We start from the raw sequence: 130,566 nt of genomic DNA on the forward strand, positions 1-130,566 counted from the left end.
GAGAGACAAGTTCTCAGGGAGCTGCCACCATAGAGCACATATTGATCTGCCATTGCATCTTATCTTTGTGACTCTAGATTAAAATGCTCAACATTGGCTCTCCCCCTCACTCTCTGCCAGGCTGAAGGCCTTTCTGTGTCCCTGAGTGGAGGAGCTCTAATCTCCCCACCAAGTAGTGGGAGCCTATCACTGGCGGAAAAACACATTTCTTACTGTGAAAAGCAGAAAAGGGTGAGCATGGAAATTAGCTGTCTCGAAACGCTTTGCATCTAAAGAATAACGTGAACGATAATCGGGTTTGTTCATTCGGCATCTTTCGATGCAGGCAGTTGTTTTTTTCTTAACACAATGTTTTCATCTGTGAGATCCCCCCAACCCGCCTTTTCTGCTCTTTCTTTATCTCGAGCTACTGTTATCATAATCCAAACAATTGGCTGTCGTAACTGTATGTATTCCTCTTGTGGGAAATGGCTGGGAATCAGATCCTCTTGGGTCTTGTTTAATGTCCTGTCCAAATGAGCGGGGAAGAGTTGAAGCTCTGACAAAAACTGGCAGGAATAAAGGGGAGAAAGCCTGGGCAGACAGACGGATGAGCCCCAGGCTCCAGGGCTTTGACTTTGGCCAAACAAACGTTTGTTTTTCAAAGTGTTTTTATAGTAGCATGGATTAAGGAGGATGTGGACCAAAGCCCCCGCCACCCCCTGCCCATCCGCAGCCTTGTCAAATGGTGCATTGAGAGGATGGGTCGCACCTGTTAGGGCAGCCCAGAGGAGCAGGACCAGGATGATATTGAGCAGGGCTTTGTGGCTATCAGAGTCCAAACAAAGCTGTCAGCCAGGGCTCATTCATCTTTGATGTTCATTGATGAGGAAACTGGTGGGCCTCAACAGGGCATTGTTTCCTCTAAGTGGTGCCCATTGATAGCCAGAAAGCCACGTTTGTTTTTAGTCTCTGACGGGTGGAGCTCATTTTAAAAGGCTTAATGGTGCATTTAACCAGTCCAAAACACTGCGCTTTGGAGCCCTCCTTGCACCGTTGGCTCGGGGCTGTCTTCCTGCTTCCTAAATGGCCCATAAACAATAATAAAATGCTAATCGTGTCTGAATGGCCAACACCGGTGGGCATGCATGTACCGTCGATTCCTGGGCTCTTCTGAATGCCTGCTGCGACAAATCAAGATCCAGGAACGAGGGCATTTGACTGCCATCCTGTCTGCTTCCTGGCCCATTCTCCACCTCTCCACCCTCTGTCATAAAAACCTGGATAGCCTTCATAAAGTGCATTTCTCATGCTATTGTTCAGCTAATCATATCCTCTCCAACAATTTCAGGATGTGACAAGATAAGATAGGGAATATTAATGCCATATCGCCTCATCTCAAATTATGAAAATGTGTGGATGGGGGGAGGGCATCTAGGAAGGAAATAGAAATCAATTTGTAGCGCTTCCATTTTGTATATTGCCTTGAAAAGAAAACAGTAATTTTCCATGTTATCTACCTCAGATCCTATTAGAATCAGGTTAATTTAGTGGCAATGATTTCAAAACGTTATCACGCCGTCCTATCAGCTAATGTCTTTGAGTGCTCTCTGTTTGTAAGGTGTAAATGTTCAAATTTAATATCATGTCAGATACCACATCTGACTGATGCATGATCTTGGATATCGCTTGCGGAATGGTGAATGCGGGAAGACCGCATTAATTAAATTCTTAGCTGTACTAAGCTTCCTGTGCAGTTCACCATTGAATAAGCTGAATGTAGCCACACAGGGGAGGAAAATTCTTCAAACTGATACGACTGCACAACAACAAGGAGGTTTGTTTTTTCATCTTTGTTGGCGTTCGCATCTCTCCATCCTACATTAAGGGCTCTACTCTTAATCAAACTTAATTATTGAGAAATCCCACCCTGTCCATGGCGCACACTTCAAAAAAGTGAAATACATATACTTTGGTAACTAGCATGAATACTCCACATGATTGTACTATTCAAATGGTTTCTATCATTCCACCTCTCGCGGAGAACGTTGTAGCTGCATGCTCATAATTTACCACTATAGATGCTTAATTCATGAATATGAATGTGTCTTTCTCAAGAGCCGGCCCCCATTGTTGTGAAAAATCAAGGACTCTTGCCTTGTTTCAGTGCAGAGGTGTATCAAGGATGCACAGCTAATCTTACCTTAAATAAGGGTCTCTGTTTACACCTTCAAAGCACAGGAACAAGAAGCCCTCACACAGTTTCTTTTCCCCTCTCTGCTGATTGTTTGCAAGCTTGATTTGCTTGGATTCTTAAATGATAGGCTCATATAGAAGCCCCAGACTTTGTTTACGTGGCCGTGTATTGGTTGGCTGCCTCCTTAAGCGCGAGGAGATATGCAAGAGCAATCAAATATTTCTATGACTTGTATAAATGATGGTGGATGGCAGAGGAAGTTTGAATTTTTCACTCCTCATTTGTGGTTCAATTGCCAGAGTGTGTATTGCCTGTTTTTCCGGAAAGAAAATAGATGGCTTTGTCACTCAGTATGCATAAACTGTTGGTCTGTTCGCTGTCAACAGAAATGATAGCAGTTCTATTTGTCTTATGAGAGAGACATTGTTACAAAGTCTGAATAGCAGTTTTCATGAAAGGGATTGTTTGTCCATTCTGAAGTTATTTTCTTCAGACATATCTGCACGAACCCTTTTAAATGCCGAGCGCCCTGTCACAAAGTGATATGTTAAGGGGGAAAACAGAAAAGTAACTGGCACTGTAATGAGTTACAGATTACTAGATGAGCTGTTAAACATGTAATATCTAATGTTTGCATTTGAGATTTCTACACCGGGCAACAACAGTCCCCTCTTGGCTATAAATGTTTCCTTTGAGGCTGACAGAATTTTCACTGCAGCAATGTTAGTGCCCTTTTCTGAATGCGGAAGCTGGTGTTGAATATCCGGCAGTAAAAGGGGTTCTTGTTAGACAACGCCATCGCCCGCCTTGGTGTCTGGATGACTGGACACAGGTGCTTAGAGCAGCACTGTTGATTTCCTGCCAGACAAGAGGCGAGCAAATCAGACGACCAATGGAAAAGACGCTGAAAACTGAATTTATACACAGCCGTCCTGTTATTGACGCAAGGACAGGAGAAAATATACCCTGATATAAGCATTTTTGCTGATTATTAACTGGGATTTCACTTTTTTCCTCTTTTGAAACTTTCAAAAATTCACTTTTGTCATTTAATTTTGGTACCTGTGTAACTTGTAACTAGTTATCCCCCAACACTGTGGAAACACTCTGCCTATCATCACCTGACATAACCTGAGGTCGCATCGAGCAAAATCAAACAAAAAAAACAACAGATACAAGTGCTGGTAATTATGACCTACTCATCCAACACTAATAGTACACCACAGAGATTACAATTTGTCTCTTTATCTGAAATGACAGACTGTCATACACACTACCCGTCCACATCCACCAATGCGGTCTCATATCATCCCGCACTTGAGCCAAACATATATTTCTACCGAGGCGTGGGGAGAATAGCATCCTCCGTTTGGCGCAGAGGAGGTGTGTCCCCTTCTATCGCCGCGAGAGAGGGAGCGAGGAAGAGGAGGGGGAGAGAGAGAGAGAGAGAGTGGGTACCTCTCTTTTGTTCACTCCCCTCTCTAACTGGTAGTGTTTGACTTCCCCCAGCCAGGAGTGGGTAATTCTGGAGCCCTGTGTGAGGTTGTTAGATCACTGAGGCCCAAGACAGCACCATTCTTTGCAGACCCTTGACAGCAAATATGTGGTAATGATATTGTCTCCTGCTGGGTAATAACACACAATTCAGACTGCCACATACTGCAGTTGCCGGGGAAAAAATGGAGGGGAGAGAAAAAAAGAATTACACTGAAGTACTGGAGGAAAATGACAGGAGAAATGTCTTCAACCTGAAGTGCTACATTGAAAAAAATCACTCCTGCAGGACACTGCAGCGGGAACAACTGTTTTATTCTGCACTTCTCGGTGATGTAGCACAGGATGCAATGGCTGCCGATATCTGGGATAGGCACAAGGTAGTTTCCTCACGCAAATGCCTGTTTCTGGGAAGAATACTCTTCTTTAAAAACAGCCTTTATTATTATTTTAGTCAGCCTACCGGAATGTGGTTAACCACTCTTAACAAAAGCTGTGGCTTCAAATGACTAAAGCCAAAAAACACTTTGCATAGTGCACAGTGTTGAGTATAAACAGCTTTTTCCCACCATGGAGACCTTTCATTGTTAACCAGACCACACTGGCAGCTTCAACCTTGACCTTTGTGTTGCTCCACTTGCTACTCGGCTTGTAACTGTCAACACCATCCATCACTAGCCAATCTGGGCCTGGGATGGGGGCCGGTCCCCCTGCTGTACTGTGAAATTGTGGCATGTGATCCTTAATGTGCGTGAAGTAGACAAGGCCTCGACACAATGCATCAAGCTTCAGGGGGGCTCCTCTGGGCTAGTCTATTAGCCTCCCGCTGTGCCTCTGGCTGCCTGGACTTATTCCTAGGGATAAGTTGGAATAATAGTGTTATGTCTGCATGCATCCAAGACACTAGCCTCAGCCCTGCTCATACTCCGGGCTGGCTGTCAATCAGAAGCCTGACCAGGACAACCAGTGTATCTGTCCTCCTTCCTTTTTAAATAAAGAATTATTGCTGACAGACGGGGAGGATATTTGGACAGTCTTCAGCTCAAAAATGAACCCTCTCCTCACAGAATTATCTTTGCCAATACCAATGCGAGTATCCATGATCTTAGATGCAGAGAAATGGGGTGTGTGTGTGTGACTCCCTATCCTTATTCATACATTTGACGACTGGAGAAGCGCTGTGCAATGGGTTAAAATAAATGAGAGCACCGCGTAAAAAGGTAGCCTTGATACCGTGCAACTGGGTGAAAAAGGGAGGCACATTCAAACGGAAGAATTCATCTTTTCTATCAGCCCCTCTGCTCACGAGTTGAGCAGAGGGGCTGATGGGTTCAGTCTCAGCCGCTCAGATTTGCATAACACAGACAGATGAACTCAAGTGATTGAATTGGGCTAGGTGGAGTGAAAAAAGAAAAGAAAATGAATTTCCAAGCGAATTAGGAAATGATGGAAATGGCAAAGGGTACATTATTTATTTTTCACACTGAAATAATTACAGAATTAACCTTTCCTTCCCATGTGACAGCCCTCTGAACCCTCTTTATCACAATGAATTTGGACTGTGTTGAAAAAGGAAACTTGGATCTGCTGATGAATAAAACAATGTTACCTATGCACCTGTGTTTACATCACCATTGGTCCAGTGTGGTCTGCTGATCTGAATTCCTTGGCCAAGCCCCACCCACATGTCATGTGTTGCTTCCCATCCCTGATGTAACACTAATGTCCGTGTATCTTCCGCCGTGACTGGCAGTGACCATTTTATAGAGTCACAACACTACAGGAGGGGAAAAAGCAATTTCACGGTTCACTCTGTGGTTAATGTGCTGCTGTAATCTTTAGAGAGGCCTGTCCGTTTTTGTTTAAGTTTCACAGAATAAAGGGTTGAACTATCGGGAGCTCAGCCCAATTAATCACTTGGCTAAAAGGTGGCAGGAAGCATCCACCAAGAACGGGCTCATGGTGGACGTGTGTCCCCATGAGTGTCTGCTTGAGCAAATAAGTTCTTCCAAGAGAAGACAGTCTTTCGTTTTGTTGGTGTATGTGCTGACCATCAGCTGGTGTTTCTAAGGAGAGGGTAGGGTTGGGTTACTTACTGTGTGTACCTTGTGTGTGTGTGTGTTTGCGTGCTGTGCTCACACAGTCAGGTAAGCCTCTCTAATTGCCGCTAGGTGCATTAGCACTTAGCCACCACTCTTTCACTCTCTCTCACCCTCCCTCTCTCTTTCTCGCTCTCTTCCCGTGTCTTTGTTTTTCCTCTCAGTGCCAGTCTGTGGGCCAGAAGACAATCAGACCAGAAGGGTCATTTTCTGCAAGAGCTCACCTCCCTCCTCCGAGCCTCGCCGCTGACAGGCTCACGCTCGGCAGGAGCCCTAAATTAACACTTGACGTCTGCGAGGCTCAGCCCTGATGAGGCCGCAGAGAGACAGAATGTCACAAAACAAACACTCCATCATTTCTGCTTCATTTCCTCCACTGTTGGAGAAACACACTCACCTGGAGGGTTGGAGAGGGTGACATTCACCCCCGTATCTGTTGCTGTGGATCAGCCCTGACGCCTATGGGCCGGGGTGAGAGGTTGAGACCAAAAATGAACGGAGGGATGCTGAGCGGGAACTGGCAATTAAATAATACTTCTCAAGAAACGAGTGGATTGTGTCGCACCTGTTGGGCTTGCACCAACGTTCATATCATCGAATCAAGAAAGGAATATGACTTTGATCTATAAGTATGAAAATACATTTGATCAACATGAATGAAACCTAAATATTTTTTTCTTTTTATTTAAAATGTTTACAAACCCCCCCAAATCCTTATTTCCCTTCACTGGGGTTGCGTTTATCTCCTTTCTGCTATTACAAAGTAAATGATTTGTTTTCCCGAGCACATCAACAACAACCCTTGTAATTATTCCTCGCTGGGGATGTTCACAACACTAGGACTCAACACTGTGGAGTAGTATGATACTATTTGAAGCCTACTTCAAACACAGTGCCCCCAGCGAGTTCCGATAGTGCCCGTGTCTATTTTATTATTTGCTTTATCTCTTTGTTGCGTGAGAGTTTATTTGTTTACATGAGAGGGATTGGAGGTTTGGTGATCTGAGCAAATTGCAGCAGAAAGTACTTCAGATAGGAATGACTGTAATTAGCATGCTCTTAAATGTGGAACGCTCTCCTAATGTTTTTGTTTACATGGGGCAGCTGATCTGTGACTTGGTGCGGGGGCGGCCCACAGGCAGGTTAAAATCACTTGTCATGCCAGAGATCATCATTATGAGCTTACAATTGGTCAGTGTTGAGGAACAATCGATGCAGCGCCAAGCAGACACTCAACCAGCAGCCTATGCTGTCAGGTTTTCTGTTTAATTTTCTATCTATAGTTTGGTCTTCCAGAGTGGATAATTTGAAAATTTGAGTGTGTTTATGTGCGTACATTTGTTTGCGGTCATGCTCATGCAGATTTTCTTTATTTATTTCATTTTTCCGCTGCGCTCACCGAACTGGCTTTTCCTAATCTTAGCATCTACACTGAAGCATATGTTCCATGACACTCATTAAGAGCCAATTAAGAATTTGCTGCTGTGCCCAGTTATTCAGTCAGTGATTATATTTCACTGAAGGATAATATCCAGGTAAATTAAGATTTCGATTTAATTCAGCCCTGGTTGTCGCTGCATCTCCATTTCACATCATGGAACAATTGAGATCTTATCAAGGATTAAAGTGGGGGATATTACACCTAATTTAAAATATGCACATCTACGACTGCTCGCGCTGCTTAAGCATCCGCTATGATAATGTGGGGGGGAAAAGGAGAAGAGCGAAACAATTCTGAAAGCGCCTCACCTACAAAACTTAAAAGGCTTTGAGATACAATTCATCAAACTGGCAGAAGAATTTGGGGCGGAAATGCTGCCTTAAAGAGTTCTTGAGAAAGATGAAGAGAGGCGGCTAAATAGAGGGACACACGAAAGGAGCAAAGAGGAGACAGGAAGTTAGGAAACACTGAAAAGGGGCTGCCATGGTAGTCAGGTGACAGTGTGACAAAGTTCTGCTTGTTTAAAATGGAAATCTTCCCAGACTTCCTCCCTCTTGCCCTCGTTCCCTCCTCCACCCCCTTTAGAGCCCACTGTGAACACTAAGCTCCGGCATCTGAAGTGGCAACACTTGAGATGGTGAAAGTGACAACATCTTAACATAAGCTGAGGGGCTAAAGTGAAAGTCAGTGCAAACCCCCGACGAACCTCTCTTCCCACCAACCACTTTCACTCCTGCTCTGTTGTTCCTCTTAACCCCTCCTCCACCGCCCCGCGCCTGGGCCACACAGTGCCCATACTGTGGCTGCTCGGACATCCAGCCTGCCTTGTGCAGTGCCATAGCTGCAGCTAGAAAGCGACAAAAAAGACCACGTGAGATTCAAAAAGTGAACATTAGCGTTAAAAAAGAAATAGACTCGACAGAAAATGAGGGAACTTTTCCTCTCTCCTCTTTCTGTGCTTCACTGTTGGTTCTTGATTCCACCTCCAGTCACAGGTGCCTCCAAACAGAACTGGAAGCATGTAATCCGCCCAAATCCAGCCTCTTCCGAGGAGTGTAAAACCAGGAATGTTCTGTGGGGGTCACTGGATTAGACAGAATTCATGGTGGTAGCTTGGCTTGAGAAGAGGAATTAGAGGAGTAGGGGAAAAAGAGAGAGGAGACTGAACTGGTTTTGTATTAAAATGAGCTTACCAGGTGGTCTCCCTCCCAAAAGTGGACACAGTGTGTCAAGTAATCTGAAAAGCCCCCAGTGTTTGTTGCTCATTGGCCAGAGGCCTGGTAAAAAGAGAGCGCGGGGGACTGAGAGAAAGCGACAGAAAGAGGGGGGGCTGGCTAGGGAGGTGGCACTGATGTAGCCATTGAGGCCTCAGTGAAATGTCTGTCAGGCTTGGTTTACCACAATCACAGCAGTGATTAGGGCCCTTTTGATGACAGGTTTAGTTTTCTGTCCATTGGCAAGAAAGTGAGAATGGACAAGAGGAGGGTGGGGAGCGGGGGAGCAGGGTTGGGTTGCATAGGGAGACTTTGGGGTGGGAGTTTACGCACTGTTGCAGGAAAATGGGAGGGGTGGAGATGGGAGGGGGAGGGGGAGGGGGGGTGTATATTAATGTCTTGCACCAGGGAGCTCCTACGTAATTTCCCAGCAGGTCGTGGGGTCAGGTTTGTATTTAGTTAGTGGTAATGATCTCGTTAGGGATCTGAATGGACCACCGTCTAAGCCCATTGAGGATAGCGAGTGTGCTCCCCCATCCCCCACCCCTGCCTGCCTTGTGTGGGCTTACACAGCCCGTGAACTGTGATTAATGGACTTCCAGGGCTTAATAACTTGCAAAACAGTATTAAACAAGGGAGGCCCCAGGACAATCGGAGAGGGTACCCAGGCGGAGTAGGAGGTGGCTGTAAACAGTGCCCGGCAACAATTGCAATGCATGGAATTAACTGAGATGGGCCACTCACAATGCTACAGCTGGCTAGTGGCAGGGAGCCAGGCCTGGGAGAAAGCTTCACTGGTGCTTCCAGGTGGCCCGGACCGGGCCTGGCCTTTTCAGTTTTGTAAGTGTTAAAAAATAGAAGGGGAGAAAGGCTACATTTGTGATGGGAAGACAGTGAGAGGAAGCCATTGAGCAGAGACAAGAAAGAGATTAAAGAGCACAGAGAGTGATAAGCAGATAATGGGGGGGTACATTCAATAGAACAAGTAATCCTTGACATGCAAGCACAAATATGAAGCCTTTTGTCTCTTGTGTGTAATTCAAGCCAGGATGTGTAAAGTGGCAACGCAACAATGGCCATCCACATAAACAAGTACACAGACACAGATAAAACACACTCGTCTGTTCAAACGCACACAAACACACACATTTCATCACCGGCTCCCGCCCCGCACCAACTTCCCACATCTCCTGGATGTCTTATATTCCTTTTTTCCCACCCTTGTGCCCTCTTGTCTGCAAACAAATGATCCCAGCATGGAATCGTGAGTACTGATGTGTAGAGACCACCCTCCACTCTGCCACAGAGCTTCTCTTTTCCTCCCTGAGTATTAGTGTGCAGTTTATGCCGGTGTAATGTACCTCAGATTTGTAAATATAAGCAAAGGGGCCCACTTGTGCTGAGGCAAAAAGCACTTTTTAATGGAGCTGGGAACTGCATTTGTTTCTCAGCTGAGTGGATGTGCAGTTAGTGACAAATAAAATTAAATCAGGGAATTCTCAGTTATAGTCACATTTCCAAAGAAATTTTAAATACAATTCAAAGAAATATTCTCTTATTCCAAAACACGTGTGGACGTATGTCTGAAATGAACAGCAGAGATAGCACTGTTGATACAAACATGTCAGTGTGATTTTATTGCAGAACACAGATATTGGCACGAAACAGCAAAATTGCACAGTGTGTGTTCAATTATAGGCAATTATGAAACGATTTGGAAAGCATTTGATTAAAACATGAACAGGTAGTTTCTCCCATCACGAGACATGTGAGATAAATGTTTGTGCCGAACACGACATAGCGACTGTTTTTATTCCTTAATCTCTTAAAAATACATTTGGTAAATGATTCCCATGGAAAACAAGGAGAAAACAGTTTTAGCATGTTTGTCTAATGTTACGAAAGGAACAAACATGAACATTTGCATGTAATAAAAAAGAAAAAAAGCGCCACACAAAGGAGGCTTAGCCGTTTCTGCTGTTTGACATTCTCTCCAGTTTGTTTGGTTTTTCTCGACAGCATCTCATCCAAATGAGTGACACCGGGGTCATCCTAATCTGCTTTTCTAGCAGATCAGAGATGAGTTGGACAAAGGCTCACTTTGCCATTCATTCTAGTATAGAAGTCCAATATGTCTCCAAAATATTTGCCCAAACCCTTTACTTAATCAGCTGATGAGAGGTTATTCAGCACCCCAGTCTGATGCTCCATCCTCCACTTCTCTGATGTGTGTGTGCGTGTTCGTAAGATTAATGTAAGAAAGAGAAAAAACCCACTTAGGAGCAATTCTACTGAAAGCTCACGGCAGAAACTATCTTACAAAAATGAAATAATCAGGTTTGAGTTCTTAACCAACGCAATTATGTGGAGGGAAAAATATTTGATCTGCTCTTATTGCACTTTGAGGTCCATTCACGTGCAGTAATGACATTTAATATATGTGTGTGGGAATACATACTGTTGCATTATCTCTCTATCTCCCTCTCTGTCCTCACAGCTGTCGCCCGAATAACCCCCACCCCACTCGCCCTCACTTGCATCAGGGTGTGGGTGCAGTGGGGGCCTTGGCCCCGATGAGGCCGAGAAGGGAGCCACTGCTGCGCTAAGCCTCTGGCTCCCTGCTCCCTCCCCACCTCCTCACATCATGAATAATGCATCAGAGAAATACATTTATCTTTTAATAGCCCCAGCCCCCTGGCTGAGACCGTTCAGTCTGGCCCAAACCGCCACAGCACAGGGCTCCCCCCTCCCATGCCACAGCACCCCACCCATGATTGTCTCTGCTCCTTTTGAAGTTGGGCACTTCTTAGTGTCCTAGAGATGGGTAATCAGGCTTGATTTTGGAAGGGTCAGGCCATCTTTTGAAGGGGCGGTCATCTTCAAGTTCAACCGAGGAGGGCCGCGCTCATGCTCTGTGTAAGAATTACTGTAATTTTATTACACGCATACACGGCCCAGTGCGGAATTACATAGAAAGAAAAACAGAAACAGATGGAGAACAAGGTGGTTGTGACACGAATATTTTACAAGGATTGTGTAAGAAGGCACTCGAGCGCTCGCTAACTGTAAGGTAAATATAAAGTGTTTGCCTTTTTTGCTTTAAAGTTGCTGCAGGAGAGCAGACACTGACGTAGCCGCCCTGAAAGAACATTTTTTACGTGTTTCTAGCATTTTTAATAGTGCACCAAATCCTAAAACCCATCACTTGAAGAAGGACAGATTTATTTTATGACACAATTTTGTATATTTTCCCTTCATTTTATTTTGTTTTAAAAAATTAAAAGGAATTGAACCAAAAAGAAAACTTGCACCTATTAGCCTCTGATTAACCTAATACATTCTCCATATTAACAGGCAGAAATCTCCTGTCTATGAAATAAAGACAGCATCCACATGTGTCGTCACACTATTTTAAATAAGATTTCAAATCAGTCGAGGCCCTGGTGCTGGTGCACCGTAATGCGGGAATAGCGCCGTCCTTCTTGTTTAATCAGGATCAGGAGGATTTCGATCCAGCCTCCTTGCCCGCATTGCTTATACATGTGTACGTGTGGACTCTGGGGAAGGAAAGTGTAGCTGGTTACCTTAACCCTCTGTTTGTCTGTGATGATTTAAGGCTCAAACAGCTCTCACTGTGACACCTGCGGGAACAGATACCCGAGAGGGTTTAATTTCACACTCTATTTGTTACAATGAGAAGATAGCTTACAAAAGAATTTTTCACAGTATAATCAGTTAGTTTTGGTTTATAGTGCATTGTGTGGAGCAAGTGTATTAAGTCTGTGTACCCACCGGTGTGGTTTTTACCCAGAATATGAATGTACTTTTATTTTTAATTTTTTAATTTAAATGTCTCCATAACTGACAGTTTCATTTTAAAAAATAAATAATTATGAAGCAGGCTTTAGTGAAGTCCAAAAAACAATTTGCAGTTATTTCAAAAAAGATTTGTAACATTTCCCAGAATTTTTTTTTTAAGGAAATAATCTTTATTATTAAAATATAATAACATTTTACAAATGCCATACTCACATTCAATGAAACAGCATGTCAACAACACCCTGATACATTTTAGTGATTCGGATCTTTCATATCACTAACTTGTGGTCAGATTATCACATAACTGAAAAATACAGGGAACAAAACGCACTCGAGAAACACTGAAGCTGACATCACTTTTTCAGCCAACAATAACAAGTTCAAGCACACACTTCTTCCCAACATGCCCCCTCCTCGCCCTCTCCCAACACACACACACACACAGCAAAACCTAAATCTCTTTTCTCCATACCCACACACACATACACACGCACACCACCAAACCCCTCTTACCCACCACTCCCCTGCACCCAAAGCCTTCAAGCAGCCCTGGGCTTGTGTAGTCATGCGTCAGTTGCCCGGCACTGGGGATGAGGCCTCGCTAGCCGTGGCTGTAGCTGGGTCCTAGCCAGCAACTCCTCAGCTCCCTGCTCTGCTCTATGGAAGGCAGAGAAGCTGAAAGCACCATTTATCATCACTTGTGTGGGCAGCATCACCACGGCAACGCTCAGGCTGGCAAATGCCACTGCTGTGAATACTAATGAGGCTCTTGGCAGGCCTGTGTTGGCGTAAATGGGGCCAGGGTTGTACTCTGTGTGAGTGTGTGTTTGTGTGTGCATGCGTGTGAGCGAGTGCTGGGCTCTAGGAGGGCTACAGTAGAGGTAAACAGTCCAAAGGAAATCAATTAAGTGTTTCCACAGTGTTTGGCAAGAGCTCTAATCTTCAGCACCACATTTTAAAATAAGGGCGAAATCTGCCTTTAATACCTCCTCTGCCTTCTGCATGACAATAAACAAGCAGGCGACAATAAACAGCCGAGCACAGCCGAGCTTGACTAAGTCCTCCGGTCTCTACTTTGAGAAAACACAAGTGAAGTCATTATTCCCGAGTTCTTTCTTCCCGTGCAGTATGTCTTTTCTTAAAGCTGAACATTAAAAACAGTAATTATTCCCTCGCCGTTTCATATTTTACACTATTTATTAGTGAAACAATCGCCACTGACTTAAAGTTGGAAAGCCAGTGTAATGAAGTATCAGCAGTGCATTGACATGAACTGGAGCATACCTGCCTGTCTGCCACTGACACTGGCTGTTAGTTTGAGCTGGGCCTCCACCTGTCAGAGAAGCGCCCTCTCTCCGCTTCACTCTGACTCTCATGTTAGAGTGACGCTGGGAATAAATTGGACTGGAGCATGCCTGCTTGGCTCTTTATTGATTCAGGCACTTTGATTGAGCGGGGATCTAATCAATTCTTCAGTGGTAGTGAGACGCCAGAGTAAAATTATTCTTAGGCAAACCCTTCAAACGACTTGTCATTAATTTGCCTCTTTACTGGCACTTGTTTGCTGGGAACGAGATGCGTTTTGGGCTTTCTCCGTCTATTAGCGGGGTTGTGCTCCTGGGATTTTCATGGGCTGCTAAGCTTGGGGCGGGAGGGAAAGAGAGAATGTGTGTGTGTTTGTGTTTTGTGCACAAATCTGTTTACGCATATGTGAACTAGAGGTGATTGGGCACACTATGCTTGCTCATCCTTACAGAGTGACTTATTAGTGCTAATTGGGAAGGACAGTTCAAACAAGCACAGAGGAGTGGTTGTCACACAAGCGTGACAAGAGTGTAGAGAGGCAGGCAGTGTTGGGTGCTCTTCTCAGCCTCAGCCCTCCCTTTTCCCAAAGCCAGCCCCCCTGCCACCGCCCCCAATACCCCCAGTCATCCCTGGCCCCCGGCCTGGCCACGAAGAGTGGACACAGAGTGGGCTCTTTGTCCGGACACAGCCATTAGCAGTCAGCGGACTTCAGAAATGTGAGCGGGACAAGGCAGTGGACAGAGGAGCAGACAGAAACACGGCTGTCTGAGACACTTAGGAAGTCAACAGCTGACGGAAGGGCCACACAAAGGAGGAGCTGCTGAAGCATGGGGAGCGTGATCAGCATAGAATATAGACCTCCCTCCCTTCACCCGTGGACTTTGCGCCAAGCAAGTGCACACACACTACATGCAACCACATTACACGCATAAACATGTCTGATCTACTTGTGAGGAAGGCACACACACACACACAGAACTGCGCACAGACGTGACTGTGATACATCAGCGCCTCCATTAGCTGGTGCAGAAGATGCGCTGACATCACATGATAAGAAAGGCATTCTCTTTGCCCTGAACCCTCTAGTTAATGATGAATCAACTGGTGGTGCATCGACATTAAGACCTCTTCCTGGAAAATGCTCCATACTGTTATTTAGTGCTTTTTTTTTTTTTGCTGAAAGATGCTAATTCCAATGATTATTTAGTACCATAATAGCTGCAATTATATTCTGCACAAACTGATATAAGGTATAAGCACCAATTAGTAACTGGTCATTATCTTAAGCATTTGGTTCAGGGAGAGTGAAGTAATAGGCAACCATTCAGTAACCCTTGCTCAGAAAAATGGCTGCATAGTGCCTCAGTAATTAGTGGAGCTTGTTTTGCCTTTAGTCTTGAAAGTGGGTTGTATTTCCAGTAACCTGCATTACTGCTTATTGCTCGCAGTCATATTTTGCGATTATAGAGACAGGCATGTTATTAATGGGTAGCATGAGGACAGTGCCACATTTAATTATTCTCTCTTTGGTCATGGCAAGAGGGCACTTTCAATAAAAAAAACAACATTTTTCTGGCTTTTTTAAATTTTACTTTTTCAAAAATGAACACATGTGCAATGAAACCAAACATTTGTGTGTTGATGGTTAAAAAAAAAAAAGTCAAATAAGCCAAATTTTTATGCAGACGTGGTGGTGCCCAGAGGAAAAAGGGGGATTTCATGACAATAATAATGGAAATTTCAGCACTATGTGAAAAAAAGCACTGTATGTAATGGTGATGGCCTGAGCTCTGTGCAGTGTGTGTGTGTGTGTGCTCTCTCAAAGCTATGGCAGCGAGGATCACAAGAGCAGTATCAAAGCACTTGGTCACCATGCGAAATGTCTTCTCGCAGCAGGAGGTTGTGGGATTGTTGTCGGCATTCCAACTCTCTTTGAATGTCAGCCTCACTAACAGGGCAGTTGGCCTACATGGCACTGCTGACAACATAGCTACACTTTCAACTTTTATTCTTTAATTTTTTCCCCCATTTTTCTTTTTTGTTGTTGCTGTGCCTGGCACAGCGCCTCTCAGTGGCAAAGAAGATGACAGACGCGAGAAATGCTCTGACGCACTTTTACTTCATCCCCACGTGTATGCGAACATGTGTTAAGGTGAGCGTCGGGTCAGCGTGCATTATTTAAAGCGGCGTATGCCATGAAACTTTTTGTTCACGGTGACACGCACAGGACTTGTGGAACATGGAGCCCAACATGCTGCTGAGCATCGGGGACAGCTGAGCACAACAGCTTTGGACATAAATCTAGGCCACCCCAACAAACTGCTCCGCTTAATAGATGTTTAACTAAACCCCCTCATTTGAAACAGTTTGACCCCAGTTCGCTAAAACACAATGCGAGAACTCCCCGAGGATTAGGCCCTGACCTCACAGGGAATGGAGGGAATGGCCCACACTGGTTATAAAGGAGGCTGCCATTGTGCTGTCCAGGCATGGGGGAGGACAGTGTGAGGGAGATACATGCCAGTGGGTGGAGATAGCCTTGTTGTAACGACATCTTGATGGAGCATCTTTCCCACCCACCAGAGCAGCACCAGCTCTGTATGTATTTTAATGAGGCTTTGTGTCTGCCCACATATAGCCCCTCTACTGACAGGGAACGTGTTAGCAACATGCTCACCCTTTGTCACGACACCCAATCATATAATCGACTGGCTGTCTAGATTTATTCTCTTGACACTGTGTGTGTGTCCATATGGGAGGGAGGTAAAGAGTACGTGACCTTTTGCAGACAGTGCACGGCATAGTTGGCATGGGCTGTAAAGCTGCTGGGGCGAACTACAAAACCCATGGAGCTTTAGTGAGCTCCCTGTATGTGTCCGCGCAGGCATGGCGGAGCTTAAATAAAAAACTTCAAACTTTAACAAATCCACAGTTTACAAGGGTCACCGCGATGACAAAAGTACTTTGCAAAATGCTTGTCGTGAAGATGAATTTGCCTTTCATATTGTAGGATCAAAATAATAATTTTTACTTTTGAAGCACTGTCTTTTCATACCAAAGTGCCTCTATTGAGAAAACGGTGAATGCGGGGTAATTTTATTTTCTTAAGCGGGGATATGGCAGGGCTGGGGAATCCAATTGTGTGCCAGGATGCAATTCACATTTTATTTTCTTAGTTACTGACCTTGATCGGGGGAACTGCAGGGTCAGAGCCTCTCCAGTCTCTATTGTGGGCTCAAATAGAATGTTAATGAATTGGCGCACTGAATATTAAAACGCAGACCCGCTTTCAGCACCCAGTCAGACTGCTGCGGCATGTTGAGTGCTTTGGCGGCTAGACATGCAGTCTGCCTTGCCTTGCTCAGAGTCTGCTGCTGACTGAAGAAAAGGTGGGTGGGAATACCGAGGCTGATTCTTTTCTTTCCCCCCCAGCCCGGTCTCACCGATCAGCAGAGGGAGGGAGAAGGTATACATGCGTGTTGGTATGGATAGCCCACAACTGGGTGCTCTGTGGCCCTTAAGATTTTTCTTGCAGAGGACAATGGCTGATTTAGGGTGCACCCTGGTCCTCACCGGCCCCGGAAGTGCTTCATTTTGTTCGCGGGACAGCTGCACGGCTCTGTTCATCTTCCCTCGCCTTCTGATTGGCCTGGCATGCTCGACAAGGGCACGAGTACTGATTGTTTCACAGAGAACCTGGCATGCTCTCAGTTGGGAGGATTGTTTATTGGGGGGGAAAGGCAGCACAAAATCAACAAAGAGAGCCAGGAGCCAACAGTGGCTCTGAGAACATCCAGGGACAGTCTTCAAAGGAAACAAGCATCTATACAGCAGCTCCAAGCCACCGTCAAATATTACAAATGGCGACAGAATACTCATCTCTCTAGTGCCACCTTTCTAGTCAAGTATTAACCCCCGCTAAGCAGGAAGGAGCCACATGACATCAGCGGCCAACGAAGCACAGATCACAAGCAGAAGAGTATAAATATTAATTATTACATAAGCAGCCACCATGTTGGAGCTTTCCAGTTTGCTGCCCGTGTTGATTTTTATGGTTCATCTTGTTGAGGACATTTATCAATAAATGTTCCGAGCCATGACGACGACGGGGTAATTTAAAATCAAAGGCACACCGAGACCAAACGGACTCACTGACACGTGCTGCGATTTGAATAAATCTAATTATTCGTTTGCGGCTGCAGTTACAACTGCGTCTATTTACTCAGCCTATTAAAACGAAGCAGCATATTTAATGTCACCTAACTGAAAAGTTGAGCTGAGTTTCACCTTGCATTTGGTATCTAAATGGAAAAAAGAGGTTATCCTTTTTGAGTTCAGCTGAATAGAACAGATCCCAGAATTCATTTAGCCATGCCTATTTCTCTTTCACGGCCCTGCGCCGAGTCCCTCTATACAAGGATGAGTGAGTTGTGGCCTCGCGCTAGCCTCCATCTCCCTGAAAGAGGAAAGGGAGAAAAGGCAGCAAGTAAACAAAAACGCATCTTGGAGTTGCTTTTCCTTGCCTCTCCATCCTACTCATTTTGAAGCAGCTGTGCAAAGAATGTCAAAAATTCAGAGTGTCCTCTTTTTATATACCTTTCTGTCAAGTATTTCTTTTTTCCCTCAGGTTCAGATGGAAACCAATGTCTGATGACACATCTGAGGTACTCTAAAACGACCCGGAGAGAAAGGGAGAGCAAGAGAAGTTGAAAAAAACCCCACGGTTGTGTATTCGAGCTCGTCTGCGGGTTTCAGTCGGTGCACGTGCCTAGCCGGGCGTGAGTGTGTGCGTGCGTGCGCGACACGCGCCATCTGAAGATGGTGCAGATGTCCACGCTGTGGCTCTGCTCTCGCACACTGTTCAACATGCCTCAAAAAGAAGGGATTTTCCCTCTTTGTTTCAAATTTCACAGGCTGTCCAAATGGGCACAGGCGTGTTTCCAAAATAAATAAATAAGTGGATGTATCAGTGGCCAACATCTGCAGATTATGATTAGCATTTGGAAATTGCGTCCTTGAATGAGATTTGGATGTCGACTGTCAGTCTTCCTTTATGAGTGCGACTCCTATTCTGGGGAACTAGAGGGTACCGCTTTGTCCTTAAATTGGCTACAATTTGGAGGGAGAAAGAAATCCTCTTCTCTCTCTTCCCCTCTGCCCGTTATGATGTGCCGTCTGAACAAGAAAGAGACACTATTAATTGTGTTGAATATGAATAGCTGTATTTGGTTAAACAGTTTCAAAGGAAATTGGCCCAAAGGAACTTCTTTCCCTCTTCTTCCCCCTACTGTCTGTCCCTGCTTTTTCTTCTCTCTTTATCAAGATTTTTTCTTCCCTCTCTAATTTTACACTGAGCGAGCTGGCTGCTTTAGTGCGGCTGCATTATCTTATGTATTCAGCTTTCAGCTCCTCTCCCTCTCCCGATGAGGCGAGGCTTAATTGGGCTCTGGCTTTAAAGTCTGTAGAGCTCTCCACTTGCTCATAGAAACACATTCAGGGGCTGCTCATTCACTTCGAGTATGTGTTAGATGTACAAATATTATTTACTTTTATACTCCAAATCAAAAGGCGCACACTTCCTGCCTCTCTACACACAGTCCGTGCAGGAGAATTCACAGTTCAATTCACTTCAGGGTATTTTCCCCTTCTTCGTGAGCTGCGCTACTAGAATGTGCTGCTGCTTCACAACAAAAGTATTATTTAAAAGGACTGTTTCATTACAATGTAATGGCATTGTTGATAAGAACAGCGCTTTTAAAAGACAATAATTATTACACTGCCTTGCGGTGCTTGGCAAAGAAAATGGAGAAGCTTCCGCATTTCAATTTTAACAAGAAAAAAAAATTTAACAAAAAAGAAACTGTACCTGCCGACATCTGTTTACTGCAACAGATGCAAAAATGTGCTTTTTACTGCCACCCAAAATTTCCTTACAAATTTGAATCCAAAAATATTAATTGAGAAATCCGGTGAGCAACAGACCAAATTATTCCTAAATGATTATACAGTAAAAAAACCCCACACAAGTAAATAAATAGACACAGGTGGCAAAAGTGGAAAATTAAGGCTTCGCCTCTTGGAGATCAGGCAAAGAGAATAGCTTTGTACAGCCACTCCTGCATTCCTCACACCTAAACAACCTCAGCAATTAGCTGCACCATTAGAGCCTGGAGAAGGGAAAAGGAGCTGTTAAGAGAGACATGCTGGAAAGAGGAGGAGAGAGAGAGAGAGAGAGAGAAACTTGGCGGTTCTTGTTCTACAGTGAGCCGCGGCGCTGTTACATGAAGTGTGGCGGTGCCGCGCGGCGTCGAAGCCGAGGCCTTTTCGGGCGGGAGCTGATGAACTGCAGATGAACAATTTCACACTTCCCTTAGACCTGAGCTTACATACAAACTCCTCCTCATTAGTTTTTGTCACTTGCTCGTGTGCCAGGCACAGGAATAAATGAGACCACTATCAGCTGCCGCCTTGATAAGCTGCCTTATCTCATTAGGTTCCACATCAAAGTTAATCAGAGATGGGAATAGTAATTGGCCGACTAGACAATGCCACAGATCATGGGGCTTTTGTAGTGTATGTCATCTCCAAAACATCAGCAGGCTGGGGCTGGAAGATAGGGTGCATCTGCTGGAGAGAGAAGGAAAGAGGAGTGCGTGCAGGGGGTGCGGGGTGGGAGCGAGAGCTGGGAGTGAGTGTGCATGATGAGGAGCAGGGGGTGGGAGAGACTGCGAGAGAGAGAGGGGATGAGAGGGGAAAGGAGTAATGGCAGAGGCATAACAAGCAAGCTGCTCAGAATTAATGAGCTTACTCAATAAGAAAAGAATAACCAATCAGTGTGTGTTGGGCAAATATAATTTGGGAATAATTGCTTGATTGCTTTTCTATAGTAGGCTGATTTGACCACACACAAGAACTGAGAATTAAGATGTCAAGACAAGAATTAATTTGGCAAGCGAGGGCACACAAATGTTCCTCTCGCTCCCCACTCAGACGGCTTGGAAGGCAGCAGAGCCGCGAGTTGGAGCGCACTAATGATGAAAACACAGTGGTAGATTGCGTATTCATTTCCCTGTCTCTATTTTACATAAAGAGAGCCATGGCTAATGCCACAGATGTTGGGATATCATACAAAAAAAAAAACCTGTGCGTATGCTAACACATTTAATTGGCATTTTTGCATATTCCACTCCATTGTTGATAGCTAGTTGCAGCTGATTGTTCAGTTTGTGTCCTCACTGATTTCAGTGGGTTTTTTTGGAGGGGTAACTGTCTGTGGATAGTAATTGGTGCATTTTGATGCTTCCCATCCCCAAACAGCGCTTATTTCTGAAGTCTTCTCTCCTCTCTCGATCGCCAATTCATGAAGGCTTAGAGTGAGTCTTTCATTACTCGCTACCTGCTTTGAGAAATCAGTGTCAACCTCACTCACACACACTTGTGTAAGAGGCAATGAGGAAATGTTTTTGTCCTCTAACAAAGTGCCGGTGGTCAGAGTAACACATTAGAGAATAACCGACAGGACTGCGGTTAGGAGAAGAGCAAAATAACACCCACCCTAGGACCCTAATGGCCAGCTGCACCCTGCTAATGATACATACGCGTGCACGTGTGCGCACGCACGCACACACACAAGCACCGAAGCTCTGTTTCCATTACAGGGTACTGTATACCGTCTCCCAATGTACACATGGCAGGAGTTTATTAATAGTAATCACGAGGCATGATGCAGGATAGAATACAATATTAGTGCCACATTTGGAATGGATTCAGCCCAGCCCCATTCAATTTAGATTTGAATAAGAAATGTATCCCAACCTGACCACATGCATATGAATCGCCACATATATTTGCTCCCACATGTGTCTGGTACTTAGTTCCAATTAGGCTGAAAACACTGCTGCTGTGACGGAGGCTGCTCACACCGTCTCAGTTATCACTTCTCTGCAGGTTCCGCAGCTAAGGCTATTCATTTTCAAATGCGTGTGTGTGTGTGTGTCAGGGTGTCAGGGAGTGTATGTCCGTGTGCTTGTGTGCATTGACATTATTTGAGGAGTGAGGTAAGTAAAGGGAATAAATAAGCAGGCAGAGGTCCTGTCATGATGATGTTATTGCCGCCCTGGGTTTGCCTGCGGCATTATGAGGACAGGCACGCTGCCATATCCCTCACTGTCACATGCACACACACTTCCACAGACACACACATGCCTGCGTGCTGGGGATCTAGGGCACATGCTCTAGGTAAATTTGCTTTGATCCGCATTGCACCTAATTGAGTCGCAGGCAACGTCTCTATTCCCACATCAAGGAATTTGAAAATGTTAGATTATTTCACTTGGGGATTAAACCTAATTTTCGTGTGTTACGCATTAACCTATTAGGCTGGTTCATCTGCATTGCTAATGCCCCGGTGCAGACAGCTGTCACTACCCTGGAAAAAAAAACATGATCGTGCAATCCTTGAATGAGTGATCCCTGCGATGATTAGTGGCAGTGAACTTCGCTGAGCCCAAGCGATAAGGCTGCAAAATTCCCAAGTTGCCAATAGCTCCGAAAATTATCAGACTGTAGGCAAAGGAGAAATTGTGCCTTCCGGCTCAGGGGCTTCAATCCAGGGTTTGCCCAGATTGACATTATTTAAAGCTATGGAAATGGGCTCTGGCTATCTGGAGGATTGCTAAAATAAGAAATTTTCCGGCAACATTTATGAATACGCTGACAGGAGAGGATAGGGACATAAAATATATATATATAAATATATATATATTTATATATATGCTGTGCACATTCTCGAAAAAGCAATTTTAGGGTAATTTCATGATTTTATGATCTAATCTTGGTAAATAAATAAACAGATATGTGTGGAGCAAAAACCCATATGGCTGTAATATTCTTAAAGGACCTCAGCAATCTTTACTGAGAAGCTACTTTAGCAGGAATCACTGTGTACTCTGCGTGTAGACCAAGTGCATTGTCTTCTAACCTGATGCAGCAGAAATGGAAACAAAATCCCTTCAATCGCCTCCTGTTGTTTAGCCCGAGACATACTGGCAATGCAACATCTGTGCGATACATAGAAAATGCATTATATATTTGTTGGTTAGTAAAACAATTGCGTGTTTTTTGTAGATTCAGCTTTAGTGACTGCTGTGATGATACGAAGTAGTGGACCTCCGTCGTGGACAAACAGAATGACTGCTGGCACATCAGCTCTTTTCAACATGCACAAGCACTAGTGAACTGCCGTTTTGCATAGCTTAACACAATTGCGCACACCGATTGAGAAAAGCCCATTTTTGTGTGGGAGAATATGTTGTACGCGTCTGTATGCACGAGCACAACATCTCAGTCTTCGAGTGTGCACGTGTCTGCGGATGGATGAGGGTGTTATCATCACCTGTGAAAATGTGCGCTGGGTGTGGGGTGGAACTCTGCCCCTGAGTGCCAATTCAAATGAACACAAACATCAATCGCTGGCCAGCCCCTCATGTTTCCAACCTTGGTGGGTGACACTGCCACGCATATGCTCCACCCACGATGCATCTGTGGCGTTTTAATGACAAGCAGATTATTAATCCTGTCTGCCTGTTTACTGGGTTTTTATTTTTTTAATTACCTGTTTTCACTTTTGCTTAAGCGCTATGCAAATTGAGGCATATGCATGTGTGTGTACGTGTGAGTCTCAGGGCTGTGTGAATGCAGTACTGGACACTTCAGCTTGGCTAATGGATACAACTTCATTGGATATGGTCATTATCACGGATGCTCAAGAGTGATGTGACCTCACATTATCACAATAGATCCCGTACTGTTCTCATCCACTGTCTAATTATGTATGGGTGCTGGGCGCAGTCCACTGTACTCACAATACCCATCTTGCCAAGGCTGAATAGGTTTTATCTGTTTTTGTGCGGTTAGTACATTTTTTTCCTTTAGATGTAAAATCAGCCTAAATACTGTAGCTCATTGTAACAGGTACAATGTAAAAACAACGACAGTCTAGTCAGGATAAACGGTGGTGCGGCGCTAACTCTGCACACTGCCCATCGGTAACCCGGCGGCTGCAGCCTGAATGTGGGGAGTCGTGGAGCACAAAGGCTAATCAATGTCAGGGTGGAAGCGGAGAATCCCTTGGCCCACCCTATTTGACTTAACTGCTCCGTTTGTGCTCCTACTGATCCTGTGGTCTTTGTGTACATTGTAATGAGTGCTGACATAATCCTGCGGATTTTCCTGGCGGCCAAACCTTTGCCACCCCCATCGGGCCTGGGGTTTCTCCTCCGATCAGGAGGGCTGCCAGAGGGGGGAAAGACAGAACCACAATGCCCCCCGACCCCCATGAGATACTTACATTTAGGGATGGTTTGAAGCTCTCTGTGACTGAGCTAGTAACCCATTTTAATCCTATTAACACTAGCCAACAAAAGCTAAATCTGCTGCAGGACAGGCAAGGCTGGGGCATGGAGGCTGGGCTGTGGATTGAAAATGGGGGCTGAGGGAGATATTGTGGGAGTATAAAAATTGTGCAGTAAAGGGAATAAAAAGATGCTGAACTGAAAAGCTTGCCCTTAAGGGTGCTTCTTTTTTTCATAGGAAAAGAGATGCGAAAATAGGGAACAAAGAACAAGGAGAAGAACATAAGGAAATGACACAGAACCTCGTGAACAAAAAGACCCTTTGTGCCAAATCAGCCTCAAAGAAGTGGGCCACCAATAACTGCTGGCAAATGTACACAAGGTTAACGCATTCAGCAAACATCCATCTTGAAGCTTGAAGGACATGTTTCTGACAGACCGGGGTAATAAATGTACAGCAAAGCGCCACGCAGGAAGCTGAGGCCGGCGTCTTGTGGCTGCTGGTACCTCGAGGTCGAGAAACAAAGACCAGGGAGCTCTCAATGCACTTTTGTTTTGGGTGCATAGTGGGGCAAAGAGGCCAAGTATGCTGGTGGTCCTTGCCCTAGCCCCAACAGACAGGGAAGGGTTTTACACAACTAGTGTGGCAGCTTAAAACTCCCCATTGTAAGAAACAAGAGGGGAGTGACAGGACCCATACAGACAGAAAGTGTTCTTTTTAGCCAAACAGGGCAGGATATGACTCTTTAAGGGGCAACAGGGTGAATGAACAATAACTTCCATGGAGAATGAAACCCAGTGCAAGCCACACTGACACTGCCATTACTCTCTAGGTGTCGTCAGCACTGTGCTTTATGCCTGGACATACTGTATTCCCTCGCCTCTTGCCCTTCTTCTCTCTCCCAATCCACAGCTCCTTCTCCTGCCTCTGCGTCGCTCATAACCATATCAATTTGTATTAATAGTGGCTTCATCCAGCAGTAAAAGCTATATATATGATTATAATTGTCACTGTGGGGTCTAAGTGACGAGGTGCGATATGCCATTACAGCTGCGCGGGGTAGTCTTTGACATGGGTCATTACAGACAGAAGCCTTAACCAGAGATGCGACAGGCCATGAACCAAAACTCTAGGGGAACAGCGGGCACCCGTGTTCATGGCTCCAACATCATTATTTAGACACATCAACACAGAAAACCCTTTCCCAGCGGAGTATCTCCAGTGTGTCCTGGGAAGTGTGCATAATGAGTGAAGTGAGACATGGGATTGGCTGACTGGTTGAGACAGACAGTGAGCTCCTGTGAACCTCTTGTGAGGTCTGCCCTTCACACTTCCCAGGGCGAAGTCCTTTAAAGTATTCTAAGATCCTTCTCTGAGAAGGACCGCGCTTGTATACATTTATGTATGGGTCTGACCTTTCCTATAACGAGTTCACATCATAACCACTGACCTAAAATCAATTCGACAAAATGTTCTCAACAAAATGAACCACAAGTGAAAAAAGGAAGTGTGGAAAAGAAATGAGGGGCGAGAGAATCGCACAGTGAGAAACCACATCAGAGGGTGACTAATGCTGTTCACGCGTAAAGTACCGTTTTACAACATGTTAGCTGGCAGCTAACTGAATAACAGCTTATCAGCGATCTTTGATATTGAAAATAGTTTTTATAAAGATCCTCATAAGTAAAAATAGGACAGCAACCTTTCTGCAACTTGGAAAAATCTGTGGTTGTCCGATGAATGCATTGAACTCTTCGACATTTGGCAGGTAGCTACTATGACCCAGAGGCTGAACATGCAACACTCTGAACTCTGCAGGGTGACTCCACAGGTCGCCTGCCTGGAAAAAACTGCAGTCTGACTCGTGCTGATATATCAGTCTCTGCCCACCAACCAGCATCGTCAGTTTGACACCAAGTTACATTTGATTTAACTTAAATTAACTTGAAGTGATTTTATTCGCCACCTTACGTGGTGTTAAAACTACACCTAAGTGTAAAAATGCTCCGAACTCAAGCGATGAACCAGTGAACCAACTTAGCAAAGAACCCATTTTAAATGGTGTCTTTATGTTCTGTCACAAAAACATTCTTTAGCTGAGTCTATGAAAATGAGATAACACAGTTTGACATGCATAACATAGTATTTTTACATCAACACCTCAGCCTGATATGTAACAGCTACTTAAAAAAATCTGAAAAAACTGGACAAATAACCTACATTCAATTTTATTTATATTACAATTATAATTGACACCAACAACAAAGAAAAAAAAAAAAAACTGTCTACAGCAGATGAACAGGCCCTTGAGCTGATTCATCTACTGTTCACTGAAGCTTCATCAGAGATGGTCGCAGTGGAAGGACGGCTGTCAAGAAGCTGTTCTTAAGGAAAGAAAACAGGCAGAAAATGCTGCGGTATGCCAAAGTACACAAGAACAGTGGCCACAGGCATGCTTATGGTCAGGAGGACAGGTGGCAGGTACAACAGTGAGTGTATTCAGCCACCTTTAAAACACAGTAGAGGTTTTGTTGTAGTTTTGGGGCTGCATTTCAGCCGGTGGTGTTGGAGGTCTTGTCAAAATGAATATGCAAAGTTTTGAGAGGATTTGGTTCACCATGCAGTTCCATCAGGAAAGCATCTGATTGGCAGCGGCTTCATTTGTCAGCACGACAATGATCCCAAATGCACGTCCAATGCAGTAAAAGCATACCTGGACAGAAAACCACACAGTGAAGCAGTCATGGATTGCTCTCCTGTCTGGACCTTAACATTAATGAAGCAGTGTGGGATCATCCAAAGGAACCAAAATTCAAAGAAGAGTTTTGAATATAACTGAAGAAGCCTGGAGAAAACTGCCTAAGATTTCATTCTGTGATGAAGAATAAAGGCGGTGATACCAAATATTGTCTTTCAAGCTTGTTAGAATCGTACAAATTGTCTGTTAGCCCACTGTCTTTTCATATATGTCAGCACGTGTTTCAATAAATGGCTGGACCACACTTTCTGAGCAAAATGTAAGGTGGCCGAAGACTTTTGCACACCACTGTATAGAAAAACATCTTCAACACTGGTTGAGCTCTGCTCTTGCAAAAACAACCCAGCAAAGCAGTTTGCAGAATTTGACATTTCTCTACACAAACTCTTTTTTTGACGAGCATCTCCGTCGGAGTTGACTAAACAAGAGTTATATTTTTACTCTCAACTCTAACCCTGAAAAGCTAGCACTTTAGATCTGACTGTGCATCAGAAATAAAAACAAACAGTCAAATAATTTACATGCTGAAATAAATAACACATTTTGAAAACTAGGATTCAATAATTGAGATGCTGACTGCGATAAAACATTTGATCTTTACCTTGAAACGCTGAAATAGCTTTCTCTTTGGCTCAGAATAAAACTCCACAAATCACTACATACGTTCAAAAATATTTACCAATCAAAGTTGGAGACTTTTAACACATCTGCACTGTTGTACGTATAATAATCTCAGTAAGCAAAAATGTGGTTGAAATCAAATGTGTGCGTTCGCGCCTGTTTGTGAGGTGGAGAATAAATACCTGCTGTGGCACAGTGTGAATACCTTGACATCCTTGCGCGCCCTGTTCACAATAGAAGGAACCAACCTGCCAGTTCAGACTGCAAATTCAACCAGGCAAAGTGGGCTTGGAGGAATTGCATGGCTATATTGGATATGGCCTCCTGGCTACAGGTATATGATAAGCACTTATCTATTTGCACTAACTGAGCACGTGCATTCACAGGCTTCCTTCCCTTCTGCTCGAGCGGGTCTTCCTTGTACACCAATGCACACGCGCACAAACGCGGTGTAAATGTTTACGTCGCAGAAATAATATCTCCATACAATGGAAAGAAAAGCAGCAAAATAAGTAGACGCCCACCCTGCTCCTCACCCGGGTTCATCCTTCTCATAATTAGCTCTCTTGTGCCGTTGTGTGCCGCACACAGCCGCCACAAAACAAGTGCTTCACGGGAGGAGGTATTTATCAACATTTCCATTTACTGTGTACTAAAAGGACATAAGCAGCACATTCTCCTCAGTTCATGGACAAACTCTTTTAATTCAGCGAGGAAGCGAGCGAGTTTTCAGCACACGCAGCTAGACAAGCATATCGCAAATAGTGCCAGGCAGGCAGATAGGGGCTCATAACAAGTGATCATCAGTAATTTTCAAAAGTACTGAGTTCCGCCACGAACGTCGCTCAGCAGGTCAGAAAGTGTACTTGACAGGAAATATGCATACTGAGTGGATCCTACTCCCCTGCTTTTCATTTGCATTGTGTATTGATTTTTTTGGTCCCATTTAATACAATATTATGTGTGGGTCTACGGCGGCTTTTAGGTGTCTCTGGAGTGGACCGGTTCCATTGGAGGCTTAATGATAATTGCAGCTGGTAGAGGCAAGCTCAGGCAGATTTCATTGCAGGGCCATCAGAGCCCTCTCGCCCACCTCTGCTTCCATTCCCATACCCTCTCCTTATGTTCCACGCGCGCACACAAATCGACACACGCGCGCAAATTCGCACGGGAAACGTTGCAGGACGAAGGAATTCATCAAGGGAGAGAAAGCACATGTTGATGACTTTTGTTTAAAGCAATCAGTCCCATTGTTATCATTAAAGACTGGCCATTTACAGTTTGAGGGAGGTGCTCAAAACCCTTTAGCTTGCTTCTGTTTTTCTACCGATAATCTTTTCTAGCGGCAGCCTACTACGCATACGCTGATATTATTAGAGAGCCGTCAGCTGCTGCAGTGCAAATCACCTCTCTCCTCCTCCCAAGAGACCCTGATTAATGTCATTATTGTTATACAATCGGTCACAATGTGGCTTCCTTTGAGAAAAATAAAGTCAAATATGTAACTCCCTAATAACACGATACTTATCGCCGCGCTGGCTTATAAAACTGTTAAACCATGACACCAAAACACACAAATCATATTAAGATCCCAGTCACGCTCCCCAGCTCTCTCTTTTCACACACCCACACCGGGGTTAGAGATTATTAAACTGTCACAGACAGTGGGAGTGATAAGCGGCTATTTGGTCTACAAATTAGGCATAATTAAGGAGACATGTTGCCAAACAGCGATGCAGATATCTTCATCTGGCCCAAATATGACAGGACCCTACGCCTGGATTTACAGAGACGAACGGAGCTGGGGAAGAAGTCCCGTGGCAGGGAGCAGATAGCGATGCCTGCACGCTTTAAGTCTTTCAGCCGTTCTGTGTCTCTGTGGCTTAAAGGAAGCCGATCCAAAGTTGTATATCCAGGGAGGAGCCCGGCGGAGTCGATGACGGCCTTCTTTTTTTTAAGGGCTTAATGCTCATCCCTTGTTTATATCTACAGGCACCAACAGACATGCACAAACATTAATGAGATTAAGAGGAAGCGCTGTGCAATATTTATTAGGCTCGACAAACACTTCTGGGCTTTAGTGTGCTGGGAACGGGGCTCTCTCCAGGGGCTTCCGCTGGCACAGGCTGCCCAGGCAGGAGAGGCAGATGTCGCCAATTGCCAAGAGGATCTGCCTGCCTGCCACCCTCAAGATTGCTGCTCCACTTCTCCACGCAACTTTAAAATACACTTGTATGTGTGTATGTGTGCGTTTGCATCTCCGCCTGCGCCCGATAAATTCCCTCCCTCCTTCCTGCTCCTCTTCATTTCACAAGTTACCGCCTCTCTAATTTTTATTTTCTCTGTGACCGCTCTTATAACTTAAAAATGCTAATGTGTGGATTGTTGTGATCATTGATGAGGACCTCTTTGTATTGTGTGTTAACCTCCATTAGGCAGGATTACAGGGACAGAGGCACACACTGGCATTTGGTCAGTGTCACTGTGACAGCACTTGCTGCTGGAATGCCCGACTGTCACAGTCGGCTTTATCGCTGGGCTTTCTCTCCTCCGAGTGTGGACTAATAAGCCTAGAAATTACAATTGCCTCCCTGCTGAATCCCTGATAGGCGGAAATAATGATATCAGTGCCCTGCTAATCTTCTTGGCTTGCCGCTTGGCATCAGCCTATTGAGGCACCTGTCATACTTACGTCTGATGAGATGAATTTAATCTTTCTGTCCGTAATGACAATAGGGGGCATTTTAATGTTATGGATGATATTTGTCAGGGTTCTGTCTTAGTGCCTTTTTTCTTTCCCCAACCCTCCTCATTTTCTCGCACGTAGGCTATTGAGACATTCTGTCAAGGTATCAGGACACTTGGACATTAGCTAAACACAGATAGACTTTCTTAATTTTCTCATTTCATAAGGAAAAAAAACAAGGCGCGATAGTGGTGCCGTTTTTGAATTTAAATAGATAACACGTAAAAGGTTTCTCAGAGTAATAGGATGTTAAAGTACTGGCTGGGCTAAGCAGACGTACCCAGACTTCTGTCGAGAAAATATTTTATTTTCTTCCTTGTTAGCGTCTTCCCCATCGCTACCGGGTCATTCAGTGCTCAACAGTGTCCTTCAAATCATCATAATCCGAAGGACGATGTTCAGCATTCTCACAATAGCAACGCTTTTTTTTAAAAATACGAGGGATGCGTATCAATATGAAGGCATTCATGCTTCTTCTAGTTATTACGGACGTCCTCTTTGGACAAACAGGGAGCTTCTGAGAAGACTGCAATTTATTCTCTGCCTGTTGTTCACCGCCCAAAACCACAAAACCATTGTTGTGACACAGCGCGGTCACATGACAATGACCTGTTTGGTGCAAAAAGAACCTAAAAGCGAGAATTTAGCTAAGTGTTTTGGAGAGTCCAAGAGTGGAGATATTACTGACTCCATTTACAGATGAGTGCTTACATATAATGTGAGCTGCTTAACTATTCCTGCAACACCTGAAAAATGTCACCATTACTTTTGCTTTCGCTCACCAATAGGAGATTTACTTCAGAGTTAAAGAGAAGGACAATCACAGTGGTGGTGTCATCATAAAGGTCAAATGAAACTTTAATTATTTCTTAAATTTTAAATATCCATTCTCAATCATCTGTGTAAAACTCTCATATGCAGAATGTGAGATCTGTTTCATCAGGTAATATTATTATCCATTAAGGCCAAAGGTTGACTACATTTTGCAGAAATGCTTTAAAAGATCCAGCTGCTTTACAACTGAGCTAAAAATTAAACTCTTGAACCAAAGTAGTAAGAAATTAGTGTAGTAACATTAAAGGTAAAAGTTCCTCATCAAAAAGACACGTAGCCTGTTTCATGGTGCGATTACAACAATCTGAGGTGTTGTTGTTGTGTTGAAGCTATTAGATTTCAGTCTTTTTGTTGACTCTGTGTAATACCAAAGAACGAGCGGTGAAAGCCTGAAGCATGCCACAGATTTGTGCTGTTATGAGATAATTGCAGAAGTATGTGGTGTATTTGTAGTGCAGCGACAAAGGTAATGGCTTTTGTTTACCTTTAAAAGAATGACTACATTGCTCATTCAGCTGAATCAACAGTGAATACTAAAGCATGAGGCATCTTAAGAATGTATTAAAGTAACACCTCTAAAAGCAAAGTTGCACATGGCCACAAAGGATCTCTGTGCCCTGTTCCTGAATGTGCTTCACTGTGTTCAGCTAATGCAGGCAAATGTTTGGCACCCCCCCTCCCCACCGCCACCACCAAGAATCACACGAGCGCACACACATCTCAAGCTGCAGGAGGATCGATTGTCGTCATAGAAACTCTGTCATTAGATAAATGACTGCTTCCCCGAGCTGTCAGATTAACTTTGACAGAACAATCAACACTATGTTATTTATGCCTGGCTGACAAAGAATCGTTTTGGCTTGGCGAGAACCGAACAATCCCACTGTGTCCCTAGTTGTCCTATTCTCTAAAGTACGCCACGACAAGGGTTGAGTTATGGAACATTGGACTTCCTTTACTGCCTGTTTATAGGCCAAGATTTGAATCACTCTCCTATGTAGTGGAAATAAACCCTTGGCTATTCACTGGCAACTTCTTGAAATGTACTTCCTGTCAAGCTGACAGTTGATGTTTGACATTAAGCAAAAAGAGAAAACAAATGCTATCCCAGGCACAAAATAACAACAACCGATACCTTTTTTCAATCCTATGCTGCCAGTATCAGCAGGAAAAACACAGCAGATGTATATTAATATAAAGCATATATACAGAAGATGTTTGAAGAACAGCGGGGGCGACGATAATTATCATTACGACTTGATGCGCCTGGCATCAACAACATTTGTTCCGGCAAGTTAGGGCACAGGATTATGTTTTCCTGTGGATGCCTTTCATATGTTAACTGTGATCGAAAAATACAAAAGATGCAGAGTTTGCAGCAGTAATCACGGCCAAATGTTCACTAACTTTAAACCAGCGAGCGTACACAAAACCGTGCGCGTGGGAAGAGAATATCAATGCACTGTCTGCTTTGTTTCCATTCTCGGTGTTTTTCCAAACCGTTTGCCTCCTCGCTTTATGCTCTAATTTTAAATCTGTTTGGCTTTTGTGGAGGAGTATTGTTCTTTCCTGCACTGTGCTGTTAATGAGTATGGTTAAGAACATCATTATATTTTAAGTATCATTTGGGTGTTCACAGTGGGTGATCTCGACAATAATCTGTTTTCTTGTTTCATATCCAGAGTGACAGCAGTGGGTGCCTCTTTAATACCCAGAAAATCATTAGCGCTGAGAATCTTTGGTATGCTGGAGAGAGAGAGAGGGAGGGAGGGAGAGAGAGGGAGAAATTGTAATGAAGACGTATTAACTACGGGTAATTTGGTTGTTCTTCAGCTCGAGTTTCCCTTCGCTCTGCTAGTTGGTTTTATTTGCATTGATGTCTCCTCAGAAGTAGTTTGCTTCTTGAACAAAGGGGCTGGCGTATGTTAAGTGCTTTTGAAATCACAAGCGTTCCAGCCACGAGGGCTGGGCCTGATGAAAGGGTGTGAAATACAATGTGAAAATCGATTTCGCTATCTTCTCATTTGGCCTTGCCCAAGCACAATTTTATGTCAAAGCAGCAGGCACGGGGCTGCCATGCACACGCGTGTACATGCAATGAAGCACTGAGGAAAGGGCAGGCTGGCTTTAACCGTGGTAAACTCCCGGCGCCAAGCTGCGAACAAAAACGCATTAAGGCTGTTTAGATTTGACATAAAGGCTTGACAATTACAACAAAAAAAAAATAATAGAGCGTGGTGGCATGAAAGCATGCGACTGCACCGTCAGCTTGAAGGCCACCACAGCAAAACACTGAGCCACTTATAGGATACAAAGGTCAAATACTTGATTTTCATTTCCTCAACAGCAGATACAATCGCAATACAGTGACACAAATGTGAATGCTGTCATTCATAAAGGAAGATGGGTGGAAAAGGGGGCAAATCGCAGGAAGTCGGGGGTGCTTACATAGTGTATGCACATCATTATGCTCCTCACAATCAGTCAGAGCTGAGCCAGGCTAGCATCATCAATTTCTTTCCATTTCCAGAAAAACTGCTTTTTGTTTTTCCGAATAGCTACGTTGTTGCCATGACTCGGGTCATCCATCCTTTCGACTATCCATCCGTTCCCCGCGTACGTGTCTGCTGAATGTAAATGACAGCTCAATGTCTACGCTGTCACAAAGGGCCACAGAAAGCCGAGGCGACGGAACAACAGTGTGAGAGCTCCACTGTGCAGAACTGGCAGTACCATCTGTGGGCTTGGGTAAACAGGAAGCGCACACAATGAAATTATAAGGCTTTCCCTCCCTCTCTCTCTCTCTCCTCGCATTTGTGATTAATGGCAGTGATATCTGTCAAGCCGTTTCACCATATTTAACACGGCCACAGCAGTCTGCAGCTGTATTTTTTCCAGCGCAGACAACACGAAAGCAGAAAGTAGCAAGAGACCAGCTCAGTCGAAATACAGATTAATCGCTCCTGCCTATTCTCTCAGCACCTTAACTCAGAGCGCGTCGCACAAAAACAAACAAGTGCACCCAATAATGAGACCGTTTGACATGAGCCAAAACAAGTGATAGGAGACACATTGCGTTTCTCCGAGCTTTGCCCTGCGAGACGAAGACTCTTATTGGTTGGGTGGGATCAGCGAGACTCCAGGTCAGGCAATGAGCTAGGGGAGTCAATTAAAGGAGCTCCATCTTAACAGGGCTGTGATGTGGAGCCATAACAGCGTTATCTTGGCTCTCGCTTGAGGTGGCCAGATCTCTTTTGTGACACGAGCCAAGTAAATAAATAGCCAAATGAGGCCGCACAAAAGCATCGGCAATATCCCAGGGCACCTATTATGCAAGGGGCAGGGGAAAATTATGCCCACAACAAATTGCTAATGATGAGCCAGTGATGTCTTGTTAAGCGACATTGTTTTCCCTCAGATCCCTTTGTGTCTGTGCCGTGTTCTCGATTTAACGAGACACGCAGAAAAGCAGCCGACCATTTTTTCCTTTCTACTCTCTCCCTCTTCTCTCTTTCCTTCTTCTTCCCCCTCTTCGTCTCTCCTTTGCAGTTAACTTGTGTCTGCGTCTCTGTTTTTCCATCCCCTCACATCCGCTGCCACTCAGAGGGCCTGATTTGGCGCATGAGAACATGCTAGAGTGGGCCTGCTCAGCAGGGAAGGGCCTTTTGATGCAGACCCCCCTGGGATCCATCCACTGAACCAGCAGTACGTATCACAGATGTGACAGCTTTCATCTAACAGTTAACTTTTCCTAATTAAAGTCCCAAGTCTAATTACACACTAGCCTATCTGATATTTCTGAGATGGTCATAGCAGTTCTGGGGGTAGAGCCCATCAAAGATCCAAGCGTTGATGATTGGGAGGGTGGGTGTGTTTTTTGGAAGGAAATGGAGCCTTGCTTGCTTCCCCGTGTGGGCTGTGTGCTCACCTGGGTGTGGGGGGCCGCGAGTGCCAAATGGCAAGGCCTCATCTCATTTGCAAAGACGCTGCCCCTGAATGTCGATGTGCAATTATGAATCGGGCAGGAAAAAACTGCTAAAAGAAAAAAAAAAATTCCATAATTAGCAAGGCAACTCCAAGCACAAGCGATGGAAATTAGTCCTGCTGTAATAAATTATCCTGTGCATATATTACATGCGACGGGCACCCTCGGGGCCTCCTATTAGCCGTTTTGGCTGTACACTTCTGTGTGTTTGAATAAAGCAGTCACTTCTCTGTTATGGGCCCAATAACAGACATTTCTCCTCAAAACCTCATTTTTTTTACAACTCATCCCCATGGTGTCAGCTGGGTGTGGTCTCTTTGTCTCCATAATACAACATGGGCTATTGCATTCTCTGCACAGCCTCCCAGCCTTCATGGATCCGTAATCATTGGATATTTTGTGTTCTATTTTACATTGATTAGAGTTACCCATTTCTCCCTAGCCATTTTCTCCAGCTCTGATAAACAAATGTGAAATTAGAACCAGTTGAGATGAGCTGGGAGGAAATTTGCATCAAAATAATACAGTGTGCAGCTAACAATCCAAAATCAGATAGCAGCAACAAAAGCTGGCAAATTGCAAATTAAAAGGCATGATGTAAATGGTATTTTGTCATTAAGCTGCAGCAGCCATTTTGAGGGCGGGAAATCGGCGACGGTGGTGGCGAGGCGAGGGGGGGGGAGGCTCGCGCTGCTGGTTGTGATGAGTCTTATCCAGAGCGATTATTCATACTTGTCCTTCTGCTTGAATTAAAGCAAGAGTGCTGGAGCCAGTTAAAGCCAAATACTTGAATGGCTAGTGAACTCTCACCTTCACGCGCATCCATTTAGCTCACAAATGAAAGCCAAGTACAGTCAGTGGAAAGCCATAATGGGTCTTTCTTCTTGCAGAGTGTGGCCATTACATACTAATTTCTTCTGGAGGCTCTTCAGGAATTTAAACACTTGGCTGGAGCTGCCGAGTCTTGTGCTGAGACGAGCCGACCCAACAATGCCAGCACACAAGGTGTTTGTGCCGGTCGCGCTCGTGCCGACTGACCACGATTGTGCTAAACTGGAGGGCTACAGCTTGTTGTCGTATTCAGATAAGGGACTGCATCTCTGTGCAGTGGAGTCTTTTTTTTAAAAATGCCTTTGATTGCTTTTTACTTTTGCTATTCTGAATCTGTGTTTATGCAAAAAAATGAAATCTCTCACACACATCATGTAACAAAAATCCAAAATGAGATCTGTGCTTTGGAGATTTTCACAGGTGTCACTTCATTTAATCTTAGTGCTTTTAACAAAGCGATTACACTATTTGAACCTTTTCTAAAAAAAACAAAACAACACAACATAAAGAGAAATTACTAATCCAATCAGCTGAGACGGTGACTACACTCAATACCTGTTTGAGGAGCTTCAGCGACACTGATGCCGGCCCGTTAGCCGGTGCACATTATGGAAAACTGACCATAACCTTTTGTGCGAGTTGCTGTGGTCCTAGCCATCCATTACCATTATCAACTAGCCCACATTGTTGATGAGTGGTATTTTTGCGCCACATTACCCACTGCACATCAGTAGCACCCAGGAGGCAGTGATTTAATTATGCAATTAGTGTGGTGGATGATTAAATGGCTTAATTAATAGAGGCAGATTGGGAATTTGGCTAGAGTTGACAATATTTAGCTAGCTCACTAGTTTGTGTGGATCTTTCAATAATTAGTCTTTAGCTCTTTTGTTTAGTGTAATGTACTGGTGTATGATGAGAGCGATGATGCTGAGACAGCCACTGAAAGACTTAAATGCCCGACAACAGTCACATTCATTTGGCTAATATGAGTTTCAAGTGACATTCTTTTCAACGTGGCTTTCCACAATAATGGCTAATATTACTGTAAGAGACGTGTTAACTAGCTAATAACTCTACTCAGTGAATCAATAAATATAATTATCTGTCGCCGCACCAAATGTTTCTTGCTCTGCCTTACATGCAGGCTCAGCTGTTCCTGGGAAAGAGTCGGATTTCACACTTCATGCCTGCTTTGGAGTCATTAGATTCCTGTGTTCCCAGGTTTCCTCCTGTGGTTTGAGACTGGATCTTCAGACAGGATTTTTCTCCAGTCGGAGCTTTTCTTGTATTTACTGGATTAGTTCAGCTCTGAGCTCTCTAACACAGCGTAGTGTACACTTGTCCATCTGATTGACGGCCTGCGGGGACTGAGGCAGCGAGTTATTTACTGCTCGTTTGTTTGCTCTCGCGCTGAGATGTACAGCGATACCAGATTGTGAGGTAAAGTCAGTGGTGAGTTACACGGGCCTTTGTCAATCACAAATAGTTGTGGCAAAGGCACAATCATTGGAGCATGTCGTCTCCTGAGTCGAGCAGTGCTTGCTGTGAGTGCATATTGTTTGCAGCACTTGACACTGGAGCGTAGGCTGAGAGAAGCCGCTCACTGGCGCTCAGAAGCGTGACGTCGTCTTCCGTGTGGAGGAAGACGACCCCGCCGTCGAAGATGCTACTCAACATAATTACCGCCAGTGCATGACAATTTGTGTTATTTCTTCTTTGACACTGTGTGCGCGTGTGTTTTTTACTGCTGCCTGGAGTGGCGCTTTAATGCTTTAAATCTACACATTCTGACAAGAAACACAGTGCAGTCCACCGTTTTTAACAATTTAACCCCTGTAGCACTGTGAAAGCTATGTGTAGCTTGAACTTTCAGCTCCACTGGGTAAATCCTTTTCATGGATCAATTTAGAAAATGGACCATTCTATTAATTTACTGCAGCACATGTATTGTGTCCAGTCAATCAGACTGTCACTACAGTCACACGGTTGCCAGATATTTCTGTGTCTCACTGCGAGCATAAAGGCAATACAGTAGATATAATTACACTATTTTAATCACATACTCAGCAGTCATAATCAAATGGACAAATTACTAAGTGTGCAATTTTCCATTTGTCTCCACAGAATTGCACTAATAGAGGCTTTAAAGCTGGATATAATTATTTGCTTTTCATTTTGCATGGTTACATTATTCCACTTTATTTTGAGCCTTCTGTCAGTTAATAGTAGTAGTCGGTTGCCGGTCTTACCTCCTAGTCACCCATATTAAATAAAACATTGTATCTCACTCAATAAAAATCCAGTTCTTTGCTCATCCTCAGTTGGGTCACAATTTGGTCACCAGTGAAAATCTGAAAGTCACAGTAAATTAAAGATGTTTTTTTACTGTATTTATTTTGAGCCAGGTGCAAATACATGTGTGCATTCATTATTTCCAACACATATATAAATATAGATATTTATGCATGTCTATCAGATGGGGAGGAAGCTCTCTTTTATTCTAAATCAGCGCTTTTTCTTTTCTGTGCAGTAAATAAAATCTAAAGCAAAAATCATGCGCTATGCAAGCTGGTGTTTTGAAAGGGTATAGCTATTATAGGTTAGTAACAGCAGCAAATTTCAACTAAAAATCATTGGCCTGTCTTATTTGACTAGTAAAGATTCTCTTTTTATTACCGTGTGCTTACCTACAACTTTAACTGAAGCGCTAAACGTTTTTTAATTACTTACAAATCAAATCTAGAGTAATAACACATTTAAATAAAGTTTGAAGCTTACAAACAGAGCAGAAAAAATGATTTTTCTGATCACACAGCGTATGCCGCACAGACTACCAGCCCCCGTACAAATCTGAAGCAGGTGTTGCCGCTGTCAGCGGCCTGTCAATCTGCCACACTGTGATTGAGACATCAACCTAATCCATGTTTACACTGTCCTGCATGTGTCACGCCTAGCCGTTAACCACACAGAATTAGGCCGTGTTTGACACCTCCTGCAACCCGCCACTTGAACCCATCATCGACTTCAGGCTCAAAGAGCAGTTCCGGTGCTCTGTAAGCAGTTACTGCATTGTCAAGGACCCAGAAAGCAAAAATAAAGCAGGAGGCTATAAGGGGATTGGGGTGGGGGCATGTGGGGGGGTGGAAGGAGAAACGATGGATGGCTATGGGTAAGTGCCACTCCTTGAATATCCTCTCCGGCTCCCTTCCCACTCTGCCCCTCTCCTTCTGTCCTTCATTCTCCTCATGTCTCTCCTCCTCCCATCTCTCCCCCATTCTCTCTATCTTCCTCTCCTTCCCTCTCTCTGTTGCTTACTCAGAGAAGCTGCCAGTGTTTGCTTCTCCTTATCCAGGTTTCTAATCCGCCGCCAGTGAAAGAGTCCACTAAATAGGTGCCGTCGAAAAAGGGGGAGAAGGACAGGCAGAACCATTAGAGGGGAGTTTATCAGAGTCGCTCAATCTGTTATCACGCCTGTCCCTCTGTCCCTCCCGCCAGCCGCCACCTCCTTCCTTGTCACAGAGCTACTGATTATAGCCCCAACCAGTCCACACACACACACACACACACACACACACACACACAGCCCACCTCTGCGTATATTTGCGCATGTCTGTTCAACAGCTTTGTTGGTGTGCCTTGCCATAAGTGAGCGCGTATGTTATTGTGTACTGCTGCCTGTCAGTTTCTCCACCACCTGCAAATGGCTGCAGCTGAGAATAAATAAAAGCCCCCCTCTTTTCATCAGGGGTGTACTCTCGGTTAACTTCCTGTGCCTGATCACAAAGAGCCCGAGAAATAACATCAAATGTGGAGTATTTCGCTAGAAACCAGAGAGGAGACACCGAGTGTCCCTGAGGGCACTTTGAGGTGCGAAGCGGAGGTGCTCTAAAATATGCCTGCGCTGCTTTGTTGGCACGGGTGCCACTGGGACTGAGAGGGGAGGGCGAGAGTTTACCTAAAGGATAAATGTCAGAGGATCAGCTAAATTAGATCCTGCCTGTATTAAGACATCAACTGCTGCTGAAGTGTGTGGCGTATGTGTGTGCTCTGTGTGTGTGAGAGTCTGTTCCGGAGTGTGGACCTCTGCTCTCAGTCAGACTGCGGTCCAGGCTAAAATGGAGCTCAAAATTGAAGTGGCAGAATAAGCTGTTTCCTAGAGTTTCATCTAGAGCAGAACAAACCAGGAAGGAAGGATAGTCTTCCTCTCTCACGTCACGCCGTGCAGCAAGGAGAGAACAGACCGTTTCACCAATCGATAGGCGATCACTTCTCTTTATCAAACCTGGCCAAAAAGATTTAATGCCTAAATACCAGCCTCTGATATAAAGTGCATCGGAGCTCCTTGACCAGTGTAGCTTCAGGCATCCTGTGCCTATCTTTGTTTGCCATTAAGGTTATACACGTACACAGTGCAAGTAGTGCTGTGGCCCCTGTGTGTGAGACAGGAAACGGGTCGTCTCTTACACCCCAGGCCCTAAACACAGTACGCCGACTATAACGATACTCCTGGTGTGATGGGTGCCCCGCGGCACACCTCCGACTACCATATTTGTTCTTATATCCGAGGCTACCCAGAACACAGCCCGAGAAACATGCTGACTATCAATTTTATGTGGAAATACAGACGGGAAATGACTGCATTTGGATACGGCTCCTGTAGGTAATTTGCTGCGAAAACATTACAACAGGCTTTATTAGGGTTTGCGTTTCTCAAATGTGGATGTTTCCAGCTTGGTTTATGGGTAACCGGGAAAACGGCTGCTGCCGAGTGACATTTCTGCCACTCCGTCCATGTTCCGTCATTTAGAAGTAATGGCCGTGACCACTGCCTCCGTGTTTACATAGGAGTGGGCTCCCAGCACACAGCCTGTGACAAATTATAAAAGCCGGGCCTCTGTAGCCGGCCTGCATTTCATTAAACTTTAACTTCTCTTATCTGCAGCGACAGAGGATGGAATAATAAAGGCTGACAGGTATCTAAAGATGTATGTTTGGACTAGGGGACAGGAACAGCATGAGAGCCTTAGCCAGCTTTGTCACCAATGAAGGGACATATGTTGTGGGCTATAAAAACTGAAGGCAGATGTTGCTGTTTTACTGAAGCCGGGAGAGGTTGTAGACGCTGATGGTGCTTTGCACATATGTCCACCATGAATAGCTGTCTGCTTCCCGACCAGTGTTTCTGGCTGCTCGCGACACAAAAAAGAAAGAAAACAATTCCAGGTGTATTTTTTATCTGCTCAAACACAGTGAAAATATAGCTTTCAGTAAAAAAACCTGCGTTATCTTTTGCAGCCCCTCATTTTATATTTTATCTCTGGTTTTTGCTTGTTTTAGCAAAAATATGTAACCAGAGGGAATATATGTGCAATATAAAGTGCAAAGTTCACGTCAGGGAAAAGCTGACATATCTAAACATCTAGAGATAGCAAAAATGCACAAATTTTATATAACAGCTATGCCCTCATACAGGACTCATTTTGGAGAAAAGATGAACATACATTTAAAAAAATGACTGATTTAAAGATTTTTTTTTGACTACGCTGAATGAACGAGTCACAAAAATACTCGAGGTATGCTGTCAGTCATTATTAGCGAGAACAACGCGCCTCAGCCTTGCTTGTCTCTCTCTGGTTGTGTTTTTTCCCCACGCTCAGGCCTCTCTCAAATCCACTCTACACAAAAAGACCCCTCAGAAAAGAAACTTGGATCTCAGGCGTAAGTTGGATGAGGTTTATATCTCAAAAGGACAATGTGGCAAGGCCAACATTAAACCATGTTAAGATCTTCTGAGAGAAGCAGTTGATTGATTCCATAGAACCTTGTTCATCAAGGCCACCAGGTCTGAACCAAAGATATTTGGAATGTGAGGAAGAAAGAGGTAGTTACGGCAACAAAAAGCCGCTGAAGCGGCCTTTGTAAGTATCTGAAAGGACCTATCTACAGCCTTCTAGGCTCTCCCGTTGAGCAGACGAAAGACTACCGCGTAAATAAAAGCCAAGGGTGAGCTCACAACTTTGCCCGCATGAATAAAAATGGCCACAATAACATTACAGATGCATACACAAATAAAGCCAGCCATTCATTTCCTTGTAATACTCGGCAGGCATTTTCTCTTTTATTCAGAGCTGCAGAAGTATACCAATTTCTTGCAGTTCAATTCATAATAAAAATATAAATTCAATTTCTCTCTCAAATTTGGTGTGTTAGCACCGATTGCCTAATGCTATTTTCTCAACCCGTAATATCCAGTTTCAAGACTGACAAGGTTGTGCCGCCAATTTTGAGATTTTCTTTTTGAAACTCTCCATGAAAGGTTGTTTGTTTTGTGTGTGTGTGTGTGTGTGTGTGTGTGTGTGTGTGTGTGTGTGTGTGTGTGTGTGTGTGTGTGTGTGTTGATAGACAGCTGTGCAAATGCTGTGATAAGGTCAGAAATGGCCTTCCCTGTGGGTGGTGGTGGAGAGTATCCGCCAGCCTGAGGAGTGGACTAGGTGGCTGAGATAGCCTCCTCCTGCAGGCGAGTAGGTCTGGAGTGCTGCTGCTGCTCTCTCCCCCCAGCAGCCATGTCCTGCTGGAGTGAGCCCCTTCACCAGAGCTTTGTCTGGGAAGAGAGTAGCCGAAAGGGCCCTCTGACACACTGGACAAGACCCCTCAATATACAAGCGCCACCTCCACAGCCTCGTAACCAATCTTGACTGCAAGCTCGCGCACACAGCACAAAGTCAGCATGCGCACGCACGTGTTTATCTGCTGTTTGGTTTGTGTGATTTTAGGTTTAACAGAGTGCCAAACTAAAACACAAACACAGGAGGCAGAGGCAAGAGCAGACCGCCACCTGCCCCGTTCGCGGCCTATCAAGCTTTCAATGTCCATTTCCAAGAAGAAAACCTCTGCATTCACTGCAAACCAGGGAAGAGAAAAGAAGTGAGATAGACTTGTATACTGCCTCAGTAAGTTTTAAATAGTTCTTTATCTACAGTGGTTTTTTTTGACTGTGTCCATGGAGGAAAAATAGAGATGTAATCAATAATGTACAGCCTTGAAAATGGCTGTAAACAGATGGCCTATTGAAAAGAAGCATGTTTTCACCTTCTCCCCTCCTATATTTGTGTTTTCTAATTTACAATCAAAAAAAGGAAGAAGTTTTCTCCATCGCCGAGCTTTTGCCTGCATTTGTTCCTGAAAAGAGATTGCAAATCTTCTAGTCAATACCAGCGCACAATTGTCTTTCACGTTATCATAAATAATAAGCCACCTCCGCTCGTCTCTCAGCAGACATTTTCCCCACAGATAACTCACACCATGTGACACGAGGCGTGACAAAGCCCACAGTGTGACATATGTAGACCAACGGAGAGAGGAAAAAAAGAAGAACGAAGGAGGAGTGTGAAAGAGGAATGCAGTATAATGTATAGTGGTTTTGTCCAGGTAACCGTTGGCTTAAATGCAGCTGTGACACATTTGAAATTGGCCCTGGCCTGCCCACAAAGACGGAAAGAGGCGCTGCAAGCACTAGCCAATCCATACTCTCCAGACACCTGCTCGGCTTGGAGAATCCTCAGATATTGACCTTCAATTCAGCCGGTATTCAGAGTTGATGAAAAGAGATAAGCACTCTAATCTGTCCGCCGTCTTCGCGCTCCCATTTATCGACTAACTGACACAGACTTATTTTAGCACTGCCTGCACGCTGTCGCCACATGCCAGTGTGATACATAAACCTAATAGATGTTTATTTGAAAAAGGCTAATATGAAAATTGCTTCTAAAGACACATGAATCAATTTTCAAAACCAAACATAATTGGATATTCTGCGGCACTTATTAAATGTGAATTGGTCCGGGTCTTCTCGTCTGTCAGAGAAGTCTCTCCCTCCTCTTTGCTGTGTTTCCTTTTGTGACATGTTATTATGCTCCGTCTCCCTCGGTCAGTTGCCTGCCACGGGGAAAAAGGCTTTAAAATCTCAACGGAGGAGTGTTAAACCAATGAGTGCATACGATGCCTGAGCTCTAATGTGCACGTGTGTTTGCGTGCACAAATAAATTTACGCGTTCTTATGTTCCAGTAGGTCCTTTTGTTACCCCTCCCGACGACACCCTACATTTTCACATGACAGTTGTAGGCTGGATGTTAGAGCCACTTGACAACGAGTAGAGGAGTAGGAGGAAGTGCTTACTGAGATCCTTTGTAGAGGACAGCGATGCCTACATGCTGGCGGTGTCACAAACCGGCCGCGAAGGCGACCGCGCGGACAGAGCCGCGCGTTAATCGAAATGTGCAAAGATTACTGGAAAGATTCACGCACACCCGACTACACATGGCCACGCATCCCATATCAGAGAGCCATCCGGTCATTTTCATATTCATATTTACATGTATATGAGAGTCGGCGCATCCCAGGAATACAGATCTATTTAAATTCGGAATCCGTAAATACCCACCTCCGGAGAGCCAGGAGAGGCGGAGAGAGGGGAGGAAGAGGCCAGTATATTTATTTGAGTGACATTGTCTAAATTGAAGTTTGACACTCTTCACCACTCTAACCTTTATGCAAATGTGAAAACATCTATATGTGATGGACAGAATTCAATTAACTGAGATGACAGAAAATAATCTAGTGAACTGAATACATCATGCAGTTGAAAGGTAACATAATCATCCCGGTAGGAAAGGGTTGGAGGGTGGGTGGGGGTGTCGGCGCCAGAGAGACAGAGAGAGAAAGAGAAGGAGAGAGAGGAGAGGAGAGGGGGTGGAGGAATGGGAGGGAGGGCGCAGAGGAAGTAGAAGATAGAGCCCATTTCTCCGTCGTCTTATCGAATGGCACAAGCTCTATTTCTCCAAAGCGGAGTCTTCAGTCCACTAAACTCTTGATCTCAAATGAGAGACCCTGGAACACTGTTGCTAAGCAATTAGGGGGGCTTATTGAGCCGCTGATTCTCGCCGCTCAGTGTCCATCATTACAATTTCTCCTCACCTCATAGACTTCCATACTGATGAACAGCAGCCAGCGCCCAGTGGCCGCACACAAGAAAATGGGCTCCTCTGGCAAGGCTGCAAATTACACCGCCTGCACGCCGCCACCCTCATTTCACCCGATAGTGCCCCAAAACAACTGTTGCTGCCTGGACCCCGGAGGTGTGCTTGGTTGAGAAAGAGTGAGAGAAAACACAGTCTGCAAGCACCAAGTGCTTCCTTTACCTCCGATTCCACATTAAAACACAAAAATCACACGTCTAAAGTGATTGAAATCGCATCAAAATTTGCATGGATAGCTCACATAAACAACCCATATTATCTAACAATTAGCTCTCACAATAGAAATCAGTGCAGTGAGCAAGCAGAGGGGTGGGAGAAAGCAAAGAAACCGCCAGCACTTTGGCGAGCTGTCGGCCAGATGGGGGCACCCTTAACCAAGTTATGAGAAATCATGCTACATTAGAGGGGGCAGATTGCCACAGTAAAACAAGCATGTGCAGAGGACCGGGGATGTTTGTGGCCGTACTTAAAACTATTCAGAACAACATATGGGACGCCACAATGAGCACCTACACATATTTAACTCAAGAGGAAACGTTGCCCAAAAAACTCAACGTGCCATCAATTCAGAATCCCGTTTCTTCTCTAAGTTTTTATACCAGTATGCTAATATGCACCGAAACACATTTTCAGTGTATTTTCTCTGAGGCTGCTGGAGAAGCCTGTGGTGGTGTGCCGGGTGACGACACTAGGTGGCTCTGTGCACTGCTAGTGGTCCTGAAGAGCCTCTCGGTTATACTGGATTGCTTCTGTGTTTGCATACTGCTTATTTTTACAAAAGCTTGTGTCCTCACATAAATTTGAAATGAACTGGAACAAAAAATACACAGTGCTTATATGCTGTCTAGAGTACAGTACATTTATTTAATTCAGTAAATAACAATGCAACGTGAGTCAGGAAGCGTGCAAGTTGGCAGTCTCGGATAAATACAAATCTCCATCTTTTACACGTGTCTAGAAAGCCGTACCACAGACTGCCGCCGTAATGGATGGTTAAGTGACTGCTCACCAGATCTCTTACATATAATATAAGTTCCATTAGCCCGGAAATGGCTACTGTATGGCATTTAATTAAATATAGCCTTTCAAAGAAACCCACGGCAAGCAATTTAGAGTGTGGTAACATTTGAAGCTTGTGTGAGGTTACTAGTGCTTTTAACTACTGCACCCACTGCACTGACTGTTAATTAACATATTTAGAATGAAGTAGATTTGCCATGCACTAATCATTCTCTAATTCACTAAGAACTGTAGCCTTTCAAACACTGGACAGTAATCAGTGTGCCCGGCCTAAACATTACATAATCTGTAATTATGTTTCACTGAAGGGAGAAATATATAAATAAGTGTACGTGAATTAGCAGAAGCCCGTTGATGTGATTGGTTAATGGATGCCTTTACGTGTTGTGAAGTCTAGGTCTGTTTGCCATGTATAAAGCGGAATACACTTTGTGACCTAAAATAGACACATTCACGAGGATGTTAGAGAGGGAGAGTCAGAAGACGGCGAGTGCTCTCAAGTGCTCTCAGCTAGTTTCAATACTGATTCAAAATATCATGTTTCGCGCTTCCTGGAATGATTTATTAGCCGCATGCAAACTGCGATCTCCATATGGACTAATAAGGAACGCGTGAGAAAGATCACTGATGCAGCACTAGAACCACCTCGCCCTGTATGGTGCAAGGGGTGGGCCTGTCCCAGAGGCACCGGTGCACCATGGGTAATGTTTTGACTCCTCAGGTATAATGAGGGAGCTGTGGCTCAGCTGCTGAGAGAGAGAGTGGCAGCACTCCAGCTCTGACCCCCTTCTAATCCCGGGAAACCCATCCTGGGCCGACTGCTGCCTCGCTTGCAGCTTTAGGGTTTGAGGAGCGAATTGACAAGACTGTTGCTGCTCGGTCTCAGAGAGGACCAGGAGATTCCATGTACCTGTGCCCATTAGCAGTTTAAACATCGGCCGTACTCTTGACTGTCCTACACAGCTATCATCCTCTCGTCTCTCACAGCTCTTACGGGATCACTAAGAATAAATGAGATCTTTGCTAATGCATTTCATTTTACAGTTAAAACAAACCCCCTCGGTTTGTTACTCACGTGCATTCTTTACCCAGCATATAAAGCTACACAACAGCAGAAAGATTTAGCCCTTTTTATCTCTCAGCATTTCTCATCTGTGGCAGAATTAGCCATGCAAACCGAGGCTGTCGAATCAGAAAATGTAAAGTCAAACTTCATAGCAGGAAGGCAATCAGCGTATGTTTTGCTCATGACCCGGGCAGACAAAAGCTAAAGCAAAGCTGCTCGGCATTATTAATTATTTGTGCAGAAGTAGTTAGTTGTTATCAAGACTTTGGTTACATGAAACTTAGGTGCTGTGAGCATCAAACGTGCACATATTCTGATTGAAAGAGGACCAATAAACAGAAAACTTTCTGGGGGCTGAGATTTATGTATTTTTTAACATCGCATTACTTCCATCCCCGAGGCCTGCGGTTCCATCACATACACATTAGGGGAAGATCACACAGCAGGCAGGCAGGCCTCTGCTGTACTGGCTGTTGTCAGGTGACTCTCTCTGCAGCTTCGGCGGCGGCAGATCCCAGCAGGGGACATTGCTGATTGCTGACCACGCACACAACAATATCGCCTGTGAACCCATTGCTCTGTGGCCGCCCCGGCTTTGATGCAACATCTAATTGGCCGAGATGAACTGTTGCTGTGGCAGCTTGAGACCCGGCTTCACTGTAAGCCAGTCCACACAGTCGCTGTCTGCATTTAATTAGGTCCCCTCTGCCTCTTGTGTGTGTGTGGACTGCATGCGTACGTGCGCAAACTATATCGATATGTACATCTGACTTTGTGTTTTCAACCACTTCTCTGTGACTGTGTGTACGTGCACTTGTTTGTAGCATTAAAAATATCAATTTACTGTTTGCTGTCACCAAGCAGACAGGTGCAATTGCGATTTCACAACAAAAGTAGTAAAAGTACAAAGGAGGTGCATCCTTTTAGAGCCTGATGTGATTACTGTATGGAAGATTTAGGATGGAGAGGTTTGGGGCTTTATCGCCTGGTGGTTTGTTTTCTCAGTTATTAACGTAGCTCGCAGTACTAGTGATCGGGTTGGACATTGACAGGGTGCAGTCGAGCAGAAGAAAGAGTGAAGGGTGTCATAGCGGTTTGTTTTCACAGACCCTTCACTTCTCAGCGTTTGGTGATGGGTCTGGAGCCTGTTGTCACCACAGAGAGGCTGTGTGTGAGTGGCGCTTTGTTTAACTTCCTCTCAGTGCTGGAGAAACCAGCAGGGCCTGGTAATGAGTCTGCAAACAGGACTCACGAGGGAAAGAAGCACGCTCCTCTTTGCTAATTGCACAGAGAGAAAGCAACGTGTTGCGTATTTTAGCACAAGACGTTTATGGCCGTGTGCTGCGATTTATCGTGAAAAGTTACGACAGTACATAAAGCGCTCATACCTAACAGCTAGAAATTCGTGTTGCACACCGGCAGACATTTTCATGTTGAAAACAAGGGCAATTTCAGAAAGTGAGCTGCTTTGTTTATTTGCATAAAATTGAAGAAAAAACACAAAGTATCATGAGTCTCAGCTTGTGCTAAACTCACCAGTGCACAATAACTGATTATGGCAAATTACTATCCCTGTACGAGCTCCCGAGAATCTGCTCTCCGTGCTGTATGCAGCCCTGAAGCAGGGGAAGAGAAATTGTTCCACCCAAGTACCATAAAAACAGATTGGAAGCTCGGCACTGTGAATTAGCTGCACAGGAAGCCCCCTAAACCCCCTGTTTTATTCATGAGCATGAAGGCTATCGGAGTCTAAGAAACCCCTGTGGTTTTGCCCGCTACATCAAGGTTGCATGCCGCGTCCATGGAAGGTTGCATTTTTTTTTAAACATGCCACGCTGACGCCACAGTAAAAAGCATTACAGATTAACTGCTGCTGTCATTTGAAAGTATATAAACATGCGCTCCACTCTTCAGTCTAATGCATAAAGCCGCGCTGAAAGATTTTAATGAGCAAACTTTCATTCAACTCATGAAATCCTGCTCAAAATGTCCCCAAGTTACATTTTGGGCTTCACAGCTTTGTTTGGGCAACAAGGAGAAAACGAAGTGAAGGAGGGGAGTGGAGGAACTTTGTGCAACTGTTGAGGAAATGCATTGTTGCTGGTAATCCTTTGGAAATTGAAATAGGGAGAGGCGGTGGCTCCCAGGGGAGACTGATACAGTGGACACACATACAGTACAGTACCAAAGCACGGTGGAGCCTGAGGAGGTGGAGGCAGCCATAGGGGCTACGCTGAATTGGGGCCAAGCAAAAGGAAGGTGAATAGGCCACATCTGCCAAAACTGCAGAGGAGGGTGTGAGAAAACAAAAAAAGGGAACTTGTTCAACTTAGCAGTGCCTCATGCAGACTAGTTTAGCATGTAATTATGACAATACTTGAATCCCCACTTCAGTTTAATGTGATGGCACAAACAGAACCTAAAAATATGACAACATGCACACATGCATTTGAATTCATAATGAGGCGGTCGCTATAATAAATGCATGGGTGTTTGTGACTTTATTTTGAAAAATAGACAGTGTTTCTCAGTAAACAGAATATTCTTATACATTATATCTAAGCAACGTTTACACCCACGTGCTTGTCACAAATACGGTTCTCCAGCCAGACTGCAAAGGCTGAAAAACAGGCTTTTAAATTGCCTTTAACAAGCACAGAATCAGATGTAAACAACTTGCTTTAGCAATGAGCGGGGAATTAATTTGTCTATTATGCTAATGAACTAGCAATAATAAAGAAGTTGCTACTATGACAAGAAGAACCCAGCGGGAGGCCATTTATTTCATTTCCTTTTTAAAATCTCCTCGAAACCTATTAGATGTTTCTCACAGCGTCAGGCCAGAGTATATGTAAAATTCAGAGCCATGTGTCCTTGTTTACTTGGTTTGTCAGGGCGCCAGCATTTCCTAATTGTCCTCTCTGAATTTAGCAACTTGGTCTCTTGTCATTACGGTGGCACTGAAGTCCTAATGAGTGGAATTGTTATCTGAAAGATGGCCCCCTTTTTCCCTGCTGCGAAAGCACATTAGATCCAGACAGCTCATTTCCATTCCCCCTGTCATCTCTCTAGAAATGACGTGCAGTGCTTGAAACTGTTTATTTCCAAATTCAGACCTCCTCCGCGGCAGCCATCGGCTTCAATTACCAGTTTTTCCTGAGCGGAGCCATCAGGCAGCCTGACACTGAGGTCCAACCTAATTCCCACCTTCTCCAAAGTCAAGAGCATAATGTGCAGATAAAAAAGGTGGAAAATAGCCTGCCGCTCATTAGCATGCAGCGCCTGTCTGTTCATTTGCTTGCTGCGAATGAAAGTTCTGACACTCAGCGCCTTGTGCAATACGAGAATAGTCCTCTTCAGACTGCCTCGTGTCCTTACTGCCACGGAAAGGTCATCGGCAGAGGTCTGCGCTCGCCAACCTGGCTCACCGCTCTTCACTGGCCCACCTGGGAGAGGGGTTAGCTGGGGGTATTGATTCAGGGAGAACCTCATTACCTGCTGAATCAACATATTATTGCCATGTTTCACCCAGCCGATTGTTTACAAGTGTCTTTAGTGCGGGCAAAAGCCTGCTCTGGTGGGCCATGACCGCATTCATTAGTCCCTGACCCTGGTGATTATGTGTTATCTGATACGCTGCTGTCTGGCTTGGCCGCATGAGCAGGGCCACTGGCCTGCATTGGCCTGGGCCCATTACAACCCCTCTCTTTTTCCACTCTCTGCTATTCTCTCACTCTCCCCCTCCATCCCTCTTTCCCTCTGTCTGTGCTCCCTATGAATGTATCCATTAGCCTGGCGATGTGTAAATTGTTTTCACCTGCACCACGGGCAGATGGGGAGCAGTGTCTCTGTCGTGCTTTCCTATGCATGAGCTTTCTAATCAGAGAAAGGCGATTCCCTTGTTTCTTCCCAGAACAAGGTGCGCTTACGTGAGTGTGCACACATACATTATATACACACAGCACCGCAGCCGTGTGCTCGCACTCACAATTTGCAATCAATATGCATGCTGTGTAGTGGGGATATTGGTGCAGTGGTAGCGGTGACAGGGTTCATTACAGGAGCTCACCTTACAACACTGTGATGGCTTAATACTGAGGAGAGGGCCTGGGCCCTGGGCTGATCCTTGCCGCTGCCATTCCCAATTTCAGGTTGAATTGAAGGATAATTTGACCTGGAAGACTAAACCCACATAAGCGCAATGACTTCCAATTGCAGTGTCAACTGAGTGTGACCTACAGAACCGACAGGAGAGGATGTCCCTCACGCAAACAAATAAAGCATTTTCTAATGCCTTAATGTGGATGTGACGTGTGCCCTGTGGGCCTCTCCTGGAGGATTGGGTCAAATGGGCCATCCAGGACTGGATTGGCTCTTCGGGTTTAGGGAAGAGGCGCTCATTTACTCAACTGTCTCTTCTCAGCTCTGCTGTTCCTTCAAAGAAAAAGTTACCAATCATATTAAAAAACTACTGCTTCTTGTGAAACAGTGGCAACATCCATATAAATGCCTGAACCGAGGTTTTCAAGCAGAACATGGCATTTTAAAGGATGATCAGTGCTACTCACTTGAGCTGTTTCTGCACTTAAGCGGCAAGATATGAAAAATGATCCTCCAAATGCTTTAAAGATAATAAACCCTGTTTGGGAATATGCACTGAATAATAGAAACTATGCCAAACCTTTAAACAGAACTAATAACATAAATGTTGAAGTACAAACGAGGTGTTTGAAGAGGTTTCAGAACCTTTTCTGAACCTTGCAGGGGAATACCTACAATCAGTGTAATCAATTCAAAACCTCAGTAAGCCTGACACAAACAGTGAGACGAGACAAGCTATCTACTTTTATTCATCACTCAGCAGCTGCTCACTAGCGCCAAACCTAAGCTAGCAAACATGGAGGAGCATGAGAGGGCACTGTCGTAACAAGGCCAGGCATCAGCATTACCAACCAGGACAACGACATAACAGCAAACATCAAGTCCTGGCTGTCAGCCATCTGACCTAAACAGCCCAGCCCACATGAATCTCTTCATCTGACAACCACACACACACTGCCCCCGTTTGCCGCCGTGTGCCACACCGCTGCTCCTATCAGCTGTCGGTCAAACTCCAGACTCAAAGACTCTTGTCAAACTGTGAGATGATCCTCTCCTTCGTGTCTCTGTCGCCCACTGACTGCAAACATGTGAAAATGACAGACAAGAGTCTGGGTGACACTGGTAGAGGACGCCCAAGGAAAAGAATAAAAGTATAAACAACACGGAGAATGAATCCACTCTGCAAAATACAACATCACAAGGCCTACATGTGCTAACAACAACAAGCCACTGTCATTAGAGCTTGGAGTCTTTGTTCAAAACCACAATGAAGCATTGTGCTCTCAGACAGCACTCGAGACTGCCCTGATGTTTATTCAGATAACCACCAAGTGGAGCAACGTGGTGAATCTGATCTCCTCGCTAAAACTCAGTAACAGAACAGACAATATCCACAGAGCAGAAAAAAGAAAAAGTTTAAAGGAACAACTCAGCATGTGAAAAAAGTTGCACAATGTATTAACACGGCTTAGCGCACCCTCTTAGCGTTCAATTTCTTCTCAAGTCGCAACCGAAAAGGCAAGCATTGGAAACTAGTTCCCCTCCATCCCATTCCATTTCGTCAGCTTTCTTTTCCATGAAATTATAAAGAGGATTTGTTGCAGCTTTTCATCCACTTGATAGCACTTAACTAATTGCTGTCCTCTCATAGACAAAAACGTACTCGCAAAATATCGACACACAAATAAACTGCACGCGGGCACACGCGCAACACATAAAGATCTGTCTGTGATATTTTGTATCCTTTTCAAATTTAATCAGGCCTGATTTTGAACAGATACTACTAATATCATCCTCCGGACACGTTTAATCTTTTTAATATACCTTTGTGAAAATAAAACTATACCTGTGCCAACCACAAGAGCCTGCTTTTTGAAATGATTATAAAAGCCCGGTCAAATCTCTTTCACTGCTGGTATCAGCCAATTATAGAAACAAGTGACCATTGAATTAACACGTGGAACTTGAAAGCTTTTGCACTCTGGTGCAGAATGCTCTCTGGAAAAAAATATGTCAGACCTTAATTTGTAATTTCACAGGGAGTCAGCTGAGTTGTGGGCTTTTACAGAATGGAGGCACTGCACATGTTCAAATGTGCTGATCAATGTCACAGTTCTTTCTGAACATTTTTAAATGCTATCCGGACAGAGCTGTGAATGAATAACAAATGTTCCGACTAAGTTCATTTGAAACTTGCCACAATAGGCAACTTCAGTGGATTTTTTTTTTGCCGCAGATGAGAGTTGAGGATTTGCATTAACCCCAAACACTGCTTCAGTATCTAAGTGATAGTGAAAGGAGTGAAGGGAGAGCCATTAAAACCAGAGCTGTGGAAGAACAGCCACAAAAGACAGATAAACCCAACACCACAGAGAGGTGAGCCAACTGTTCCAAGTCTTGCACAAGGGGAGGAAAAAAGGGGAGGGAATGGAGAAGATAATTTAGCATTTGTGTAAGCTGTTTATCAAATTATTAACTGCACAGATGTTTCTGACTAGCTGGGGGGCTGAACATGGGCTCTGCCAGGCAGGGGGAACAAAGGTCTGAAGGATTCGACGGAGATGTGCACTGAATATCAATTTAATTTACTAGCTGTTAATTCTCATGCAAATTGTGACCTCTGTTAGGGCATATCAATGGCCATACAGATTGTATGTTTGCACAGGAGCAGCAGAGAAAGACAGTGTGCAGAAACTGTATAAAACTACAAAGAGTAAAAGTAAACTATATTTTCTCGGGCCCTTCATGCAATAAGATTTGAAAAATGGCACCTTTTTGTTTACATTGATAAGTACTTGTTTAAACTATTACTACTTTATCAAAATAATGGTTTTATTGTTGCAGCATTTTGGACTATATACTTTTTTCCTAACTAGGAAATAACTATACTGTGGATAATTCACAGGATGTTGTTTAAGAGATATGTGGAAGGGAATGCATTATAGATTAGAAAAAGGGAAATCTGAATTTATTCAGTGCACCTGTTATTTCATAACTCACCTGGATGAATTAAGTAAAAAGTTCAGTTCAGAGTTTTCACCTCAATTTGGTGTGCGATCTAACACTGGGGCCTTGTATATCTGGATATTACAAAGATATTAAACGGTGGTCGCAAATGTAGTCTGCATTGGGAGGCCACAATCTGCTGAAAATAATCACGAATGCATGTATGACACCCAACAAAGACTGATCACAGGCATCAACCTTGGCTGAGCTCAGCTGGAACGGCAGTGCTGCAAGTCTCATTTTCTTCATCACCTCCAAAGCACTGCCTTCCAGCTCTCCACGGCACAAACAAAAAGCCTGGCAACAATATCAATTATACATGCAGGAGGCAAACAAGGGGATTTATTTCACAACAAATAGCCTCATAGAGAGATACTGAATGGGGTAGATTAGCATTAGAAAAGAACAACAAAACTCCCCAGTTCAACAGATAAAGAGCAGTTTGATGGGACTGGAATTGGGGAAATTGGCTGATTAGGGTGTGCATTTGAAGGAGCTGTCAATTTCAGTATCCCAGCAAGGACATGTAGTGCTGTCGCTTTGAGAAAATGACTCAGTCAAAACATGACATTCTGAGAAATGTCAGCGATGAACCTTGATAATGCAAGACAACATCTGGGGATGATGCACAGCAACCATCAGAGAAAATCAGACATCAGTGTGTGTGTGAGAGAGCAGGGGAAGCTTATCAAATAAACGACAGACGTTTGATGGCTGGTATCTAGCCCAGGCGGGTTAGAAACTCTGATAAATAAACAGAAATGACATTTAAACACCTTTACGAACATCTGTGCGTCTTTCTAAATAAGGGCGATTTCTGTTCGGGCAAATACTCCAAATGCGCAGAAAAAGAAATTCTTACCCAACATTTAGTCGAATTTTTCTTTCATTACTACTCTCGGATTTAATTCGTGCACGTCTCCGCGCTCCAACCACGTGTTCTCTGTGTTTATCCGCAAGGATTTCTGGGAAGCGGTGCACATGGCAACCAACGTAAACAGCAGCCCCCCTCTCCCCCTCCTCCCCCCTCCTCCTCGTCTGCCTCTTCTTCCTCTCGGCTTTGCAGCGGCGCCAAAAGCGGGAGAAAATGGCAAGCTCGGCTCGCAGCGAAGACCACTACTACGAAAGGATAACGTCAGCTCAGCAGAGCATACACGAAAGGTGAGGACTGTCTGTGTTTTCGTGTTAAAAAGAACACGGCCCCGTAGAACCGCGGACTCGAGTTGTCACCGTTGCCGTCCGATAGCCTCACCTTACCCATTAGCTTCCTAGCGAAGTCCGCGTACACAGAGATGAGCAGATGCTAGTTCTTTAGCCTGCTTACTTGGATTCGTGGACGTGTATAAAGCAGTAACTGATTAACGTTTGCGTATTAATAAAAGTTAGCCAAGTTCCCACGAAGTTAGCGCTTGTTGAAAGTTGCTATCCTGCATTAGCATGTGTGTTATGGATGCTCGCTGGGTTCATAAGTCTGATGGTTTGGCAATTTAGCCCAGGAAACCACGGAGGTGCTGGAGCGGTGTGTGTGGGTAACACCTTCTCTGTGCTCTCTGTGTGCAGGGAGAAACGGAGGCTGGAGCTGGAGAGGGAGCTGTTTGCTTACTCCAGATCTGATAAAAGAGCGTAAGTCACTGGTTAGAGTTAAATATCCAATTATATGTGAGCGGACTTTCATCATTGTATATGAAATTGATTTGAAAAAATTCCCATGTATTCATATAGATTCACAGCTGTCTTATTATTTTCATTTGTGTCAGTTTTTATTTAATAAAGCGTGTACAAGCATAACAGACTGCTTTAAAAAAAATGTAAATCATGTCTCATAAACACCAACTTGCCAGGTCCATCCAGCAGGGCTTAGGTTGATGGGCGAGTTGAGAATGAGATTTAAATTTAAAACATATTGTGCTTAACCTTTTCTCCTGAGAAGTCGGGCTCTTATTTTTTGACAATGCTCTTAGATAATATTTCTTTTGAATAATAGTTCTCCACTGCCTTCAGCTTACAGATAAAGTGTTCCAAACTGCGCAGTTATCTCAAGGAAATCTGTGACAGGGAAGCACGAGCGAAAATGAGAAACCTTGAGCTTCTGAGAGATGTGGAGTGCATAGAAATCAGCATGAAGGAATATAGTCCTGACCATGCCCCCCTCCAACAACAAAAGGTAGAACACACACGCTCTGTTTCTCTTTCTCACACACACACACACACACATTCGGTCAAGTTAATTTGTTCAGTGGAGTAGCTTTTGTCATTATGGAGTCGTACTGAAAGCAGGCTGAACAAACACTCCACCCACTGCGGTGGAATCAGATTTGACAGTTGTACTTTTATTCTTAAATTTTTAGATTCACATGTAATAACCAGTATTTACTGCTGTCCAAGCTGTACGTTTAAGAAAACCGTAGTTCTACGAGGTTAACTTTGGAATAATGGCCGCCCATGCATGTGTAGGTATATATAAAATATATATTTTTATTAGGGGTGCTGTGTTTTTATAAATGAGCGTGTTGTTGATGCTCATTTGCCTTAATGCCTTGCTGCAATTTTAACAGAGCAGACATTTGCTTGCAATGGCTTGATGTGACAATAGTAAACACTCAAACTGTGCAATTTATCATGACAAGCAAATGAACGGGGGAGAAAACAATGAGCCAGTCAGATTATCACTTAAAACTCAACGACAGTGCTTGACAGCTTAATATCAAATTAACAAAATTGGCTAATTATGACTCACCGAGTTAATTGCCCAATATAGAGACTCTGAAGTGCTCCAGAGATTTAGCCATTCTCTCCCCTCAAGCAGTTGGTTTATTTCCTCTTGATGCTTTATGAGTCCTGCATGTTTGCTGTTATTTTGGTCGTCCTGTTGCACTTTGTTTCCATTGTGTAAAATCAGCCACGTTTTTTCTGGTTTAACCGTGATGCTGTTGGTACAATGAAAAACACATTTCTCAAACCGACAGTGAGTATATATATTCCCTCTCCGATTAGCATGTATACTTATCTAGATTTTATTGTAATTGTATTTTTGGTATTTGTGCTGTATGTTAAAAAACATATTTTTAAAGGTCTGTTTCTGTAGTTTAAAGGTGTGGCAAAGGTTCTGTTGGAGTTGGCAGTAAGGCAGTGAGTCCGCCCGGCCAAATAAAAATGCTAAGGGGTGTCAGCGTCTGCATAGAGGACACTCACTTAGGAAAACCCTCTGTTACTGATAGGGGCTGCTTTCAGCTACTTTCCTTTTTTTTTTCACTTTTACGCCACATCCAGCTAATATTCAGACAGGTTTGCATGACACATGCCAGTTGAATATTAAAGAAGTCATTTATCTTTTAATTATTAATTCAGTCTTATTTCATACAGGCTGAGTGTTTGAAAAAGATTTCCAAATTTATGGAAGCAAAGAAGAAAATGGAGCGGGAACCAGCAAAGGTATGGAATAACATGTGATCACACACATCACATCCTTTATGTATCAGGTAACCTGCACTCTGTTTGTTTGTTTTATATTTTTTGGATGATAAATGGTACTTATTTCTTTTTTTTCAATGTTTAAAGGTTTATGCTAATTTCAGTTCTATCAAGTTACGTTTTTAGGTTTGGAATAACAAAGGAACGTAGACATTATGCCTGGTAAATCTGTAGAGTCTACATTTAAACTGTGTATCTGTAATAACACAGGTGTCTAATCCTAGCTGCTGAATCTGTACAAGTGATGTAGTTCAAGCCCATGGCTGCTTTCTCCCTTCACTTAAAGCAGTTAAAGCTCTTTTAGATGAAATGTCTAAGACATCTCATAATAACTTGGAGCATGCTGTCTAGAGCAGTCACTTGTAACTGTGTGCAAAACCCCCCTCAGCCTGTCGATATTGTAATGAGCAAAATGGTACCGTCACTCCATTATGCATACAAGCCATTGGCTGGCAGTGTGCATGTCCCTCAGGCTGCAGCATTCATTAAGGGAAGCTTACCGGGCTGAAAGCTGGAGACAGATGATAACGGGATATGATTTTCATATTTAATACATTCCTTGGAAGAGCACACGCGTGCCGCAGATTGATAGAAGAATCAATTGCTACTTTAGTGAAACACTTTCTACTTTGCCCTGCAGCTACCGATGGAATCACTCAGCCAAGAAATTAACTTTTCCTCTTTTTTTACCTACTTTGTGGATCTGCTGGGCAGGCTGCATGGTTTACAGTGAATGTTATTAAGCAGCTAACTGTTTGGTATTTAAGACGCTTATCAGAAAAGAAACAGAAGCCATGCTTTTTGTTATTATGTTTGGAGGGAGGCTTTTTTGCTTCTCTCTCTCCCCGCCCTTGGTGACATTGCAGACATGAATCAAAACTTGTCTAAAGGATTTCTAATAAGATTAAAAGTTAAAACATTGATCCTGAGACATTCTTTTGAAAAATGTTGTGAAAAGAATTCTGACCTTGGCCCAAATAAGCTACATTTATTCAAATTTCTAAAGTGGATAGCTGACATACTTGAGTTGAAATTCTTTCAAAATAGCACTTATTTAACTGAAACAAGAACTTTGACATTTTAAGCGATCCATATTCATGCCTGGGAAAAAATATTTTATGAGGTAATGAAAAGTTTAGCTGATAAAATTAATATATTGGTGTTTTGTTTTTTTTTTGTTTTTTGTGTGTGTGTGTGTGTGTGTGTGCGTGTGTGCGCTTTCTTCATGAGTGCAGGCTGAAGCTGTTCGTGCACAGCACCAGGACAGATACGTCTCTCACCCAGCTAAGGATTTTAAACAAGCACCAGTGGAAATTTTTATGGGCCACCAGACCTCCAGAGGGCCTGATGCAGAAGCTGGCAGCACAAGTGTACACTCACACCAAGCATTGCATCATTCACCCAATCGCAGCCTGCACTCCCGCGAACGTCTACCAAGTGGCCTTTTGAAGGACTTCACAGTCGGCGGAGAGGATGCCGCCAGCAACCGAGCACATTTATCAGATGACATTTCAGGCTCAAACGATTCCCCTGACGACGGTAATTTGAGTGACAAACATGAAAGAACGATGGGGCCGCTCCCATCTGTTCGTGCCTTAACAGGCACAGCTGGCGGTGTGGCTTTTGGAAGTGATGATGAACGGGAACCTTCACCTTTGGCGACCTTGACGGGGCCTGAGAAGAATCCATCTCCTGGCAGCAGTAGCCCGACGAGGGCTCAGAATTCCATCGCAGAACACACCGACTCCAAAGAGGTGGTTCGTGAGGCACGCACGATGGAAGATGAAGAGAGAGGTCATGGCCATTTGATGCTAAAAACCACTTTCAGAAAAGAAGCTGAAGAGAGAACAGGTTTGCGGTGATCTTTCTGTCTGTGCTAGAATCTTTTAAAGCACTTTTCTTTTTTTTTTTTACACTACATCGTATATTTACATCCAGGTAAAAGTGAGAGTGTCAGCACACCGAGTTCAGATATGGAGTTGTCAGAGAGCACTGCTAGTGACCTGTCTATTTCTCTGACACAATCTGAGCTGGAGGAGGATGCACCAGAGGGTGGGGCACCTGAGGGTAATGATACTCACGGAAGGCGTGATCACAACCAGCACAGTCCAGAATCGTCTTTGCAGTCTAATGGCTCCAAGAAAACACTCCACTTAAACAGCATAGCTGCAGTGGGGGCCTTGAAAAGGTACAGTATATATGACTAATGTAGTTTGTTGTCTGACATTTTCAAAGTGGGTCAGTGAAGAAAAACACCAACATTTTTCCTAAAACGGTGCTCAGTGCAGTCAGCAGTTTCCCTCCCCAAGATTTAAGGCTAAGCGGGCTAAGCAAGGAGAATGTTCTGCATGGCCATGCCGAACCACAGAGGACTGTTGATGATAGCGAGTGAACACGCTGCAAACTCCTCCTTGCCACCTTCACATCTGAGGCTGACAGAGAGGATTGTGGGAGTCACGGTTCATGCCACCGTCCTCTCTGTAGTTCAGCAGCAGCTGCGGTGGCGGTGGCAGTGATGCATCTTATAGGGAGAGCTCGGGACCTGTCACCAACAATATTGCCATAATCCAAGATAATGCTGTAACAGAGCAATTTTCTGCTTGAGAGACCTCAGGAAGTCCCCAGTGGAGGAGGAAATTTGTGGCACCATAGAGTGCTGTGGAGGGGTGGGCATGTGGACAGCACTTACAGCCACAAATCCTTAGCGTGATGATGGCCTCTGAGTTGAAGGATCATTTTGGATGGGGTTAGAGCCACAGAAAATCCTATGTGAATGTTTGCACAGAGAGCCTTTGCATTTTCGCTACAGTATGAGGTCTTTTATGAACAGCACCTCTTATGCTCTTAAAAAAAACATTCATTTTGTGTGCACTTTTTTCTTCACTGTACTCTCAAGGAAAAAAAAACAGTGTTTAATGTTTGCCTCCTCTCTGTTCTTGGGTCACATTATGGACTATATTCTTAAATATTATTTCTTTTTCTGTAATTACAAAAATAAATAGTAATTTCTGAGCATTATTGGTATGAAAGGCTTTAGTTTTTAATTGGTCGCTCTCTGTGAGCATCAAAAAATATTGTGGAGGATTATGTTTTCTCTCTGAGAGTGCTGCATGTTTGTTTGTGCCCGGCTGTGTTTATGTGTGGTCGACTATACTTTTTATAGCATGACCCCAAGAGGAGCCTCAGTTAGGCTGTGCTGGGTAGACAATGGAGTTGGCTGCAGCTTTCATTGTTAACACGGAGAGCTTCTTTGTATGAGGAGAAAACCACAGGCTTTGATGTAAAGCTCACAGAGCATCCAGTCTCTATACTGTCTGTATTTCTCTTAAGGTTAAAGTTTATATCGCCCCCACAGTCAGGGAAAAACAACCCATTTCTCCTACAGACTCAAATATTGTATAGTTTAATTTTTAATACCATCACAATGCCCTCAACATGCTTTGCTCTCAAATGTGTTGTCTGAAGTGCTGCATGGGTTTGATTGATTGGTGACAGCATGTGATACAGTTAACACTGGCTTCTTAAAAATCCCAGTTAATCCCACAGATGGATCTTAAAGCGTATAGGATTTTAAAAAAAAATGTAATTGCAGTGTCATTAGGGCATTCCTCAGGTATTTTTTTTTCCTGTGGCTTAAATTCTAGTTTAGCAAAGGTCTCGCAAATTTTCACTCTGTATTTTCCAAGGTGAATTCTGACAGCGTGCTGGGGCCTATCCCAGATTTAGGCAGGTGTAACTGCACTTAGCTTGTGCTGTTATTACTTGTGGTTATATTTTCCGTGTCCTTTTGTGTGTTACACTTGCTATTTGTGCCTGGATGGTGAGATTCGCCTGACACCAGTCACTCAATGGTGAGGCCATTCCATGTGATAAATAACCCCAGAGCCACAACTCGACGCTGTAGAGCAATATTGCTGCATAGAGGCTGACCTCTTCCTCCTGGCTAACAATACACTCCTGATGATGTGGACACGCGGACAATAGTAGCATCTAAAGTGAGGTTAGAGACCTTGACATGAAAGCTGGCAACAATACAGTAGAGAGAGAGGTTTGCAGGAAAACACAACTAATTCACTTTCTCACTCTCTAAAGGTCTCTTTTTGAAGAGCATTGATAAATAAAGTGGAAAGAGAAAGATGACTATTTCAAGGCCCACGCTGGCAATAAGGGAAAGGGAAAAAAAAGACAGAGCTTTTGCCTATTCTACTTCAGCCACACTGAAGAGGACTTGGCACAGATGGATTGCACACTACAGAATGTCATGGATATAATTCAAGCTGCCAGCTTAATCAGGATGTTACCAGGAAACAACCTGCAAAAAAGAGGGAGCAATTGTTTGCTGACCCCTAACCCAAGAGCCCATTACAGATTGTCATAAATTCTTTTTGGCCTCTTTTTATGTAAGGGGGCTCAGGATCTCTCGGCTTGGGGTTTCTGGGAGAATTCAATGAGGGCCACCCAGAGCTTAATGCTCAAGAAAGAGATGGATTCTCAATATCCACATGCATTAGGCATCCATTTCTCATTTTGTAGCCGCACACAGGACCAGATTAAAGTGTAAATCTCTCACCAAAAGAAATCATCCAGAGGCCCCTCTTTTTCCGTACACTTTTATGCACGAGCTACAACCGGTAATGGAGTTTAACTGTAACATCATATTACTCGTTTCGAGCATTATTTTGCAATTTAACCAACTCTGCTCGATACCGCATTAATTCGGCAGCAAACATCTACTGGTACAAGCTCCGGATCTGAATGCTGGTTTTGTCGAGCTTTTCGCTTGCAACCTGTTATTACATGTGGCAAAATCAACGAACACGGTGAACTGTTGAAATGCTGTATTGTGGCAAGAGCATTTTAATGATCACATTCTCCAGCAGGCCTTGAGTACCTCAAGGAAATCACCCGGAAAAAATGTTATCATAGATTTTTGGATCAAATAACATCTTGTTTTTTTTCTTTTAAAAAATAGCTGACCTATCGATCACGTGACCTCTTCCATTTTTTTGTTCATTCACCACACTAATAGGTAATTTATTTTAAGTCTCTCCCAGGAAGGACTCTTTAATCTGCTAGACAGCATTGAAGGACGACTTCGCAGCGAACAGGCCAGTGTGTACGGGGATTCTTCTGTCGATGGACTCCAGCTCAGTAGAATTATCAGGTATACCCTTAGTGTCTTTCTTCAAACTTTTTAAAACTTGTCTCCCCATGTCTGAATGAAATGCTACACATATTTATTTAATGGGGCAGTTTGTGCAGATGAGGAAAACATATTATCCTTCTGCCGAGGGCTCTCACATTAGATGAAGTGTCATTACCGCCATGCATGCATCTTTATTTCTGAGGGGTTTTCAGACACGTGGGATTGTTACAGTAACCGCTCTGTTGTATTGTTACTGGGTAGAGAGAGCATTGTGCACATGATTTATTAGATAAAGGTTGGTTTTTGTAGAAGATTTTTCTACGTCACAATTAATTTACAACAGTTGTAAAGTACTGATAAATGATTAACAAAAGCAAAGCTCTCCATCTATACAAATGTCACATTTGTGAATGATGTCAATAACATCTTGGGCCATTTTGTGCCACAACCCTTGGTAGAGCGTTTAGCCATGCTGTGATATTATGTGAGCTGGAGTGCATGTTCTCCTGACCTGCTGGCAGAGCCCAGAGCTCCATGGCAATAGCTGACTGCTCTCTATATATTGGGAAGCCTTTGTGACGATGGAGCGGACTTGAATGACGAGGACCTTGGAGCGTGTGGAGCAGTCGTCCTTCATGAGCTTCAGAGGTTGTCATGGAGCACAGAAAAGGGCTGCCTGCTACCACAGGATCTGGTGTGTGCTCATCAGTCCAGCACCGAGCCTAATGAAATAAGGTAAGGCTCCTGGTTTGTCTGTGAATCCTGCGCCAGAAAGTGACATCAGCCTGTGCATGTTTTTTTATATTTTGGATTCATATGTTTTCCAGCTAAGTGGGATTGCAAAAACAAAACAAAACCACAGGCTGGGTTATTTGTGTGCAGTTGCAGTTTTTGTTTAGTGTTATATTTTCATTTACTTTTGAATTGTGATGATGTAAAAATTATGTGTATATACATGTTATGTAAGCGTTTGCATTGTTGCTGTTTATATATAAATGTATGATAAAATGTTGGTGATATTTTGGGTGTTGCGTGATTATCTACTTGTACCACCTCAATAATGGAGTCATTCAGAGCAGAAATATCAGTGCTCTAAAAGCTGCAGAGTTCAATAGATATTTGTCTTCTTTTCTTCAGGAAAGTGAACCACCGTACAGTACGCGTGGATAGTTGTGTGTGCATTTGATTTTATGTTATTATTATTATTTTTTTCCTTCACTAGACTGTGGGGAGGGTCATGCACTTACAGCAGTCAGAGAGATTTCATGCTACTATTTGATACAGTCTCCCTTGTCCACAAATGTAAAAGGTCATCTTTGGTGTCACCTCACACAGTAGCACTGCGTGGGTGAATGTCATGAGTAAATTAAAATGCCCTATCTGCGACTTCCAGTCCTTTGGATAATGAGTAGTTATACTCTGAGCTAAATCCATGCTCTGCTTCACTACTCTATTGATTTCACTGAGACCTTTCCTGCTATATAGTCAATTCAAAGGAGCACATCTAGCAGTGTCCCCCCTCTTTCCTCTGGAGATCCCTACTGGCTGACCTCGACCTTTTATTCAGTTTTTCAACCTGAATCAATTTTGCTGTCTGTGTCTATTCAGTGTTAACTGGAATTCATTAATAATCCATAGCCTCTGAGTTGTTTTAGGATAACACCCTTTCTAAAGAGGCTGCTTAAAAGAAGAGCTCTGAGAAATGTTTTATACTGGAGGTGTTCCAAATTTTTCAGCTTCTTCACTTTTCTTGATTATCTAATTATCTTTTACTTTGTGCGGGTATAATTATGATTTATGCTCATATTTCCTGCTGTGTGCTCAATAACAAAGCCGCTATTTCTCTCCGTCTAATCCCACCCCCATCCTCACCGCAGCACCAGCCTCCCTCCTAATGCTGCTCGGCTGTGGGATCGCTGGTTCAAGCACGCCCTTGTGCTCAAGGAGCGCCGCGTCCTCAGCACTGAGCGCTTGGTCCAACTGTTCACGCCGCTGCTGCTCAGCCGTCATGCCACCTACAGCCACCAGGTAGCGTCGAAGGCACATCCACTCCAGCAGCACGCACACAAACACAAACAGGAGGTCACACACTTGCATCCCAAAAGCGCGCTGATATCTGCACAGAAATATGGCCCCCTTTTTTCCCTCTTCTTTCCAAATGAGCGAGTGTTTTTGTTTCTCTGCTTGTTCCTTTGCGTGTTTTTTGAAGAGAAGTGCAGTTACTGCTAAATGCCCTCTTTGTGTCTCGTGCTGGAAACTAAGCCCTGGCCTCCTGCTCATCAGATTGCTCCACACATTGACCTAGACAGAAGGGAAACCCTGACCCATGTCGTAATCGCAAATTACAGCCTCAGCTTGGCTTCTTTCATCTCATGTGGTGTATTCATCTGAGAAACACTTGCTTTTAATTTAGTATTAGCCAAAAGTATAGCCGTCAGTTGGGTCTGATTGAACGAGGGAGCCATTTGGACCTTCTACTCAATGGGATTATTTTAAATTTCCCACTCATTGACCTTGTGGATCATGCTCAATTAAACAAAGAAAGAAATGACAAAGAATATTCCCACTCAGAGCTCAACGATGATGTCAAGAGACATGTCAGCAGACCCACTATCTGGCTGCCAGAGTGATTATCTACACATGCAGGTTTTTGTCTTATTAATTTTTGTGGATTGATGTTATGCGGGTTCTTGTGGCTGTAGTATTGCTGACGCAGTGAAAGAAGCAAAGAGGGAGACTGTGCAGCCTCTTAAAAGTATGCACTGACAAAAGGAAGAGGGGTGCTGCCATCGAAATCATTGTATCCAAGCACACGAGGAAAAGCCTGAGTGGAAATCTTTCTTTCTCTTCAGCGTCCTCACTCCATCTCCATCTATTTCTCAGTCTCGTCCTCCCATTTCTCCGTCTCTCTCCTCTCTGTCCTCTCACACAACAGCTTACTCTCCACACACAAGAGAAAACAGAAATTTCCATTCACATCTTGCCACACAGCCTGGCTACTCTGACAAATGGGAGCATGCAGCTCGCATGCACACACTCAAAGAGGCCCTTTGAATATTCAAGTGCTAACAGTTGCATTCATTGATATTTAAAATGCAGTGGGTCTGCGAGAGCCCTCAACCCACGGTACATTTGACTAAATCTAAAAAAAGGAACAAAGAGGGATATCGGGGACAAGGATCAAGACAGTTTTTATTGTGCAGCAGCATCAAATACCAAGTGGCAAACTCAGATTGTCGTGTGTTTGTGTCTCTTCTGCTCTCTGCAAATGAAAGCGCGTACATTGTCAGTCATAACTGTGACCTACTGATAACAACTTACAATGCACTTAAAGTTTGTCACTGTCAAAATCCTCCTGATCATCCCCTCCATATTAGCGCTCATTAAAAGTTGCAAATGGCCATCTGAGGCTGAGAGGCAGTCTTTGATCACAAAGGAGAAATGGTGATGGCAGGATTTGATACGGGGGAGGGAAGAAGGAGAGAAAGGAAATCGGTGTGTGGCATCTCACTGCTCCCCATCTCCTGGAACAGCTCCTCTTAATTGTGTATCCTCATCTCCACAGAGATAAAAATGAGCAGAGTGGGAGGAAGAGAGTAGTTTGTCTCAATCCTCTCAGCCAAGAGGGAAGATATCTGGGACGTGTTGCACATTAACACCGGGGTGATTGCATTCTTTAGGCAGTTCTCTAATCTCATGGATGAAAAGAGAGAGTGAGAGGAAAAAAGTGTGATTGAGAGGGAGAGCGGGAGCGAAAGTGTGCGAAATCATCTTTTTTGAGTTAAACGAGTGAGACAATTTCAAGTTATTTTCTCTTGGCGTTTGAACACGCATTACAGCTGCACCTCTGTGCGAGCAGCCATGGCCAAAGTAAATGACTTGCCTAATCGGCGAGAGTTCAATTTGACACTTCCTTCACAAAATGAGAACAATTAAGAGTGTGGTTTTAATTTGTGCTGCTCGCAGGCCAAAGTGCTGCTGAGGACACTTCTGTCCCGGTCCAGTGAGGAGTGCCCCTCAGCAGAGGACGAGAGTGACTTATCTTCTTTATGTGGTCCTCCTTCTCTCCTGGCTGATGGGGATGCGAAGCCTGCCAGGCCCGTACAGAAGCAACGGATCCAAGGTCACTGAAGATGATTGGTGTAATATCACCAGGCATGATCAATTCTAATTATGAAAATGATGCTAATGACGTTAATATGTTAATAACATTAATATGGGTTTGTGTTTTAACAAAATATCCAGCATGGATTTTTGTGATTCCACGCTGTGATAAGTCATTGTGCAGTAATATGTAACAAGACCATTAACTGGAAGAAATATAGACTTTTTTTGGGGAGACCAACTCTGCAGAGAACTAAAACTTCCCTTTCATGAAAGAAATCAATTTCACCATAGAGCTTTTTTTTTTTTATAAATCCCTCACAGCGCAGTTTTCATACAGCCATCCTTTCAGAGCTAAAGAAAGACCCCCCCATTCCCATTTCTATCCCTAGACTCCCTTCTTCCCTGCCATTGCTTCTCACTATGCGCTTCCCTTTCTTACAGAACTACAAAGTGCTGAAGAGGACAGCCAGGACGAAAGCCCTGTGGAAAGTGGTCCTATTAGAGGTAAAAAGGCATTGCCGGTGCCCCAGCATTCACACTGTCCTTATGTTGTGGTTTGTTTTCTTCCCACTGCAGTGAATAATGGGCTCTTTTACACAATGGCTGAGGCAGGATGATCAAGGTGAATCCAGGGTCAAAGTCCCACCTGAAGAGCTGCGCTAGTTCTCTCTAATTATCTCCGAGAAAACACTAGCTGTGTTTTCAGCCCGGTCTGAGGCATTCTAGCAAAATTGATAATTCACTGCCCCAGCATAATGCGGCCGCTTTAATTGTCAGGGCGCCAGGGTGGGAAGCGCAAAAGATCTGTCATCGGTTCTCATTATCTTCTAAACAATGCTCCGGCAAGGCTGGACTTAAAATACTAGATGTGACGGCATCCTGGAAGCAGTTGGTGTGCCCATCCCTCAGCTGCACCTCTGAAATGTAAAGCAATCCTATATTACCCTTGGCTATCAGATTTCCTACTGGGTTTTTCATGTGTCCGCATCCCTAAGGTGCACAGCCAGCAAAATGAGTCCAGTTTCCAATCGCTACACTTAATCAAAAGAGACATAACCAGCTAAAAAAAAACTTGACTAAAGATTTTGCAAGGAAAGGATTTTGCTGTGCTGAGCGACATCAATGTCACAATCAAATACGGTGACCTTGGAACTGATAGTAATTGCCAAAACATGCACGCCTGTGGACCTGCTGGGGTTTTTTTAGACTACGTGTAAAAGCAGTGGCTGTATGAAGTGCTGTGGGTGAAATAACAGTGGAGATTGGAATGCACTGTAAACATGGTAAGGCTTTCAACGATGATTAAAAGCTATGTTTTTATTGTGAATCCCAGTTGAAACTGTTAGGACTTGGTCACAGAAGATCACAATTTTGCTCTGCCTTTCATATTCTTTTTTTGAATGTGTACTTTTTGTAACATCAGTGAGATAACAGCCCATTTATTATGTACTTCTGCTCTGTTGATTTTTGTCAGCTCAGTCTCTCTGCTCCACTCAAATATGATACTGTTTTTAGTGTCACGGAAAGTAATTACAAGTGTTTCTTTTATTTTTTTAAAACACAAAATCAATCATTCCCTTCGTGGTAGGGGATGCTGAGATAATGTGAGATGCTGATTGCTGTCTCATGGAAACTGTCGCTGCATACTGTAGGCTTGAATCAACAGTTTAGCTGAATGAGCAGAGTGTTTCTCACCCACTCTGTTAAGTGATGAAACCAAAAAAACAAAAAAAAAACCTGAGCCACTGAAGCGTGTTGTCTCATCAAACACAGAAACCTGTGAAAGTTGGAAACCTGGGTTTTAAGCAAATATTTGACCGTGACTTTGTGTGTGTGTGTTTGTGCCTGTGTGCGTCCACGTGTGTCCCTAAATAGAGACAAAAGCATATCAGTTACTTAAACAATCAGCCATGATGGAAAGGCGGCAGAGTTCTGAAGAGGAGGAGGAGGATAGCCTCTCAGGTAAGGGATGTGGTCCACTCTTCCAGTCAAGTAGGGAACAACTGGAGCCTAATCATTGGTTACCAAGGAAATACGTGGACATGCTCACATTTCTGCTCAGTGAAGGTTCAACAAATCCCATTTTTATCCCATTTTAACTCCACAAAACATATCATAGATTTTAGTTATCACATGATTTGTGATATGCGTCATATTCAGAGTGCATGCAAGAACTTCCAACTGGATTATTAAAAAAATATTCTTTGAATACAAATTCACTGTACTCATAGCAGGGCAGACACCAGGACCAAGGCTGAGAAACTGCTATTAGCCTTACATGTTTCTATACAAGTATACAAGGTAAATTAGCTTGTGATGAGATCAATCAAGAAATCAAATGGTTTCATCCAGCCCTGTTTGCTCTTTTAAGGAATAAATCATGGCCATGAAGAGGACCTGCGGAGGGCCAAAAGCTCCTCACATCAAGACCCTTACCCTCGGTAAGAACATTGTTATTATTCAACGGGCCACACGAAATGGGCCACCAGACACCAAAGTGGTTGATGTACATTTGCATGGCTGCTCTCATAATTCCCTGTTCATTTCCATAAGATCAAGGGGGTGCCACCCATTAACTCGCTTACAAAGACAAAAGGTCCCTAAAGCCCCCTCTTACTCACTGTTTGCTGGGTTCAACCAGGTTTTAGAATTCAAAAGCAGATCGGCTACCACAAAAATAAATTGGAGCCCTAAACTGTCTTCAGGCTAGTTGTCAAAATGCAAACATATCACGTCAAGAAGAGAATCGGGGACAACGCTTTTGGAAGACGCCAGCTCGAGTGTTGACAAGGACAAATGTCCTTTCATTTTTCACCCTTGAAACATTTTTAGGCTGGTCAAATCAGAGCTCTAAGTGGTTAAGAAAAGAACATCTAATGATAAATAGCTCAGTGGAAACTAACACCGCCACGGTTACATTTGAATATCAACACGACTTCATCAAATCTGCAATTGCATGTCAGGTCCTCAGAGCACCTCTTCACTGCAAACCATTTGGGCTCTAGTAATGGCTGGGTAAACGTTATGAGGAATAATCTTCTCTGATTTCATGTGATTACTGGGCACCATGCTGACACAAGGGCTGAAGTCTGTATCTCCCTGGCCTGGCAAGCAGGCGCTCCCAGTCTGCCTATTAGCCCAGGGAAGGGTCTAATGGCCTGGCTCTATTGTGGTCCTCATAGCTGCTGATGTCTGCCACTACCAGCCCGGGTGACCAACCTCTTTAATAAACATGAGCCAATTTTGGGCCCAGACCCTCTCAGATGGTGCCCATCTCCCTGTCATTAATGTGCATGGGAAGCCTGCAATATCTGTGATTAAACAAAATTTGCAGAACAGAAATTAGACTGAAAAACAAAATGCCACGAGGAGTTATGAGACACAAGTTGTGTACATAAGAGAAATTGGAAAAACGGGTAGTTATGCATGGCCAACACTTTATTCCAACTGGAGTTTGGAAGGAAGCACCAAGCACGTCTTTGGTCATACTCGGAGTGGCTGTGGGTCCTAAGTATAAAATGCCCTGAATAGACATTTACTGATAAAAGAACTTTAATTGTAAAGCAGTGATATTTATGGAACAGGTTGGATTCCTCTATGTAGGGATCCAGGTAAGAGATCAGACTGAGATAAAACAGCTCGTGCATAGATGATGCTGTAATTAGTCCATATTAAGTAAATAATGTAGGTAAAGTAATAATAAAGTAAAATATTACATCATAACATTTGCCCTGCTCAGTTCAGTTTTATTTATGTCCATTTACAACATATATACTTTTTAATAACCCTTTCAGGCAGTTTTGAACAATATGTCTCTTATTAGTAGACTGATGAGTTTTATATTGTCTTCTGTAGTTCTTAAAAATAGATAAATCCCTGATGCTTGGACACAGTGGGGAAGGGAGGCAATACAGTGCAGAGGATGCTGGAGGAGATGGCCGGTTGGATGTGGAGAGGGTTTAGTCACAAATAAACTTAGTGAAGTAAATGACAGATGTTGGGACTGTTGGATTTTCATACAATATTTGTTTCATTTTAATGTTCATTTTGACCCAACACCAATCTCTTTATTTGGGAGGACTGTGTTTTTGCCTTTTGTTGTGCATTTCCAGAACAAGTTTCATCCGAAATGTAATTTAAAGCAGTATCTTAAAGGACTTTATTGTAACTTGTTTTTACCTGCTGCCGCTCTGATACAGCAATTCCTCCATTTCTCCCTCAACGCTTAGATGTAAGCATTCCACTTACAACAGTCACTTCTTGCGCTTTATTGCTTCCACAAGTGGTCTGGAAGCCCTGTGCTTAAGCAGAGGCGTAACATTGCCCCATTTTCCTCCTCCTTTCTCTTTGCATCTCGCTCTCTCTCTTACCCTTTTTCTATCTGTTTGCCCCTCTTCCTCACCGTCTTCCTGTGTTTTCCTCTCCCCTGTCTGTGTTAATTATTTGCTTTATTTTGTCAGCGAGCTGATGAGTGACTTCAAAAGGAGGATGGAGCTGGACTCGAAATAAAAAAAAATGGCTTCCTCTCTGTTGTCTTAGACAATAATTATGATTTGCCAGTTAAGCCTAGACTACAGCAGAGGGATTGTAGTTTAAAGCAGAGGCTTTGGTGCAAAAAATGCATTTATAGCCCTTTGTGAGGCTTCTCATTATGTGTGGGCCTGATTCATTAAGTAATTGGTTTGCAGTTGTTTACATGAGTATTAAGGCCTTCTATTCAGGGCCTTTGAGAGATACATTGTGCAAATGTTGCATGTTATGAATGCAGAATGAGAGGCGGGGGGCCAGTGCTATTGGCCAAACACTGCACTCAGCTGAAAAGCGAGAGAAAAGCACTGGGTGCTGCTTTGCATAGCAATGACTGGGGTCTTAATAAGCTTTACAGATTAAATACATGCAGTCTATACAAGATGCAAAGAGATACTCTTAACACATTTATATGTGCTCATTTCACTATTATGAAGTTGGAGAGAATTGGGCTCTTTCATATTCTTTTTCTTTCCAGTGTCTCTCTTTTCCTTGCTCTCTCCCACACAGTGTTTTTCAGTTAGATACTTTTATGGAATGTTCTGTTTATTGTATTATAACTCGCCGGGAAGCGACTGATCTGCAACATTTATGAAGGATTTGTCCATTAGAAATCTTTTGCTGTCTTTGTGAGTAGCAAAGTAAAATCACTTTGTGGTTGAGTGGGGATGAAAGGAATAATGCACGAAGGAGTGAGTCTTAATAAGCAGCTGCACTCCATGTAAAGACCACTTGTTCCCCTTTGTATGCGAGTGCATGCCACTGCTTCCTCTCGTGCAAAGAAACATTGTGCTCCTTTCTACTGTAGGCATTTCAGATGGCACTCCTTTCTTGTTTTTATTTTGGGGTTTTTAATACCTTTTTTATGCCTCCCCGCTCCATCGCGTACCCCCATTTTTGATCCAGAGACGTTGGGGGGGGGGGGATGCTCGAGCACATGTGCACAGACACACAAAACAAAATCTGCAGCCATCAGACGAGGTGATGATTGTTGTGCCTAGTGCCTGCTTGACAAAAACCTTGACTCAACAATTAGTGGTTTACAGCTTTGCTTTGGACAACAGGATGTGCTCAAGCATTCGACCTCAGATCATTCAGTGTGTCAAAATCAGAAGCTGTGTGTGTGTGTGTGTGTGTGTGTCTTTCTCTCCCACACACACATATGGGGAGGCTATGTGAACATGTCACAATTCACTGGGAGGAGAGATGGAGGGGTGAGAGGGACCAGAGCTGAGAGAAGGGGGAGGACACGTAAAAGAGAGAGCAGGACATAGAGGGGGAGAGAGAGACAAAGAAGTATTAATAGGTGGAAAATCGCAAATCCAGAAACCAAAAGTGACATGAGGAGCACAAAGACAGCAGAATAGTTGGCCGTGTGAGACCGAGCTGCCTTTTACCCATACTGCATCTGTTCTTCTAAATGTTTTTATAACGTCAGGCACCAAAGTTGTTTTTCTGTGCATAAACATTTGACAGTATGTTAGCTGCACCCAGCCCACCCCACCCCCACCACTCCACTACCACAAACAACCATGAATAGATAAAGGCAGCATTTAGAGACTCCAGCCAGAGGAGGTCACTGTGCTGCACTGGCTCTCTGAAACAGATGAATGCCCGATTGCTCTTTTATAAAAGAAGCTGTCTTTCAGGCATTTTCTGTTTCTGTGTTTTCACATTTTATTTGTGATCACTTTATTTAACTTTGGGATTCGTTTAGGTTGACGCAAAACTTTAAAGCCAAAGACGGCACGTGTGTTTTTCTCACTGTGACCCGTGTTGTTATTGTTCAGAGCAGCTTGGATTAATTTATTCAGATGTTTCTGGTGCTGCTTTATTTTCCTGTTTTCTCTACATTATTGCAATTTGTGTGTCGGACAGCCTGCAAATTTCAGTCCACCCTCGCTTAGATGAGGCGTTAAAAAGGTGTAACCTGATCTGTCCTTCATCCATCCCTCACACTGGCTGTCTCCACTAGACTGCCACCAGTCAGGACGAGAGCCCGCTGTGTTGAAATCATTGGCCCAGTGCCTCTTTCTCTGAGTTGCAGTACTTACTCATTGCCAGCAGAGAGCACTCACATGTTAGAGAGCGCCCACTCACAGTGCACTCACAGTTGCCTCTCACTGTTTGCCCCCACTGAGGGCTATATCCTGCTACCATTCAGGCCTGTTAGAGTACATCTAAACGGAGCCTAAACAATGTTTCTGCAGGGTCATAGCTGGGATGGGAGTAGGAGTTGATGGGAATGATGAGGTGATGGGTCTCCCTTTACCTTTAGACAAGCACAGCCGCGCAAAAGTGCTATTGTGCTATTAGCATTTGTGTGTGGGTGGCAGAAGCTTATAAAAAAAAAAGCCAGGGTAAATAAAAGCAGTTTTCTAGCTGCTGGCAAGGCTGTGCTAAATGCTTGGTAAGCATTATTTCCTCTTACAGTATTCATTTTCCCCTAATGTAACTCTAGGACAATGCATGAAAAAAAATCTTAAATGTGTCCAAGAACATGGATTTAGTCTCATGACTCTAGCATGAACATGACCTTAAATTGTAAATTTGTATGACAGTCTGTTCTATGTCGAGTTAAAACGTGTGATTTTGCTTTTTTTTCTGTTCTGTCCAGATTTAACTGTTGCACATGAACACGTTTTAGCATAATAGGTCATATTTAACTTTCTCTCATATAACAACTTAACTGTGTTTAAAAAAAATAAAATAAAAAATAAAAAAATGTATTAGTAGTTTTTATTTGTTTCTCAAGAAAATACCAAATGAGAAATATTCCATAAAACTGGATCGAGATGGTGCTCACAGAGTCAAACGTAGGATTTTTACAAAAACACAGCAGAGAATTATTTAAAACACAGTTGCAGAAATCCCAGGTACTCTCACATAAGTGAATCACTGTGTTAATCCACAAGAAGTGTGCCAATTTTTTTTTTCATTATTCAATTTCACTAATCCAGTTTCTGCATGTAAAATATGTGGTAACATGATTGTCCTTGCACAAAAGTGCTATTGTGTTATTACGGTGTGTGTGTGTGTGTGTGTGTGGGTGGCGAGCTTAAAAAAGACGGAGTAAATAAAAGCAATTTTCTAGCCATCAGCAGCAGTATTAAATTCTTGCTAAGCATAATTTCTTCCAGTAGTCCTCACATTCCCGAATGTGACTGTTGGGTCATAAGTGAAATACAGCCTCAGCGGTTTCAAAGAGACTTTTTTTTTTCTTTTTTAGCTGCAGCTCACAAAACTACTACAGTCTGAAGATAGTTTGTATCCTTATACTAGAGGAACTGATGTATTGCCATCTAACTATAATAAAGGTTTTGTTATTTTAAAGTGCATACTATAGTCAACCTACTTGAGTTATTGTGCGACTGTAGCTTTTGTTCATTTCTGCGCTCCTTTAGCTCTGGAGCATGAACGTGGTTTTTATGCCCAGAGCTAAAGCAGTAGCTTTTTTGTATGTGTGTGGTATAAGACTAGATACTTACTTGCTGAACTACTACCACAGGCTAATACAGCACACAACAGTAAAGCAGTAAAATGGCACAAAGAGCAAAATGTAAAGAATAGTCTTTGAAGCCTCTGCCATCGACAGATTGTGTTCATCTTAAAGTGTGTCATTTCCAGCTGATGATACCAACTTCTGTTCTTACATGATTTAAAATTTTATATTTATCAGATTTTATATTTCACACATTGTCATTACCTTGGTATTGTAATGACAGACAATGTATTGTCATAACGCAAAATATAAAAATGTAATAATACACACACACACACACACACGTGTAAATTTATCATAAGTTGAAAAACAAGAGTGTTTTACTTAACAATAAAACAAAATAAACAAGAAGAGAAATAGAGAGAAATACTTACGCGTGTCAAATATGTATAAAGCTCATAAATTTTAAAAGTTATGTTGAACTCTAATGCAGAGTAGACAAAAAACCTGTTAAAACATGAGATAAACAACAATATGAAACAACTGCAAAGGCCATGAAAAGCAAATGAGTGAGGGGTTGAAAAAAGAACATTACAATAGCTGTAATTTGCATCATTTTACACATTACATTCACCTCTGTGTGGCAGAGCTTGTAAAACACTGGCCAGCTCAGTCTTACATATTCAGATCATTGCCTCAATTAAGGGAAACTCAGCAGAAGATGAACTGGCATAAATGTTTATGGAAACTGAATATTAGATTGGTGAGGTCAGATCCAGGCTGGGCTCTCTATGGTAATAGCCCCGTCTTGAAATCAGTCCTGTCCCTCACTGAAGTGGAACAGCTGATAGGCCATTCCCATCCCGAGGGGAAGTTCGAGAAAAGAAAAGCCCAATTTACTCGCTGTAACAGCTATTATTGTGGCAAAGGAGAGGAAGTAATGGTATAGATTATTGCTGTATTTTTGCTGCTGCAGGGTCTGGCTGGGATCTGTTGCCTAACAGTTGTAAATGGATACACTATTCGCCGTAGTTTAATGTTTTTACTTTATTCAGTTTAGAAAGCTGAATCGTGATAACACTTGGATTTCCTCATTGTGTCCATCATGATTTTTGTGCTGTAGCGCAGACAAAGGAAAATAAATCCTGTTCTCTCCAAATAACGCAGGTTTTTCATTTTATGCACCATACAGACAGAAGATGTTTATGTGTTAAACACACATTAAAACAAATTAATTTATCGATGCAGTTCTTCTATTAGCATGGTCAGACAAGCCAGTATATAACACAGTTTCATCATAGGTTAAATACTGTTTGAGGATATATTAAAAATCAATAATAGCACTTTAGATTTAAGCCACATAAAAAATTAAATCTGCACTGATCTTTATTTACATAAATGTGTGTATTTAGTGAGATATTTCTACACGAATAAGCACATTTTGGAAATCCACAGCCCTTACATTCAGTTCACCATCAGCTTGCAAGCAGGCTGATTATCTGCTCTCGGGCCATAGCTTTTGTTTTCTCCCCCCACTGCTTTCCTTACTGCTTCCCTGCTTTGATTTTATTGCGTTTTAAGTGCCAGTATTCTCTCTGAACAGATGCACGAGTCGTCCAAACGTTCTGTAGGAAGTCCTATCAGCATATGAATGTAAAGGTTATATGCTAGTAATTAGACTGGCTCTGCGGTATATAGCTTGTAGCACAGAGCAATCTGCTCACAGTTAGGAATGGGAGGTGCGTCTTTGTTCTCTCATTCGGTCTTAAGTTTAGAAAATAGCAACTGGAACGCAGCCAGAGTAATTTGGTCCTTATACTCAATGTACAGTCACATGTGCCAAGAGGGAGTGATGAGGAGATGAGGGTGATTGAGAGGGTGACAATCAAAGAGGTCATGGGTTTGAATTGATGCAGATGGAAAAGCGGACCAGATTTTTCATCTGTTTGAAACTCTGCATCACTTTTTTTCTTTATAAGAAAGAATTCAAATATAGGAGACCCAAACAAATAAGCAGTATGGATATGTATGCTAACCTGGGCGATGAGGAGGATACATTGTGGGGTTTTGAATAGGCTCTGTGATGATGTAAATTAAAGAGGAGGCCTTTAAAAGTGGAACAGGGGGCCTTATTGCATATGCATCGAGGCAGATCAAAGCCTTTTCGGAGGTCACACATTTACATAGCGATATCAGCAGAGCTATGGGAACCTGGCAACCCTGTCTTTGGACTATTTTTGAATAAAGAGGGCCTTGTGGAAGTCCTTCGGCACAATTACACAGGAGTCAAGGAAGTTCCCTTTGCCACGATGGTTCTAGCCATTAAATATCATCTTTTGGAATTAATTAGGCGTCTTCACGTAAGTCTGCTTTGGTTGTTGTACGTATGCCAGATTTATTTGTCTGTGTTTTATTATACTCAGACAAGATTTTTTTTACCTTTGTGACTTTATACACAAAATGCCAAATATGTGAATGAACAATCACATAGCAAAATCACAAGCGCCTACAATAGGAGTCAAGGAAGTTCTCACAAGTGCACTGTCTGAGTCAAGCCACTAAATATCACCAAAGTTAAATGGATGCTTTTTTACAAAGATTTTTTTTATTCTATTGTACTGCTTTGGTTAGTTTGTGTGTAGTCCGTAACCTGATTACAAAGACTGATATCTGAATTGACGTATTTCACTTGCAGTATTTGGTTTTAAAGTCATGTTAAAGTTTTCTCTTCATTTTTCATCAAAAAGTAAATCTCTCTCAAAGAGAGCCTGGGGTCACAACTTCACAAGGCTATTAACTATCTTTGTGTTTCCAGGAGAGAGAAGGCTAGCTCAAAGGCTCATTCTACGCTACAGTCAAAAGGTGAGTGTACACTAAATTATTTCATTTAAGTGAAAACACACAGTGTCAAAAAGAGGTTAATGACACCAAATGGATCACCATAGAGAGATCCATGTGTTTACATCTATGCAATTATTCATAAATTTAAGCTTCATAAAAATACCATCTATTTGATTAAATTTCTCTGTAAATGCAGCTGTACCTTTTTGAGGATGTCTGTATAAAATGTGACCATGAAGCCAAGTCAGGTTGCTAAAAGATTAATTTGAAGCAAGCGCTACCAACTCGATTAATAAAAAAGCTAAAATGCTTTTATTTTAGGGGACATCCTGTGTCTTTGTCAACTTAAACAAAAGCCCTGAACTTTGAGGCATTTAAGGTACTGCTCTAAATAATAAGCAGAGAGAACATTGCTGACTCTACAATAGCAAAACGCCTGCTCAATGTTATGATACGAGCTGCAATCAGAAAGTTCCATGGAGCACCAGGCCATCTTAATCAGTGCTGCTACATTTGATTTCATTGAAGCGACTGTCTCCATTTGCAGCATGAGCTGGATCTTCTCCACTGTGTTAAATCGGCAGTGCTTTAACTTGATTTTCAAATTTGGGGAATTAAACAAATTGCAGGGAGGCAAATCTGGGGAGAAGAGCTGATGACTTGAGAGAATTGTGTCAGTGGAGCAAAGGAGACCTCTCCCTATTTTCAGTGCTTCAGATGCTTGGAAACAAAGGTATCACAGTGCAGGTTTTGGTTAAATGTTCCTGAGTTGTCTCAGCGTGGGACTCAACACTGACAAACTGATCCTAGGGAATTCACAGTGCACAGCTCTAGGGCCAAAGATGCATAACGAGATGATCATGAAGGGGAAATTGTCCTCATTTGAAATGAAGTACAGTTTGGATTGTTATTGGCCAAGCTCAGAATTTTTTTATTAATTAGTCATTGGTTGGGTTATTTTTGTACATGTAGAGCTGTGATCAGACCCAAAATTCTCCAAGCACAAAAGACCTACATTAAATACATACACTGATGAGCTGCAGCATTAAAACCACCTGACTAGAATTACGTGCAGACCCCCTTCTGTCACCGTAACACCTTTGTCCCATCGGTGCTCGATGCGCATTATTGCACTGGGAGAGGCTGCTGCTGTCGGGGAGCGCTTTGCCGCGGAGCCATGTTCAGTCTGTAAAGTTTTAAGTATAAAAGCGTCGACATGAATGTCAGCAATGAAGCTTTCCTAGAAGACCAATGGGTTGTAAAGACACGCTCACCTGGCAGCGGTTTTAACGTTACGGCTAATTGGTATATAAGCTGTGTAAAAGGGAGAATGTTAAGATTGTCAAGGTGAGCTTCCTGGAATGCTTAGAAAGAGAGTATAGAAATAAAATCCTTACTCTCAAGATGTCGACAGTAACGGTCCATTTGAAGCTTGGAGTGAACATTCTGCAACAATAATGTAATCCTGTGTTTTGTTCTTTGTACCTCTCTGTATAGATTTCTGGGGTCAATCGGATGACAGCAACTCAGAGATTGAAGCAGCCTTGCGTCCTCAACCTTTCAACAACGATGGCATTTATGACTTCTATGAGTGATATTTCCACCGAGATATTTTTTTAACGTACTATATTATATCACTGCAAAATCTGCGGCAGATTGACTCGTGGTAGTTCACCCGCTGACCATTATTTTAGTGGTCTGCATTGTAAATCGTATGCACACTGTATCATAAAAACAAATAATAAAGTTGACAGCTCTCACGCTGGGTAAAGTATGTGAAGAGTTGTCCAACACACTGATGTTAACCCTGCTTCAGTCTCTTTATCTGAACAACTCTCCCAGCTCATAATAACAGCTCGAAATAGATTAAACTGATCTTTTAAAGCGATTTGTTTGCACTAGGCTGAAAATCATGCATTTTGAATGCCGCAAGCATCTCCGAGTGCTCTACCTCCAGCATGCTCGAGTGTAGTGATGTGAGTCACCTGTGAAATGACAAAGCACAATGGCCACTCTGCACGCTTCTGCGCGACCTGTGAACCCGCTGAAGAGGCCCATCTCCCAGGGCACAAAGTGTTGCAGCACTAACAAACTCTGAATATTTTCAGCCTCTAACAAACGCTCTGCACATATTTTCGCAGGCGCTTCTTTAATAATTTTCCTTAAGCCTCAGAAGTGCAAAGACGTGTTTACATTTCTCTGTAAATAAGCCACAAGTAGCAGAATTTATGCCGAAAGTACACAATGGAGCTACAATTTATGATTTTCCAGCACATTGCATGTTCTGCATCTATTAATATCTCAAAGCTACTGCGTAGGAGGCTACATTCCAAGGTTTACATTTATAGTTCATTATGTCTGTGGTGTAAATTTCCAAAACCACCATTCTGGGTTGGTGGTAAAAGCCCCTGGCATTCAGTGTCAGCAGGATTCCATTAGTCAGCTTTAGGTGACTTTACATGCCTGAACCTTTTAAAGTAGGACTCCACATTCATTACCAATAATGGCTTCAGACAGCCCTGACCCACCACAGGAAAGGGACTGGCAGAATAATTTGGAGTTGGCTAAAAAGGCTCCCCAACATAATATCCATGTTAAGGAGCATGTCAACAGATACTTGTGTGCGACAGATAGCTCATGGTGAAAGTGGAGTTATATTGTACTAATGTGTACTAACACAGAAAGATTATTTTTTTAAATATATAAAGAAGTTCTGCGAGTGCGTGGCACAGAGGCGATGGTGATAATATTCAGCTCGTTCTTTCTAAAGCGCCTGCGTTTTCACACCGGTATGGGAGGAAGGGTAATGTTTTTATCTTGCACTTAAGATTTTTTCACACCTTGACTGACCCGATCACATTCAGGCATTAGATGGAGCTGTGGTGGTTTTATGTTTTGTGTTTGTCCTGATGGAAATTATTGCAATGATGCATAAAGATGAACAATGTCTGTCTTAGTTACTTAAATTATTTTGAATAAGTCTTTTGTAGGGAAATCCCTTTCCTTACAGGCTGAATGTGAACAAAAATGCAGATGCTTGCTTTCATTTGAGACGTGATTGGTCAATAATACTATCATTTGGGAATTGAAGGGCAAGAAATTCCAAACTCCCGTTGCAATGATCCAGTAATTATAGTTTCAGGGTAATTGTACTGTAGTCAGTGTTGTGGGGCAGTAGAGACAACGCTAAAACAATAACATACATCTTTCTTCTAATCATCACTTATTTTCAGTACGAATTTAATGAGTCATGTTGATAACAAGTGTTGTCATGTAGAAGGAGGGATCGCGCCATTTGGCCCCATCAAATTTAACAGCCATCCGCCACTTTGGCTAAACAAACCCAGTAAAAATAACCAGCGGACAGTGGGAGAAAGGCGTACTTTTAGCATTCCTAAAATTCCTGTGATGAAAACTATGAATAGATACATAAATACACATTTTTCACCTTGAGTGATTCAGTTGCTAAACTCGAGGCCCGCACAATGCACAAGTTTCAAAGTGCAATGGTACATCGATACTTAGAGCATTCATGTAAAAAAAAATCATCTTCCTTTGAGGTCCCTGAATCCATACAATCCTTAAAATCATGACATATTTTAAGAACAAATACAATAACGATGTTTTGTAATTGCATGTTAACCGCAGTATTGATGGTTATTTATATAGATGGCATATTAAAACAGTCCTGAGAGGCGTTCATGCTCTCGTGGCTGCGTTCGGTTTTGTTTTCATAGTATGATTGTGAGACTTGGATTCTTGTGCGAGTTGACATGACTGACATTGGAATTGATGAAAAACTATATGGGTGGGACTACACTCTTCAGTTTCTTGTGTGTTTCTATAAAATGAGAAACTCAAGGTTTTGTCTCTTTATCAAATGTGAAGTTATCAAATGTAGACTCAGCTGTCCTTGATCACAGTAATAGCATGGCAGCTAAAGTATAAGCAATCAAACTACTCCCACTGGTTCAATGTGAAACCAAAGGGCAGAGAGACTGCTTGACTGCGAGCACATTTCCTTTCAGATGGAAATAAAAAAAAGCACAATTGTCAAAGCAAGGAACCCTAAACAGAACATCTGTGTGAAGCAATGTCAGACTTATAGAACGCTTCAATTTTCTCTTTCCTTGAATTTTTTTCATTGTGGAAAAAGTCCACGGCTGCATAGGCTAAAGACAAGAGCTTTTTTTTTTCCAATAATGGCTTGAAAAGTGAAACAGTAATTTGTAGTAATGCAAAAGATCAGTAGTAGCTCATTTCCAAAGAAATATTTCTTACCGTTTGTAATGCGGAATAACAAAATAAGCAAGCGCAACAACATGTACAACAACATCTATTTGTAACGTGTGGATGCGTTATATTTTTATATAGAGTACTGTGACTCACGCTTTACGCATCCCTGTAGCTACCATATACAAGAAAGGTTAAAGTGTGACACGATGCAGTTTTGTTACATTTACAAATAGCAGTAACCTGACAGCAACACTGCAGTACCGATCGAACACAAGGACCACGCATCTCAAGCCAGCTACACAACAGCAGTTCGTAAAAAGGGGAGTGAGAGCGGTGCCAGTATATTCATCTTTATCAGAAACCAAACTAACCTAGTGCACAAAGAGAAAAAACGGAGACGCCATCATGTAATTGCACTTCAACACACAACCTACAGTACCTCGTGGCTGCATATGGTCATTGTCCACCATTATAAGAGAAATTGTCTCGTGCGCTAGATCTCCATGTTCAATTGTTGAACAGTGTTGGAAAAAGGCTCTTGAGTGTACAGCTTCCATTCTGTCCTAGCCTACTTTTATTTTTATCAGTGAATAATCATTTAAAGCAAGGTCATTTTGATCTTCTGCCTCAATAGGCCTCAATTAAATATTCATTCATTCTGATGTGGCCTCTTCGGCAGCTTCTTTGGTATGTGTGTTAAAGAGACAAAAGGCTTTGCTTTTGATTACACAGGCTTGGGCTCTTTCAAAGAGATCCGGCACCATTATATTGCGTTAAACAATCTTCTCCACTGATCAACAGTTTTTGGTAAACTGTTTACTTTGGCTGGGATTAGTGATTTTGCCCTTGAACGCTGAAACAAAAACAGTTTATTTTGTTAGGAAGGCTTGATAGACCTGTGTCTGGGAGGCTTTTGTTACACGATTAATGCCCTGCTGCTACCTGCATCTTGAATTCTGCAGTTTATCTGTAGCTACATCACAGTTGTTGCTGTTGATGAGAATATAACGTGAGTACAACTTTAAATTGGCCTTTGTTGATGCAGTTTGCAAATACTGGTATGGTGTGCATAAGGGCGGCTGTTATTTACTGCCCGTTTCTACACCACTGTTAGCACTGTAGGTGTATAGGGATGGCAGTCTGTGGAATCAACACCTTGAGAAATTACTCGAGTGGGTTTGTGGGACACAGGCTGACAGGAAGACAAACTACTGACGGACTTTTCACTTTAATCTCTTTCTCCTATACTCACAGTGTAATACTCCTGCAAATGATCACTTATTCCTTTAACTTACGAGGGTGACAGACGTTAGATTTTTCACAACAGACGTTATGATTTCTCATAGAAGGAAAAACTGATTTTATGCTCAATTTCACAGAGAGTCACATTAGCTTGTGTAGCAGGACCCCGGAGCTAGCTCACCAAAACCAATTGCTGTTGTTTAATGTAATCAATTTCATCACTGCTCTTCCTGCTGTGACACCAACATGTCCTCTGTTCGGCATGTTTGTCCATGTTTTTTGAAGGTCTGATTTCAGAGTGGGGAATTTTGTCACATTACCTGTGTTGTCTGTAGGGCGTTCCCAAATTTCTTCTAACAGTGCAGCTAATATTAAAGTAGAATCAAGTGGTCAAAGTATTTTAAACTGTCCTTGATTAGCAAACTGTAGCGCCTAAATTGTAATGTGACTGACAGATATTTGTAAAAACAGTTTTTATCTAGGAGCTTTATGTTAGTCCATCCTTCATACTAAAATGGATCATTTGTAGCCTTTTCAGGGCAAGAGTTTGGACAACTGCAACAACAGTGCTACAGTTGTAGTGCCTTCACTGAAGGCTAAATATATGTGTTCAATTGTAGTGTCAAATAAAACAAAAAATATATTATTCTTCAGAAATTGAAGTTGGTTATTGTTCCAGCTAGTTGCATGAAGTTGGTTCTCCCTCTTTCAACAAATGCGAGTGCTCCGATAAGTCTTATTATACCTTTTCACAATATGAAACATATCTCCAGCCCTGCCATTACATTTATCACTTGATTCAGCAAGTATCTGAGAGCGCAGTGGGTGAACAATAGGTCCAAGAATGATTTGCACATGAATGATGTCTGTGAATGAGAGTGGGTTACAGAGGAAGGCTGTCTCTCCATAGTCAGGCCAGGAAGGTTTGCTCCCCTCTGCCCCCACTCCAAAGGCCAGGTGAGATTCTCTGACACAAAGGGCCAAGTGAAAATCTGTTCAGCTTGGACGCCTAAAACCCTTATTATGATGACGCTTTAGGGAGGATTTCAGTGGGCATATATAAAAGCGCAGAGTTGCTCCCATCTACAGCTGGATACCGTCTTTATGGAAGGATGTTACATGTCCACGGGACTTTGATCTTTCATTACAAGAATATATTTTTTTCTGTACAGCATCATAGAATACATATCACAGTCTGCATTTCTGTGGGTGTCAAAAAAACTGAGGTCCCTTGCACTAAGACTGTTCACAACCTGTACACACAACATGTTGGCTTCCTCATGTGAAAAATTATCATTTGTTGTTGGAAATAACAAAGACATTATATTTGTGAGTTTAGAGTTACATATGATAAACTGTTTATGCAGTCAGCGTCCAAGGTTTCATGTAGCAGGATGTAATAAAAGTCATCTGACACCTATCAGGGTTAGAACTTCATATGAACAGCAACACGTGACCTTTTACACTGTGCAATTATTTATTTAACTAAAATTTAAAATGCAGAAGCCGTGTGTGTAAAGGTAAGTGCACTGCATGATTCTGTAGCTTGCTGTAGCATCTTTAGCAGCAGGGGGAAGGGATTTCAGTGTTTCACATCGTTGTGAAGGAGCTTCTGCCACTCTTTTTAAAATGTTGCTTCACTTCATTAAGGCTTGAGCCATTCATTTATGCACAGCTCTCTTAAAGCCCCACCACAGCATCTCAGTCAGGTCTGGACTCTGACTGGGGAGATTTGCTGCCATGCTTGAGATCATTGTCCTGCTGCATTTCACAATTTGGTCTAAGCTTTATTTGTCGGACCGATTTCCTCACATCTCAGATACTTTAGTATGCACAGGAGTTCGTGGTTGACTCAGTGACTGCAAGGTGCCCAAGACCTGTAGTGGTGGTGTCCTGTGCTTTTACCAATAAACTGTATTAAAGTTAATGAAGTGCAACCTCACACTATGGAAGTCATGACTGTTCTCTAAACGTTTTTATGATATCATCACTGATGACAAAATCCACAAATAATTAGCAATTTCACATTTTGAACCTTTTATGTTATCTTTGTGGCATTTTCAAATAAGTCTAGGTTTTAAATGTTTTTGTTGTTGTGCATGACTTGCTAAAATCAAAGTGTCTACTTGCACAATAATGTGCAAATTTTAGGTAACTACTCTTACTTCAGTCAATAACCATCAGTTTCATAATATGTGACTGGAGTATTGCTGCAGAAATCCACTAAACATCCAAACAATTCTGTTTCCATCTGTTTCGTGTAACCACATGATCCTGCAGTCGATGTGTTCATCACTGAAGAGCTAAGGAGTCTTAACAGGAAAGATGCTGCTGATTTTACAATGGCTTTTCTACCACTGTCTGAACACTAGCAAATTACTAGTGCAGGAGAGTAATGTGGAGTTCGTTGTCAATTCGATTTAATTTTATTTATATAGCAGTAACTCAAGGCACTTTATTTTAAGGTAGAGACAGTTCAATAGCACCCAACCTTCTGAGGACCCCCTGTGAGCAATCGGTGACAGTGAGAAGGAAAAACTCCCTTTTGTCAGGAAGAAACGTCTGGCAGAACAGGGAGGGGCGGGGCCATCTGCCGTGACAGGCTGCAGGGCACAACTGAACGCTGTAAATGTTGATGAAGCTCACTCTGATGTTTATAGCAGTGTAATAGGAAAACTATTACTTACTTTTCATTATATGAAAAGGATGCGCTGTATGCATCGGATTAAAAAAATTTACTCTCATGATCATAAAGAGCAAATCCTTTTCATACAGAAGAAAGGACTGATATTAAAAATGTGTACCACTAGGACATATTTAACTGCACTGACCTTGTTACCACTCGTGTAGGCGCCACTAAGAAAAGCATATTTAAATGAATTACAAAGACGTTTTGTCGCTGACTGCTTCTGGCTATCCGAATGACATCTGCACAAACATGAAGATATATCAGCTGTACAGCAAATGATCCTATAATTATTTATATATATATTTAGTTTTTATTAAAATAATACGTTTTTCTGTTTAATTCAACTGCAAGATTTGATTTTTAAATACACCTTGGCAGGTGACAATATTGGCTAAAGTTATTGTAAAAGGCAATACAGGACTGCGAGTTCATGTGTCGCACATTTGAACACGCTCCTGTGTCCTAGCTTTATTCCAGCATCGATCCCATTTCTGTGATCCTTAAGCTGAGAACACGAGAAGGGCCGGCTATGTTGAGCTTTAATGAAGAGACCCAAACCAGGGCTCTGGTCAGAGAGCTCCAAATCTAGATTGCCAGATTTCTGCCCGAGATGCTTCAAATCACATTATAATTAACCGCATTTAGAATGAAGAGCAGAGAGTCCCTGCTTAGAGCTATTCCCATGATTCCATCTCTCTTTCTTTCCTCGTAACTCTTCCTCTGTCACTCTCGTCCTCCATGCCCATCTTTTGCTCTCCCTATTTTCAATTGGGGTAATTAATATGGAAAGATGGAAAGGCATCATATTCTACAAATTCCTATGAGACTGGCTTGCAAAAGCTGTTAAAGCCAAGTAGGCGAATTAGTATTCATGCAGGTTTTCCTGCTGCAAGTCATTTTTCCCTGTGGGACCAAGTAGTAGATTGGGTAGACAGGCAACGCTCATCCTTGATTATGTGAGCAGAATGCCACCACAGAGCCAGAGCCCAACTGGGAAAAAAAAAAAAATTCCTTAGGCAGTAAATCAATTTCTGTGACCTGCTAAATGTAATTGACTACACTCTAATTCTTTAACCCTGCGTATGAGGTAGAAAACACATCCTGAGGTAGAATGATTACCAGCTATTACACAAATCCATGGTTTCTGTATCGGTTAATAACCATTTACAGCAAAATTATACATATGCCATGATTCACTGGCAATAAACAATTGCTTTAATGCACTAGTCATGTCTTTGTTTAGTCAATCAACTGGATCTGAGAAAGCCACCTATTATTCAAAATGGGAAAATGGCTTGGGAAAGAGTTTTTTCGCTTTTAGATGCCTGAAAATTTGTATGTAAATTGACATGTTAATATTTCAGCTTGTGCTGAATACTGGATATGGCCTTTAATGTTATGGTTCGTACACCATAGAATTTACTGGAAACATTCGTTGCTGTTATGCTACACAAACACATTGGTGATTATAGATCCGCATTACAGGGCTTCTGGGGTTTGGCACTGCATAAACATTCGATTACGTCAACATCGTCATTAAATTTTTTTTGGTTTTTTTGAACACGGCTTGCAGGTTTTGTGTGTGTTTATGTTTTAGAAACCCCTCCTAGTAAATACTTTTGCTTATTGGACAGCATGCGTAGCCATCCCTGGCCTCAACTTGACCAGTTGACAGCAGCCCCAGGACATGGGCTCTGACTTTGGCCAGATTAATTAGCAGTCCATCCTCTTCAGTCTGTTCCCCTATTCCTATTAGACCCAGCTCAGCAATCTGGTGGAAGGTAATTTGGTGCATGCACACAGGGCGCCGCATTGACACCTTATGCTTCGTGATTGAAGGCAATCTCCTGGGGACAGAGCTAAATTTATTCATGGTACGCTCTCCCATAGCCACTAGAGACGTGTCTGTGCCCGCCTGCCACACATCCACAGATTTCCTGCTCTGCATCTTTCCTCAAATGCACAAATAATACTAAATGATCTGAGAGAGCTGTAGCGGTGTCTTATATTCCTGTGTATTCTGGGACCAGCTGATCTCCGGCTGAGCAAGTTGCCTGCGCTCAGCGTACGATTCTCTGCAGAGAAGAAAATACCTAATGTCAGGCCAGTGGGTGTTACTTCATTTACAAATCTTCACTCTCACAACCTTTGGCTCCCAACCTTTCACCCAAGGGGATACACATGTTGACAAACGTACCCGCACACACACGCTCATGCTCAGTGCAGCTGGGTCACAGGAAGTGGCATTAATGTAATTCCTTGTTGATGACTGAAATCTGTTGATAATAGAGATGGTAGCAAAGGTAATCAAAGCAGATTAGCCCAAGACACAGTGGGGGGATTGGCTGGACTCCCTGTCATTAACACAGGTTGTTATCTACGAGCCGGCACGCTCGCTAGTCCTCACTAGGGGAAAAGCGGGTCAGCCATTACCAGGGAGTAGAAATGCTAATGCTCAACTTGAATCAACAGACCCCTGACTCGCTGCCATCATTTATTTACTGCTGGGGTTTCAAAGGCATTATTTACCTGTGACATAAACAGGTGAACCGCAGCTCTGCTTTGCTTTGCCAGTAGTTGCTTTGGGGTACAGAAGGTCACCGACAGCACAACTGAGGAGTCGCCTTTTGTTACGAGGTGCAAACTCTGTAAAATACATGTGTGGCTCAATCATAACATACCACCTGCCCTTTTATGTGACACATTTCAACGTAAAGCAACAAATGTAACAAGCTGTGAGTGAGGCATGAAGGTGAAAATGCACTATTAGATCATGGTAACATTGCTAAGAGCTTTATACGTGCTCTCTGCTCTCGCAGTGAGAAAAAGAAGTATGAGCCCAGGAACACACACACACTGCGTGAGAGGCATCACTCCTGAGGCTGCAAACTTGTTTGGAGTTATTGTATCATCAGAGCAGAAGAGGCAAACAAGTACCCTCAAGTCTTGCAGTGCTTGAGTGGGAAGAGGTATTTTGACAATTAGCCCTATGAATTTGGTTCCCTCAGCATCAAAACACGAGTGCTATCAATATTTGTTACACAATACACACGTGTCCCACTCTGAGGGTAGCTTATTTTCTCTGGTAAGTGACAATATTTTACTATCAGACCAGAATCCTAATAGATCTTTTGCTACGATTACATGGATATGTTTCAGGAGTGTGTCATCATTCAGCTGGAAGGCATTTACTACTAATCACATCATCTGTGTGACAGGTAGGAGGGGAGTCAGGTATTTGCAATAATTATCCCAACTTTATCAAGAAGGGGAGCAAATGGACAGAAAGATATGCACAAGTCTAAACATTTGAAATATAGAGTTTAAATGATTCCATATGAGCCTAACTCGAGTTTTCCTCAAGCTTTATGTAAAAAAATGATAATAAACAGCTACAAATGTAGACAGCCAAACAGTCCAAAATCAAAGATAATGCTTCAGTTTTTCAGCCAGATATCTAAATGATGTTTACTTCAAACATGCAGACACAAAAGCACAAAGGCTGAGTGTAGCTGAGTTGAACAACAGCAGAATAGCAGTCAGAGAGCAGACTAAAGCAGCCTTGACCCAGCAGCGAACTCGGTTACAGAAACAAAAGCAAATATCACAAAAAAATATATCAATGGGAATCTACAATATAGAATAGCAGTTATGTTCTTGTATGTAGATTTAATAAGTATGAAATACAGAAACTCACATAATATGGAAATTCACAGAAACGATGAATAAAAACTAAACAGAGTGTAAATAACCATAAAAAAACAGATAATTATTGTTTAAAGACAATCGTTATTAATTATTTACAAAACTATTTGAACAGAAATGTAGATATGCATACACGTTTTGACCCTTTTTCATGAAAATGGGATGGCAGCAGGTTCACAGATCTGTTCAGCTGATGTTTAGATCTCATCCTGAGGGACTCATTCTCAAACATCTTTTGTGCCAACATCTAAATGCAGAATCTAGCTTTTAGTTATTTATTTTCTGGGTCTGTCACACATCAGTCAGGCACAGGAAAACAAGTGTAGCTCTTTGTATGCAAACACTGACGTGAACGCATGCCATTCAGTTCGTTCTCTTTTCAAACACTCCATACTCTGCCAAGGAAGGCCAAGCCGTAGACCTATTCATTAGTCGCCCCGCTTTGATAGGTGTTTGCTCAGTATTGCATGGGGAAAATGCCCTTCAAAAAATAAGTTTCTATGGGCCAATGTGTTTTTGTCTGTTTAGTTTATCATTCAGTCCAAAAGTGGTCCAGATGCTCTGATCAACAAGACTATTCAGACTTGTTTTAGAAAGGATGTAAGAAACAAAGTTTAAAGATTCAGAAGCGACATGCCACCGTAGAGATGCAATACAGCCTGTGATGCCTGCTAATGTTTCATAAAATGTGAGGTTTATATAATTTCCCCCAATTTTACTGCTTTGGGTATTTCTGATACAATGCCCTGTAGCTCTTCTGTCCAGTCCAACGGAAGATTTCAACTGGTTGGTTGATAATGTGTTGCATTACAGTATTCCTAAAGATCTGTTTCAAATACCCTCAAATCAGATAACCTCAAATAATGTGCCATATAAATAGAATATTCATCCTTCAATCAGAAAGCGAATCCTCTCGTTAGTCGCAGTAATCATATACGTTATGTTAATCAGAGCAATGCGGATTTTCTGTCTTCGGCAGTATGGTGTTACAGAGTTTTCTTCATCACCGTGGAATTACCACGGAACAAGGTCAGAGTAAGGCCAGATAGCTTGGAAATCTATGCAATTTAACCATTTCTGCCTAGGGCACCTCGATGTAAAGATGAACTCAAAAAGTCATGCATGTAGTCGAGACTGACACACGATATGTATAAAAACCACTTTTTCTCTTAGTTCAGTAAAGTGAGCAATGAGAAGGATTCAGTGACAACATGTTGATGCTCTGACTCGTTCGGACTCATCATTTCTGAGTAGATGACGTTGAACTGTCGCTTCCCTGTCATAGGCCCAGGCGGATGAGGACCTCCCATTATGCACTGAACACTTTCCCCTCCATTCATTTCTATATCACTGCTTTTGCTGTTCATCATCTCTCCATGCGTTTCTTTTCTGACTTTTCTTTCCCCTAACGCCACCTGATTGACTCAGATATACTTGATCCTCTCTAATCCTCGTACTGTCAGAGGTCTCCTTCTGTGAAGATGGGGTTCTTCCTTCCTGCTATTACCCAGTACTTGCTCATAGGAAGTCTTGTCTCTAATACGATAGGATTTATACCTTGGTATGAAGACAGTACAGTTGCAGAGTAAATAAAATGTAATTGATATACATTTCTTTTAACGTCAATTACTTTGGCACCATCCCAGTAAAAACGAAGGGTTGAACGAGAAAGTCACTCTGAAGAACCTGCTGAATGAAAAAAGCCTGTAGCTCAGAGGTGCTGTCAGGAAGCTCCTTGGCAGCAAGACACTGGCAGTGGTTGAGTTTCACTCTGAGGTGCTGAAGGCTCTGGTGGAGGACTGTGAAGTGGCAGACTGGAGTGGGTTTCCCATTTTCAAAAAGAGGCACTGGAGGGTAGGTTATTTGTCTCTTACTGTGTTCATGATAATAATGGACAAGAGGGACAGTGGAGAGAGTTCAGTCTGGGAACCTCAGATCTTTTTTTTGCAGATGACATGATTCTTTTGGCTTCATTAGAAGGTGACTTTCAGCGTTCACCGGGACCGTTTTCAGCTGAGTGTGAAGCTGCTGGGATGAATTTTCAGGTCTCAGGTAGGGCTGATATGACGATATATATCGGATGACAATATGAAAATGTCTGTAGTTTCATATTACGCTATCGTTTGTTTTGTGGTGTCGCAAAATAAACTGTTTACGGCAATATTTTTTCATTGTTTTGATGGTCACTGTAGTGGCTATATTAATTAAAGTTCTCTCTTTCTCTTATATTTAAAATAACCACACTACGGACGGATAAGCGACTGTTTTTACGCGTTGTCGTTTGCAACAACGACGGTAAACCCAGCGTGTGGCTCCGCCGTCTGCTTGTTTATTTTCGACATAGACCTTTCACAATAAAGCTGAAGATCCTGTTGAGATTTTTCAAAATAAACTGAAATGATGACAAACAGAAGGACCAGTCAAAACAAACAGAGGACCTTACTTCTAAACGAGGGGCTGCCTCTGTAGCATTGACATGGTTTGGTTATGAAAAGTCTGACACAGACCAGAAAACTGTACTATGCAAATTATACAGGAAACCGGACCCCACCTCAGACTCAAACACAAACCTTTTCTACCACCTACACAAAAGTCATGTAAAAGAGTATGGAGAGAGTTTACAGATGAGAAGCAAAAAGTAGCTGTAAGGTTCTCAAAATATACCTTAGACTTAAACGTTAAAACAGGCTTTTCCCAGCAGCACGCCGTGCAATAAATACAAAGAAAATGGCAGCTATTGCAACTTGTGTCTAAAAATGTATAGTTTCATGCATCGGTCAAAACACTCGATTTCAGGAACACGACGCCCAGCTGAAAACACTCCACGCAAGTCAAGTTGCCCGAGATTCACAGAATTTACAGAAAATGTAACATTTTTGTGATATATATCGTTGTCGGGATGATAAATGTCTTATATCGGGATATGGGATTCAAATCAAATCTCATATCTCGGCTTCTAAAAGCAAAGAAGTATCTTGACCAAAGTATCTCTGGATCTGGCCCATGAGTCACTGTAAAGCAGAACGTGAGAGAGGCGGGTAGATTGATGCAGTGTGTAATCAGAGCTTCTAAGTACCCTGCGGTGGGCCAGTTCTAGGTTCGTGAGGTAGCGTTAAAGGGAGAATGATTTGCAGGAGACAGGTGAGTTGAGGAGAACACTATTATCACACAGATGAAAACACTGCAACATAGACACAATTATAGCCAGCAAAATGACTTATTATCTAAACAATCACACATATATAATCTGTATCAAGTGTCTCTGAGTCCCCATATGAGTCAGTGATCCAAAGTCTCAAGTCAAGAGTCAGAAGAACAAGTCAACTCAAGCTCACTTCTTCTTGGAGAAGAAAACAAAAATAGAACAGAAGTCTTAGTGGGTGCACCCTTAGTTCATTTTCTACTGTCAGCGCTGTTATTTGGTCTGGGGGTCCTACCAAACCGTGAATCTTTGAAGGAGCAAAGGACGATCCTTGTGGCAGACGAATTCTAGGGTCTGGGATTGCTCACCATCTCCTCGCAGAGGAGAGTTCCAACATCAACAGTCCATGAATAACCACCAATGGGATGGAAGGAAACAAAAACCCAGCCTGTATGACAATAAAAACCCTTATTGCATACAGCTTTGGAATTCAGCTCACACACACACTTGTGTATTCAAGTATGTTTAACATATGATCATTGCATTATTTCAATCCTTATGCAAAATGCAAATACATCATTGAACTAATAAAGTCTGCACTGAAAAACACATAACAGAGGACTTTTCTTTTCCGAAATGAAAGAATTGATTAAGTTTTAAGGTTGTTTACAAAGTCTGATCATCTTTAACCAGAAAGTTATCGAGTTTCTCTGAAACAACTTGAACTCACCTCACAATAGGTTTTAATCAGCATTTATCGTTAAAATAATTGTTTCATGTACAAAACCATATTTTCATCTCTTTAAATCAACCTCTGAAACAATTGTAATGATTTGTGTTTCTTTATCCAGCGACGGGATACTTTTCATATTTTACACATTGCCGCAGCAGCAGTAACCTTCGCAGGTGAATAAAAAGGAATAAAAGTGGAATAAAGAGCATTGGCTCAGGCAAGACTATCACATGATTAACTTGGACATAAAACATATTCTTACAATATCAGTAGGAACAACTGAATCCTCCAAACACTGGAAAACTTCATCAGTGCGTCCCGACACACCCACACACCGATAAACTTGGAAAGCGGGTCCCAAGCTCGCTACATCAGCTAGCAATACTAACTTTCATGACACTCACCACAAGACGGTCGGAAGTACTATAATTCCCGTAGAAACGACCTCCGGTCTTCTTGGTGATTCCGTTCTGCTCCTCCTGAATCAAATCCCGATTACAGGCTGTTATTTTTTCCACTGCAGAAAGTATTTTTCCTCACTAATCAGGGATTGCTTGTTCCAGCATTTCACCCGACGCACTGTAGCCTAAGTCAGTAGTGATGTGTGGATCGATACTGAAATATCGATTCCTCCGATACCAGTCATTTATGTTCTAGAATCGATTCTCACATTAAAATATCCATATTATAGTCATTGAGGGTAAATTTGTAGTTTATCATTAACAGGAACACAGTGGAAAGAAACTATATCATTCGGATTGTCTACATTGGAAGGAACTACTTCCTCTTCCGCCTTTCATAGTGATGTGCGAAATACGGCTGTACAAATGTGTAGCAGCCCCAACAATGGCTGAGCGGAGTTATGTGCGGACCTATTTTACATCCACAAACAGCCAAAACGCGGTTTGCGGTATATGTGGCAAGAAAGTGAGGTGTTGTGGCAACACCACTAACCTTGTCAAACACCTCAGAGTAAATCATATCACAGAATATGACGAGCGTATGTTGAGGCGAACTGAAGTGGACAGGGACAGGTGATGCTAGGCCGAGACAGACGTCTCTCCCGGAGTCCTTTAGTGCTGCAGGCAGGCAAGGCGTTCAAATAGCGCACAACTTCAGTTTTTTTATTTCTATAAGATGAATTCTGCATTATTAAGTGATAAGAACAAGTGATCTGATGTCCTGTAATCATTATGACGCTATAATTTGAGATACAATAAATAAAATAAGTTTTTGTATAAAGTATCGGTATCGGATCAGTATCGTCGATACCACCTTGAATTTTACGTGGTATCGGATCGGAAAGGAAATCAGTGGTATCGCACATCACTATCAGTCAGCATGAGGAGGAGGGATCTACTTCTCCTAACCAATCACATGTAAGCATGTATGGTTTAAGACAATAAGGTGAAATAAACTTGATAGACATACAATTGAGCCAGTAGATTCAAGATTCAAGAGCTTTATTGTCAATACAGCAGTATACACTGTACCGAAATTGTGTTTCACCCCAAGCCCCCAAGTGCATTTATAAATATATAAAAGATATATCTCCAAGAGATATAAAACTAGAAATTACAAATAAATAACGTGCTAAATTTCGGTAAAATTAAGGGATACAAGGGTACTAATTACTAACTATACAATACTATAATGATAACTATACAATACTAACTGTACGATAAACAAAGACAGGACAGAGACAATACAAAGTGGATTGTGCAGTAGGTATTGAATACCAGGTTCAAGTTATTGTCAGGATATTATAAACGAGACATGACAGATAGAGAATAGGTTTGGCAAAACGGAGCAAACAAACTATAGTGAATCATAAAAAAATAGATTAGGCAGAAAAAGGAAACGAATAACTGTGGAAGCTCAATTCCACTGGGCTACAAGTGTCTGCAGTGATGCAGGCATTGTTCTGCACCATTGTAGTGAGGAAGACAGTGACCCAGAAGGCAAAGTTCCAACTCTTACCTATTTTAATGAGCTACAGGTAGTGACCAAAAGAATAAGATCATCAATATGCAGCTAAAATAAATTTCCTTCATGGGCTGGCTGAGCCCAGCCATAGAGATCATATGAGAAACTTGGACATATACATGTACTCAGTGTAGAGCCTGTGCTCCTTCACAGTTGAATTATGCTCCCTGGGATCCTTCCGTTGGAGGTTTTCCATGCCAAGTGGAGACCTTAGAACCAGAACTTGAGGAGTGTCCTCAGGCATACCTTGTTTGACCTGCGCTACTTAGGAAAAAGAAAATCCACCCATCCATCACACACCTACCCATCCATTCATCCACTGAATAAGTGGATGGGTGGAGGTTCTGCAGGGTAGTTAGAAGGCAAGATTACTTAGTGGGAACAATATTGATATTCTAAGAACATAAGAAACAAAATAGGCGATCTATTACTGACTTTGCTTCAAACAGAGGGGTAAATCTGAATAATTTCATGTGAATTATTAATTCAAGACATTAACCCATTTAATACCAGAATATAGTAGTAATGCAATTATCCCATCTCAGTACTGAGAAAATCTCTATCTTAGTAGGAAATGAGCATTTCATTTCCCTTGCACCCTTTGTTCCAAACAGGTTGTTTTTCATAAAAAAACACTTCATGAGCAGTTCCCGGTCATTTATATGAGAGTTACTGATAATTTGACAAATAATTTTAATGGGAACTGATTTAAAGGGGACACTTTCAAAGTTAATAATAACTGTATTAAATATTAATTACGTTATTACTCATTTGTGGCAAATTGTTGACGGCGCAGCAGAAGAGTAAATCAATATGAAAAAAAGTCAGGAACATTACCTACTCTTCAAAGTCAACGTTTCCCGCTGTAGGGAGTGTAGATAACTGGTACAGTGACATCAGTCTTTTTGAAATCGAGTCGAAAAGACCATTTGAAATTTCCATTTTTAAATCTTTATATGAATTGCATGCCTAAAGATCTTTGACACTTAATTTGCACTACTGAATATGCAATATATATATAGCCAGTTATTGTAATGTAATTATGTTCAGGAAACCTAAAACTATTATTTTACAATAATACAAAAATAATCAGTCTTCCAAGACAGTTTTTGGCCTCCTTTTGATGTCGTCCTTTGAGGCTCCGAATGAAACCACTTGTGGTGCGCGCTGATGTAGCTGCAGCTGAAATGATGCAAAATGAAATTGCACTCTGATTTATTTCCACACAGACAAATCTCATTACAAATGCAAATGCAAAAAGAGTGTCCTTAGTATGTAGAGCCAGTGCAGACAATATACAAAATATATTTTATTTTAGGCCAATTTGAATATTTGGATTTTTTTCCTACCTGTGGATGTATTTTTTTCTAATCTACAATTTGAAATACAAACTGTTATGACAAAGCTAAAGCAGTAATGTAAGGAACCATCTCTGTAATGATCAGAGCCACCATATGCAGTCAGTTGATAGTCTAATTTAATGTGCCAACAGATCTGGCATAGAAATAAGAAAGAAGTGTACTTTCAATTAATGCCTATAGTGTATTATTTTAATGTGTTTTTGGGCATGTTTCCCTGTGCATTCTGCACCTTTCCCCTGTTATATAAATACTACTGTACATGCTAAATCATACAGAATCATCATGCAGTTATTGAAAATGTTGGCAATGGACCTGACATGCAATATGCTTTTTAGAAGGATTTAATAAGTGGATGAATAAGTTAAATAAGTTAATACAGTGACAGTGAAAAAACTTCCAAAGATGATAAAAAATGTAATTATTTTATAATTTTGTGGTAAAAGGAAGACTGCACAGTGAGAACAATAAAACCTTGACCTGGTAGTTATGGTAGTATACATCTGAGACCCAAAGCTTTACAACGCTTTACAACAACTTTTCACAGTCCTTGTTTCCCACTTTTAACCTCTACTGAGGCCATGGAGTAATTTGTGTGACTCATTAGTCACAACATTGTTTCTTCAAACCTACACACCCCTTTGCTGCATTGGCATCAAATGTTCCAAAACAAAGAGGGAAATGGCAATCATTGCAGGCAATACTGAAAAAAACATAATGCTTTTCCCCCCCAAATTAATAAAAAAAAAAGAAAGCTGGTTTATTCTGTACCCCAAAACAGAAAAAGCACAGTCAAAGTGCCAGACTTCTTATTTCTGTGAGAAGGTTGAGAGAGCAGCAGCAGGTCCTTAACACTTCTATTTAGATAAGTCAGTGTTTTACATGAGGGTAACCTGAATATGCACTTTTTGCATGGAAACTACTTATGGAAAAAAAAAAAAATCAGGGTCTAAACTGTTTTGATTCTTTGTAAGCCTTAATGAGAGCAACAGTGAACCCCAGCAGCAGCCTCCAGGGCTGAAATATGAATGCAGTGAGAAAGTGCCAAAAACCTCACTTCCTCAAGTGGCCACTTGAGGCTGAATCCAAAATTGAGTCAATCCCTGTGGACTCCCAGGGCCACCATTATGACTAAAATATACAGCCTGATACAGAGAAGTTTTAGTTTCTACAGTATACTTTCACCTTTTTGCCTTTTTTTGGCATTTATATGACAAATAATATTTCCTGCTATGCTGTTAATTGTACTTTTCCAAAGAGGCTGTGCACTGATTTTAGTGAGTGAATTCTACTATTTGTACATCTTCGAGTATCTGGTACTAGTGCATTAAACCTGCTTTCACTGTCATGGTCAGCAGCTGATGCCTCTGGCTGCAAAAAGACTGATTTTATAGAAGTTTATGGGAAAACAGCTCCTGCTCCGTGACCTCAGTACACACTTTCCTAATTACTTTATTCGTTCAGCTGTTAGTTTCATATCATATTGCCTAAAATAATGAAGTTCATTTTCTAAATGATTGTCATTGTTAGAGTCAGAAAGCAGGGCCTTACAGAATGTCGTCATATGTTAAGGACTTGTCAATCACAGGTTACTACCAGCTGAGCGTGGGGTATCCTTGTTTCAAGCTCTTCCTCTTCAGGAGCAATTTCAAAACACTAAGATCTGCAAAATGCTCAGCTTGGAGCTTTATGATCAGACTTCACTAACCTAAGTATACTATGTATTAGTTCATCTGCTGTTATATCCATATGAACTTGAGTGACATCTCATGTTAAATCAATACATTTAATATGACATCGACCCACCTTTTGCTGTTATAACAGTTTCATCTGTCTGGGCAAGGCTTTCCACAACGTTTCCTCGCTACCATATTTGGAAATTTCACAACTGGGCTGGTTACACCAGTCAGAGTACCACAGTGAAATTCACTGAGCTCCTGGGAGCGACCCATTCTTTCACAAATGTTTGTAGAAGCCGGTTGCTTGCCTAAGTGCTTGATTTTATACACCTGTGGCCATGGAAGTGATTGGAAGACCTGAATCTAATGTTTTGGATTAGTGAGTGAATATTTTTGGTAATTTAGTGTATCTTGGCACTCCCATCTACATATGGTCTGGCTCAGAATGATGGAGAGGGGCAAATTGGCCCCTCAGTCACAGGCAAGTGCAAAGACAAACTCCCAGAATGCATTACTGACCACAGATTGATAAATAGACTGGTTTTTGTATAATGCTTTTCTACGTCTATGCTTTCTACCTAACATTCACACACATTCACACACATGAATGCATCAGGAGCACCTCAGGGTTCAGTATCTTGCCCAAGAATTCTTTGTGACTGGAGCAGCCAGGGATTGAACCACCAACCTTCCACTACCCCGGACAACAGTCAGCTGGCTAATAGTGAATAGTTCAGGGTCCATTTGTCAAAATTGAGCCAAGCTTTACACGAGACCCACCTGCTTAGCATGGCCAGCAGGAAAACCAGGAAAACCAGTGCAAGGTTTTCTAAAATGTCTATTGTGAGTTTAGCAACAAGTAAAGTATTATAGATTAGTAAGGTCCTGTCTAAGTCTAGAGTAAAGGGAGCCTAAAGATGGAGGACGTCTGAGCCTGCTTGGTAAAATGCCTGGTTGCAAAATTGCATCGTGATATGAGTGATTAGCTTCTGTGTCCTGTTTGTTAACCCCATCATGACTCAAAGGATGCTGCATGATCCCGGAGACTGAACAACAAGTGAGCTTTCAGTAAAGTCCAAAGGGTGAAACTGAAATCTGCAGACCTTCAAAAAAGGTAAAGAAATGAATCAAAGCAACACATGAGGGAACTAATGCAGGCAATGCAACAAAGAGGAACACACGACTGTATATACACAAACGGCTGACAAGACACAGCTGGGGAATAAGACACATGTACATGTACTTAACACAGTCAGGAAGCGAGACACAAGAGAAAACCAACTATCAAAGTAAAACAGGAAATGAGCAAACAACTGAAACAAGGAGACATAAAGCATGACAGGCAAACACTGAACATGAATGAAGGGAAACACAGAGGGCAGGAAACAGGGAACTACAGATTAAATAAATGGGAACCAAAACACAGACGCTCAAATAAATTTATGGTATTTGTTTATGATCACCATAAAGTGTAAAACGAGACTTAAAGATTCATCTATATGACCAGAAACATAATTTACTATTGGAATAATAACAAATCCTTGGATACCAAAAAACTGTAACAGAAACCCAAACTTAAGTATTTAGCTAACAAATAAAAACCGCTAAACAAATTCATTCAGGAGAAACTCTCAGGAACCACGAGCAGACGAGTGGGCTTCAACATGCACCTGTAAGCAGAATTGGAAGCTTATTAATGATTCTATACTCAGTGCACCTTCTGGATAAATAAGTTAAATCCAAAGACAGAATGAATTCGGGCACATGATATAATTAGAAATTCAGCACTGTGAGTAAAAGTTCAGTGTGTTCTCACATAAAATCCATAATGATAAATGTGTTGCAAGCATCATGCTGCTTTTAGCTTTAGCTTCCCTCTTGGCTTCTTCCTTTCTGTGTGACTTTCCTGTAGCTCTGTGGGTTTCTTCTGGCCCCTCCCAAATGTCCAAAGACACATTAGGTTAATAATTTTAAATTGGCTGTAAGGGAATTTTTCCATGTTGGTCTTCTGATGGACTGGCACCTTGTTGCTTCTCTGATTATCAGGATAAGTTGGATAAATGTTTAAGAAAATGGAAAGATGGATAATTAATTATTTTTTTATTCTGTCCCTAAGGGCAATAAGAATTTTAATTCTGACTCTGACATACATGCTGACAAAAGAAGCAAATACTTTGATGTTATGCGACTGTACCTTGATTTCCTGTGTTTTCCTGCGCTTATTTTCAACTTTAACTGTTATGTGATTTTAGTTGCAAAGCAACGAGAAGCCTTCTGTCAACGACTGAGCTCGACAGTTTAGGCTGACAGATTGGACGAAGGGCAACGCGGTCAATCAAAGGCCACCTTTCCTCTCTCGGCTCTTGCTTTGGGGTCTTCCTGACAGTAATTCTCTGATTTGACTTTGATGTGCCAATTTGTGCCTGATGAATAATTGTCTGGTTTGCTGATAACTTGTGGGAGTCAAGTGTATTCTTGTGGCACTCAATGCAAATAGGAGATATTTGGGTCCTTCAAATCACGACAGTAGCCCCTCTGCATTTGCCTTCCCGTTCCGTGAGTAAACTGACCAATTAGCTGTGTTTGAAGAAGCCATTTTTGATTAGAGCAATCAGTAAACAGCATGGCCTCTCTTTGATTGTCCCCCTGATTAGATGAGTTGTCACTTGAGAAGTTGTTGGAGATTTTAATTTATGGCCTTATATCACTGGAAAGTATGGTAATTACCTAATCCATTCTCCACAGCTCAGCACTTGGATCCATACTGTTACTGTTGACGACCTCATTTTTTCCTCCTAAAGTTTCTTAAGTAGTCTCTGAATTGACTGAATCGAGCAAATAGGGCCGACGCCATTTAGATGCAGATGAACGGCATCGATGTCAGTGTGATAGCGTGAAAAAAATCAAAAGTAAAGACCAAATACGCAGGAAACGCTATGATTTTTTAAAATGTTTTTTTGTTGCATTTTCTCATTGTTATATTTACCTCCTGTCTCCTTTAGGAACCAGTACTCATGAATTACCACAGAATAATCTGCATAAGAAAGAAAAATATCTTCACTTCAAAACATAATTATTCATACCTATCTTTGAGTGTCTTTGCATTAGAGTCTAATTAACACGATGGTCCAGTTAATGACTAAAAGACTGCAATAAGTGATAAATTACTGTATTCTTTGCAACAAAATTACCAGCTCAATAATTTGAACAATTAGTGGTAGCATTTGGAAACATGTTTTTTAAGCAATTTCATGGCAAAAAAAGAAGATACATTTGTCTTCAGTTTAATTAGATGAGTAAGGCAGTAGAAGATGTTTGAGAACAAGGCATGAGAGCTAATTAATAATAATGTAGTTAAGTGAAATCGAATGTTCTGCTCACTCATTTTTTTTATTAATATTGCAGATTTGTCTTTATTCAGCACATTGTAAACTCTGTGTTTGTTGGAACTTCAGTCCACACAAAGTTAACAAATCATTTTTATTCAGAGGGATTATTAAAGGAGTTTAACCTTTGAAGATGAAGTTTTTAATTATGTCACTGGAGCACAGAATACATGGAGGCTTCTGAGGGTAAACTGTATTAACTCAAAGAGCTTCAGAATAAAGTAGACATCCTGTAAAGCTCAGAGACAAAAGACACATCCAGACCTCGGCAACCTTACATTATAGTTATTAATAGAAAAATGACTTTTCTTCCTTGTGCTGTAAAGTAAAGTCGTTAAATAACATAACAGCGCAGTTTAACTTAGTTATTTTTATCTGTTACTTGTAGTTAGTTTAGACTGTATAAAGAAAGCGTCGCTATGGTGTTTGACGCCACACATGCCAGCTTTACTTTTACTGGTTAGGCCTTTTTTTAAGTGTCATTAGATGACATCATACGAAGCTCAAACCCATAGCTCATTGCAGATTGCAGTGTATTGACCACCAAATCCCCAAATGATGCATCAATCAATACTGCAGACAGAGTAAGTAGCCAGAACAAGGGTGTGTGTGTGTGACACAAAGCCAGGATTAGGCCTGATTAGGGCAGTTTTAACATGTCCTGCTGATTAGGGGCCAGTGGATCTGACCGCTAATTAGATGTGAAGTGTGGCTGGCTGCACAGACAGGACAGCAGTGGGAGGAGGGGTTGGCAGCCCAAAACTCACCCCTTCACTGTCCCTCCCTCCTTCGCCTGTCCACTCACCACCCCCACAAAAGCGTCTGGGGGCTCTTTGATTGGGTGTGCTGCACTGTGGAGTGGGTAGTTGAAAAAGAGTCCTATTTCCCTTTTGCTGTGCCACTGCCCCCTGCAGGGTGGAGTCAATGTACCCTTTCTGTGCCTTCGCATGACCAGCTGGCTGCAGCAGGGCAAATAAACACTCCAGGCCCACCGGCCAGTCTGACTCCCATCTGAGACAGGGCTGTTTGTCCCATGTGGATTGTTCCCTAATTGGTATCCCTGAGAGAAATTCTCAGTGTGATGGTTATTAGCACTGATGAGCTTTTAATGGACAGATAATACACAGAAGATGCAAGCTGCAAGTAAATAATAGACTACTCTGAATAGTAATGCAAGTAGGAAATGTTTAGAATATTGCAAATGCTCGGTTTATCATCCCACAACAAAAATGTAAGAAAATAAAAATAAAAATATATTTTTTAATTATAGATTTGCTCTATTAAATAGCATTGAGCTCAATGTCATGCCTTTGTAACCAGTGTAACGACATCATCAGACATTTCTGTGGCTTGAAATGACACATATTAGTCTGTAATGTAAAAAAAGACCTTTTCGGGTTGACATCAACCTTAATGGCTTCCCAACATGTTCACGTCCCCTAAAATTGATATTTAAATGTAAACTTTTTAATACATTTTTCCATAGTTTTATACTTGGTTTATATATTACACATAATTTCCTTAGGGATTAATAAAGTATTCCGATTCTGATTTGTAACTCTGCCTTGTCCTTGTGGTCATACCATAAATTTATCTCATGGCTTTTTGCAGCCATTCTTTTTTTTAAAAAAAACGTCATTAAAACCACACCAATGGGGTTTTTTTCTTCTTCTGTGTAACCTTTATCCACCCTCAACATACAAAAGATCACTGGGATAAAAAAAAAAGGCCACATGATAATTCCTCTAAAAGCAGAATTCAAATGGAATTCATCTCCGTCCGCACATTCTCCTTCCCTGTCTCCACCCTGAGACCTCCAGACCACAGCAACTTAAGAGGCGAGAGTAAAGCAACAAGGGATTTGGGGCGTAATCCTGTTTGTCCTTGGGGTCACATGCTCTACAGAGTTGAGATTGTCAGCTACAGTCTGGAAGTTTATTCGAGGAACAACCAGTGGTTTAATTGTAATTCCCTCTGGAGAGCAGTCAGTGTCTCCTGCTGAATGCTGGAGAGGAGACAGGTTGCTGCAAGATGATAATTGAAAAGAAAGTGGGTGGTCCTGCTTGGCCTCTGTGGCCCTCTGGGACAGTTATATTGAGACTCCTGTGTGTTTTGGAGGGTGCAGATTACCGAATGTTATATTTGAAGAAATGATTACATCCTTCTGGGCTTAATTTGACAGACATAGCTCGAGTGATAGCTGTTTCTGTTGTCTTTTGTCATTCGTGATAATTTGCGTGTTTGCGGTGCCTGTTTACTGTTGAACCGCTGCCCCCGCTCAGCTGATTTCCTGACCTCATATCCAAAAACGCTTTGAAAATATAAAATATAAACTGTGTCTATAAAAAGAAATGAAACAATAAAAAGAAATGAAGCAAATAAAACACTCTTATGGACATACAAATGACTTTCTCATAACCAGCACACACTGATCTTATCCATTGCTTACCTTCATTGAACTGCTCTTCAGCCCTGGCCCTATTAACCAGTAATCCTTCGACTGGCAGCTGGCCATTGCCGTGGCAACGGTGAGCTGGGAGAAAAGTGCTTGCTGGTTCAAAAGTAAAGAGGAGTGTTGCGAAGGACGGAGGTGAACTCTTTTGTCCTGTGAATGTGTCTTTTTCATATTTCTGAATATAAAAAAAAACATCTCTTTGCATATGTGGAGATGATGATTAAATATCTTCTAGGCATGCTTGTATAATTTCCTTTTTTCTTGTTTTGTATAGATTGAAACCCATTCCAAGGATGGAGTAAAATTATATCATGTGTAGTCAAAGGAGGCATAAAGGCCGGCTTACAAATCTCTTAGAGCTTAAAGCTGTAAGTCTCTCACCTACTGTTTTTGAAAGTACTTTATTTAGCCATTTTTTCTCATGCATACAGATAAACACAAAACCCAGATGCTACATATTTAAAAAAAGATGAAAAATGGAACAAAATTCAGATGGTCTGTATTGTCCTCTCTCATCCGCTCATTGGAATCCTTAAACAACTCGAGAAAACTGAAACACACAAGATTGCACCGGACAACAAGAAAACACAAAACCTTTAACAGAAAAAGTGATGCAGTGGTATAACAAGGTAAAAGAGAAAAAATGGTGCTGGTGGGTGGGTGGGGCACCCCCCCTCAGAGAAAAAACCCCCTAAATAAACAGAAGCGTTAATTAAACTTTCAGCACTCTTGGATGGAAGATGCCTTTTGATAGATTAATTGTTTTTCTCCTTTCAATTTTATGGCGACAAATATTTTATATAAAAGACCAAGGTCATATTGAGGTTTGGAAACCCCAAATGACCTTAATAAAGATAAGTAAAATTTCTTAGCTATGGCTAAAAGGGGCTCTGCTACATTTAAATTACACTGGTATGGCGTATAATACCCTGAAACTACACAGAGGCCTGGTTGTAATTAAAGCATGTTGCCTAAATGTAAAATTAAAGAATTTGATGAGGATTTAAAAAAATATATATATATATAAATGAGGGAATGTTTAATTTTGACCTAAAATTTATTTTTATTAAAAGGAGGTAAAGGACACAAAAACTGACTGAAGGTCAAAGGCTTTCAAACGTTTCTCAAAAAGTTATTGCAGACTAAACAAGGTCTTCCTCCAAACTGCTGTCTAAACAGAATCAGTGTGAGATTCACAACCGTAAAAGATTTCAGAACTGGCTAAACCAATTTTCTTAAAGAAGAGTTTGTGGGACTTAATGAGGCATAACTAATGGAGGTCCCACAATCATCAGCACCATGCTGGAAGCACTGTGGTAGGACAGAGCAGCCATTGATTCTTGCTTCAAACCTCTTGAGTTTCTAATCAGCTTCTTTAGTTGTGCGTTTCAGGCCTGACAAACCTATTGTTGGCCTGTGTCACTGAAGGTCAGTAGCTATTAGTGGCAACTGAAAACAGTTTCTCTAAATACTTATGAGAGAATTGAATAACATGCATAGCGGGACTTGGAGGGGGGATTACTGGCAGTGTAGCGGGTCTGGTCAGCACAGAGAGAGAATGTGACATGGTTTTCTAATAAGGGATGCCCCCCCCCCCACACACACACACACGCACACACATAAACACACACGCACATGCACACACACTCCAAACCAGGCTCTTCAACCTCTGCCCCCACTCTCTTATAGACAGTTGTGAATAGCCTCTGCTTTGGTCCTGAGGTACCTAATATTGCTAAAATGGTATTCATAGTAACCAGTGGAATTAACCAGTGGAAGCCCAGGAATAGAAATAACCACGTGTGTAAATATGGAGTTTGGTGTTATTGTCAAACCAAAAGCAATGTTAAAAATATGGTTTCATGTATTTAATTTCATGAAAATCTATTAGAGTGAGAAATGCTTTCAGAGTCCTATGACCTACTTGAAATGTTGTTTTTCCCACTCTGTAGGAAGATGATTTTTTTTTTTTCCCATTTGAAAAAGGCTGGAATTAGAGAACTTTTTGCTTTCTGGGGCAAAGACATCCAGCCTTCAGTGACTCATTCTGTCGAAACCAAACAAATCACGCAGGCACAGGTTTGTCGTAGAGAAGAAAAAGACTGTCTCTCCTTGGCAGAATAAGAGGGCAATACACTAATTAAAATCTTGCTCTGTGCGTCTCAGAACCTGCCAATTCAATGCATTCATTCTTTCAGTGAAATGAAAAAGCGGACCTCGCCTCTCCTAATCATTTCACATAAGGGGCAAGATTTGAGGACTATTTCTAGGAAAGAGGAATAGAAGCGGAGGTTAAACTTGCTACCATATGCCCACATTCCTACTGAATCAATATCATGATCATCATAACAATTAACACATTTCTATGAAGCATTTGTTTACATTTATTCTTCCCCAAAAACATGTGTGTGTTTCAGGAAATTTTTTAAGTTATCCAGGTCAAAATATTGCTTTTTAGTTGAGACTAACAAAATGAAACAATTTGCCATCATATATATATTTTTGAAAGAAAAAACTCTAAACAAAACAAGACAAAAAAGCACTGTCTTGTGCATGATGATGGTTATATGTTAGGCCTGTGTTTCTGTGTAAACTATGCAGCCAATCACGTTAAGCCTTTGCCAATTAGCGCTCTCTAGGTTGCTAGGTCGCCATGGTCAATTGAGGAACACATCAATAGGACTTGAAAAGGTTTCTCTGCGATCAGACCTTCTGACATATTAAGTAGAATAATGGGGAGGAAGGGAGTTGGGCAGGGGGAGGTTGAGGGGGGGTTACAGAGACAGAAGCTTAGACTCCTTCTACGTTCACATTATGCAGTGCAACCTGCAATTACCTGAGACGAATAGTCTAAAAAATTCTTTGGATCCATGAAATAGAATATCCTCCGCTCCGTGCTTTGTGCTAACATGAGATTGAAGTAGTGATGGACCCCCTCCAGCCATGATGGAAATATCTACTTTTTGCAACAGAGGCAATTTTACACAATGTCTGACTTATTCAGTTGCTTTGTTTGTGTATGTAAATGGGAACTGTGTGTGTGCGCGCGTGCAAATGTGTGTGGGTGTGGACGTTGTTAACATGGTCGGACTTAAAGCTGGTTCTGCAACTATGTACACAGAGGTAAGAGTGCACTGCAGCAACTGCCGTTCCAGAAAGTTTCCACATAGAAATGATGATGCCAGCACCAATTACAGTGCCCAGCCTGTCTCATATATCCTTACAAAGAGAGGTACCCCCCCAATAAACTGAGAGAAGCAACAGGCACAATAGCCAGTGATTACCAAGCATAGCCTATTAGTGCGCCATAACTATGGCTATTGAAAAGAGAAAAGAATGGCTTCACCTCCACTTTCATTTCATGTGGTCCACCATCAAAAGCTCTGTTGACAGCTCATTCATACCCTCAATTTAGAGACAAAATCTATCAGAAGCATCTTGCTGCATCATAGTGTATATTGTGGAATGCATTTCTCTTTTTAATGCTCTTATCAGACTCCTTTCTGATGGAGTTGCCACGCTCAATTCCAAATGTCAGGTGCATATTGGCTCTGGCGCTTCCTTCAAGTGTAGGGATGATAGCACATATACATACAGCTGCCAGGTATGTGAAGGGGTTGAAAATGGAGGCTCTCCAAGGTCTCCACTGATACACACTGATAGCCATCATCATCATCATCGCAGGGTGTCATCAGCAAGGGGATTGAGAAGTAATTTCCGAACGTGTTTAAATGACCACAGGAAATGAAATGTTACTTTCTATTATCAGCCGCCGCTGGTGTGGAAAAAGCTTTTGGAGGACAGAAGCAAAGGGGAAGCGACAACGACGCTAAGTGATGACCTTAAAAACTTTGGAATTTGTTTGCACAAATCATTCACCTTCGACAGGGATTAAACAGAACAGGGCCAGTCCGTGCAAACGTAAGTGTGTGTGTGTGTGTGTGTGTGTGTGTGTGTGTGTGTGTGAATAACACTAAGTATGAATGTGTTTACAGTGTCGTTCAGCGCTTTAGAAATAAATAAGTGGAGATATCAGTGTTATTTCATTAATCAAGTAAAAGTAAATACAGAGCAGGACCCAGTGTCTGTATTAGCTTTGGAGGCACTCTTTACCTATATTTAGATTCATGTTACGTTTGTGGTCCTGTGCTTTACAGAGAAAGGGTGGTTTTATAAAAGAAAATTAATTGCAAATAAAGGATATTTAACTCTAAATAATAATCGTCAGTAATTTAGCTAATAGAGAAATATCCTCGTCATACTTTCTGTGAGTCCTGAAAATGATTCCTAAAACTTTACGGATTACAACACAGCCCCACATTTATAGTTAAATTACATTTGCTAATAAAACAAAATTTGGACTTATTTTTTCAATTTTGAATAATAAAAACCCCCCAACATTATTTAATTAAAAAATATAAAATATAACAAAATTAATAATGTAATTGTTCCTATTTGATTTTACAACGATGATACAAATTGTTTATTGTGAGGATAATAATAATAATAATAATAATAATAATAATAATAATAATAGCTGTGTCATTAACTCTGAGATCACATAATAATAATGTGGAGCATGCATCCCGTTCTTTTAAATACTATACCTACTATTTATAAGATTCCCATTTCCAATAATTGGTGATCATTGTGCATTCCATAGACGCAAGCATTCACAGTAAAACTGGCCAATTGCACAGCGCAAAACCAACTGGGCCTATTAAAAAGATTAAGATCAATATGATTGAATAGTTTAGTTGATTTAAAGGAAAGAAAAAAATATCTATTAATGTAGTGAAGCATGAATTAATCCCAATATCGAGGCTGCTAAAAAGTGATAGTGTTTTTTAAAAAAAGGGGGTGATTTCCCGGTCTTAGACTCTTGCAGACATTTCCCATGAAAGGCAGCCCTCCAAAATGTCACCTGAACAATGCTGGCTCCCTCATCGACCTTGCTTTCCAGCTCAATTTGGTCTCAATCACAACATAATGAAAATGCACTCCAAAACAGATGCCTTTTAAAAAATTACTTGTTCAGGAATAGCTCTCACACTTCAAGTTATTTATTGTTAACGTTCAATTGGTTTTGAAACATATACAGCAGCCATCACGCATTTGTTCCTTTTTAACTTACAAAAGAATAAAGAAAACATAAAAGTGGACGCAATAACGATTATTATACAGTTAAACGCATTCTTGTGTGTTAGCCAAATATACAAGTCCCTACTTTATTCAATAAGTCTAAATGAATACATTAGTTTACAATATTAATATGATAAAATACCAGGTTATCACCGCAAATAAGAAGTGGTGGCTTAGTGTACTTCGAACCTGATCCCACCTCTCCCCCAGTCCGAACTCAAGTGAAGCAGCATTCCTTTTTGTTTCACCAACATAGACTACGTTTAAAACATCATGAGGAAGGTCCAAAACATGGATTACAAAAGGTCCAGAAACGACATAATTGCTTTGAAGGGCGGCCATTTCTGCAAAGTTCAAAAATAGACTCCCCTGTCAGAGATGTCAAGAAAATGTGCCCTGATCAGCTGGTGCGCCTCTGTGCGCCCCTTGCCCACTTCAACACCCTCCAAAGCCAAAGGGCCCCATTTTAAGCCCTCAGCGAGAATATATATATATATATATATATATATATATATATATATATATATATATATATATATATATATATATATATTTTGCAGTGTTTTGTTTTGCATGGGCTCATCCGCAGGTTCACATAGAAAAAGTGGAAAGTGACAGTACTGTATTAGGTCCTACCACGTTCTGCCGTACAGGAGGTTTGAGCTGACCATGTTACTGGTGTAATCTACAGCAGATGTGTCTATCTGTGCCATGTTCAGCTGGCTGTGCAGTGAGGGAGGGCTGGGCGACATCTCTTCCAGCTCCAAAGTGTTCACCTGCTGCTGGTTTTGATGCTGGGTGAGGCTGTTGGTGGAGGATGCGAGCACGACTCCAGCTCCGCTCTGTTGTTGGCTTTGCTGTTGGTTCTGTTGTACCTGCTGCTGGTTCGGCGTTGGCGTATTTGAGCCGTTCTGGCACGGTTTACCGTCCTTCACCAGAACAGGCACGGCTACGCGCCTGGGGGACTGCGCCTGTTGTTGGCACAGAGAACCGTCCTGTTGCTGCTGCTGCATCTGTTGCGCTGCCTTGTCCTTGGCCTGGCGCTTCATCTTGTACCGGTGGTTCTGAAACCAGATCTTCACCTGAGTCGGCGTCAGGTGTATCATACTGGCCAGGTGCTCCCTTTCAGGCGCAGACAGGTATTTCTGTTGCTTAAACCTCCTCTCGAGCTCGTAGACCTGAGCCTGTGAGAACAGGACGCGCCGTTTCCTCCTGGGCGCAGCGTGGAGAGCCGGCATGGCTTTGGTGGCGTCCGCCATTCCTGTGAGACTCCCCATGCCGGTCATGTTCATACCTGTGGAAGGTCCCATGAATCTAGAAACTTAAAAATATACATACATATACATGCGTTCAATAAACAGAAGAGGAGAACACTATTTCGCCTGAAGTAGTCTTTATTGATTATTGGCTGAAGTTGGAAAATATAAACAAACCAAAAACATATGTGCTGTTGTTGTTGTTGCTGTTAATAATAATAATAATAATAATAATAATAATAATGATAATGATAATGATAATAATAATAATAATAATAATAATAATAATAATAATAAATTATCAAATTATTGCTTTAAAATTGTTTCTTATTCCTAAATTAAAAAAAAAAAGTCGAGTCAGACTGAGCCAAAGAATGATCTCCTTTTCGGTTTTCATCAGCATAAACAGTCATTTAAAATTAGATATTTTGTAAAATAGCGGACAATATATATCATTTTTAAATTAACATATAAAAAACTAACAAAAAGAAACTACAGGTTAGTAGTCTGCGTTTTTATCTGTCACTCTCAAAATTCATTTGTGGTTTTACGAAGATTTAAAAAAAGTCTGAAAAGTGTTGATAAAAGCAGAATCGAACTTACTTGTGGAGTATCTTGGATCAGGGTTGGCGCTGTACCACCCTGTTGCTGCTGCACTATTCCGCATGCTTTCCTGGTACGACGGAAGATCTCCCATGTTGCCAATGCTTCCATTGCAGTATCCTCCCATTGCGCTGTGGGAGAACTGGGAGACGCTGTGCGGCATGTGGTAAGTGGTGGCCACCGTGGCGTTATGGCCCATGGAGTGCTGTTGCATGCCGGTCTGAGACACCTGAGGCTGTCGGTAGGCTCCCAGTGGAGAGGTTAGGTTCCCTGCGCCGTCCATGCCACTAAACTTCTTGTAGGTCTCCTCGATTGGACTCAAAATATCTGTCACTGAAAAAGGCGTTGTGTGCTTTGGGCTCAACGACATGATTCAGAAAGCAGGTAGATTTTTGTGTTTGAGCAGATCAACCGTGTTGTTGTATCGGCTCTCTCCTTGGTGGATGTCTACGTAAGAGAGTGCTTGTAGTGCGCCTGAGATCCTATTGATCGCCTTGGAGAAGGAGGCGAGCCCAGGGCGCTCTTAGCCCGGGTTTATTGGAGCCAGGAGCCAGGTTTACGACAAACACAGGGGGCGGAGCAAAACTCCTAAACCAGCAAACAATAGTCATTGACATTTTAGGGAAATAATTCATGAAAACACACTTTGCTTTGTATTAACTAGTATACGCGAATAAAACTACGACACATATTCGCGATTCTGTGTTTGCAGCAGCTACATACAGGTGAGAATATCCCATTATGTTCCGCACATCAGCTGATCTGACCACATATGACTATTTTGCGTCAGTAGGGAATTCCACTCTTTCTAGAAACTTTGAGAGCACTTTGAACAGACATAAGGGCCACCGAGTATCATCAAAGAGTCACAATGAAGTTGTATGACCAGCTCGTTTATGCTTCTTAAGCATCATTTTACCCCAGCAGAGAGGAACAAGTCCAAATAAGCTCATAAAGAAGAAAAAGAAAGAAAAATATGTTGAAAAAGAAACGGCAGTAAGGGTCCAAAACTCTTTGCCATTACACAGCACTCACACAGCAAAAGACATAAATGTACTGAATTTGTAAATTATATTTTTCCAGAACTAATCATAAAGCATCCGACTCCATATAACCTAATTTAGGATCAAAAGGCAGGAAATTACTATTTTGTACCTATACTTCTTAGGCATCTGCAATTATATTAGACTTGGTGCAGTATTTTAAGCCTCAAACCCTCGAGTCTGGTCAACATGCATTAACGACACTTTGCAGTCTTGACCTGACATTGTAATCTCTGAGCAAACTGACTGGCGCCAGGGGAAGAATAAGAGGAAGAGGAACAAAACAAGAGGGTCAAATGAGAAAAGAGCCGCTAGAAATGGCGAACAGCGGTTAATAAAAACGTCTCAATTTGTCATTTATTTCTAAACTGATTTATGACGCCTATATCTGATAACTACTCAGTAATAAAGACTTGCCGCTACCGTACCTCTTGGAAAATATGTTCTCATAACAATGATAATGTTTCCTTTGACTTTTTTTTCTTTTTTTTTTTTTTACTTTATCATCACCATATTACTGCAGACAACAATGGGAACAGGTGCTCTGCTCGGAGGTTATTTTCCAGACGTGAAATGTGTTGCTGTCTTCATTATTGTAGGAAGGAACCACTCGTCTGCATGAAGCCACTAATGTAATTTGCCATGGCATGGCAGCAAGTAGCTACCTACCCTAATTGAGTAAATGAAGATGTGACATGGTCAGCCATCAATTATAGAGACATATCAAGATCAGCAATCTCCGGTTAAGTTGATAGGCTGATTGTAATCATTCATTTTTTCCTATGCATATTTCAGAAGCCGGATTTCTTATTTTTCTTCCCCCCCAGATGCCCGCACTCCGCGGCGGATTTAATGTGAAGTGGCTGGGCTTTATTGTTCTTCAGGAAAACAAAACAGTGCGTGCTTTTTCCAAAGTCAGCTGGAGTTGTAAGAAAGACACTGAAGACAAAAAGAAAAAAAATGGCGTTTGAAAAGTGGTCTAACCTGTGTAAAATAAAGAATCTCCCTAAAAGCTATTTCTATTAGAACATAAATTGGGGTAAATCAGCCTTTGTTAGAGTAATATTTCCTACCTGAAAATACACCTATGCTTGTCCAGACGTCTGTGCGCCTTTTCCACTCTTTTGGGAACGGCAGCATGGTGTCTTTTCAAGTAGAAAAGAAAAGTAGGCCTCGGCCCAGACCTCTAACATTATGTAAATGAGGCAAACCTCTCAACCTTGTGGATTACTGAGTCAGAGAGCAGGACCCCGGTCCACAAACCCTCCACATTAGGATCTCATAAAAATCTGGAGCTGGTTGGCTGCATGCAACTCTTATAGGCGCTTATAGTTCATATTCATATAGTTTTCAATCCTAGTTAACTTTTACATCCTGTGGAGATGATGCGGCAAATGCAACCGGAGCCATATAAAGGAACGCGCCAAGGACTCATGAAGAAGGCCCACCCAAGGTTGGTTCACAAATCTAAGACGAACAAAGAGAAACCGATTTAAAATATTCTCCCGTTTTCAAACTATGTTTAGCAATAATTTTTGTCTCGTGCTTAGTTTTGCTTGTCTGCTTAGTCAAACAAACGGGTACGATGCGTTCTGAAAAATATCGGGGAATTATTCACATAAATTAGCCCACATTGATTCTTTTCGTCAGAAGAAATACAATCAATAAATTGGTGGCACTATGGCGAAGATTACTGCTTTTTTATTCCCAAACTTCCAAATGGGAAGCTAGTTCGTGTCTATGGAATACATTTTTCCTTAAAGAAAATGTTAATCTTTCTCACTAAGTCACAGAGCAAATCAGTTCACATGCTTCTGTCACATTATTCCTGAAGACAAACAGAAGTATGTTACATAATATTCTATAGACAGCGTGCTTGCCATCAGGGACTGAATGATCTCTTAAATTGTGTTCATTAATGACAGAGATTACTGGCGCAAACCGCGGTGTTCAGATAAACAGCGGCGACTTTCTATAACAACATTCTAACCAATTTTCTCTCTATATCGAAGCGTTTATCGGACCATTTAAGTGTTGTTAACGAGAACCTAATAACAACCCATTTATGTAGTTTGTATCCTCCAGATAGCCTTTTGCTCAATACCTTCGCCTCCATCAGCTCAGCACAGCAGATGGATTCAAGCGCCTGGTTATTGAAGTACTTTTCTCCATCTCTTCGTTGCTAGTTCAATACCCTGAGAGATGTGGAGAGATGGCTAGAGGGCCAGGGTCCTGACCTGTCACCTCAACCACGCACCGGCCGAGCACAAAGTGCAGAAAACACGAAAACGATTTCGTCTTGCAGCTCCTACAACCCCTCACATTTCCCTCTTCTATCTGTAAAATAACACGAGTGAAATTAATCACACTAAAAGTGATTTCCAGTTTCTCTTACTTCACATCTTCTTCTTTGTTTGGGTGATTTTTGAAAAGTGGAAACAAACATGTGCCGTTATCGTAATTATATCTAAGTTACGGGAATCATTTATCTGGGTAAATTTTTCTGTGCGTAATTTACGCGCGAACCGCGAATCTCTCTTTCGATTGTCTGGGGCATCTCCCTTAGATTTCTAGTGATTTCGTTTAGATTTCGTTGTGAGTACACCAGCCTCCAGTTAAAAGAAAACAGAGATTCTGGGGTATGTTAAGAAAAAGGTGGATTTGTAAAACGATGCATTTTGGTGTGGCGAGGTTACAAAGAAGAAAAAGAAGAAGAAGAAGGAAAAAACTGAAAATACACACCGAACCTTGTAGACTGGGATGCTTATTTTTAAATTTAAATTCAAACGTGATTAGATTTTAATTGGAAAAGAAGCCAGGGATTTATAAATTCATGTCAGGGTTTGTCAACGAAAAAAAATGAAAGCAGCAAGCATTCTTTAACAGTCAAACAACACCACGTTATTTATTACATCTCTAAATTGAAGGATACTGGGGGGGAAATCTTATGTACAGTTTTTCTTCCAGATTACTGATATTTTTATTTGGATATTCTTGCGCATGGAATCAAAAGGCTCGTATATTTGACCATGGCGGAAAATAAACACAAATACTGGTATTAAACGCACCAGTCTTCAACAACTCTAATTAGTTTTTCTTCATATAAAGCGCATCTCTATACTGCCCAGCCCAGAGGGTGAATTTTTGTGAAGATTTGTGGAGGAAATTCCACACCTGCAGTCAGTGTAGTACCATTTAGATCAAATACTTTCTCTCCTCTTAAATCGCAGAGCAGTGTGAGAGTAAAAAGCGGGCAGGTGCATATCTTTCAGCTGCTCTACTTGAAACGGTGCGGTTCCTCAGCTAAGTAGGTTAAAGGTCCTCCCAAGTGGAGAAAGTATGTGACAGACCTCTTGAAGACCGTATTCTTCTGCAGGAGTTTGCATTCATTCACAATTAATGTCGCTTGATGGACGAAATGATGCTAATAGGGTGCCAAAAACAGAATATGGGCTTTAATGGGCACTGACCATAATCTGACAGCTGGAGGAAACGGAGGAAAAAAGAATTTAACATACTGTAATAAGATTAACGTTTAGAAGTTATGCTTAAAGTATTACAATACAGCTTTTCGTTAAGTTGATAAAGTTGCAATAAAGGCCAATCAGACTGGATTCTGTGCTGGAGCTGGGGAGACAGGAAAAGGAGCTATGCTGGTGATAGAAAATTTAATTTTCCTTTTTTGTCTTTGGAAGCAAATTAAGATGCTGAATTTTGTTAAATTCTTTTCTATGTTGCCTGAAAGAGGAAATGTTCTTTTAATTTTCATGCCATAGGAACCCCCCCCACCACCACCACCACAAAACAAACAAAAACAAAGTTTCTTTCTTTTTTTTTAAACAAAATATTAAACTTTTCTAATATCACATCAATGTAATAAAATCATCAGTGTGAGTGGAAAGTTAAGTCAAAGATGTGTTGAGCACACCATTTCACTCAAGAACACTCATTACAAAGAATTTACCTTCACATCAGTGAGATATTGTTGGCACCATTTTTTAAATTATTGAACCATATGCTAAACTAATCAGATAGGAAATTAAAAATTGTATAAAAATTATACCTTGTAGTACACATTTATGACAACAAGCTGATTGTGATTTCAGTTTTAAAACTGAAGCTAAAGACTATCAAGGCGTATAACAACCTTAATTAAGGTTCATTAAGCTACAGTGGTACTGCAAAGCGTGGACAGGCTGTCAGTGATCATTAAACAATGTCATGATGAGTTTCAAAGAATGATTGGTGAGATTAGCTTTATAGATCATATTTTTATGCATATAGTTTATACACATATGACTGAATAAATCCTGAAACTGTAACTATAACCAGTCACTTTATTTGAGATTTGAAAAACAAAACAACAATAACAACAACAACAAAGGAAAAAGGGACAACAAATTGCGCCCTTCCATGTTTGAAACTGATTTAGCTCCCTGAAATTTTAGGTCCTCCGAGTTCTGTGAGTGCCACTGTCCTCTGCACTGTTTTGAGTGGCAATATTTTAGCATAGCTGCTCTCTTTTGTAGCAACAATTAAAAACCACAGCAGCAGATCAGTGCAGACTACCAAATGCATGGCAGAACAAAGCAGATAGTGTACTTGGACTGGGTGCTTGGTTCCAAGGGTACCTGGTTCGTCCACTTCTCTGCTGCATTAATTGTGGCAGCAGTAAGGGCAGGTAAACAAAGCTGTTAGAGAGTATAGTTGTGACTCAACCATGGCTCACTCTGGCTTTGACACCCAGTTACTCATATGGCAAAATGGATCTGCCAGTCCTTCTCCTGTATCTGGTTGCCCTTGCATTCAATTATTGTGATAAGATGAAATCTGTTTGATGTCCTGAAATGTAATTTTGGAGTTTAATTTGAAGTGGATCCCCGTTTTACATCTTTTACATAATAATATTTAGGTAATTTTACTAAAGGAGACATAGTTCAAGTATTGACGATTCATAGAATTTTAAGGTAGAAGATAATTTTGGGATTTTGGGCACTTTCCAGTCACATGTAAGTGTTTGCAGTGTTCTGCTTTGACTTTTCTTTTCCTTTTTCATTTTCTTGAGCTAACGTTGCATTTTTTTTGTTCTTAATACATCAAGAGGCTGTTCAGATTTACAATCATGTCTGCTTTAGTCATTACACACTGCGTAAAATTAAAATAATAAAATAATTTAGATAATTTTTGGTTTTTGGAAGAAGCTTCAAAACATTGTTCAAACATTTAAGTGCACCTCTCTCCCCCCCCCAAAAGAAAGAGTTTTGTTAATGTAGAAACAGTATAAAGTTAGATATATAAATATATTTTACCTCTGAATAAAAAAAAGTGCGTTAAAATAAATAATAATAATAATAATAATGATCAAACATGGTTTTGCACCTGAAATGCATGCAAATAGCTGCAATTTGCATCAAGTGTTTCCTGATGTCCATTTATGCCAGGAATTCATTTATTCGGCTTATTTTCACATTAACAGTCAAGAGATGCATCTTCTAATCAAAAGTTTGAAAACACTTTGACAGCTGAATGTGGAGACGGAAACTTTTTAAATGGCCTCACAACTCAACAATGGAAATGTGAGCAGAAGCTGCATATCAATGTGGCATTTTTACCTGTCTGTTTGTCCCCACTTTGGGATGCTTTTATCCAGTAGGCCACCTGACAGCCTACCATTATTTAGATGAATCCACATAAACACGTCGCAAAACTACTTCAAATTGTGAATGTATTGATCCTGACAGTTACAAGAATGCACCATGTGCTGCAATTTAAAATATAAAGTCAAAGTCCAGTTTTTCCTGCATAGTGTCAAAGGATTAAAACTCTAATTTCTATTCGTTTTCTACTGAGCACTGTCTGAATAAAACGCTGCATCCTGGATGGGAGTGCCAGGTAGAATCCTGTAAAGGTAGAAGACTATATGCAGAATTTATTTTTTAAAAATGGCATTGTTAAAAATAAATAAAAATATATCTATTTTTATCTTATAGAAAAATGCACAATAAATTATATATAACATATACAAATAAGAAATATCTCTGTTATACTTTTACACTACTACAAATGCACAGTTGCAGTGTATGTATCTGTATTCAAAACACTTTCAGAAATTTATTCTGCACAAAAAGATTTTTGTTTTTGGAAATAAAATCTATTTTTACGGGTTTATTTCAGTTAAATTTTGCTTTGTGTGGTTTGGATTTGTCCAAAAGAAAAAAACAATATTCTTACTCCCCTTAAATATATTTAGTAGCTTTTTGAATAAATAACCAGTCAGTTTCCGTCCTGCCTCGTTTACAAAAAACAAAGTGATTTTTTCATTTATATGGATTATTTATAAATGGATTATCCCTTTTTTATGTCTTAAACCATTATTCACACAGTACATGTGTTATATCATTACACATTTTGTGTATTGTGTCTATTGGAATGGTTGATATTTGATTTTCCCATGTTGACTTTGTGCAGCAAATCAAGTGAACTAAGGAGTGCTCTACCAATCACCAGGCAGTTATTTTAGAAGCAGGAAGTTAACTTTAAAGAAACTTTAAAGAAACCAGAAGCACGTTACTATAAAAAGTACCTCTGAGATAAATGTAAAAAGTGTGACATGGGTTTCAGCTTAAATCATAGCAAGAGAGTAAAATCTGTGCAAAATGATCAAATTCAGGTCAAAATACACCCGTCTGTAACAACAACACCCAACAGTGAAACATCTTTAAATCTCTCGATAATTCTTTAGTGGTCTTCTGAGGAACTACAGAAAGAAAATGTCAGACTGTCCACATGTTAAGGACAGTTTTTATTTAACCAAACAGCCAACTGCCACTTCAGCTAATTAAAATTCAGATTCAGATTAAGATGCTGGTTTATTATCGCAGCTATGATCTGTAGCAAACTCGGCTGGTTGCTTAAAAGATATTAAAACACAGAAAATGACCAAAGAGTGTTCGAGTACTGACACTTTTAAAATCAGCCTTATTCTGTGAATAACATTTATTTTTAAATTAAACATGTTTAATGAGAAGTGGAATATAAAAGAATAATATAGCTTTTAAAAATCTACATACCTGTGAGTCAAAGTGTACCTTCCTTAGTTGAGTCATTAAAGTTTGGACAGTTTGTTTAGAGCTGAAGTTAGTGACACCAAAACTGTTTATACTCTACTGGATTTAGTCATGTTGTCAATGCATGAGAATCATTTTGAAGTTGTTAAATTACCTGTTACGTCTGGCAGATTTTTATAAATCAACAGCAGATCATTACAAACTGTGAAACAAGGCTTGCTGCACAATATGAACCCTGCAAGAATAGTATTTGCACCATAAACTGTGATTTATTGGGATGCAGTTAAAATAACAACTCTAAAATAACTAATCAGAAACTAATAGTTACATTTTAGGTCACATACATGTGCAGATATTATTATGGTTTGGCATTTATTATCAGATCTCATCCCAGGAGATGCAGACAGAGATTGCAATAACTATTTTATGAGTTGTGCACATGTGCGCTTCATAAAGATGGTTTATTTTATTGTGAAGTTGTTTGTCCATTTTGTTGGTGACTACTCGGAAATGCATGCTATTACACACATGCTGCAAATACCAGTTTATTATTGCCAACAGTTCATGTGTACTCGGTGTTTGTGCTCCTGTATGTGTTGCACAGAGACTGCGCTGACTTTGTGCTGCTGTACAGTAATAACAAGTCTTCTCGTGGTTAATGGCTCTCTTGTTTGTTGGTTTTGTCTCGTCCTGTTTCAGTGGTTCTTTTTGCCTGGAAGGATGTGAGCTCAGTGTGTCTGACCGTCTCTGAGGACGCTCGATGTCATCTTGTCTACCTGATCATTACACTACCTGCTCTCCTCTACAATACTGCCCTCTCGCTGCTCCGCCACTTGAAATGCTTGGCTGGCCTCTTCTCTGAAACCATCAGGAAATTGTGTGCTAAAACGCTGCAGACTGTTCGTCCTCTCTCTTCCCTCCAGCCATGAGTGCAGGAGTCATAAAAAGATTCCTCAGCTCGGATGACTACTGCTGCTGCTCACTCGACAGGAAAACACACAAAACACCCTTCAGCCGCCTGCCACAGCTCACCTCACAGCTTTTACTTGATTTATTGACGTTCACTACACTGCAGAAATGCAGAACACTGCATGTAAATTACATGGATGTGACCACTTGTTTAAAAGCAGGCCTAGAGATATTACGCATGGCCATTAGGAGCAAAACGAATTTTTAAATTACTATTATGTTGCTAACATCCTGTCAGCAACATATTTAATGATGGAATGAGATTTTATATGTTTATATGCCTTTTTAAATAATCCCAAGGAATGTGAAGACTTGTAATATGTCAGCTTTCTGATCTGCAAATAAATTTATTCTCAGGGTTTCATATTTTGAGGTAAACAAGAGCCTCAGTCTACATGTGGAGTCTCTGCATCGGCATTATTGCTATAAAGATACATCAGGCCTTCTTGTTGCAAAAAAGTTCAGTAACTCACATGAAGAAAGGACACATGCTGTTACTGACTGCATTCAAATACTCATTTCTTAAACTCCCACACTGCTCTGTCTCCACCATCTAAACAGGAACAGATGAGCGTTATGATGGCAAGTCAAAAAGTGAACTGCCAAAAACAGTTTTGCGTTTTTAAGTAACTGTAAAATGTTTCTTTGGTTATCCAATAAATTGTTGCTCCAGTCATCACTGATACTGAACAAACATTCCTGAGCGCCAAAGACAGACCTTGAAAGCTTTCTCTTTAAACAAGTGTCTCTGAATGCAGTTCAGTGCACTGCACGTGAAGCTAATTTAATAATACAGGAGCAACCACCAAATGGAAAGTGAACCATGTTAAAGAAACTATTTCTGGCGTCTGTCTGCTCACAGATGAAACATCATATATACTCTGCAGGCGGTGGATTTTTCCCAGTTACAGAAAATAAGAAGAGATTTTTAACTGATCAGTAAGACTGACCACTGCAAACAGGACCTGCTTCAGTCGACCTCTCTGCTGGATTCAGTTCATACACTTTTTAAAAATTGTATTATGAAAGTATTGTTTAAGTCAGCAGGGTTAATAATATCACACACATTCATAGATGAAAGTGTTTGACAACACGCACGTCATCTCATTTTGGACTTTTAATAAATGTACCTGTTTGTAAAAATGCAAAAGTTCTTCTAAGCTTTTGTGAATTGAGTGAAAGTGAATAAACATAATTAAAAAGCTGCACTCACTCAGACACAACTTTAAAAAGAATCATGCAGTAATATTTCTGCAGTTACCTGGATGATAATCGAGAGCTAACAGATCATGCCTCAAAGAGTTCTGTGCTTGTCTTGCTCAAGAGCACCTCAGTCTAAAATGCTGAGGGCGTGGTTTCATTGTTTCTTAAGTGTTCCTGACTCATTCAGTCATGAGTGTACCTTACAATAAAAATAAATGTGCTTTGATGTTTTCACCTTTTACATGTGTCCTTCAGTTCATCCTTCTGCCACATTTACCACTATTCTTCATATTCTTCATCCAATCAAATTACACTTAAGTATTAAACCTCTGTTTGTTTTAAACTTTTTTGGATCTCAAATAACTGAAGATTAATAAACATAAGAGTTGTCAGCACGAACCAGAACTCTGGTTCTGTAGAAGGCACAAAAATCAGCACTATGACTGTGCCTTTCATTTATTAGTGAAGATTTTATACACTTTACACACAAGATTTTAGCCAATATAAGGCGAAAATAATGTTTTAGCACCAGAAATGGAAGAATATCACATTATTATTACTATTATTTGCTTTTCTAAACACTTGAACACTAACAGGAACGCTATCTGTGAAACTATTAACTCTTGTAACTGAAGCATTTACAAAGTGAGTTAAACTGAACGTACATTATTCCTTAAAGTTTGACTGCGAACACATCCCACTGATTCAGTTATATAACAAACTCCACATTAAACACTGAAAGAAGGCAAATTTAATCCAGTTTCTTTATTTTGCAGCAAATTATTTTGTGCTGAGTCTTTCCCCCCCTAATGTGTAGTCGGGAGTTGGGGGGAAAAAAAACACTTTTTCCTTTGTATTGATGTTGCGTTATGTTCACAACTGATAGTCTACACAATAACATGCCTCTCTCTTTCTCTCTGTGTGCACTGCACAATAGGATGCTATTTCCCCATGAAATGAAATACAACATGTACAAACATAAAATTAGTAAAATAGATATATAAATATATTGTTTACAGATATGCAGTATGTTATTTACTGTTGTGCTGCATGATATCAGATATTTGGTATTTTTTTTCTTCTAAATGAATATGAATGATGTACAAATGAGGTACAAGTTTGTCATTTAGTAAAACCAATAAAATTCAAATATCAAAGGAAATGCAATAATAACATTTATTTAAATAAAGAAGTTTGGGTAATTGTATGTACAGGTCACATTTAAAGCAAACTTTGATGGGAAGAACAGATACGTAAAATAAAACAACAACAAATACATAAATAACATTTCATATGTACAGTGTTGGTTTCAAAAAGAAATGGAACAGTTGACGACCTGAAAGTTAAATGTAGCTGCCTCTTTTCTTTTCCTCTGAGTAAAGGAAAAAGGACAATGGACTGCAGAGGATCTGAGGAACCTGCAGGGTTGAGGGTGCTGATGTAGTTTAGAAACGTGGAGCATGAATGGAGCCGAAAAGAAAACAAAAAAATCAAACAAATTCAACTTTTGCAGTTGGATTTGGACCACATTACGAGTAAAAAAAAGAGTCGTATATGCATAAATAAAAAAAATCCAAATTCATAATCATGAATTTGTCCCCCAAGATGTAAATAATTACATATTTGATGAGCTTGTATAGAGGGATTTTTCTGCATCACCATGCGAGTGTTAGAGTTCTTCAGCAGTACCCGCCATGCTTGTGACATTTGTGGCACCCATGCTGTTTGGCAGGAGGATCTATGCATCTATGACTACAACAGATGAATACGTTGACGGTTATTGCTTCAGTCTCATACATTTCAAAGAGCACGCGACGTGATATGTTGTATAATGAAGTCAGGCAGTGCAAAAGGAAATATCATAGAGAAACTTTTATTTTCCATTTATTGCAGAGAGCCATGAAACACATTAAAAATTCACCACAGAGCACAAGTGCACAACCACATGATAGGCACATCCTGCAACACATATTTTACATCCTCTTTAAACAGGAAGTTAATTAGACAATTTGAATTGGTAAAACACACTGCTGCTACATTGCTGCTCTTTGATCATCACGCCTGCTGATTGAAGCATGTCTGAAACAGATGACGGCCGGTCGTTATCAGCCTCAAAGGCCCAGGATCCATTTGCAGTGCTGGCATCTCAAGCACCTCATGTTCATCCTCTGAAGAAGGTGAGACAATCCATTAAGTGAAAGGCATAAACACTCAACTCTGGGAACCTGATTGTTGGCGCTGTCCCCCATCCAGCCCACCTGACTGCAGCGGACTGTGGGTTTTATACAAGACAATTCAAGTCCTGAGGTGGAACATTGAGAAAGAGAAGACAAAGGGAAATAAGACCATATGGTGATTTGCATATCATAACACAGCAGCACAACTTTTAATAGAACTCAGAGATGCAAAAGAGAGTCGACTTTGAGCTTAGTCGGCTCTGAACATTATCATTCACCGTGGGTTGAAATTTACCTGCAGGTGCTATGAAACGGTTTCAAGTCCAAATAAGAGTGCCTATCTTTATCCTATTTTTATTGCATATTTATTTGGGCATGTAGATCAGCTCATCTAATTAATCATTAATTACAGCGTATCTGTGAGCACCGACACCCAGTGCAATAGAAGGACAGGCTCAGAGCTTCCAGTCTGCTGAGTTTCAGTTTAGCAGGAAAAGGTAAAGTGTCATATTTGCATTGTCCCACAGGCATTGCACAGGTACACAGACTGTGAATGCCTCAATTTACAAATTGAGGACTGAGTCCAGAGCACCTCTGATCATTTGAATATAATGTGTAGAAAAAGTCACCTGGTGTGAAATTAAGTCTTGTTTAAAAAAAGAAAAAGAAAAAAAAAGAAGACACTGTTGGCAAACCAACGGGGTGCATGAACAGTCCAGTCATACTATAGACACTGAAACTTGAATCATCTACTTTTCCTGCTTCTTCTGCAAAGGGCTTAACGCCCCTTCACTTGTACAGTGCATTAATACCACAACATCAGAGCTACTAGGTCGAATTAAAAAGTTAAGTTGACAAAAGATGAAGAAATATTTGCTCCAGGGCTCAACTGTTAAACATCTTTTCCATTAGAATAAGGTGGTGTGATTACATATTTAAAATGGCAGGCTCAAGAATCTAAGTTGATCTCACAGGTCATTGTATAAAACTAATTAATAATCACCGTATTCCCTGACCTTTGCCCTTACACTTTAAACCAGCTAAAAGTGATGGATGAATGATTTTATATCTATTTTTTCAGTAGTGTATCAGAGCTTGCCCATCAGTGAGGGCTGGAGAAGGCTGAATTAAACATTGCTGCTTGAGACACATTTAGTTGTTAATGGCACTCAACAACCTTTTTTTTTGTAATTGTCTCTCAGAGAAGCAGAGGCATTGGCTGTTACACTATGACTTAATGATCCATACTTTGGAACATTTGAAGAAAAATTATGACACACACTATCTGCTTTTCCTACCCATGTCGTGGTAGGTAAATTAAATTTGTATCCCATTTATCAACATTTTATTATGATCATGAGCACACTCGTCAGAAAATACCAAAAATTAAAGAAACAACGTGATTTTTTTGCAGTCCTTTATTTAATTCATCATACACATTATAGGATTTTACATCGGTTCGTGGAGTAGATTAGACTGAGTAAATTATTTGAGAAGAAAAAACCAAACTTTAGTCTCTGAACACTCTACTCACCCTGTCACTCTCCTCATCTCTTTGCTGTTTTCTTAATCTCAACATTCAGCAAAGTCAAGAACCTTGACGCTCGCCCCTTTTCCGTGAGATGACTCTGAGCTGGCTGCTGGTCATCTGCAGCACTTTAAACTCAGACCTGCCACTTTTAAAGAACTGCACGATCAGCGTCTCCCACGGCAAAACACCGTGGCGTGTTTTCTCTTGCGTGTGGAGGCAAGAATGAAAACTGAATACATGCGGATGTCTTCCAGTGTTTACTTAGAGATCGTATCCAAGGACTGAATTTTTCTTCAAGATCATTAAATTTCCGAAAAATGTCACTGTTTACATTTCCTGTCTTGGCATTTCATACCTCTGATGCAGACAAATATGGAAGAAAAAAGCACAAAAAAATCTGTTATAGAAGTGAAGTGAAGGTTGTGACCGTGGCCTTACATGGATGACAAAACTCAAGCGAATAGATTTTATAGTGCAACAGAACCGCAGTCAGGGGTGCAGAGTAAGAAGCTGCATGGAGAGCTGGTATCCACTTGTTAAACCAATGGATGCCGTGATGTTTACGTGCACATGATAATGAGCTAAACAAGTAATGGTAAGCATATGTTAAAATGTATCCCCTCCTAATGTGCTGACAGTAGAAGCATATAGTTTGTCATTGCAATAACAGAAGCTGTGTTCATATTTAGCATATATTCCCCCAATAATGGAGTTCAAACACGAGTGCCAATTTAACATCAAATCTTTCATACCAGAAAATAAACTGTGCGCAACTTAAAATGCTTTTTCACAATTATTCCTTTAATTAGACACATTAGATAAGTCATCTACAAATAGAGACTTCATTCAGTGAGAACAATGACAAGCCTTTTATGAATTTAGCTTATCATCGGCCGTGAATCAAATAGATTTTTGACAGAGCGCTGCAGGCGTATACTTGCTTTTAGTGTATCATAGAAAAGCACTACTCTTGACTGCTAAATGGATACAGTTCAAATTAAAGTGGACAAAGACAATCCTGTTTTATTTAATCTTATAGATAAACACAGTGTGACAGAAGCTGGAGCTGCTCGGAGACGATGGAAGGATTCCCCTTTGAGCTCCACAGAAAACTCCAGCTCTTCGGTTTCTTCCTTGTGTAAGTCATAGATGCTGGTGTTTGTGTTAGGCAGCTCGCACCTCTCCAGGCTCTTCTCATGCAGATGGTGATGTGAACAGTACTCTGCAGACGCTCGCTGAGTCAACTTGTATATGTGTCATGTGGGCTTTGTCTGCTTCACACAGCAGCCTGCCGCCTACACTAATACACACAGCACCAATTTGAATGCAGCTCGTGGATTCGAATATGACCGTGTTACTTTCCCATGCCCACTGGCTGACTCCCAGACACCAAAACAGCAAACAGGAGAAGCCCTAGTGTTGATGTCTTGATGTGATTCTGCTCTTAGCGCTTTGTGTGTTTGTTTCAAACCGCTGTTTTTATTCCAAAGTCAAAACTGGTCACAATGCAAGCAGATTAGGAATTTATCTCCTCTCCCCTCAACCCTCCTTCACCGTGTTCAGCATCTCCGCACCCCCTGCTGCGACATGTTTCTAACCCAATGAGGCCCCCTACAGTTGCAAGCTCACTGACGCTGAACTGAGCAGGTGCATAAAGATGGTAGCTTTTACTTTGACGTCATTTGACCCATTTTGCAGTGCTTTGCATAGTTCTCTGCTTGGAGGGATATGTTCAGGCATTTTGCAGCTTGTAAAGTAAGTCTATGTGACTGCAGGACGTGATGCACATTTAAAAAACCCAAATGCTAACGACTTGATTCTTGATACCAAATATGATGATTAATTTTCATTATTTTCCTTTGATTGTAAGGAAACAGGTCCAGGCCTCTCTGAGTTTATTTGATGCTCCAAGTAGATGGTTGTTATTTTGTTTGATTTATTTTTGATTTTTTAGGAGATTTAAAAAACAAAAACACACACCTCTCCTTTGCGTTTCTGGCACAAAACGTAACAGCGGTTTGGAGTTAGATTTTCACACGCGTGACCAGCTATGACTCACAGTCTTCTTTGTTGTAAAAGGCGATGATTGATTCACACTTTCTTTGGTAAACCTTACTTCACCCCCATTGTTCACTTTCACTGGAGTGAATTAATCTGCGAGCTGCTGCACCCTGTTTGTCCCCTTATCCAATTGCGCCACACCGTGGAGACACGTAGACTATTCCTCCGCCAGCTCCCTCTCTCTGACTGTGAAATGGAAACTGTGCTAATTGCCCGTGGACTGTTTACGTCGAGCCTAGTTTGTTTTGAAGAGCGATATGATTATGCTCTCAAGATCCATAACAAAGTCATAAACCGCAATCATGCACTTAAAAGACAGTCAAGTTTGCTGGTTCATTAAAGAGAAAAAAAGCGCATTATTTCAGCAGTTGGAATATGATTTAGCTGCAGTAATTTGTAGTGATGGAATTAGATGCAGTAAGGCGACATTTGCAGGTAAGAGCTGCATGGCGCCAACTGAAGACCTCTGCTTCCATCTTGTGGCAACCTGGCGCAACGATTTTTCTCCTCCGCCTCCCCCCCCCCTCCATCACTCCCCTCTCTCTTTAATATCGGCACTGTGGCGAATCTAATCTGGATCTCCTTTAAGGCAATAAAACCCAGATCGCTTCCTTTAAATGAAAAGCACCGCTTATTATAGCTTTGAAATCCTCGTTTATTTGGCGATGTGCATGATAGAAAAATCATTCATGTCGAGGTTCAAATGGGCAGGATGACGAAGATTCACGGTGTCCCAAGTGCATATTTCCTCAAGTATTGTATTCCAAGGTATATAATAGAGTTATCCACGCAGGTTGAACTATGCTGCACGCCAAGATGCTTGTTTTAATATCGTACTGCTTTATCCCTTCAAGCAGCCAAAAGCAATTTCCGATAAATCTGACCCTGTTGGTGAGCGGATAGAGGTGTAGTGTAATTTTCTGGTGCGTTAATGGCAATATGGGGGTGCAAAGCGAATGCTGTTCGTCATAAAAGTTTATCGTAAAGGCTTCCACGAAGACACTATTGATGTTTTACTTCAGTTTTGTGGAAAACACGACAGAGCCTGACTGAACGCGCAGGGAGCTTCCAGCTGGTTTAAATCACTTTATATTTGCAAGTGAGCTTAATTTCTGAAAGCAGACTTGTATGGTTCCGGAAAAAGTGTAAAATATCATGTTGTTAAATATGAAAATGTAAAGGCAATTTATGAATAAAGAAACCACTTGAATGGGATCAGTTCCGGTCTTTCATGCGCAAAAGTCCACGACACCTGCCAACAAACCCAGTTTTTGTCCTCACGGAAAAACATCTGCATTTTCCAGAGTTCACAGCAAAATAAAAGTGCAAATGGCAGCTTCAGCATTTACTTATTAATCAGGTGTATTATTTATTCTGCATCCGTATATTGCACAGCAGCACGCCACTGGCTTTAAAGTCAGGAGAGCTGCTGTGAAATCTAACCGTAAATTGTTAATTAATAGTAGCTCAATTTTACACTCGATACGGAAGTCCTTAAAAAAGGACGGGGGCCAAACAGTGTCAAATATTTTTCCATGTGTTCATTTTAGAAACAGGCCCACGCACAGCAAACAAGGAAGAACATTGTCTAGAATTAAAAATAGTTTTTGCGCCTTGACGAGCCACTTTTTTGGACAGACAATAATCGGCCTTTCACGTTGGAGAATGGGAGGATAGAGGGAAAAGAGAAATGAGAAGGCTGTTGTTGGCATAGCTCTATCAAGGAAGAAGGACTCCCTGTTATGTGTGAATGGGGCTTTTTTTTGACCAGAATAGATATAGCACGAATTTTTAATTCGTTTTTCTTTGAGAGACAACAATGCTTTATTTGAAAGCTTGATACAATTTGGGGCTTGTAAGAGATCCTTTTCTCCTTTTCCGAGCCCAGCTGCCCATATGGGACACAACGTGTGCAGCAAGGATCACAATGGCACCAAGTGACAGGCAGGACAAAAAGCCCAAGGATACATCTCCCTGACTCTGAACAGCACCAAGAAACTCTGTCTATCTACACTGTCTGCATCTCCACTCCTGCTGCTCGTTAGCATGCACGCCTCTAACATCCACAGAAATCAGGCCTGGGCTTTTGTTTTTGTTTTTTTTATTGCCTTGTGCACTTGCGTTGCGCAGTGATAGAGTCGCAGAGCTGCCTTCTCTGTTGGACAAAATCTGACACAAATGTCAGCATCATTCTTTCACTTATGAGTTTTTAAATTGCGTTATTGTTCCGGGACTTGTTCAGTTTGAGTTTGATTTGAAAGAAACCAGTCAGAGTTCACTAAAATCCAATCACAGACAGGCAATCATTTATCATCGACTCTTATCGGTTCTCTTTATAATTCTCATAACACGCACTGCTACTCACGTCATTTTTCTCTTCGCATGTGGCGGGTTTCTATAATAACTGCGATTATTAGCGCGGCTGCTTATTTAACACACGCACACACACGTTTCTGGAATTTTTAAGACAAAGAAATAAAAAAAAATAAAGTTTGATTTATTTGACCTGGAAGCTTGAAACACAAAACCTTTCTGTCAGCGACAAATTGAGTCTGTGTCATCCACAAAAGCAGTAGCCCCCTGAGACTCAATTCTGTAAATAATTAGCAAATCTGCCCAATTTAGCTGTTTGTTCGGTGATGATAGGGGCGACTCTAACATCTGCTGTGAGATTTTTTGGCCCGGGACAAACAAAATGCATAGATTTTTTTCAACTAGGTTATCATATTTACTCAAGATATTGACTGGAGTCTGATAATCCGCAGTGCGCTCTGCGGATCACTGGGGAGCCATTTGTGCTCGTTTTGGTCCCACGGTAAAGAACGCCGTGCCTAATAGCGTAAAGTATATTGTAATGCGGGCTATGATTGCCAAGATGTTATATGATCGTGTAAAAAATGTCTTTATTAGTCCCTTCAAGCCTCTGTAAGCCACGTGAATTTTAGCTGAACGCTGCCGTGATTAAACAAAGAAGGCTGGTGAGTCATTGATCCGTCCTGCTCTGTTTGCAGTTTAGCGCTTAACAAGATAACAAAACATTTATTGCATTAAACGATGTTTTTCCTCCGCAGTCTACCACTTTACAACCAAGGCCGGGGGTGGTTGGGGATGCTGACAAAAAGGAGAGCTTTTCACTCAAAAGCTTCTTATGTTGAGAAGCCCACTTATACTAAGTGAGTGGATTTTAGTCCCATTTCACAAGTGACTTTCGGCTCTTTATTAGCGAGGTGTTCGGATTGAGAAAAAATATTTTCGGGATTAAATTTGCCTGAAAGAGAAAGAACTGAAGTGCGCTGGAGATTTTTTGTCATTCCCGTGCTCACTTCCATTCTGTGCCACAATAAAGTGTTTTCATCGTCGCCTTTTATCATCACGTTTACCGATGTCTTTTAAAATAAAATAGAAATTTCACAGTGGCGGCTATAAACCAAACCCCGATGTCAGAAACAACGCATTTTAAT

General features: G+C 41.7%; 2 protein-coding genes and 1 long non-coding RNA gene across 9 annotated transcripts; 1 reads left to right on the plus strand and 2 right to left on the minus strand.

The window, feature by feature from the left end:
* Positions 1–9,872: 9,872 nt before the first annotated feature.
* Positions 9,873–54,874, minus strand: LOC102081875 (uncharacterized). The gene is made up of 3 exons (XR_270179.4): positions 54,771–54,874; positions 12,009–12,065; positions 9,873–11,336 (listed from the first exon to the last, which is right to left on the minus strand). It is a non-coding gene; the product is annotated as an uncharacterized LOC102081875 (long non-coding RNA).
* A 20-nt stretch (positions 54,875–54,894) lies between these two features.
* Positions 54,895–121,568, plus strand: kiz (kizuna centrosomal protein). Of its 6 annotated transcripts, XM_005477644.3 has the most exons (15): positions 54,895–55,069; positions 55,469–55,531; positions 55,910–56,072; positions 57,272–57,340; positions 58,615–59,230; positions 59,318–59,567; positions 62,424–62,543; positions 63,096–63,260; positions 64,403–64,553; positions 66,492–66,648; positions 67,074–67,136; positions 68,508–68,594; positions 69,004–69,073; positions 77,417–77,463; positions 78,940–79,247. In XM_005477644.3, exons 1-15 carry the CDS (start codon positions 54,996–54,998, stop codon positions 79,035–79,037), a joined length of 2,193 nt encoding a protein of 730 aa, XP_005477701.1. In that variant the 5' UTR covers positions 54,895–54,995; the 3' UTR covers positions 79,038–79,247. The 6 variants fall into 6 exon arrangements, 5 of the variants coding, with proteins under 5 accessions (XP_005477701.1, XP_025756784.1, XP_005477702.1 ...); XM_025900999.1 differs by lacking the exons at positions 77,417–77,463; positions 78,940–79,247 and adding an exon at positions 119,864–121,568; XM_005477645.4 differs by lacking the exons at positions 77,417–77,463; positions 78,940–79,247 and adding an exon at positions 71,093–74,497.
* nkx2.4a (NK2 homeobox 4a) lies at positions 109,737–111,763 on the minus strand. Of its 2 annotated transcripts, none has more exons than XM_003446174.4 (2): positions 111,055–111,763; positions 109,737–110,516 (listed from the first exon to the last, which is right to left on the minus strand). In XM_003446174.4, the coding sequence occupies exons 1-2, from the start codon at positions 111,422–111,424 to the stop codon at positions 109,828–109,830; spliced, it is 1,059 nt and encodes a 352-aa protein (XP_003446222.1). In that variant the 5' UTR covers positions 111,425–111,763; the 3' UTR covers positions 109,737–109,827. The 2 variants fall into 2 exon arrangements, with proteins under 2 accessions (XP_003446222.1, XP_003446223.1); XM_003446175.4 differs by having other exon boundaries at positions 109,737–110,489; positions 111,055–111,761.
* Positions 121,569–130,566: the final 8,998 nt, after the last annotated feature.

Source organism: Oreochromis niloticus, linkage group LG19 (genome assembly GCF_001858045.2).
Source record: "Oreochromis niloticus isolate F11D_XX linkage group LG19, O_niloticus_UMD_NMBU, whole genome shotgun sequence".
Lineage (NCBI taxonomy): Eukaryota > Metazoa > Chordata > Actinopteri > Cichliformes > Cichlidae > Oreochromis > Oreochromis niloticus.

Bases quoted from the DNA above. Each gene is read 5' to 3' on its own strand.
- kiz (XM_005477644.3), top strand. From the start codon at position 54,996: ATGGCAAGCTCGGCTCGCAGCGAAGACCACTACTACGAAAGGATAACG. The intron at 69,074-77,416 runs GTAAGAACATTG...TTGTGTTTCCAG, and splicing joins CATCAAGACCCTTACCCTCG to GAGAGAGAAGGCTAGCTCAA. The intron at 77,464-78,939 runs GTGAGTGTACAC...CTCTCTGTATAG, and splicing joins TTCTACGCTACAGTCAAAAG to ATTTCTGGGGTCAATCGGAT.
- nkx2.4a (XM_003446174.4), bottom strand. From the start codon at position 111,424: ATGTCGTTGAGCCCAAAGCACACAACGCCTTTTTCAGTGACAGATATT. The intron at 110,517-111,054 runs GTAAGTTCGATT...TATATTTTTAAG, and splicing joins TGATCCAAGATACTCCACAA to TTTCTAGATTCATGGGACCT.